The following is a 130,203-nucleotide window of genomic DNA, read 5'->3' on the forward strand; positions in this document are numbered from 1 at the left end:
ACTTTCTGTCCACTCTCGGCTATTTCCGGAATGTGTTCGGTTAAAGAAGGTCATGCGTCATGATTAAGACAAGGATGTCACATTCGCTTGATTAAATACAAAGTGAAGTTGTCGGTCAGAGCTTCTTTTTGACGCTAAGGTTTTAAACTGTCACGATGTCGGGAATTGAATCAAGGCATTACGGTGAGTGGTCTCTGTCGAGCTGGTACGATTTATTACCAGGTCCTGACCGTCTTCTCGAAGTCTCCACTTCATTAAACGAAAGTGATGCTTGGAGTTTAGTTTACGGTTGGACAGAAAAGCTGCTAAGCGGTGGAATGGGCCATGAAAAACTACAAGGAATAACTGACGCACTGTTATACAATCACTGGAATCAGGCGAAGCGAATGGGCTGCATGGGTGTTCAATTCACCTACATAAATGGCTTTTATCACAGATTTATCTGGAGGAGTTCGTGACAACAGTTGTACAACTAATCCGGCCAGATTAATAGAGATCATTCCACTGGAAAATTCTAGACAATATTCGAAGTACAGAGTCTGTATATACGCCTTCGGACAAACTTCAACCGTTCGTCTTGTTTCGTTCTACATTCCGGGTGGATTCTTCATCTTTAAAACTAAACTCTTGACATAAAAAAATAGTTGGCTCTACTATCATTGTGAAAAGTATGTTTCATTCGACATAACTTGAAAGATAAAACTGTTGCAAACTGAACAGTGCGTGTGACGTTCTCCATTTAAACCAATTTAAATAATACTACTCGGGGTTTTAAAATACCACCGCGCCTAAAAAAATCAATTAAAGACATCGAAGGAAATTAAACCCAGACTTCAATTTGCATCTACGCGAGTAAGAATATTCTATATTGAAAAACTTTGAAAAACGTGCGATTTATGTATTAGGAAGCCATCACGTAGGCAGTATTGTATTTTCAGACAAACTCATCGATACAAATAGATGAAACGCTACCGATGAGCGGCGCCGATAACAATAAGAAAAACATTTATTTTCATCTTTGAATAACATACGGTGAAGTTCTATCGCCGGCTGTTTGCTACAGCGGTCGACCTCAGCTGTATCTTGGCGTCACAAATGACTGAAGACTAATATTAATACCAACGTAGATCAATTTTTAAAATAGCATCTTAACCTTTCTCTATTCCCGACTTTGTAATTTAATTTCAAAATGGTACAAAGGAGAGGAAAGAAAAATCCCTTCCCATGCCTGTCTTTTTGTTAGTCCTAAACAAATCTCTTTTCTAATATATTTCACTAACGGCTCACCTAAATAAGTAGGAAATTGCTAAACGTTTCATTGTTTACTGCAGGGTGACATATATTTAGGGAAAGAGAAAAAATAGTAAATTTGACCTCAGTGGACAACTGACAACATAGGACAGGAGGCTGATTGTTTCTGTTTTGTGCAGATCTGCTGGGTTTTTGCGGTTTCTGGAGGTGTAAGCAGAGCAAGACAGGAAAAAACATCAGCAGGTGGTAATGTTACAAACATGTTCCAAACTATTTGGATAGACATCAAATATTGTTTCCGTGGTAATCTCGATATCGCACTAAACGTGGCTGAGAAGAATCTGAGAGATAAACAAATAACAACAGTTCGTTTTGTAAATTCATTTTTTTACATTTCGACTAGAAACTCAGAAGGCTGCTGGACATTTTGTTCATGTTGGTAAAATCAATATGAATGAGAATTTTTTCTTTATTAAAAACGTTTTGGCTGATGTCACGCTAGAAATGTCGTTATTATACAAATAAAATGGTATTGTTGATTAAACAAGGGAAAATAACACAGTGAAAGGGAAAATTGGATGAGAAAGTGCTTACTATTACATCGTAGATGTTCTGTAATTCAAAGAACAATGAAATGTTTTTATGTCAAAGAGGCCTTTCGTTTCTGTAAAAATGGAAGTCTTGAAAACACGGCCCTCACTGTTTAATGATCGTTGCCCGGAGAGGCCGCAATAACCGAGTCAGCGAACTTCTAAAAAAGTATCAAACAAGAAAAAGGGAAGGTAAGTATAATATTTACCCAAGCCTCAGTCGATAACGGATCCCTACCTGATCTGGGTTATCAAAACATTTTTTAAATGTGAAAGATATTTTCCAATTAGTGACACAGCCAGTAATTCAAATTAAAAGTGAAAATAAAACTTTTTTTCAAAACGATGAAACGCAGACGTAAAAAACAAAAAGCAGTGACAAATCTGTGGCCCTTTGTCACCAAAGAACTTATACTAATACCACAACTACGCAATTACACATATGCTTTTGGACCATTAATTAAATGTTCTATTTAACATGTAAAATGTCTATCCTTAAAATTTGTGATAATTTACACTATTTGATGTTTTCATTAACTACATACTTACAAAAAACTATTAATTGTTTTAGCTTTCTAATGGAACTGAGCAGAAATTACAAAATAAACAAATAAATTGCTGGTAGATACTTTACATTCGACTCGATCTCTTCAGTTGAGAGTTCAACTTGTGCCAGCGGCCGGCGCATAGTGTCTTCCTGATGCAACTATAATAATTTTCTTATTTTTACACTGTAAGATGATCATCTAGACGAAAGATAAGTTGGACGAAAGAGCAATTTTGTACATAAATAAGCGTTTAAAAAATAACTGCCAATACGAAGTTAACCGTCTAGACTACTGTATGCTCCAGAAACCACATGACTTTTGTCTCTGCCTTTAAAGTGATTACATATGGTTCTGGTTGCCTTTTTAGATACAAAAGAGTATACTATCCTTTCAAAAAATTCCTTAAATGAGCTAAAGTCTCAACCTCGAAAGCTGCCATTTTGAATAGCGCTGAGCAGCCTGGATGCTTTCTCATTTAAAAGATCATTATTGGTGCTTGGCAAGATACTTGTAAATGCTTGCCCTTAAATAATTGCAGGCTCATTTTTTTTTTTTTCAGTTGCAATTTTGCGAAAATCAACTGAAATTTAAAGCTGCGTAAGCATTCAATGTATTTTCTCCGTTGGTAATATTTAAAAGGCTGTATCCATGTTCCCGTAAGTGTGTTCGTCGGTGGCCTCTACACTTGGTTTACGACCGGGATTTTCTAGGGAGGTATCCTTGTCTGGCAGGTCGAGAGGAATCTGGGAATTATTTACTTTGGGCTGTTCGTTCTGGTATATGGCTTGTCCTGGTTGACCATGCTGCATGGCAGGCTCTTTATATGTACCATTCTTGGTAGGAATGACGTTAACGAAAGTAGTAATGGAGGTCTGATAAAATGGGAAGGGAATCTTTCTCTCTTCTGACGGTATTTCCCAGCCGTTCCCGTAACTTTCCACTGGGTAGGCAGGCTCACCGTGTTTAGGAATGTCAAGTCCTATCACAAATCAAGTATCAGTCTATTAGTTATAGAATCGCTTGAAATTGTTCTTATGGATGTCACGATGAGGGTAAGATGCACGCCATCCCAAAGAACAACTGCGATGGAGACTCTGTCAATTCCATGACAGTTCTATCGGAAACTGATGTTGCTTTAGCAAAAGTAGATTGCAGGCCCAAACCGCCATCTTTGCCTTTTTAACATTTATAGAATTAGACAAATTTATCAGACCTAAAAAATGCAAGAGGTATGTAAACTTCCTTTCAGAACTTTTCTTTTCAGATGTTTCTAGTCTAAGTAGATCCTCAGAGAGGATGGAGCATGTAGCGGTTGAGACTGAGGTGCCAGAGTATTGATCTGTGTGAGAATGCGTACACGCTAGAAGTAAACAGACCGTGTGAGATCTTTGAACAGGAGAAGTGCCAGGGTTCAAAGGTCACTGGACATTTACTATGTTACCTACCTTTTATCTCGACTTCTTTGCTTACACGAAGCTGTCCGAGAAGTTTCAAAAGAAAGAAAAATGAGAAAGCCAGAACTGCGCACCAGGCCATGATGACAACTAAACCCAGCACGTTCCAGCCAAACAAACGGAATGAATGGTTGTCCCTGGCATAAAAGATGCCAGTTTTCATGTTAAAGATGGGGGCTGCTAGCACTCCCCAAATACCACCGCCAAGATGAACTGTAGAGAATAAAGAAAGCGACTAATAAGTTTTTTCCTCCTTAAATCAAGAAAAGGAGTCTCACGCTGTGATTTGTTTGGAAACTCAGGCATCTCTTTTAACCACTCCAGGTCAAAACTAAAGCCAGTTGCGATCAATCTCGGATTTCATTTGGCCGTTGTTAGTACTTCGGTTGGGGTTTTACGACACTGAATCGAAGAACACTCTCAAAACTGGAACTAACCAACCCTGTTTCGTAAGTTTTGCTTGAGTAAACTTTTCACGAAGCATCACATTCGTAATCCGTCGAAACATTCAAGCAACACTTAAGGTGTACGTCACCGATAATTCCCGTAACAACTTACACTTTGAGTCTGAAGTTGTTTAAGGGAGATCTCTTCTGTCTTTTGCGTGGCTTGATCCTCTCATAGTTTGATGTTGTTCAATTTCTCTTACTTACCAGCCACAGCATCCAAGGGATCGTCAATCTGAAAACGCAGCATCGCAATACTCCAAGCAACGTAAGTGATTCCTCCGATAATGCCAATGACAAAAGCAGCATAAGGATGAAAGGTATTACAGCCTGAACACTGGGAAACCTGTTTTGAAAAACCAAAGTTAGAACTAAGTGCATAAGAGGTCTGTATTTACCACAGATTTTATGAATAGGAGAAGTTTTCAGGGAAATGCAGTGGACTAATATTCAGCTCGTTGGACTCCGGCTTCTAGCTTTGCCCAGGGTTAAAAGGGTAATTGGGTATTACCGAACTGGGATCAATTGTGAGAGGGAGAAGGGGGGGGGGGGGGGGTTGAGAAATGACACTAACCAGAACTGGAATCCGATACACATGATAGCAGCAGTGTGACTGATGATCGTGTTCGCCGATTTTCAAGCCCAAAACATGACTCATCAGATCGAAAGTATTTTTCTTACCATTCCAGTAAATCCACCGTTCATGGTGAATAACAGACTCCAGTGTTTTTCTGCAAAGCCCAGACGTTTGATGATCAAGGAAGTCAGTGCACCTGCAGCTCCTAAAAATTGAAGGATGACCTGATCGATTTATTTAATTCATATCACAAATCACAGAAGAATTGGTAAAGAAAACACATTTTAAATGTGATGCTATTGACATTTACCTCCAATGACAGTGTTGACAATTACCAGTGACACATCATTGGCAGCGCCCTCACCAGCAATGGCTGCATTAGAGCCGCCATTGAATGCCAGGAAACCAAAGAACAGGATGAATCCTCCCAAAGCTGCTTTCTACAAGTGTAACAAAAATGATTTTTTAAATCTTTCAGCTCCCTGCAAAATGAAGGCGCCAGCATCTATCTGCATTTTCTAGGCCAGGTAATGGCAAATAATATCAGGTTGAGTACTTACAGGAACAGTATGGCCTTTCAGTGGCATAGGGACACCATTGACAAATCTTCCGATTCTTGGTCCAACAATGGCTGCCCCGACCAAGGCAACCAGGCCACTAACAGTGTGAACAGCTCCACTTCCAGCAAAGTCCTACCATAAAAAGTATTACAAAACTATCAATATTTTCAATGAGATGTACAGAACGAGTCGCAGATATGTACAAATATAGGTATATTGACTTTGTATCTCAAGTATCTCAAAGTTAACCCTTTTCATCTGGAACACTGGCTTACAAGGTGCAGTAAAACTTTGAGCCACTCAGCGGAGTCCTTGACCTTGAAAAAAGAGTCTAAATAGACGTTCGCGAAGATTGCTGACACTTGTTTAACATGGCATCATTATCAAATAATTTATTCCCCTCAGAAACGTAAATCATTTTACAGTAAAGTAAACTAGTACGGAAATTTGGTGATCCACGAACAGCATCATATTACCAGGTATATAACATTCATATTACATGGTATATAACAGTCATGTTACGTGGTATGTGACAGACATATTACCTGGTATGTAACAGTCATATTACCTAGTGTATAACATTAATAATACCTAGTATATAACATTCATATTACCTGGTATATAACAGTCATGTTATGTGGTGTATAACAGTCATATTACCTGGAATGTAACAGTTCTTGTAACATTGTCTTTCGTGTACTCTGCACCAATGAACAGCCAACCATTTACATCCCAAGCCCAGTGACTTACTACTGGATACAAAAAACCTGCAAGAGAGCGAGCACTTCATTGTTGTAAATTCAATACAAGTGAACTGATGAGGGAATTAGTATTTACATAAAGACAATTAAACCACAAGAGTTAAAATACTCGTAGTCAATATATTAGGAATTATTAATCAGTAAGAACTGACTTTTTCGAATGATTGCCTTTCATCTGAGGATAACTTACCTGTCAAAAACACAGAGTACATCAGATAAGCCTTAAACTCAGTTCTCTCTGCTAAAGAACCGCTGACAATCGTTGCTGTCGAAGCCGCAAAAACGTAATGAAAAAACCAATGGGAGAATTTTTCAGCTGGTAAATCTGCCAGCGCGAAATAGCTGTATCCAATGAAGCCATTGCCTTTTTCTCCAAACCCAAAGGCGTAGCCAAACAACCAGTAAGCCACTGCACCAATAACTGTAACAATCGAAACGAGACAGAAAATTAATAGCAGGCATAACTTTACTAACGCCAAAGGCCGGGATAATTCTTTAATCAGTGATAGCAATTGTTGCTACGCAATCCGTTACTTTAGTGTAAGGGACTGGAAACTGAATTGGTAGAAGGATTAATCAGCACGTGATTAACCATTTGTACTTACACGCGTCCAAGAAATTCTTGAGCAGGATGTTTGTTGTGTTCTTCGATCTTACTGCACCGACTTCAAGAAAAGCAAATCCTGCCTGCATAACTGCAAGAAAAAATGCCACAGAATCCAAAGATAGTTTTTTAACGAAGGACGCCGAAATATTCTCTCTCCCTTGTTTCGTTCCAAAAGCTACTCAATAGAAAAACATAAGGAATTACTAAACTAAACTATCTTAATGGTGCATTTTTTGGGCCGTTTCAGGAATTTGTGATCGTCTCGGCTGGGTTGTTAAAAGCGAGATTTGTTGTAATCCGGTGTCAATCCTAGTATCCGTAGAATTTTTGTATGTAGCTAACCTCTCAGTGATATGGAGGCTAAGGGCTTACTTTCAAAACATCAGCTTTAGAAACTCTTTACGGTGGCCAATTTACATTATTAACTCAGTCAATAAAAACAAACTTATGTCACAGTTATAATTAATATTGTTTCGAAATCACGGCCTTAATTTGACTGAAAAAACGAGGAGCGAGGAGGCGGGATTACCCAGAGAGGATAGTAACATCACGTTTTTATTTGTTCATAATTTGTCTGCGTGCAGCCCAGCCTGAAAAAAAAAACCCAAGAAGACAGGTCTTGAACGGCGATGATAGCGATAAATGTTCATTTGTTCGTTATGTTGGAAAAAAAGGTGTGCAGTAGTGGTCGCCCCCTATCTACTCTAAGGTAAGATTGCACTGCTGAGATATTCATGACTCGTCACGTTTTGCCTTTGCTATGCCCGTGCTATTCACCCGTCAAACAATATCTACTTGAGTTTGTAGAAGGCAATGCGTCAAAGATCAAGTAAAACAATATAAAAGTGCTTAGTTGTAGCTGGTAACATCGTCGTTTAGATTATAATTAGAACTTCTACCAATATTCTGTCTGAATTGTTCGCATATATAATTATTTTGCGTTTTTTTTTCTTAATTCACTTGAATCCGACAGTGCTTCAGCAACGGTTTCAGTCCTTTGTAATAGCACTTCGTTTGCCGCTATGTTACACAGAAATGATGTTGCGACAATTTGGTTGAGGCCAGCTCGTTAAAGAAGGTACAGTCACCAATTTGTCTCAAACCGTTATATGATGAGCCTAACCGTAAACATAGAGAAAACATTCGAGATATTCATGGGATGCAGTTTAATGACACTGACATTGTTCGATAGGAAATCAGTTAGGGTTGAGATGCGAGGCGGTGGTTTCCAAATATTTATAAAAATTTCAGTTCGAGTTTGATGATATGAAAACTACCAGATATCAATATTAGGTAGACAAAAGTTATTTTTAATGGTTGAACTGCTAGTAAAATATTTGATTGGTACGAATTATAAACAAAAATTGGTGTTTAAAACGTTTTTAATTTATATGCCAGCTCATTTAGCTCTAACAATGAGAGTAGACAATAAGGCAGTATTAAGTGCGCAGTTGACATGCAAAATGTTCTGCCTGCTTAGGGTTATACCTCTGTTCGTTATGTTGCACAGAGAACAATTCACCTACATCTCACTTCAGCTGCCTTCTTCTCACAAAATGGCACATAAGATCTGGTTTGGAGCGCACTATTGACATTCGTCTTGAGGTTATTGAGCAAAGATCGTTATTATCATAAAGAAGAATGTAAAAAACCAGTCTAAAAGAGAGCTCCCTAATTATTTAAGGTCATTGAGCACATAATGAATATCTCATGATAGGCCAACTGATCGATAAAAACTCTTTAAAAAACATTCCAACTTTGAAACTGTATCAAAAATGTCGATGATTTCCGCAATGGGGTTCCTCAGTTATGAACAAATAAACGCAAATCAAAGTAAATAAGTTTTCTCTACTAACGTGAGAGGAATCAAAACAACCGTAAGAGTACGTGACGAAGTCACGGCACAGAGTATTGATTGAGAAGGATTAATGTAGACAAAACTTTCCGGATTGACTTTGTTAAAGTAGAGCATTTGAATAAATATGATAATTACGATTGGAAGACCGCGAAATTATCCGGACCCTTGCAACTTGGCTTTGATTTAGCGTTTATTCCTCCATTCTCATATCCTAACTACATTGAAATCCTTTCTCACTAATATCAAAATTGTCGGTGTTTTTTAAAACTGCCTTTTCTCTCAGAAAAGAACATTCCTATAGAGAGTCGCAACTCTAAATGTGAAGACGAACTAAAAAATCTCAGAGCCACTCAAACATAACTATTACCCTATAACATATAGATTTAGCCAAGCCTAAAAGCGGAGCTCGCATTTTTTTTTTTACGGTACGTATGCAAATAAGCACACGACCTTAAAAAAAAGTCAAGTTATACTCACGAAAGACAAGAATTCCCATGACAATCAGAAACAGTTGGTCAATGTTTCCGCGCAGTGTTTTCAACATAACATCAAGCTCTTGGGCAGTTAAGTTGGACATTTTGATGTCAATTTTCACCTTGACTAGTTATACCTCACTATACCTAACGAAATACCCGCCAAAAACCGATGAGCCAGGAAGCTTGCTTTATTACGTAATTCAGTTACGGAGACGAGAAAGAGAGAAGGAAAGTCTGAAATTCTCACTGCCTTTTATACACTTCATGGCTAAGGGAGTCGCAAATTGTTTTCCTTTGTCAGTCCACGTGATTTAAGGATGTTCTTCTTCTTGTGATTGGTCTTTCCCTCGCTAGACTTTGACTCTTGAGGTCCTTGGGAACAAAAAAACCAAAGTCCGAAGAATTAGTCCGACGGAATGACGCATTAGTTGCCATAGATAAATTTTAGACTCGAACTTGTCACCTGTATACTCGGTGGTCCTGGAGGGTAAAAACAAAAATAACGAATATTGCGACTGACGGAGTCCTGTTTGTACGGAACTCTTCATACATTAAACGCGAGAAAAATCCCCGATAAACTTCAAGTTATAGTTCAACACGGTAAAAAGCAGTGAGTTTGGATTGCACATTTAGTTTCGCATTTGCGATGCATCCAAAGATCGATTTGTTTAATCATGTGCTGATCAGTCTGTTGCGAACTGAGTAACAACGACACGAACACGACAAAAGCTCAACCGCAAGTCACGCGGAACGAGGCTTTGCTGACCGGCTTACGAACTTTGAAACTTGTCTTATGTTGGCAAAATTGTGAAACTTCAAAGTTTATAGTGAAAGCAGACTGCTCAAATAGTCTGTCTTGTTTCACCTCATCTTCGGTAGAAAAGTTTGTCAACAATTCATTTACGGAATATGTGTTGCGTAATATGCAATTTGAACAGACCGGCGGAATGCAAGCTATTTTTCTCTGCTAATTATCTAGTGAAACATGACCCGAAGCTAGAGCAGTTTCGTTTGGGAAGCAAGAAACTAAAAGTGTTTAAAATTGGAATTTTTCAAACATTTATGGATGTGACTCCTTGTGAACATTGTTCACGAAAACATCCGTTCACGTAAATTCCATATGTCTCTCACGAGGAGGAGGCTGCCGACGCATTTTCGTAAACAAATTGTAGCGAATTGTTAATCAGATACTAATGGCTATCCTGACACATCAGGTTGGATTATTTGACCGACGGAAAGCCCCAAAAGAAACTTTGCTGTGTCTTAGAAAGCTTTACAATATCACTATGAAAATAATAATTCATGTTTTCAATGAAGTAAATACAATTTGTCAAGTTTTATCTTTTTTATCTTGAGCAGTTCAAAGGGCCCTGCCATATAGAAAGTTAACATCCTGAAAAGTGCACAACTTTCGCTTTACTAAACCCTAAACCTGGCTGGTTTTAAAGGGGAGAGTGATAAGTATTGAAGGAAAATAATCGACTCAAAATTTCTCCTTATCCGGTAGGAGGTGGAATACTATTAGGGGACGCGTAGGAGCACGTACAAAATTAGCATGAGAATTAACGGTAAGTTGAGAACAGAAAAATAGTTTGATTAACACTAACAAGCAGTAAAGAATTAAGGAAGGTTGGTTGACTTTATTTCGACCATGGAGTCATACACTTAGGGAGAACCCGAATAACATTTTTGTAAGAGCTTGTTTATTTGATATACAAGTACAAAAAAAATCTTCCCTCAGCTTGATCTTGTGTGACCCTTGCAATACCGAGATTTCGGTGAAATCTTACCTTTTATCTTGTTTGACTAAGGGAAGGCTATTACTTTGTTTTCGCTTGGACCATACTAAGTCCTTTAGAGCGACAAAACGAAAACCACAAAATAACATCTGCATCCACATCTTAATCATAAACTCACTTACAAGAATCTCTCCATTTCTTCACCCCTGACACCTTGAAATTTTTCTGTTTTCCCTGACCTCCTCTATAACTACGACAATCTTTAAAACAACCTTAATATAACTTCTATTGCATTCCACCCCTCGCGCACATCACACGATCCAACTCTAACAAATTCACACCAAAATTTGACAAAGCATGCAAAATTGAGTCATTAGAATATTACCATCGGCCCAAACTTTCACATTGTAAAACCTTGATACTTTTCGAGACCAAATTCTTTTAACTACTAAAATATCGCTCATTATCCTTTTTATGAGGTAGAAATCTTAATATAATTGATATATTACTTTCTTATTGTATGTCCATGTACAATAATCAATTTTAAACATGTATATTAACATAATTTCAAGAAAAGCATTAAAAAGTATAGAAACGAGAGCGTTTTTTATACTGTCTACATACACGGGAACAAGAAAAAAGTCACACATTAACAAATTCTGTAAATCTTATAAAAAATTTTGATCTTGACAATTATTATAACTTCCTTAGAGTATTCATATAACTTACTTTTCTATACGTAAATTGGTGCTAGAAGTATATCATTCTTATACATCTATATGTCAGATAATGGTGGTCTTTAAATGAGACCTAACTCTTTCTTGCGATGATGATAAGCTTCGAATCGTGCCAAGCCATAATCCTTAGAGACAAAAAAACAAACAAAAGTATTTAAATCTCAATCACTGAGGTACGTATCGTTACAGAAGATTTATTCTTTGTCTGACGCTGGTCGAGCGAGATCAATTTGCAGAACCCGTTATAACTGAATGGCTTTTCTCGCTTTGTTTAGATTAACAGATTTACCATTGTTTTTTCCTTTTTTTACCAAACCCAACCAGGAGCTCACCCAAAAGCTAAAAATAAAAAAATAAAATAAGGAAATATGAATTAAATTGGATCTTAGCGAAGTGAGCAACAAAGGTTTTGTTCCCAAGTAAAATGTTAACGTACCAAATAATTAAATTGGATTCCGTTACCGGCAGAGTTCAATCGCTCTTGTACAACTCCCCACAGACCCCACATGAAGTGTGAAGCCAGGGCAAATCTGCAACGAACCAGATTTTAATCGTCTCATAGAGTTCTTGTCCACATAAAATGTTTCATGTTCCTAACAAGTTACATAACATTATCGCACACGAGAAGAACATGGATTTCCAGGAGTTGTTTCCATTACCTGTTCACTTGATCTAACAATTCTGATTCCTCTATTGTACACTCAGCTGAAGTATAATTATTTTCCTTTGTATCTTTTCCAAGGTACGCTCTGATGAAGATCAACTGTCAGAATTATGAAAATAAAGGAAAACGGCTCTTGATCACTGAGAAGCACTAGACTAATGCATACTGAAGGCCACCTCAATCAGCAAAAATTAGTGCTCACATTATCTTGGTATAGCAAATTTTGCTACACCAAGCATACCGAGAAGACTCGCAGTAAACATTCAAACCATCTCATACAAGGTCGGAAATAACATAGTCGTGAGAAAAGCAATAGTGCGTCATAATCACTGTACTTCACTTTGATAAACAACCACAAGCTTTTTACCACATTTACAAACATAAAGGACGTTCACGTGAGGGTTGGAAATGAGGCAAAGCTAAAATATCATGACTGATAAGATGTACACGTGAGACAAATAATCAGCAGTGTTCTCTTTGGCTCAAGTCCACTGCTCTATTTGTGAAGTCGCTCTTGCAAATTTTGAGGAATTCATGTCACACTGCACCCGCTTTGATGGGAAGGGGAGGAGGGGAGGAGGATGGGGGCTTTTGTGAAATCCTGGAAACATCTGTAGCCACTTTTGTCTAAATGGTGAAAGAGGCATTTACGCTTAGACTTTGCCAGTGAAGTAAAGGTATCTCTTTAAAGTGGAATAAGTTTCCATACTCTGCTTGAATTAAATTGTTCTGCTGGCCCCTGGGTGATTTTAAGAATAGACAAAGAGACAGGAACAAGGGGCCTTATTGACCGTAGTCACACCTCAGTCTCCAATTTCCTCTCAGAAAACAAGAAAAGTCACTGAGAACCAACAGAACCTAGCAAAGTTGGTATCAGCACCAAATAAAGGTTTGCAGCCAATTCACCTGTTGTTCTTTGCTGGGCCAACTTTTAAGAGACATGGAAAAGTATTGTGGAGGAGGAACAGAGTAGTCAAACATCCACTCACAAAAATGGTTTGCTAAGTCAAAAGCCCTGAAATAAAAACAGAAAGATAACCAGCTGATACTCAAAGTGTTAAATTTGTACAATCTTCTTTCATTTTGCAGAATCTGCTTGTAAATAAGTGATGAGAATCTCACAAATCATCATCTTGGGACAAAAACTCCATTCTCAGGACTTTACAAAAAATGTTGTATGGTCTGGCTTTGTTCATGAGAAATACTTTTGAAATCTTTGATTGAAAGGAATAATACCAATCTCAGAAAACTAATTGACTTTGAGGTTAAGAGGTTATAAACATTTAACACCTGATGGCATTATCTATGGGGTGGGTGGCGTGGATTTGGGGATAATTGATATATAAAGGCTGCAGCTCATACACTGAAGGATGGTTCAGCTTTTCAGGTAAGGTTGTTGAGTCATGTTGGTCTAAGGTACAAATAGAATTCCTAGAAGTTTGTTATGAGAGGTGGGACATCATATCAATTAAATGTTACTGTTGAGCACTTAAAATGACTTCTAGAATAGCCTTCCCAAAGGGCTTGTATATTGCATATGGAGATATTTACCTGTAATTGTAGGCACTAAATTCAAAGTCTATCAGCTTTAAGTCAAAATCTTCTTCATTATTTTCTTGCAGTTCTTTGGAGACTCTCAAAATATTGCCTAAATAAATAAGCAGACTCCAGTCATACACTATGGAATATATATGAACTGAAAATACAAAACAAAATACAATATGAACTATGGGAGGTGAAAAAGAAAAAAGACATGAAGATGAGGAGAAGAAAAGAGGCTGAAAAAATAGAAATGTTTTCAGTTTTGTAAGCCTACAAACTGGCTGTGTTTTGGATGAGGAATGAATCAATGAGACAAGTTTGTCTAAGGTGGGGTAGAACTGAGTGAGGAGAGGGGGCAGGGCGAGGGATTCACAAGCTCTACTAACTCTATGCTTATGTACTGCTTCCCTTTCACATTCACCTTTTATTTTGTTTTTCCTGTTGTAGGTTATTACCAAATATATTTACCTTGTTGGAGATCATTATGGCAAAATTTAACTGGTCCTGGTGAAGTTGCCATTTCTAAATAGTTTCTGGAAGATATCACAACAACTATAAAAATGAAATTAGAATAACAGATTTACAACAGTCTTTTGTCTTTATAAAATAACTTTTCAGTGCTTCACTCATCCAGAGCTTTAGCAGATGTAGTAATCAGAGTGCATGTGCTAAGTATCTTAGTTATTTTATTAACAGTTGTACTTAAAAAAATTGAAGAGATGGTGGTAAAAAAGCCCTTAGTGATGTTAGATTATTAATTTTCACCTTTTTTTTTTTTTTGCCCTTTCCCTCCCCTATCCAATTATGAATGAACAATTTCATGTCACAAAGTGAAAAAAAGTGGAACAGGAGCACTAGGATGTTTGTCAATTGGATGTCTGTCCCTGTTTTCCAACACAGTTTGTCAGCTCGAAGATAATAGTGTCAAGGCAGCTGAGAGGTGTTTCTGTTCTGCTAAATTTATTTGACCTTCCTCATAAAAAATGTGGGGCTCTAGAATATCTTTAAGTAAGTAATTATGTAACTTGTTACCTTAAAAAATCATATTCTTTTTTTAAATCTATACTTTTGAGTTTGGCCAACTTCACAGCTTTATCTTGTTCATTAAAATGTGTTTGCAAAGCTTCTTTGCTCCATCTGCCAAATTACAAACAAACTCCAGTTAATTCTCTTGAAATAAGTAAATGAAACCAACAGAAGTCTAGCTGTAAATACCTTAACCCTCTGACCCCTCAAGTGACTAACACCTAATGTCTCCTAACAATATCAACCCTGAAACACATTAACTAAAGGTCACAAGAATAGAGGAAATGATCAACAACTAAAGAAGCTATTGATATTCTCCTTGTCAGCACCTTAGGAAATGTATAGAATACAGTATAGAGAATATGATTAATGATATTAAGGAGTAAAGGGTTAACCATAAATAAATATAAATTAAAAAACACTGCTGATTTTGATGCAAAGCAAAATTCTTACTCAGATATTGTGTTCCATAAATAATCTGGATCCTTGCAGAGGGGTAGTTGTAATTGATGATACTCCGCCGTTTTCTGTGCAATTCTCACTGACAATTCAGGTTTTGCCAGATCCTCTCTTGCAAGACTTTTTGCCTATGTATATAAAAAAAATTATCTGAATACAATATAATCCTCCACTGACTTTCTTTTTCCAGTGTCTTAAACTGGTTTGTGGTTCTTGACTGTTTCAATAATCCTACCTAAGATGGATGAGCTCAAGTAAAAAACAATTAAAATACAAACCACTGACCATAATACACAACTGTTATCTAAGAAATTCTGACCCCATCAATTACAGCCAGCCTCTACAAATACAATTCTTGAGTATTTGGGAAAATTATTTATCTCTTTCTGCAAAATTTACTGCCTTTTTTTTTAAACACGAGAACTCTCTCTTTCTCAAGGAACTTCTTCTTTCTCACAAAATTAATTTATATTTTTCCTCCAACTTCAAAACATCATGGAATAAATTTGGTCTTTTTATAATTTGTACAACAAAGCAGCCACATATGCTCCCAAAATCCATAAAAAATGAAACTTAACCTTGAGTAGTATATAGAATGAGCCTATTTAGATTGTATATTTGGTTTACCATTTTCAGATCATGTAATAAGGCCCTATCTAGAGATATGTTTCTTTCCAAATTCTTTTTATTCACCTACTTAATATGTGTGCATGATTTACAAAAGATAAATCTGGGAATTCTCTTGAGACCTGAAATGGGTAAACAAGTGGTAGGCTTGTATTAAGACACAGGTGATAGACAGTAGATGTAAGAAGTGATGAAGATTTGTATAAAATACATTTGATCTGCATTTAATGCATGTACTTGCCTTGTTGCTAGAAGTATTCTGAAAAGCCAGTTTTCCTACATTAGGTGGCCCATCATGGCAAAAAATAGCGTTTTTTACTGTTTTTCATTATACCCCTATTCTGTGGAAACTACATAAAGCTGTCAACTCATATTACGCAGTAACCCTGCCATTCCCCATGAGCAACTGCTCATTACAAGTTGATTGCAGTAACAGAACATCCTGGAAAAGAAAGATTTCGTGTGACATTCGCATGATTGCATGACATTTTGAGTTTCTGATCATGTTCCATCACAAAATCTCTCATCTACCATCTACCGTCTATTGTCTACTGTCTCCTGTCTATCATCCATTGTCCATCAGCTATTGTATATCTTCTATCAACTATCGACTATTGTCTATCATCTATCGTCTATCGTCTATCATCTATCATCTATCATCTATTATCTATCATCTATCCTCTATCATCTACTGTCTACAGTCTATCATAGGTCCATGTGATTGTCAAAACTGCCCCACCACATAAATTTCTTGCTCTATAGATAAGCTATCTATTTTAACACTAACCATAAGTAATTCCTCCAATCTACCCTCAGGAAATATAGCAAAAAGCTTTGGTCCAATATTCCATTCTGAAAGCAAGGCAAAAACAACCGAATCTGCAATTAGGCAACCAATACTTGTGACAAGTTCATCGTACAGCGGACCATAGATGCGCAAGACAACTTTTCTCCTCTCTTCTTTCCCAACTCCATAACTTTCGGGGAGGGAACAAATGTATAACTTGTTGCTCAGGCCACCTCTAAAAAAAAAGCACATCATTTCATGCCATGATATACATACATACATACACACACACATATATATGTATACATACATACATACGTTTATTGCAACTCCCAAGCTGGGTTTTTCAGTTACAAAACCTACATTAAAATTATTGTAATATTATAGTAACATTGTATTGGCCTAAAAATATATATAAGTGAAAACTAAGGCTAGTATAATATAAATACAAAAGGCCAGTATACGTTAAAAACACTAGTGAACTAAAACAAAAATTAGACAAGAATAGAAGATTGAAATGATTCATCTGTGTGTGACATTTCCAGTGAGGAGCGCATTCGGTAGGCGGAGCCTAAAGGCCTTTACATTCTCAGCTGCTTTTAAGTCATTTGGGAGGTTATTCCACAATTTGCATCCGCGATATGTGAATGCACATTGCCCAGAGGACAGGTGGCATCGTGGGATGTGGAGCAGATTACATGATCTTGTTACCCTACTATGAATATGAGATCGTGGGACAAACATGTTAGCCAGATATTCAGGAACTAAATTATTTACACATTTAAATACCATTACAGCATTGTTAAAATAAAGTCTCTCCTCAACAGTGAGCCAATTAAGAGATTTTATGCCTTGGGAGATGTGGTCAAATTTCTTAAAACCTAATACAATACAAAGTTCTGCACTAGCTGAAGCTTCTTTATATTTCTTTGAGATGTGTTAGCCCATACAGTTGAACAATAATATATTGTACTAAAAACAAAAGCGTTCATCAAAAGTAAAAGGGTTTTCCTGTCCAAGAGGTGTTTAATCCTGCTAATCGGTACTAGTTTGAAAATACAGTTAGAAGTAGTTTTAGCAACATGATCGTTATATGTTAAGGACTGGTCGATGTAGACTCCAAGGAGAGCTGAAGAGCTTTGCAGCACCCTTTGCTTAAGAAGCCTAGACTGGCTTCGCCAATGTACTTGGTTACACTTAGGAAAATCTCTCTCGTTAAAAACGTGTAAAAATAAATGCACAATTCAGTTTTAACTAATCAATTCTGGAAGACGATTCCTGTGAATTTACTAATAGTTTGGATACAAGTAAACGCATTTGGATTTTCTATAAATAAACAATTATTAAAGTAGCTGGTGTGTATCTTGGAGAGGTTCCACGGGGATGGCTTTATCACAAAGAATGTTCAATAATTTATTCACGGCTACGTGCTTCCTTAAACGCACTCGTCGTAAGAACTCCTCTCTCCGTAAAAATGAAAATAATAGACTGCTAACAGATCAAAAGTAAAGGTGAAGAAAGCAACAATTTTCCTTCTAAATTTAACCAAGAGACGCGTGTAACTTGACCCTCGTTAGACTTCGACCTTTGAATAAAATGTTTCGCCAAAGACACCAGCTTGTAGCTCCAATACCTCGCCTGTGATCCAGTATGTAATCAATTGTTTTAATATAGGCTTCTTCAACAACCAATAGAGACCGCAGAATGATTGGATGATTGATTATGCACACACTTACAAATCGGCGTTGGTACTTATTAAAGGAAAGACTTCATAAAAAACAATAGCATAAAAGCTCGTACCCTAACACTTGAATGGAAAAATCATCTATGGATATGTTTCTCCAGCTTCCTCCTAAGTACTGATTACACCACTGGTGCGCCTTCTTTTTGAAATCAAAGGTAATTTCATTGGAAACGCTAGCCATGGACATCAGAACAGTTGTGTCAGCCTTTAGCAGTAAGTAATAGACCAACCCTCTCCTCCCACAGGGAAATCAGGGGGTGCTATTTGAAGCGCAGGCGCACAACGTCCTTTCTCTTCATCCCCTTTCCAAAATGGTGGGTATCTGAGAATTAAAGTTATCCAAATCCATCGTCTTTCATCGCCGTCAATTCTTTAAACTATGTAGTATGTTACGGGAAGATTGAAGCATTTTTTAATTTTTATTCGTAACGTCCCCGTTTTGTGTAACTTTGGGGTATTTTTACCGCCTCTCATATCTTTGGTTTTAGACTGCTCGGCTAAAGAAAACTCGAAAACTGCGGGGCCATGTGAGTCACGGTCATGGTCGTGTTGGTGAGTGAAAACGTTTGAAGAAGTAAATGGCAGCCATAAAACATCAGCAAGTCATGTACTCTGTGTATTTAAACCCTGGATTTTTTTTCAAATTTTGGACATCACTTGTATAGTTGGAGTAGAAAATAGTGCTATGTTTTCACGTCTAATGGTATTCGTATACTCATTGTGTTAACCTCAAATTCAATCAAGCTCCATGACTCTTTTTTATGAATTCTCTTTAATCGAGTTCTGTACAGGCGAGACATTTTTAAAGTCGATTCTAGTCAATGTGCAACTTCGTAGAACATTAGTCATTGTAAGACTTGGAGAACATAAACACTTGATTTAACATTAATCCAGATCGTGTACTGGCTTGATAATCCTGCAATTTATAGAATTGTTCCTATATTAAGTTTCATAAGCCTTTTAAATATTTTTGCTGGTCGAATTCATGGAAAGACTCTAGATCTGAGTCAATGTAGCCGTAGGAAGTGTTGCAGTTTTTTCTGAATTGTATGTGATTACATGCTACTATTTACAATTTTAATTTTACATATGACTCACATAAGACCTTTTTCTCGTGGTTTGTTTGTAGGAAAGCATAGAAAGCATCCTGGTGGCCGTGGAAATGCAGGAGGACAGCATCATCACAGGATTAATTTTGACAAATAGTGAGTTCATTTCTCAATGGAGGCTTGCCCTGTTTGATTTCACCCTGATTCTTTGGAAGTCAAAAAGTCTCTGACAGTGGCACCTTTGGGCCAATAAAAATTAATTTCATTCTTTGAAATGACATAGAGTTCAGAATAAATCAGATTTAATGTCCAGTTTACCAAATGTCTTCATTTTGTTTGTTATTTTTTGATAACAATTTGCTGATGTATTTGAAAACTGAGATTCATCTCGTAATTGATAAGTGACTTTAAGAAGCCCGATTACATTGGGCAATTTTTCTTGTAACTTTTATGGCAATTGTGTTTGACAGTTGACATAGCCTGAAAAAAATGTTTGGAGTTTTGAGACACAACTCTCAACACTGTTGAATGTGGTGATAATGTTGGAAGCTTGTAGAATGCAAATTGAAAGTGTTTACATGGGTCTTGTTTCCTCCCATTGTTATTATTCTACTACAACTTGAAAATAATTTTGTTATACCAGTAATTGTAGTAGAGGTCTATCTCAACACTTCCAACATTTGTAATTAGTGGAGGCATGTTGAATGCATATTTAAACCAACTTGCACCAACCAGCATCTGACAAGTTCAAACTAAAACATAAATGTGAAAGGCGTGGATGGTTTATTTGACATGGACTAAACAGATTTAATTATTCACTGCACAGCCATCCAGGATACTTTGGTAAAGTGGGTATGCGTTACTTCCACAAGACAATGAACAAATATCACAAACCAACTGTGAATTTGGATAAACTGTGGTCCCTTGTCAGTGAGCAAACCAGAATGTATTACAAGGACAAGACTGATGGACCAGCACCAGTTATTGATGTTGTCAGAGCTGTAAGTATCATAAGACGTCAATATTGCATTGAAACCCATCAACTTACAATAGTTGATTATCAATTCTTCCTTCCATTATTATTAGTTAAGGAGAATTTAGTTTATATCCAGATATCACCCCACCTAGCTAATAAGTCTGTGTACTCTGATTTGATTTCTGGAAATGGTTCTGTTGAATAGATGATCATGTTGATCATCTCAAAGTGGTAAAGTGTTTATAATGTGCAAAGTGGTCCTCTGAGTATTTGGCTGCACATAATGCAAATGTAAGAGGTGAACTTAATTTCATAGCAGGCTATTTGATGTATGATTTCTCAAAATTTTTTCAACTTAAAAATGTTTTTAGTCAATCTGTAGGAAATATATATGTATTTTTTTTCAAGTGTGGTAAATTTGACCATTATTTTCTGTATCCACATCCCATATTTCTACATCTGCATTATGAACAAGTGGACAAGGGTTGGAAGGAAAAGGAGAAAAAAATTTAATTTTCTGTTATATAACACCTTAAACATAACACAGAATTTTGTTGTTGATTTCTGTTAGGGTTACTACAAGGTTCTTGGCAAGGGTCTTCTTCCCAAACAGCCAGTGATTGTTAAGGCAAAGTTTTTCAGTCGCAGAGCTGAAGAAAAGATCAAGGAAGTTGGAGGCGCTTGCGTCTTAGTGGCGTAAAAATTCATGCAACTGTACAAAATAATAAAAGTTTTCTGGTTGGAGTCTCTGTTTCCAGTTACTTTTAAGTCAGATCAAACCTCCCCTAAATTCTCTGTTCTCTGTTGCATTGTTCTTTGACCCAAACAAAAACTATTTTTACAATAGCTAATAGAATGCTTGTCATCCAAGAGGAGTATGAACTTACAATTTGTCGAAACTGGACCATAGCAATTGAAATTTTCAATCATCAGAAGTTTTGACAAGACTGTGAAGAGTGAATTTTGCAATTGAAAATCTGCAGTTCTGATTTAGTTTTTTGCAGGCAATCCCTCACCCTTAAAGGGAATCCATTTTCCCCGGAGGGGAGGGGGACTTGCTACAGTTTGAGTGTTAAAGGGAAATAATAGTAACCAATAATAGTTAAATGAAATAAAAGACAAGAAAAAAACAGAAGAAAAAGAGCGTTCCTTCAGAGTTGGCCATTGAACAACTAAAGACTGTTGAAGATTTAGATATAATCAGGATTAAAAACATGTAAGCTAAGTCTTTGTTCAGTTGTCATTGTATTCCTGGTCCTTTGAGTGTTAGCTTCTCTGTCCTACTTGACTTCCGAACATGGGGTCTCTACAGTCAAGGGCTTAACATCTACCCATTGAAAGATTTAAGATGTTTGGATTAGACATTGTATACCAATGCTTTGCGATCTGATAATGGTGTTGAAATTTACATCAACTTTATTTACAAAGGAAAAATCACTGAGATATGACATCCCCAGAATGCACAATTACTGAGCCTACTCTACCTGAGTTGGACAACAAGCTGGGAAAATTGCTGATTAAATGATAGAAGTAGCAGACATCTAACAATTATGCCTGCATGGAAAATCTGCACTGACCTGACAAACATGTAAACATTAAAACATTACAAGCTAATACATTGAATACTTTAAAGTAAAGATCCCACTCAACAACAATAGATTGACCACAAACACAACCATAAGCTGTGTAATAATACATAAATTAAAATTAACCTTTATATAGTAATGTATGCAGTATTGTAATTCTTATGCAATACAATATGAACTAGTCTGAAGACAAAAATATATGCCCAGTTGCTATTTCACAACTATTTATAATATATATATATATATATAATATATATGTGTGTGTGGTGTGTGTGTGTATGTATGTATATATATATATATATATATATAGTCTCCATAGAATTGCTATGAAATTTGAAAGAATGTGAACATCAGTGTTATTTATGAAGTGTTACTGGAAAAAGACAATCAGACTTGTGAAGACTAAACCATAAGTAGTAACAGTAGTTAGTTTCTGGTTTTCAGATTTGATCACATTTTCCTGACTTCTACTGTGATTGTTCAGAGTACCACTGACAAGTAAAATTCAATTCAAAGTGTTCACAATTTGCACAGTCCTATAATGACAAATGTATTTAGTGGACCTTGTAGATGTAGATTTATAGTAAAATGAACCTGCACCCAGCATACAACTGCATGGGGTAGATGCAGACACATCTCTGGTTACTAACATTAATGGAAAAATAGAGTCTGTAGGTGGCTCTGCACCAACCCCACAAGTGTTCTTTTCCCTATCCTAATGAATATTAATGTGCAATTGTCATTCAGTGATATTTTTTTTTAAGTTCAGATTCAAAACTAAAGTCATAAATGATTTTTCTACTACTGTGTCATCCCACATATGGGAAACTACCTTGACTTGTCTGCCAATGATTGTAAATTTGTGATGCACTTTTGAAACACCTAATAAAAATTATATTTGTCATAATTTATCAATCAGTGCATTGTTAAAAGAGAGTGGACTTGTTTTAAGCCACCTGAAACAAACAAACTGAAGACAAACCAATCATACCACAACCAAGCTCAAGTTCATTCGTCAGAGCTTTTGGTTTGATCTGATTTGTAACCAGCAAAAATACAGAAAAGTGAATTATCTAATTATTACATGTATTTTTACATGATCTTGCATTAGTTTTCCTCTTTATTCCTTCTATTTCAAGCTATCACCCTTAATTTGAAAACCTGAAAAAAGAATACTGATAACAACTAGTATTCCACAGTTTACAACTCTTCATTTTTTACCTCTGAACTATTCTTTTGTGCATGTTTGAGTATGCCATGAGGTTACAATAAACATTAAAAAACTGAGCTGTTTTGTTTCGACAAAAACAATTTATTACCTTGAATTCAGATAAACGACAATTTGACTTGCAAATACTCTTTACTAACAGTGAAACGTAGTAACATTTCAAATGCTTAGATTTTCTCCAATAACACACAGTGCATCTGTTCAATATTTATGTCATGTACATAAACAAGCTTTGTCCTTTTATCTTGGAAAGCTATCACACTTAACAAAATGCTGGCAGAAGGACTGCATGACAAGTAAATGTTGCTTTTCATGAATTAACCTTCAGTTCCCAAGATCTGATCATTAATTCTCCTTTCTACCCCCTTCCATTTCCCTGTGGATTAGTTAAATTAATTTGGTGTTAGGACATCACAACACCATCCAGCTAATAAATTTGACAAATTCCATTTTACTGGATAGTATAATAATATTTTGAGGAAATGATAGAGAGTAACCTAAACTGGGAGTTTAAGAGATAAAAATGACCAAAGCTGGCCAAAGAATCAATAGTAATAATAATTATTTAAAAAAACAGCCAAAAACATTGGAACTTTTCTGGTGTTGATATGAGGGGAAATTGGATGTTCAATTCTAACAACCACCAGTATATTACATCTCATATTCATTAACAAAATAATTAACTTATGGATTCAAGATATACATGCGAGCTTCATCTTTCTTCCTCTTTGGTTTGGGTTCTCCAGTTGCCTCAACAAACTCAGGGATGTACTTTTTTAGTAAAGTATCAAAATACAATTCTAGGTTGTGACCCATTTTTCCAACTTCAGATGTTGCCTGAAAAAACATAATAAAGTCAGGAAGTCACTAACAGTTCTGCGGGATTTGCAAATAATAAACCCCTCCTCGAAAACTGCAGTCTAGAAGTAGTTTACCTTACAAAGTAGGTTTTGCGTCAATTCAACTGTATTGGATTTCATATGCTTAGCTTTCATCAACCCATTTGCTTTCTGTTAGCATTCACAATTCAATGTACACGTATGCTGTACATATATGCTGAGGTAGTGAAGTGTTAAAACACTTGCCAAGCTTGTCCCTGTTTTCATAGCATGAACTGACCAGTGGCATTTCAACTGTCCTTACCTCTCTGGGTGGAATACCACTCCATTAAAATTAAGTAGCTGAGTCATTTCCCTACAGGATTGATGGTACATATTTATTCAATTGACTCGCCCTGAGAGCAAATAATTTTTGGACCCCTTAAAGATGAGAGAATGACTTTGCCATAAGTTACTCCTCAATACTCAATAGACACTTACCTCATTAAATATTGCACAATTGTCAAAGATTAATCGGCAATCTGCAACAAACTCACTGAAGCTTTGGTAATGAGCAAAGTTTTGAGTTTGAAGCTTGGCACGAACATTTGAAAGATCCATTGGCTTTGAAATAACTTTATAGTAATTAGGAACCTTTAAAAGAAATGGCAAAAAGCAAGTTGTGATTTATAGCATGTAGAAAAAGAAGCATTTGTTTTGAGACAAATTCTCCTTAAACAATGACGAACTGTACAGCCACGTGCATTTACATATCATTTCGGGAGATTAAGGAAAATCTTTAGTCCCTGAACTTAATGTCATGGTCAGTGGCCTTGACCAAACTCCTAAGGGAGCTGAGCCTATTGTTTTCAGAAAACAAGTGAGAGAAGGAAGGACCAAGTACCAGTAAGTGAATCTGAGCTCACATCAATGCTTACTTCATTAACCTTCAAAAGTAAAATGCACATAAGTGAAATGATCACTAGTCTTGGGTCTGCTTCACCAATGTATAAATCTGTCACTTACATCCATCAGTTTCTGAGGCAAGGTAAATATTTTGACAAGGCGACTAGAAAACAGGTTATTTATCAATTACTTTGAGTTATAAATAATCTATGTGTAGGTAAAATAATTGCACTAACCGATTTACTGACTCGTTGTTGAAATGGAATACTTTCTGCATGACAATACAGCTCTAGAAGAATCTTTTCACAAGCCTGAATGACAAAAAATCTAGTTTACTGGTAAACTCTCACACTGACTGACCAAAAAAAAAAAAAAAAAGGACTGAGCAAACCTCAAGTTTAACATGGCTTGCAGATTTCTGAAGTTTGACAGCCCCTCTCCCTTCCCCTTTCCCCAGCCCTAGTAATATAATTATCAGTTGAGGAACACTTTAGAATAAACAATAAATCTTCATGACCACCTAACAAAGATATGTACTGAAATCTGTAAAGAAAATAATCTTTCAGATCTAAGAAGTTAGCACTTTGACATTCAAATTTATTCAGTGGGCCAACAAACCTTGTTACCTTTGGGCATACATAACTGAATAACATAATAAATGCCATGGAAAAAAAAAACAGTTTTGCTAACCATGACTGTGAAATAGATTTTGTGAGTGGTACTTTAATTCCACATTTTCCATTCATTCTTCAGCATTACAGTACCTTATAAACCCTTGTTTACTCTACATTTCAATGTGTTTGAAAGAGGCTGTGTAGATACAGAAACAGTCCTCTATTACCTAACATGTAGTATTGAGAACTTGCAACCAAAAGAAAAAGTTACCTTTCTCTCATACTCAGTCAGACCACTGCAAGATGATCGTCTTTTATTGCCCGGCTGAACAACTTCTTTATCTTTTTGGCAAAAGATAAAACAAGTTAAATTTCACATTAAGTAGTGTTTGATTTTCCACCTTCAGGATTGCAAAGTGTACGTCAATTTTGAGCAATTTAAATGCCTTTTATTATACAGGGTGTATTTGTTCATGCATTTGTAGTGTCTCCAACTACCACAGGTAAGCTTGAAAATACATAACACAACATTTTTTTTTTTTTTAATTTTTTTAATTAACTTTGTGACATTTTTCATACCTTTCTGTTTTAATGAATTCCAATCAACCAGTTGACATAAACCACAACTCCAAGAATCACTGTTGAAGACAACAAATATTTCCACTTAAATATGTCATTTAGAGGTTCCCTGGAGAAGTCTTCACCTCAGTGCAGTATCCCTGAGTTCAATGTAACAGTTTAGGGTTTTGCTTTGGGCTGTAGATGTGAACACCTTTTGAGGGGTCTACTAAGCTGTGTTGAGGTTACAGTACATATCAGGTATAGTAGGTTATCCAGAAAAAGGACTGAACAAGCAGAAAAAACTGACACAGTCTGCACTGATGTAGAATGTAAGAGCGCAACCTCTAACTAAGCATGGTAGCGGATCTTCTCAAGATAATTTATGCACACTAAGAGCTTGTAACAAACAAAGCAAATATTGACATCCTTAGGAACAAACCTTGGAGTAGCAGAAAGGCAAGGCACATGACATTGTAAGTGGTACACTTTAGGGCATGTATCACAACAAAGAAGTTCTCCACCATTGCGACACACTGCACACCAATCATCATTTGAGCTGGTCTCATCAATTCCACTCTCTCCACTAGTGGTGTCATCTTGTTGCTGCTGTAGATTGAAAATTCAAAACATTGATGGCATCTACATGTCATATCAATAAGAAAGTTGATAAGAATATAAACAGATATGAACTGTGTACCATCAATTTGACCATGGAAGTTTCTTATGACATGCAGACTTCTTCCTTCCCTACCTTCTTCATTGATTCGTGACAAGGGGAGAATTCTGTGGGAGATTCTGGCTTTTCCTGCTTGACCTTGACTGGTGGTGGGGAGGTTGTCACAGGGGATGCGGCTGGATCAGGGATTCCCTGGGTACTATTACTCCTCTTTCTCACTGGGAGTAGTTTGGGAACTTGGAGAGGAACTCCAGCATCTAACAATTCTTGAGAACTATGACTTCTCTTTAACACAGGAAGTAATCTTGGCACCTTTGAATCCCCAATTCCAGTTGGAGAGGTTGGACCTGAAAAATATAAGTTATTTTAAAAACCATCCTAAATTAAATAGGGATATTCCTTCTCTTCATGGATGCAATATTTTTCCATCCCAGGCTACTTACAGCACAAGGTCAGTTACCAAAACAACTCACCAATATGTCTTAAACTGTCTACATGGGTAGAGGCATATTGGGAGACTACAAGAGTTGAGTATCTTGTCCCAGACAAAAAAGAGAAAAAAGACACTCTGCAACAATTTTTTTAGTAATATAGTATAAATGTTTTTAGGTTGGCTCACCTTGAAGTACACCACCTCCTTTATTCACAATTACTAAAAAAAATTATTCATTTTGTGCTTTCCTTAATAAAATATAGAAACCATCTTATTGAAATTATTCAAAATAACATAAATGCATGCAAAAAAATACTTCTTTTCGACCAGAAACTCAATCTATGTTACAAAATGTTGTTTTCATTACACATAAATAATTTGGCTCTCACACTTCCTTGTAATCCATTCAAAGTGAAAGCAAGAATTTTCATAGGAAGCCTACAATTAACATATTTCCTAATGACACTTCATATCAAAATTACTTTCTCGTTAGCACTTTAACTATTATGTGTAATGTGCTGATTACCAATCGTTAATACTATCTTTCACGTGTTTTCAAACCATTAGTTCTTGGCCTTTACAAGTAAAACTAAATCCTGGAGCTTTAGAATTTGACCATATTTTGAAGTCTTCTATGCTAGATGGATCTATAACTGCTGTTACTTCACGTCACTCTGCCTGTTTTTATAATTTACATGTCTTGTTAACTTGTCGATGATGATCTGATGTAGCTGATTCCCTTTTAAGCCATCATATTCACTTTTCAAATTTGTAATCAGTGTCAATTTTCTACATTTTTCATCTTACTGCTCCCTTCCATTTCTAACTTGACAAAAACAAGCCTTAATAATTCAAAGATCTCCATAAAACTAATGTCAATTGAATCAGATCTAAAACCAATGTCTCAAATATAGCTATCCAACTTAAGTTTAACTGTGCAGTTGCAAAAACTGAGAATACAATTGTAATTACTTACATCATGAATATGATTGATGGTAAAAATCACTGCAACACTGTAAATATATATAAGTCCAAGTTATAAATTTGTTACAACAGTGTGATCTTATGCTTGGTATATCTAAATCATTGATATCATGCAATGCTTGTGCCTTATATTGATTCTTCAAGTTATTCTGTCATACATGACAAATATTATAAACACAATAAACAGAGGAATTTTGTAAATATATTCTTGTTTTGTAATGAGGTAAAAAAACAAAAACAAAAACATATGATTCTGCCACAAGAAATTGAGACTCAAACCTTAGGGTTTTACAGTCTAATGCTTTAACACTGGACTACATGAAAATTGTGGGTGAATTGTCATGTAAGCCATATTCCACCATGTAGATTTGTTAACAGCCTCTGTCAAACTGCTTGGATCACCAATGTCAAATGCACCATGTACAAACAGTTTGTAAATATTTAACAATAAAACCAAATTTGTTGCAGATTTAAATTAATGGCCATGTCAAAATTTTTCAGTGGTCATTATATAAATATTTACCTTTCATGATCAGGAAAAGGCTATATTGCTGTAATAGTGAAATGCTAAGCTGCTTTATTTGGCTTCAAGAGCCAAGTCATTGTTTTATTTAAAGAAACTGAAACAATGCCTTTGAATTTCACTTTCAGGTTCTAAAGTTATAAAGTTTTGGCCATTAACAAGGCTTCTATCTCCAGTTCCCTTTTACATGGTAAAAAGGACTTCAAACAAATAAACCATTTAAAAAACTTGAAGGAATCTCAGGTGAAAAATTGATGTGGTTCTCATTTTCACTTGATTCCAATCTTATATTTTGCTAATTTTAACCAAGCAAATTATTACACCGTAAGATTTAAAAATAACTTGGCTCAAACTGGCTAAGATTTCTTATTTCAGTTGTTAACCACTACAATATAAGGTTCTATTCAAGTAAATATGAGAGAAAACTGGAACAAGATATCATCTAATTTATAGGTTTAATCATTCAATGAGTGCACCCAGATCATTTCAAATGTAGCGTATGACTTAGTGCCTATTGAGGTATATTTCAGTTTTACAGGAAATATATACTTTTTTCTCATACACCACACACTACTAACTTTTTCTCTTGATCTCATTTTCTTTATACAACTGTGCTAGATGTAATTTTATTGTGCTGGAAATTCAAATCAAGTTATGGTTAAAATGATCATTACTTTTTAAAATAAAGGTGAAATTAAGGTTCTGGTACAATTTTGCCAAACATGAATCAGAATCATGAGAGAAAAAAAAACAGCATCTCTTTGTGTTGAGATGGTGTTTTAATAAAAATAATACAATTGCATGGATTATGAGGTTTTCACTCTGTGTAACAAGTAAAAATTTTATTATCAAAAAAATAAAAATGTTGTGGAGTCCAGTTATCTTAAAGATTGTCTGGTTATATAGTTCTAGACAACTATTGCTAATATTCAGTTCATATAAGGAAACAATTAGAAATCTTAGTAATGATTGCTATTGCATAAGCCACAGGAAAAGGGTAGAGACTCCTTTAAATTCAAGAAATTGTAATAAACTGTAATCTGTCAGGATTTGCTCCATAAGTCATAACAATGATACAAATCTGGAACACAAATCTTCCAAATAAGTAACAATGCTATGACTTCTGGAAATCCAACGCAAATAAAGATACACATATCCTCTCAAAATGAGATTTTAAGGACATCTGTTTAAACAAAATAAAAAATGTCCCACCAAAAAATAGCAGCATTTACATTTAATTTAATTCACCCATTCAACAGTAACTTTAAATCTAAAGAACTGATGATCCATTCCAAATGATTTCAGAAGATAACACAAACTTCTGTACATGAGAATTGATGTGATTAAATTCTAGAATGTACTAACAGGAACAGGCACATCATAATAAAAAATGAGTCCATTAAAATAACTGGGATGACTCCTTCAGGTCTTAACCTTACACACTGACCTTGGAGGACAGGCTTGAACATGCAGCAAGATTTTATTTTAAAAGATAATAAAAAATAAGATATAAACCAATTCAAAATGTATGGCATTTGATTCCAAGAACCATAACATTTGACATGAAACAAAGAATCGTGAGAAACTAGCTTTTTCATGAAATACTGAAAAATCCAGAGTGATTTTCTGAGCAGTTGAAGGGGCGATACTGTTCATCTCTTTAAAAAAAACTACATTCACATGCTAAATTACCTTTCAAGACTTGAGTTGATTTCTCACTGGCTACTGGTTGCTCGTCCCAACCATTTTGTTTAAATGAAGAACCTGATGAATCACTAAGCGGTGATGTACTCTGGTGACTATGGTTGCTTCCAGTGCTGGGTGGTCTGGGTGGAGGAGACTTGATTGCAATTTTACTACCAATATCCTGGAAGTGCCGTAGAGGGAGGGTGTTACCATTTCGAACAGAGCGCGGGGGTGACAAGCGTGAGATATTCGACAAGTTACTGACATTTGGGCTCCTCTGTGCAAAAGAAAAGCTATTTGTAGAAATTCCAGTTCCTGGTTTTACTGTAAGGCTACGTGTTGCAGATGGTAATGACAAGCGAGATACGCCATTTGCTGACACCACACCAACTTTGGTATTCATATTGATGCCTGCACCAGATGGATGAACTATGGCAGCCTGAAGGGAGGGGTACTTCGTAGAATAGGTCTGGCTTCCAGGAGGTCCTAAACGCTTATTGACAGCTGAAAGAGCTTCAATAGGATTGGGTCTTGAAGAACTATTTGAACTGACTGGACGATTTGACATAGCTGTTGATACAGTGCTGTTTGGCAGACCAGTGAAACTACTAGCATTGGACAATCCACGAAATGAATTGGTATTAGTTCTGTCAGCTGGAGTCATAACACTTCCAAGTTTACCAATCACAGCACAGAGCTTTTCTGTTTCAACAGAGAACTTCAAATCACTATGAGCTACTGGAAGAACATTGTACTTCAAGCTTAACAGATTTTGGATTCTTGAACTTAGCTGTCTTTTGCTATACAACAATCCCATGTCGCTACCATTCTTTAATACATGTCTGGTGAAGCCATAATTGTGTTGAAGGATCTTCTGCATTAGGCGGAGGTCTTTATTCTGCTTGGACAAAAGTTTGTGTTTAAAAAGTACAAGTGCTTTTAATTCTTGCAACAGAACGTTCTCTCTTTGTCTGACAGCTTTCACAAGCATCTCCGACGACTTTTTTATTTCAGATACAATGGTTTCCTCACGTTCTTGTAAACCTTTCGCCGCTTTTTCAACTTCGCGAATTGAGTCAGTCAAAGGCTGTGCTTGTTCGTACAGTCTATTTAATTGTCCCCTAAGGTTATCCCTGTAGTTCACTGCTGCCTCTTTTATAAACTGGTATTTATGATCTTTATGTTCAAGAAGTTGACAATCCCTGCAAGTCAATTTTTCGCAGTTGGCACAGAAGAGTTTAAGGGCTTCTTGAGGGTGAGTGCTACAAAAAATCGGTTTCACGTCCGAGGACTCGGAGTTTTCCAAATACTCGGCCTCTGATTGAATTTTATGATCCTTCGTTACTCTCACTCGCTGATGAGCAGAAACACAAGCATCACAGAGCCAATCGCTACAGTTCAAACAAAAAGACGAAGCCGGACTGTTGTCTTCGCATGAGGTGCAGAAACGGTTTATGTTTTCTTGATTTCTTTGCAGTTTTCCCATGTTCTCTAAGACAAACTGGTTATCCAGGAAGCCTAGTACTCCTTTCGGGGGAACCAAAAACTCTTGACCACAATTTGGACATTTCAGCCTTGGGATCGAATTCGAAGATGTACTGGCTGAGGTCGAAGGGGCTTTTTCTCGTTGTTGTTCGGCAAAACGTTCCTCCAAGCAATTTAAACAAAAAGAGTGAAGGCAAGGCAAAAGCTTCGGGCTTGTGTCCACCGGCGGCTTTTTACAAAGCCCACACAGCATAAAGACGGACTCTTCTTCTTGATCATCGGCGTTACCAGTAGCACTTCCTTCGCTCATTTTGATACCAAAGGAATCGCCTTAATTGTCGCGCAAATGGCCCACCAACTATCACCAAATCGTCCGTGCCCTACTCAAAATGGCGGGATAATGAACATGGCTTCCGCGCTTCCATTGACAAGAAATCACCCTGTGACGTCACCGGAGTAGCATTTCGCATTTATGAATATTTCAAAACAAGTTTAATTCCTTTGTTGTTAGCTCAGATTCGCTCGTTTCGATTTGAGTTTGTATCTTGACTAAATAAAACTTACCAGGTACTTTCCCTGAGCGCCGAACAACAGTTTTTGAGAGTTAAAAAAGATACGACTAAGGACAATTTGGCATAGGTCTAGACGGGGCACGAACTCGAAAATACACGCGAAACAAGCAAAGACAGACACTAACACAATGCAAATCTAATTGATCATGCATTCCACCGACACTTCCGACAAGTTATTGTCAAGTCCAATCGAGTGGATGACTGGAGGGTCAAAACCTTACTTGGTAAACAAAAAATACAGAACTTGTTTCCGCCTATTACGGCAGGACACCCCACACCACCGTTCCTCACGCACATATATACACACCCCCACCAGGAAAAGAGTTAATATCTTTTGTTTATTTTCTAATGCAATCTTTGAACGTCCGCTTATTGTTCAAACACAACTGCAACAACACAGAAATTTGGGGATGTATGTTTTGATCGTCAGCCCTTGCAAGCTCTTTTCCAATCCAGCCGTTTCTCCTAAATTTGGCACCTACATATTGAATTTCAGCATAGTGGTTCAGAACGGATCAGGAAAGATCGTATCCTCCCTGTCTGGATTTTTTAATTCAATTTTATCTCTTTCCATCTGATTATTTCTTAACTTGGAATTACGGCCAAACCTGTATAGTAAATCTTCCCTCCTCTCTATCAACATCATCAGGTTTTCCTTCAAGCCACAGTTTTTAAAACGAAAGCAACGGGAGGTGTCAAATTACATTTAAAACTTGTCACCAACTTTGCGAAGACAACGCTCTTTACAAAAATTGCTCGCAAGAGAAAGAAAAATTGAAGTTTTTCTCAACAAGCAGTGTCCGCGATTACAATTCCTTTCCATTGCCAAGCTCTTAACATACTCAAGAAAAGTTTTCTTGACCCCTGCTTCCCTTGTTTGAGTCTGCCTCTGCATATATATTCCTACTGCGATATAATTGGGTTATCAGACGCGATATCCATATGCAGACTAGGTATCCACATAGGTGGAGGAAATGTTTAATTCATATCTGCCTTTTGAGCTGGTATGCGCAGAAAAAGAACTTCTCAAAATTTGGGAAAGGTCACTGTCACTGGTAAATAAAACTTGTTTTTGTTTTTAGAACCTTTGCGAGAGTCTCAGCCTGCAAAACGTGTGAAGTTGTTTTGTGCTGTGAAGAACTGATCCCCTCTAACTGACTGTGCGAGGGCTCAGTTGCAATCTTTGGCAAACTTTCTCATATTATAATGATGGATAGTGATGTCGAAAGTGTTAAGGTTTTGCGAGGTAATAGAACTAGTGCACTCATGCACGCCTGGTTCACGAGAATGGTGCACAGGCAGGGGACGAATGTTAAGGCCGGCCTTCAATTGTAATGGCTGGAAAAGCACAAGCAAGCCTGACGATGAATTGATTTCCACGGTCCCCTGGCTCCTGTTTTTCGGAAAATAACCGGCTTAGCGTTAACTTGAAAATGTCTTTCTTGAATTCATCCCCTCTCCCTATGAAAGGGGATGGAAGCAGTGGTGTTAGTGAATCAGAGGTTGAACAAGCTTCGTACTCAGACAAATTGACTGGGAAAGGCCGAACTTTTTGAAGGCCCTACCGAACAGTGATACAAAATTACCTCTTGCAGCTAAAAAACGTCCATCATTTCGCTCTGACAAAGGGCTAAGGCTCCAAACGTCGGCATAAGAAACTTTCTACGGTGGCCAATTTACATTATCAACTCCGTTGATAAAACTAAATTACATCATAGGAGACTTTTGCCAACGTAAAACTTCCAGGTCTCGTTTCATTGTTTCCTTGAAAAAAAAACAACAATATAACAAAAAAGAAAAAGGGAAAAACAACAACAACAAAAGTAGCAACGAGAACTTTGTTCTGAGGATAAATTTACTACACTAAATGACGTAAGCTTTGTCAATCATATCGCTTCGCATGATTTGGCTTAAAGCAGGTTTTAACTTAAGCTCGCTCTCTTCGATTGGTTAAAATTAAAAACAATATGAAAAAATTTCTGGACACTGACAGGGTGATTAAAGTTCCAGGCAGTCTGTTTTAGAGGACTGAACCCGAGGCAGTATAAAAAAATTGAACGCGCGCAGGAAATGCATCCTCAGGACGCCGTCAAGTGAAAAGAAAGCGAAAGAAGGGAGCCGTCCATGTATGAAGCAAATTGGCACATGCTTATAATAATCATACGGAAATAATTCAAAGGGTTAATAAACTGATATACTGATATAGGTATTAACATTGGTTCTCTACTTGTATTTTCCATTTTCCTTACATGTGGTAAAAGTATTTGGAAGCAAGACTTCCGCGAAGTAAGGAGCTTTAAAAAATAACGATAACAGAAGAAAAGAAAAAAAGGTAAATTTAAGTGTTTTTTTCATTCATTTTGAAGCAGCGCATGTGTATGATAGACTAAATAACCTTGCGTGACTCCGTCACTTCGAGTCACTTTTTTCTGGGAATTAACTCGATCTAAACGACTCGCTAGACCTCAGTGCCTTGATTCTGGATATTAGGATTTGATCTCTTGAAGAGCAATGAAATTCTGCTGACTATTTACACGTAAATTTATTTACTGCGGTTCCCAGCGGGTTACATCGGTCGGAAATCTTGTGTACAGAAAACAATTACATTTCAAAATGTATTTTTATTCGCTCGTTTTGTGTTTTGATCGATTTCATTCGGTTTACAAGGCTGCTTTGTCGAGAATCAATTGGATGTATTTCAAGACCAAAGATCTTTTATTTACATCTTTAATGCCACCTGTCTTTTTCAGTCGACTTCTTTTATCTCTGCTCTCTAACACAATCTCATTTAAATCAAATTTACTTCACTTTGGGAGACACTGATCGACTGTCTCTAACTCTGATCAATCTCTCTACCTCTCTCTCTGATTATCCCTGACTTATACTAATTCTACAGAAAACGCTTTTATATTCATTAGCAGAAGGCATGTGTGGGCATGCTGCCCAACTGACCTTGGAAGATTAAACATCTGTTGTCAGAACACAAACCCAGACATTTTTGAACAACAATCTGCCTAATGCTTCCGATCAATCGAATGAATCTTTGACTGTGTAAGCCTAAACAAAAGCTTTAGTGTGGGCCCAAGGCAAGGTCAGAAGACGTCCTCTTATGGAATTTGAACAACACAGTCATAACTTGGAGACTCATCGCGATAACTTCGGACCTGGCCGATTCAAATAGTAACTAAATGCTAAATATAAGCAAATGAATAAAATCGTAATTAACCATTTCAATACCTCATAACAATTCCATGCGAAACCGAACTCAAAAGTGATTTTCATTCTTAACTCAAACGCGGAAGAAGATATCAAATTCTCCGAGTTAATGATTTTGTTATGATGCCTTTTAATAACATATTTGCACACTTATCTTGAAGAAGAGCTTGTGACCCTAGGCGTTTGTTTAGAAGAGAGCATTCTCCTGCCCTGTCAGAGTTGAAATGCTTATTTTTTTCATCAGTAAAGCTGACCCAAAGCATCGCGAAAGAAGAAATCCAATAACTAGGTAGAGTGGTGGTGTGAAGAATCATGGGAACACTTGTGGCCCTCAGTAACGGCGTATCTCAACTTGATGTGGGGGAGAGGGAGGGGAAGAACACTTGCTCCAAGCGCTCCAACCCCGTCTTTTGAAGCAACAAGTTATCCGGGCGTTCAAGCTTCGCTCCGATCATAAGAACCATATTTATTTCTTCTTTTTTTGCTGATAGCTAAAAAAAGCAGACGAAGACAAAATAAAAACTTACTAAATAGCTGTGACTGGCAAAGCAAACGTATTGAATTTACAAGCTATGAAGACTATGAAGCGAGAAAAATTGAGTGAGTTATCTTAACAAGGTACTTTCGTCAATTTCCCATGAATAACAATGGTTTGATCATGATTTGATTATCATCAACCCTCTTCCTCTTCTCTGGAATTTCCGGGAAACTTCAACCGAGTTTGTGATCAACATCGGTGCCTGTTTACCTAACTATGCAGTTTAAGCTACTTTAAGTCGGTTGACTTTGAGTGTAAACAGCTATTGTTGTCATGAACTAGCGGTCAGAATTATATAATTCTCTTTAACGCATTCTTTTTTTTTTCTCCAATTGTTCTTTTAATTGTTATAGACATTTTTCACTCTCTTCTCGGATTTTTTTTTTCTTAATCGAAAATACAGTTCTTAAGGAATTTCAAAATCAAAAGTCCCTAGGGACGAGGTTTGACTAAAGGCACCTTTGTGTGAACAGAACGCTGGCAGGCTAAGAAAACAAAGGTGTTAAAATAATTAGCGACTCTTAAATCCTTATGAAAACCGCCATCGATGAATTTCGTGAAGTCTTTCAACCCTTTGGTGATAAAGTCCTCTGATCTAACTGTGTCATACTCGTCAGCTGTTTTGTTCGCGTGACCTCGCAAAACAGGCACAAACCAAAATAACGGGTGAGTTTGAACACAGACTGATGATTGAAAGTAAGATTGAGCCTTTTTCGTAGTGAAACTCATAACTGTTGGCTGCCTACAAACAAAAACATAGCATACTGCGGCTAACTGGGGTATATTTAATGTGATTGGTAGTTTTCGTGTGTCAATGACGTTATGAATATTAATAGTAATTTTGTTTCAATTCCCGCGACCTAAGGCGCAAATTGGGTCATCAACCAGCTACGAGTAATGAAGGCTTGTTTGAGGAAAACTTCAAAACGCTGGGAAAAGACTTTCAACTTCAGCTCGGGAAGTAAACACTATTCTGTCGAACTAGTTCGTATAAAGCGTTTTTGTGGCGAAGAATTTCGTATATTTACAAATGGACTACAGATTACTCGTGCAACATTTAAGCGTCTCAATGGCTTAGCTGTGTGCAATAGGAGCGAACAATTCGCTTGGGAGTTTGATGGCCGTTCTTTTCTGTTGATGATTGTACCTGGAACATGGTCGATGACAGAGTATCATTTGCTGATCGACGGTTTTCAGATAGACTTGAATCTCACTCCATCAGATCTGTGGAGAAGACGAGGGTGGATTCTTGTTTATTTTGGGCTCATCGAGGTGTTGATTGGAGTTTCATTGGAATCGTTACGATACTTTGAGGACACTGTGCCTTCTCCGTATGTTGTTGTATGGGAGCTACTAGGCCGCGTTTTATTAATATTTGGCTTGTTAAAGATTGTGGAGGGTTTAACCTCACATGTGGTGAGACATTCTAATCGTTATGGGCCAGTTTACACAGTGTAGGAAAACTTCAAACCACATATTACTAATTCAGCACATTTTCATCCAGGCAAAACGAAGTTAAAAATATCCAGCACTACAAACTATGAATCCGATCAAACTCTAAAGCATTGTGAAATTATTCATAATATCATGTTGACTCTAATATGTATTAAAATATGTTCTCTGTTGTTTTCGTTTTGAGTTTTGTTTACAACAATACAGCGTCATTTGGGAGTGAGATTTATCACGAACGGAGTATGAAAAGAAATTGCACAAAACTTATCGAGAAAATACAGACGATTGTTTCGTGACTGCTTCCGTAACTTAACGTCAATGTTTAAAATCGTTCGATCTGGGCTTAAAAATCGTTTGATCTGAGCATAGCAACAAAGTAAATGACAATCAATACAGCGTTTACGTTGTTTTTAAATCAAGATGATTGAAACATTATATAACCAATACTGATGTGAAGTACGCGTGAAACGAAAAGAAAGCAAATACTTTTTCAAATTCAATAGCACTTCAAAACATCTGGGCACATGTCCCTTAAGAATTTTCTTACGAAGTATTCGTTTGTTGTTGTTAGAAACCTAGCCCTCATTACTTCTTTTATCAGCAAATCCTTACCCCGCTTTATCACCTGCTTTTGTAATGCTTCATCTCCTAAGAGAGAAACACAATAAACTAATTCTTATTTTTCCAACCTATAGGAGGTCATCGCTAAATAATATCGTCAGAATATTGCTTTTTGCCACACTTCAACCACACCAAATAAATTATTAAGCTTCACACTGCTGTCTTCAAGGTAACCATTTCATTTCCATAACACTAATCTTTGCAGGTGTACATTGTTTTGCCCGCGCGCATAAAGTGTTCCTGTCGAAATATCATTTTCAGACTTGGCACCTTGTATTCTTTGGAATGGTTCTCGTTATTGGAAAAGCAATCAAAACAAAAGGTTTATGGTGTTCAGCGAATCTTTGTTCGATTAAATCGATCAAAATCAACAACAGCTGAAGTAAAAAAATTGGAATATGGAAAGGTATCGAAGATTGTTTTCTTCATTTATAAACTGTATGCATAATGAAGTAAGGGACCGTGCGGAAACCTTACCAAAATGTTATTTAAAATGTATGTTTTTCTGTGATTTTTACTTAATGATTATCTTTTTTGATAGAATTATGCAAAATTTGTACATGGAATATAGCTAGTAATCGATCATTCAGTTATGAAAATAAAAAGAGAAAAGTCTTGGAACGCTTTGCATCTGTTAAAAAGAATCAAGCATCACGCACTCACACAAGTTGTGGGGAAGAATATTCAAGCAACTAAATTCTGGAAGCTACGTTCGGGTATGAGTATCTCATATTGATTTATAGTCGAGTCGGGGCTTATAGAGGGTTGCTTGCACTTTTTGCTGTTAAATGTTTATAATGTAGCTTCTATTTTGGCCAATCAACAGGAAGAAGTCAAACAGTTTGTCACGCCATAGAAAGTATCTTACAAATACGTGTGTCACACTTCAATTCTCTTGTCAGCTGGGTGATCGATCTCCATTACACTTTTGGGTTGCGGATAATTTTTCGCAATTACGACTTAAAATTCCATTGGTTAAGCGAAAACCCACAGATAAAAGCACAGTGACTAAGCAGAGGGTCTTTTAAGACCTTTTAATCCGAAATTAATCGCAAAGTTCTGAGCGAAGGTTGAAGCACATACTCTATTGTTGTTGTCGAAGAACGCCAGAGATGCCTTGTTGTAAAACCACTTGTACATGGGCCCAGAACCTCAAGGTTGGTCCTGAATATCGACAGTATACAGTACAGCTGGTTCGTGAAATTGGTTGCGTTTGTGAAGGGTACCGTATCTACGTTAATGGACATGAACTGGAGCATCATGGATTGACTTACAATCCATGTAGCCCTCTTTGCTTTGGTGGCGGACAGTACGAGTGGGAACAAGATGGTCATTCATTCATTCTCGTTTTCAATTCGTTGTCGTGGACGAACTACTTTGGAGGTTTTCGCCTATTCATAGATGGCACAGATGTGAATACTGGGCGTGAATTTTCGTCGTTTTGGCGGCGCCGTGGGTTGCAAGTTATGTTCGCTGGCCTAGTGTTGCTGTTCTTGGGTACAACTTTATCATTGATATTTCATTATGCACTTTCTAGGCGAACGCATTTAATTGCTGTCGGCTATGCTTTCTTTATTACTGGTGTGGTTTATATTTTGCTCGGGCTCATTCCAGTCTTACGATTCCGAAAACCACGGTATGACAGGGCTGCCGCAGTGGAGTATACAGCTAACACAGTGTGATGCAAATCCGCATTTCAAGTGGTTCTTAGGACTTATGGCTTAGATTGAAGGTCGATAAGAGTTTACTGCTACAGTTTATCAAAGTGTTTCTTACACAGCGACCAGCTCTATTCGACGCCTGAATAGGTTAGCAGCTAAATATATCAAATGCGTTAAATTCACAATACATTTTTTGTATTTTATTACCTTCTCAAGAGGTCATGTCATTTTCGTGAAATATGTTATCGAAAAGAAATTAAATCATGTTGGATGCTCATTAGGTCATAATTTATAGTGGTTTTATAGCTATGACATTAGGCATTAACTATGATTGATCTTCACCGGCATTTTCCATAAATATGTACCTGATTTGCTGTCAATTTGAAAAGCCTTTTCACTTGAAAATAATCTGAACATTTCGTTCTTAATTTTACTTTGGTTTTGAAGTTTCCCTTGTATTTGGTAATTTAGCTCTAGTTGTGGCTTGAATGAGTACTTTTGAGGTTTAGCTATCAGTAATGCACACTTTCTGTTACATTTACATCTTACCAAGAATTTATGAAAGGTAAAATGGGCTTGCTTAGAAAGGCAGACATTTCATGTAGTTTTCATGGGAGTGAGCCTCTTAATTAAGAAAAAATGTAATTACACTGGGAGGGAAGGGGTTCAGAAAATACTGAGAACTATTCTTTCACCACAGAAATCCTAGGAAAAAATTGGATTGCATGGAACACTTAGGTCAAGGTGAAAGCAGTCAATAAACATTTTCTTTTCAGTGCATTCTCCTTTTTTTTACAACATGTATTATATATCTACACACAGAACAGATTTCAAATGTTGGCTTGTGGTGATTGTGCATTAGTAACATTTTTATGCACTGGGTGCAGTATAGATTGCTATGCTATTTATCAGGTACTTATCATTTGTGTTGTCATGTTTATTACTTATCTCTTCACATATTTGCATTGTTCAAATATTAAGAAATATTTATGTTTTATAAGGTCCACATTTCCAAGACTATACTATATAGGTGTAAGTCTTGACTGTAAAAATTAAAAATTGGTGTTCTTTGGAACACCAACTATGAATGACAATAGTGTGACATTAGTATAGGTAGAATTTCTTAGATCAAGTGATTCTTTTAGAAGTTGTGTTTTTGTAGATTTGATTATCATTTTGACAGAAATGCCAAATATTTGACAAGACATAAATTCTACACATAGGTAAAAAAGTCCTCAAGGAGACACTGAAAAGTCATGGTGTTCTTCTTTTTATGGAAAAGTACAGAGCCTTTTGATAGGAATTTAAAATGGTAACTCATCCTTTTTCAAAGTTTTATAATTATTACTCAAAAGACAGGTTAGTTTGAATTTTTGGGTTGGGATACTGAAGCTTCAAATTTATTGGTGCATATCACGTAAGATTTCCCCTCCAGCTGCTACACATATTGTGGTAAATTAAGTATGAGAATTTGGTGTTGACTAAGACAACCATCTTTGCTGAGTATCCTCATTACCTGTTTTACTGGATTGTCTATGGATTACTGGATTGTTGCAGCGTTTAGATCACCCCTGATGAAGGCACTAGACAGGAGTGTTGAAACGTTGGGTCTATGAATTGTAACTTCTTCGGTTACATTCATTAAATTGGCAAACCAGAGTAGCATCAAACTATGTCCGATTGTCCACCTGGTTGCCCTGTGAACTTTAATATATTTTGTTGGGAGAAGTTACCTATCAATCGCTTCAGGTGTTGTGCAGTGACATCATCTTATTAAAAAAAAAAAAAATTGAATTACACACAAATAGTATCAAAACTTTCAGTTTAATATTCAGTTGTGCAGAATACCATTCACTAAAATCTCCTCACAAAAATCTTATGTCAAGTTCTTTATTCTTTTGATTGAATTCCTGACCCTACCTAAGGTTCTTTTCTCTTAAACTCCTGTAAAATTGTGCCAAAATTTGTGGAGTCCCATGCTAAAAACACAACTCCCTATGATCCATATAGAGCAAATAAAACATGCTGACTAGAACAATAATTTTTTTAAACCTTAGGTTGCTCAAAATTGACCAGGTTTGATAACAAAGAGACTGAAATAAAATGTTACGAACCAAACTGTTCTAAGATCCTGTGCTATGCAGGTGAGACTCGGGTCTGTGATAAAAATGTGAAGTTCACCAACTCCACTTAATTAAAATGAGTTCAAATTTGATCTTTTATTTATTATAACTAACAAGTAACAATCATAAATAACTATAATTACCTCTATCTGATATCTTTGTTCTGAGTTTTATAAATATGAGGGTAAAATATGTTCACCACTATTCATTTTTTTCTTAAATTTTCTTTTTTTGAAGGGCATCAGCTGAAATCTCTTTCATGTCCCTAACTAAAAGAAACTTTTTAAAAACTTTGTGAAGCTGGTTTCAGGCTGATTAATTTTTAATATAAGTTTAAATATATTTATATCTTCTGATTGTGTTGTTTGCTTCATACGATTGTGAGTTAATCATCAAGTACAATCTATTTGATTATGCTTACAATCAAACAAACAATTTCTTAACATTTTTAATACATCTACAGTGTAGCTTTTGTGAAATGCAACAAAACTCACCCCCACCCTTCTAAACACTGATTATCAAGATGGCACATCTGTCCAATTTGAGCTAAATTACCGTTCTTTCAAAAATATTTTACTCTACAACCAAAGTGAGAAGAAATGGGACTTTACTATGTTGTTGAGCAAACACAAGTTGGTTTTCTAATCAGAATATTTTCCATCTCAAATTCACTTGAAAATATACCTTTAAGTGTTAAGATAACTATTGTTCATTTTTGAGCTTTTCCCAATTTCAGTGAAATCCAAACTTCATGGGACAGCACACAACAAAAACATCTCTTCCATCCCTTTTAAATACTTTTTTAAAATTTCATTAGAATAATTTGGGTATTTTAAGTAGCTAGGCAGGATCATCTTCTATAATACCAATGGAAAAATCCTTGAGTTATAATGAACATCAAGAGTAAGAGCCAGTCTTTGAACTGAAGAGTAGCAAGATCATCCTGATGAGAGGAGTAATGGCGACGCAAATCACTTCTAATTGCCCTCATCTGTTGAACACACTCCTTCTGTAGATCTTTGAGTGGCTGGAAAGCTTTCTCAAGAGCTGCAAGGTCAATGCCTTCCTTAACACTCGAATCATCATCATCATCCTCAATGCTGCTGGAATGTTCAGCTTCAGGATCAGGTGTTGATGCACCTGAGTGGTCAATGGAACTACGTCGTGATCCCTTTGCTTGGCCGCCACATCGTGATCGACCAGATGAAGGCCGCTTTCGTTTTGAAATTGGCTTCTTGTTATCTGGTTGGACACTGAGTAAGCTTGTTGTTCGTACCATGGGTGCTTTGAGGCGATACTGTGTTTTGATGATTCCATCATTTTCATACTCCTTCAGGTCCGTCATTGGATCCCAGGGTCTTACACTACAAAAAATAAATGTAGATGAAAGTCGCAAAACTACAACAACAACAAAATATATAAGCCTCATACTCTCTTGTTTGTAGAGAAGGCTGACAGCATCCAATATAAGATAATGAAATGTTAATCAGATGCTTACTCTCTGTACTTGTAAAGCCATCGGTTGATAGCATTAGGAGCAGTTGGATCACGTTCAAACAGTTTAGGAATCCATTCCACTCCATTTTCTCTTCTTTCACGGTGACCTTTCCGCTGTGCCTCCTCAAGAGTGAACTTTTCGTTTGTTGCTTTTTCCTGACAATTTTGTAGAAAATGGTTGTACACAATGTTAACCTTTATTTTTTCGACTGGTTTACAAGGCAGTAAGAGATTGCACAACTAATTACAAAGTATGGTGGAGCAAAAGCATTGCAATGTTGCTCAAGTTCAGCACTTGCCAATTGAAAATTACTGAAACAAGATCTCCCTACCTGATCATTAACTTTAATAGCATCACTGACATTTATCCAGAGCCTGTATGTGGAAAAGTAATTTTAAGAGAGCAGTTATACATCATCCAAAGACACAACACCACCATAATGTGACCCCATGAGTCACCATACAGACATGTTGAAGTAAGAATTATATACTATATCTAAACAAGATATGACATACTTCTCAGATTCAAATTCTCCTTGGGTGTTGTACTCCACCAAATGTCTGGGAAGTCTCTGTTCTCGGATTTCAGGAGTTGGGTCCCAAAACAGCTCAGGAAGAGGTTCCACTTCCTGAAGAAAAGAAATAGAAGTCACTTTACAACTTCTTAAGTGGTCACAACACTTTTAAAAGGACAGTAATTTGCAGACCATGCTCACTAGACACATGCTCTACACTAGGGAGATGAAGGAAGAGGTGCAACAGAACCATACGCTTAATAGCAGGTAATTTAGTGTTAACAACTGGGTTGAAAACGTAAATTAGCCACCGTAAAGGATAAAAAAGTTGACGTTTCGAGCGTTAGCCCTTCGTCAGAGCGATTAGAGGAATTGTGGGTTGTGTGTGGGTTTATATGCAGAAAGTGGAGCTACGCCATTGGTGGGAATATGGTGACGAGAAAACAGGAATAAATTAGTTGAATGAAAAGCGCTCGTTGGTTCCGTGGGGATTAAGGGTGCCGATTTGGAATATAAATTTTTGTTCTAGTGTTTTACGGCTTTCCGAACTGCCTTGATGTAAGGAAAGGCCGCAAACTGTCATGTGCTGTTTAGAATGATTAGGAAGATTAAAGTGTCTAGCGACTGGTTTAGATGCGTCCTTGTCATTTCTTTCCACATCGCGAAGGTGTTCTCGGAATCGGTCACCCAGTCGTCTTCCTCTTTCGCCGATGTATAACTTATTGCAATAAGTGCAAGTTATACAGTAAATAACATTGGCGGAGGTACACGTAAAGTGATCAATGATCTTAATGGATCTTTTGGGTCCCGATATTTTCTCTACGTTATGAATGAAAGTACAAGTTTTGCATCGTGAGCGAGCGCATTTAAAAGTTCCAGATTGGTCATTGGTTTGAAATGAACTCCTGACTAAAAAGTTGACTATGTTTTTGTCACGTTTGAATGAAATAAGTGGTGGTTGCGAAAAGATAGTGCCAGTCTCTGAATCGTTTTGGAGTAATTTAAAATTTTTAAGAATGATAGATTGAACTGCGTGGTTGTGAGGGTGAAATGTAAGAGTAAATGGAATGCGGTCAGTGTTTTCCTTCTCGGCCGTTTTTAGTGCTGCCTGTCGATCGATTTGTTGGGCACGGTGGTAGCCCGCTTGAACGACAGAAACAGGATAGCCACGTTTATCGAAAAACTAGCACATTGCCTCTGATTTTTCGGAAAAATCAGAGTCGTCACTACATAAACGACGAAGTCTGAGAAACTGTGAAAAAGGTATGGAGTTCTTGACGTGTGATGGATGTGAAGATGAATACAACAAGTAACTATGTGAATCTGTAGGTTTGTAGTAAACACTAGTACATAAGCCGTTATGCCGTTAAGCCGGTTTCGTTACGTTTTCAACCCAGTTGTTAACACTAAATTACCTGCTATGCTCTTCCACCGACGCAGCACCACAGTTTCTTTAGAAACTTACCCCTTTATTCATACGCTTAATAAGTCTTGCCCCCCCATTCGCTTTATAGAACTATAATTTTGACATGGGTGTGAAGAGCCCATCTTTAGATTTTACATTTCTCTGACTGATACATAAATAAGATTGTGTTTCTGTACTCACCCCTGCAGGAACTGGAGTTTTAAGGTCTGTGATAAGAATCTCACCATCCTTACAGGGAGACAAAAGAACAGACCATTTTCCATTTAATTGGAAGATATATAGCATACACATTGACAAAAGACGTATTATTTAGAGAGATACTTACCCACTTTCCTTCTATTCTACACAATGTTTCCTTTCCCATTTTAATCTTGCCAGCAACATAATTAGATTCCCCACTCTTCTTCCAGAATGGCTAAAATAATGACAAAGGTATGATTTCATTTAGATGGCAAAGTCAGCTGCTGAGTCTGGTATCTCATCCGACAGGAGCTGCAGTATTGCTCTTTCCCCCTGGATGGAATCCCACTCCATCAAAGTTTTCCCCCTATAAAGTTTCCTGACAGTTCACTTGTCCTTACAGACACTCCTGAGTGGAGAGAGGTACTCATAGAGAAAGTGTCCTGCCTAAGAACACAGCACAAGCTCTGAAGGGGCTTGGACCCAAATTTCTTTGACATTGGCGCTCCACTCACAGAAACCCTTGATCTTCTTACCTTAAGTTTGAATTCAATTTCAGCCTTGTACCCAGTCTTCTCACAGTTTATGGTAATGACTCCTCCTAACTCCATTGTTAGCGTGCCAATCAAAATACCTGAAAATCAAGAAAAAGATGACAGTACATGAAACAAAAACAGCAGAACAATTATAAACAGCTTTCAGCTAAATATTTTAGCTCAAAGGTTTAGTTTTCCCTTTGATTCTACCTTTTCAGGGAAACAGTTCTTTCATCTCTATCATCTCAGTTACCAATCTCAGTAACAGTTCAAGATAAATTAAGTTAAATTAATATATTAATTTACTTTACAAATTAATTTACAAATTAAGGTAGTGTCCTTGTGATGTTCTTTTTTTGGATTGCTGTTCACTTCAACTTTCAAAAATGTTATTCGGTAGGTAGTGGATCTTTTGAATATCTGAATTTTAGATCTTACCTTCAAAAAAAATTTTTTTAAAGATGCCTAAGGCTATAGAGCCACAGCTCTAATGTAAGTTACCTAGCAATACACTATGAAAAAGAACAAACCTTTACAATGAGCATATGGCATACTCATGACGTATTCTTCTCCAAACCTCAGCAAAGTTAAGGTAGCAGTTCCATCCAAAATGGCAGAGGATGAATTCCCTACCAGGGAAAACACACACTTAAGATTAGATCTTGAGAAAGGTTTATTGAATTGGAGGGGATTTACATATTTTTCATAAAAATTGGCTTCTCTACATATTTAGTCTACCTTACTGCAATGTTTTTGTTTTTCACAGTGAGGCAAGAAAGTATAAAGCATGTCGAGGAGATCTTACAAGATCCTGGTAGACAGCCAAGCTTTTCATCTCACAAAGTTCATGCTCCAGTCAGTCAGATCAAAAAAATTGGACAAGTGTACTTAACCGGACCCACAAAAAAAGGTCACAAGGCAAATACTATTAATAATAAAACTACCAGTTACCATAAAATTTGGACTTGGCCAAGCAAGAGCAGTTGACTACATATCCCTCTTTTCTATTGGACACATAGAATGCTGATACTGGAGGATGGTGGGAAACTTGTTCTGCGACAAAGTATGTCTTGGTACCATTAGGATTACCCCAGTAACAGCGGAACGTCTCACCAAGGATAGGGTTGTAAGGTTTCTTCAAACCCTATGAATAATTATCAGAAAGATAGTTATTCAAATGATTGTCAATTGGTGATATACATTCTGGTACCATACACAGGATAAGTCAGATTTTAGATATTCTGGTTTTTTTATTCAAAAGTTTGGTACATCAACAATGTACAAATTTACAGTACTAAGGGGTAAGCTCAATTTCTCTCACCAACCTTGGGTTTCTTGTAAAATCCTGACAAATACCACCTGACTACTTCCTTGATTCTGCTGTAGGCATCCTCCTCTCTTGCAGCTCTACATAATTTATAAATTAAAAAATGTTACCATTTGCAAATATCTTTTTGTAATTTTTTTTTTTTTTAGGGGGGGGGGGGGTTAAGGTCTACTCCTATCCCCTCAGAGTTGTTCTTCCCACCACATAACCTTATTTTCAATGTTTCTTTCAATCTGATGACTATAAAAAATCACCCAAGTCACATTGAACTTGATGTAGAATGGGGTGGGTGTAAAATAAGAGTAAGACTTGATCAAATAGGATTTGTGAACTGTTTACCTGGACAAAATGTCACAATGGAAGTAGAAGTCTGAAAGCTTGTCTAAAAATGACCTAGGTTCCAGAATAAAGGTTGGTAAAGTAACCCTTGAAAGATCCATGCCTGGCTTGACCTGTTGAGCATTTAAATGGTCGGTGTTAACATTATTTTGGTAACTGCTGTACCAATAGGTGGGAAACCTAGCTTACTAACAAGTTCCGTGTAGCATTCACCCACATCATTTGAATAAGCTTCAAATCTTCACCCTTATCCAGCAGATCTTAAAACATTTTCCTCTTAAAAGATCTTAAAAATTTTTTTCGAATGGAATTTACTGTCCCCTCTAATCTCCAAAGCTCATTTCACCTGACCTGTTTTAAAAGTGCCCACAGAATACTTTTGTTTTCATCTTCAATCTCCTCTAGTGCCTCACCAGCCTAACAAAAACAATACTAAAAATAATTCATGCTGAACAGTACATTTCTTTCAACAATTAAGCAGTATTAAGCAATACATTTCCTACAATTCTTTCCACATCTACAGGTACACTTCGACTACACCTTTGGTCTGTCCAAATTGGAGTCTCAATGAATATTTGAACAACAATTGAGCTCCATAAAAATCAAATAAAAGCTTTTCAGGACTAAAAAAGTTATGAGCCTTTTTCCGATATAAAAGAATCGAGCTGATTACTTGGTTCAGTGTATGTTTTGTACTTAAAACCATGGCATGGAACTTTCACAGCAACATGCTCGTCCCAGGCACTAAAACATTTCTTAAAAAGTTGTTTAATTAAAATATAAATTCTACACAACATGATTTTTGCTCTAAAGGCAGAGAAAGCCAGTTACATATGGTAAAAAGCCAAAATAGTTTTGAATGAAGAATTGCCCAGAAGTTTGCACCTGTCCAAGATATTCCTCCCCTTTCTCTCCAACATAAATTGTTTCTTCAACAGGACCCTCTTCCATCTCCTCTTCACCATCTGTGATTAACAAAATATACGATTTCAACAACATAACTGTAACAACAATGAGATTAAGGGTTAGGTCAAATCTACTAAATAAATTTAATGTAAAATTTGACTAGGAAAAAATCATCTGTTCCCTTACCAACTGCTTGCTGGATAATGCATTGAAATTGTGGGAAGTAACTCAATGAGGAAGGGATAAGCAGGTTCAGGACAGGACAATCTATTTGTGGATAACGTTAATTTTGCCACTTGTTTGGGGCAAGAACTACCTACCTCTTCCAAGTGGCCCTATCGTGTCATCCAATTCATTATCAGAGTCAGATTTTTCCTATGAACAAAACACAATAAGGGAAAAATAGAGAATGTAAAAAAAAGAACTAAAAATTGGTGTAGTTATAAATTGCATTTTTGATGTTCACAATAAAATAAAAACCCCGTCAATTGTTATGAGGGATGTTAAAAGAACAACACCAAAAAAACAAGTTACACAATGTGGGAGAGAAAACAAACACTCTTCTCAAACTAACTAACCCTAACCTAACCCCAACCCTAACCCTTAGATAAATAAATGATACAAAAATAATATCTAACCATTCCATCATTGCTGTCATAATCTTGATCTGTTAAAGAAGGAAAAAGCCATTTTTACACATGATATATATATAAAAATTTGTATGTGTACCTTTTATATCCCCTCTACAATCAAACAAACTAATAAAAGCATAAAAAACTGAAAAAACCAAAACAAGTAAGAAATAACTGACCTTGAATGGCTGGAATTCCACTGTCATCCTCTCTGTCTTCCTTGTCATCCTTACCATACAGCTCACTTAACCTTCCAGTATAAAAAAGGCATGTCATGATTTTTATTAAATCCAAGCATCACATATCACATTGAAGGATAATTTTTTTTAGACATACATTCCTTTGTTGTCTTTTTGATTGCTGTATCCCTGATTCTGAGCAACTTCTAAAGCATCTAACCAGCACCGTCCTATTCAAATCAAAATGTAGCAGTTGTCTTTAGCACAAATAATGTTTAGATTAGTTGTACAATGAAACAGAGCTCAAATTCTTATCTGCTGTAACAAGGAATGGAGCAACAATGTACATCAGTACATGAAGAGTGATATTCTGGCAACAGTGACTGAGATTTCTACAATCTATTCAGAAGTTTTAATCAGAGTTAGATATCATATACAACACTTACCATCAGATTCAGAGTCTGCTCGTAAAATAAGGTGATCCTTCGGCATAGGTTGAGCAATTGAACCAGCCAGCTCTCCTTTTGGTCCTCTTGTTGCCCACATGTAGTGCTCAAGTGGATGGTAGATTTTAAAACAGAATCCTTCTTTCTTGGAAGGTCTTTGTAAAATCTCACAGCCATTCAATAGAACAGTGCCTACCCACTGGCCATGCTGTGGAAAGAAAGCAGAGCTGAGTCACTAATACTTGCCATGATAATATATGGACCTTAGTTTATAAGTTGCAAATGCACCTGAAATAAAATTACTAAATTTGTACTTGAAAAAATTTCAATTTAGTTCATACCTTTGCACTTTTGTAAATAAGCAGCATACCAGGCTTAACAACACACCAAAACTTCTGCCAGCCTTTCAAGGTGCCACGAACCTTACAGTTGTCAAAAAAGTTGATTAAGGATGTGTTGAATTGTAAAAATTATTTTTACATCAAAGTTGCAGAAAAATAACTGCTACAAATTATCCTCACCTTGAGCCAGGAGGAAAGTATGATCACTGAAGGGTCTTTCAGTGCACTAGCTAACTCTTTTATTCTGCGTTTCTGTTCTTGTCTGTAACTCTCTTTCATTGCCTTGAAAGACAGATATATGAAAAATTATCCTCTGGAAGAATTACAATCCAAGTATACACTGTCCCAAAATCCTATTGAACTTCTTGTAAAGAAAATTGTCCTAATTTGTACACTCTGAGAGTATATTGGTTGATTTTTCTTAGAAAATGTTTCTACCAGTAAGATTTGATAATTTGGGTCACAATTTATTGTCATCATCATAAACATGTGTGTCAAGTGTACCACCTCTTCATTAAAGGTCATGCCTTTACCATAAAGTTGAAGTTACTTCATCCCCACAAACATACACACACACACCAACAGACAGACACACACACATAATTATAGTTATCTGGCCAGTACTTGTTTGACCAGCAAAAAACATTCATGGATATAGTTATCTAAAATTAAAACTTACCTTGAAACTTTCCTTTGAAGTTTTCCTTGGAAACAGTGGGGATTTGTCTGGCACAGAAAGTCTTTTTTCCAAACTCTGCTGTCATTTCAAAATGAATTTAATATTAGCAAAAGTATCTAATCATATAAAATTGTACAGACTAGCAGAATCAACATTCTCTTTGTACTTCTATCAAAGCTTTTAGCACAAAGAAATATGAGTCTTTTAATATTTTAACTAAAAGCTAACAACAATTTCATTTTTTAAATTTTTGACTTGACAATAGCAAATCTTTCACCCTTCATGCAAGAGTTCAATAAAATATAATTTTTTGAATCCCTTGATTTTACACAAAAACACGAGCCCAAAATGACTTCACTGTTGTTTCTGACCAGTAATAACTCCAACTCCTTTTTCAAGGAGGAATTTTGAACTCTGGTATTTTCTAAACCTGTGATGTACAGTTTATAAGCTACATGCAAGTTGCTGTTCAATGTAAGACTCTTAATACAATACATAATTTAAATAAAACACATTGTAACTGCCCAAGTGATATTTACCAGCCTCTCTTTATCTCTGTCCTTCTTATCCAGCTTAACAGGTGGGGTTGAATTCCTTGGACTTGGACCATCAAATTTAAAACTACCTTCTCCCTCATCTTGTGCTTAAAAAAAGGAAGGAAATTTTCTTAAAATGTTGCTTTGGATGATATTGCAAAATGCTGTTTGTTATCATCCTGACCTTAACAATCATACTGTTGATAACCATTGACCAGAATCAATCAATATTTATTACAATTAAGTTATCACCACAATCTGATGTATTAAAAAAATTTTCTGAACAGCAATATAGAAATACTGGCCAGGTTAATGTGCATAGTGTTAAATCTCTGATGACAGCGTACAATATAACTCATAACTGGCAGAAGAACAGTTAAGACACAATTGTTAAGTCATGTACCTTGGAAAAAATTACAGGTATTTTTATCTTTTTAGAGCATATAAATACTGGCACAAAAGGAAAGTGATTAAATCTATTAAAAAAGAAGTTACATACAAGGTTAAACTGCACATAATGAATGTTCCTAAAAAATTCGACCTATTCAATAAATATATCATTTGCTAACTTAAGCTTTATGAGGTCACAAATCAAAGAAAATTTTAGGAAAATGAGAAAAACATCATGATACCCAATCTTATGAAAGATGTCTAATTTACAAATAAAAATTTTGAAAAGACATCATCTTGCACAACTAGTAGTTGCTGTAGTTTAAAGCTCAAATGAAGCAATTGACGTGAAAAAATTGACTAAATAAATACACTAAAAGAAAAAGGAATTATACTCTTTCAAGTAAAAATATCTTAAAGGTTAAAATGCTGATTCCCAGCTAATTTTGAACTGTTTTAGTTTAAATACATATTGCTTCTGTCAGAAAACAATGAAGGCTAAATCAACTTGAAACTTGTTTGATTTATATTTTTCTTGTTCAAGATATATTGTGACGATATAAGTGTAAATCAGAGTAAACATGAACAAACTATATACATTGTAAAAACAGACAATTTCAAAACTACAACACCCATCAAATTTAAATTGTACCCTTTTAAAACCCATATTGTGGCGTATAGCAGTGTTTCTCTGCAATATTTTTGGCCTTAATATCACAATCACGTGAAAATATTTAAATATTACTTATACTGATACTAATGATTACACTACAATATCCTTTCAAAAAGTGAATCAAAATAATTTAGAGACAAACAATAATTCAAATTTCCTGCTGTGTTTGATATCAAAGTTATAAATTTAACTTGATTGCTTGAGCAAATGTTACTTGGAAATTAATTGTGGCTTCAGATTGATCAATATTGACTGTGGTAAAATGATCATAGGAAGTTTTTAAATTGTCTTCTACCGACTGAAAAGTGTGATGAGCGAATGCCATTCAAAGCAATCTGGTTTCACTGCCCTTCATTCAAGAATGCAAAACATTTGAAAACCTATATGAGCAGTACAAAACATTTCAATAAAAGCAAAATAAACCTGATGCTTAAATAAACCAGCCCAGGCTCCAACCTGACTATTTTTTACAGCCTTTTCAGAACATGACAACATGTAAAAAAGGAAAATATATGTACTATTTCAGTGGACAATTTAATTTCCATTCTGGCTGTGATTAATTTTTCATTACCTATAGATTATACCGGTAATATTTTGCTTACTCAGACAGGAATTGAAATTTGCCACAGATATATGACGAGAGATTTCCACTGACATTACAAGCCATCATCAGGTTTCTCAGGGCAAAATAGTATAGCTAAGTTACCATTAAAACATGTAGCTCTGCAAGCCACAATATTTCACCAAAAAGGCTTTCATGCATTTAAAATTTCTCCTCCTCATACCAGCTGTCAGGAAAAGATAATCTTCACCACAATTCATTAATGTCATTATCATAACACTGAATTCAAATTGTGTATACTCCTTTCATGATAAGCTTTCTCTGACTTATTGAGGTTGGGGCACCCAAAGACATTTAACTCCTATTTAAATTGAATTTGTAAAATTTTGAGGTCACATTGACAAGAATGTATGGGAGAAATCATTGCACCAAACTACTAAGAAATCAATGACAATAATTTATGAAACAGGGCCTATCCTTCTTTGCTTTCAGATCCAGTCTAGAATATTGTTATCACAAAGGAAAGGGAACTTTGCAAGTCCTTTTGAAATACAGTTTATACTGAAAGTAATCATCAAGAAATAATATAACCCAAAATGCTTCCTGGCTATAAATTTAAGTGAACAAGTTTAAAGGGGAAAAACTAACAGAAAGGGTAATGGATAAAAAGATAGACATGAAAGTGTTTAGACACAATGACTCAATTTTACTTTGCCAAAATATTCTGACTACTGGATAGCTCTTTCATTGAACTCTAGCAAATACCATCTAATTATATGCCCCCTATGTTTACATGCACAAATCAACAATAGACATTATTTCCTACAAACTGAATTTACCTTGTCTTCGTTTCCCCTTATCCTTCCTTGCTAACATAGCAAGTTAAAATGGAAATTCACAAGTACCACAATATGTTGGAAAAACATTAAATTGAGCTTGAAATGACAGTTTCTGTTTCAAAATAGATAACAATTTCCTGTTACTGGCAAGGTAGCCCTTTCATGAGAAAGCTACAGGTTCATCTCTGAATAACCCGTAATCCAAACATTTTCATCCACACAAAGCTATAAATCAAGAAACCTATCAATTACCTGAGAAAGCAAATGTGTGGTATCAACAAAATCTTCCCAAAATATGAATTATTCAAAAGCCAATAAAATCTTACATATTCAGACTAAACTTTTTAATTCAAATTTTTAAGTGCCATTTTCATTTGTGCTTCATGCATGTAAATAAGCCTGTATTCTCAATACTACAATGAATATTGCTTCAACAAATGGAACAAGAAAGCAAAAAAAGCTACAGACAGCCAATTTAGAACAAAAGGAACAAAATTGGATTCCATAAATTTCAGACATCCTGTTCTGATCAAAACAATTTCCACGGATGTTTATTCAATTAAGTCAGATACCCTGTCATCTAGTAAAAGATGTACAGAGAGCTAAATTTGGAAATGAACCTTATAGCAGTGTGCACAACTTTATGGAAGAAATACTTTAATCAGGCATGTTTAAATCTATTTTTCTTTTGCAATATGTAAGAAGTATTATTCGGAAATTATCTTATCATAATTTGTGAGGAAGTGCAACTTAAGTGGAAATTTTCTATAGACATAAACTAAATTTATATTTATTTAAAAATATTTTCACCTACTGTACATTCAACTCTGGAAATACACTCAGTATCAGTCTGGTACACAAACTATATCTTGACACAAAATTTTCATTAAACACTGCAAATTTGTTCAAAGTTATGTATTACAGAGTTCATTAAGAATTTCACCAATAAATGTCTCTTCTATCATTTTACACAGAGCACAAACATCAGATACCGAGACAGTTGTAAAACAAATTTGACAACAAAGCAAAAAAAATTGTACATACTCGTTATGAAAATGTATTTTCATTTACAGCTATACTGTGTTTATCTAATAAATTGAAACAATTACTTTTAAAAACACAATAAATAGCCCTTGGGCATTGCTAGAAATTTGGGTTTCTTAAAATGCGCTCCCTCTGCAGAGAAATTTGCTATCACTAGTTGTCATTGTTATAAAAATAGTCTTGACATGCCTTTACGTCAGAGTCACCACTTTCACCTTGAACTTTCCATTTCAAGGTGCAAGCAGGTAATGCAGGGTGAACAAGATTTTGGGATGATTTTTTAGCACATGGTGCAATCATGCAGGAGAGCTCCTCATTACTCTCTGGCAGAGGTAAGGGGACTTGCTTAATTCTCTTCAATTCCTTGTTCATGATAGCTTTCATTATCATGGCTGACATTGAGACCCTTCTACCAGTATTTTGGGGATGACTGTGAGCATATACAACATTGTGGCTATGAGAGAAAAGCTTGAAAAGGACATTTGACACACTCCTACATTCACAGAAAAACACCAAACAACTTTGATTGTTTTCATTTCTTTCTACTTAGAGAGCTGGCCTTTTGAGCAATATCATTTTAAATGCTGAATGGGCAACTTGGTAGAGCAAATGTTTATTGTTTAAGAAACAGTTAACTGTAACTCCCTCACAAACTGTGGACAATTGTTACCATAACATACACCATGTGCTTTGCTATCTGCAGAAGAGCAAGTTATCTTCTAAACAGTTTGATCTTTAAACAAAACTATATATGAGTTAATTAACAGCAAAAGACACTGTAAATCCTTTTTGATACCCTGCAGAAACACAAAACTTTCCCAGTGAAGGAGAAGGTGCTGATAACTATGTTCTTGATCTGATCTTATAGCTAAGGTTTGCCAGATTTCTCATTGCTCAGGCTAACACACAGATTTTCAGGATTTTAAAAAAAAAAATCATAGAAATTTGAGGCTTAAACCGATCCAAAAATTTATTTGTAGGAAAAGTACAGATAACAAGAAAAGAAGAGTTTTGAGGCATCAGGCACACTTAAAGAATTGTCTAAGCCTGTAACTTACCCAGTGGACTTGACTGTGTGCTGCGGTCTTCTTCACCATTTTCAATGTTAGATTTTCCTCGAGATAAACTTCCCAGTAGAAGTGCTGTGTCAGCTGAAGTGAAAAGAAAAATAACACTATTTTGAGCCACCTCATTTTTTCCAAAAATAAAAACCACACTAATTGATCTGTTGTTGCATGAATGTCTTATGTTTAGAACCTTTCCGCACTAGCCAAAAGAGTTGTTCATTTAGACAAATTTTCAATCACTTGCAACAAAATTTGTCCTGGGTAAAAACTGGACAAAATCAACTAAATAAACAAATCCCTGTGAAACTTGTCTATCATTTGTGGTAAAAGCTACTACTGGTGAGTAATTGAACTGAAATCAGATTACTAGAAAGGCAAAAATTGTCTTTTAATGCAAAACTCAGGGATTATAAATTTTTAAGATGATTTAGGATAAATCCTTGAAATTGGAGGTGGAATCCTTTGAAAAGCTATTCTGGCCAGTCTTATGAACGAATGACACCGCTGAGACGTTGATGGAATTTGGCAGCTTCAAACACTTTTGATGTGGATGCAACAGACAAAACAAAAATTTTGTCACGTCAAAATTTTTTTTTTTTTTAATTTTTTTTGGACAATTCTAGTTTTGTTCACTAGTGCAGAAAGGCCCTTGGCAAAGTTACATGTTAAATTTTAAGTTACAAGAGCAGGCTGCTTGAATTTTCTTTGAGGTTGCAATGAACCCTTTAGTCTAAGATAAGCAAATCTTTAGGTATACAATGCTGTTTTTACCCATCGTGCAGTCTCAAACAATTCAAAGGATAGAAATCAAAGTTTTATGCAAAACTTATGACAAAATTTCACAAGAGTAAATGATTAAGTGTCACAAAAACAATCTGCATTCTTCTTGCAAACTACTTTATAATTGAGAAAGGTGTTTTTTGTCTGATCACAAGCATGGGACAAAGAAAAACTTTTGAGTCCCCATGAGGAATCAAAACTCAGACCTTTGGATTCAGCACTTCAATGCTCAACTACTGAGCCACAGAGACTACAGTGAGCAAGGACTATTCCAAAGTTCTTATGACACATCCTGTATACTGCTAGAATCAACAATGTCAATAGCGTCATGTTTGTAAACAGAATAAGAGAGATGGTTAGTTTTGAGCTCAGTAAAGAAATATATAGATTTCATAGTTCCTTAATCAAAGGAATTATATAATTCCTTTATATACAAAAAAAGGTTTTTTTGCAAAACTTATGGCAAAATTTCACAAGAGGAAATGATTAAGTGTGACTATAACAACTTGCATTCTTCTTGCAAACTACATTATAATTCCACTGTGAATATATGAAAGTCAAATATTATTGAACTGCAGATAAAGATGTGAATAGGAAATCGATCTTCACACTAATGAACATTACTTGAGCAGTAGTGAAAATAAGGCTTGATAAAAACTCAGCCCTGTTTGGGATTTGAACCCATGACCTCTGCAATACAGGTGCAGAGGTTACTGAAAGAATAGGTAATTTTGACATGCTTAACAACAGACTGGAAAACATGTGAAACTTCCAACCACTCTTCTCAATCTTTCACCTTTTCTTCTTTATTTAATTTTTTTAATCACTAAGTTGATATTATTGCAAGCCTTTTTCTGGCTTGATGCCTGCAACAGGCCACTCTCTTGAGAAAAAAATTAATATCCTAAGTCACTGAATGTTTGGTACATTAAAGGAGAAATTTTCCTTGATTCTATAAGTGCAGTAAATATCAAAAAAAATATAGGCAACAAAGTGTGACATCACTTCAAGGCTGGGGATGACTAACACAGATCTCAAAAAAACAGCAACACAATATGGTTATGACAGTGTTCAATAACACAGGACCCCAAAACTCAAGCAAGACTCACATAAATATCACATCAATTCAACTCCAAGCACAGGAAAAGAGAATTGTATAACCTCTCTACAGACAAATAAAAAACAAAAACTACTTCAGCAAAAACAAAGCGATGCATAGCTTTTCATGCAAACCTTGCCACCTCCAGTTAGTATTCAAAATAACCACAGGTTACAGCATTCATATGAGAAAATCTTGACAAGCTGGGAATCAAAATAAGACACTAACTTATAACTTTAAGTGAAGCATTATGTGGATTAATAGTGAAGTGTTACTACCACAAATACTGCCTGCCTTGTTAAAAAGTTTGGATTCCCTGAAACACATTCAAGGCCAAAGCATATGTTAAGCACATTATCATAACAATTAAATGTTGTGGTTATTTAGACTCAGAAACAAACTGTTTTTGAGTTATTAAAGATACATGATAGCCAAATATATTCTCTGAACATCACCTCTCTTCAAATATCTCTTAGTAGAAGATAAAGTTTTATCCACATAACCACTTGCTATAAGCAATAGACTTAAAGCTCCAAACAAGGTATTCAAATTTACATATAATGTCAATGCTGTATTTCTTATCAGAGATGCAAATAAACTAATGTTAAAATCATACACAATGAGTTGACTCATTCTCAATTCCAATAAAAATAAGTGGAAAAATGTTATCGGGGAGTGATGCTGACACTAAATCAATGCATTTGTGATCCAGTGTAAAATTTATCGCTATCTAAAAATACAGAACACCACCGAATGATTGAGTGTGTTAATTTCCGAAAAGATGTCTATATTTCCTTAAACCTAAAACGTACAAGTGACATATTTATAAGCTGCTCTCGACCAGAACTTTTAACTGATAACCAAGGCATACAAGGAAATCAAAAAGCCTTTTAACACAATATTCTACTGATTCAAACAACTGAGAAAGGCCGTGTCGAAAATCTCACTTTCGATATTAAAACTTAGTCAATACACAATGCTCAATGTTGTTTTGAGACACTTACCGAGTGAAAACGAACGAAACTTTTTTCGTTTTGGGGTGTTTTTGATTTTCTTTCCTTCTCCAACATCTGCTTTGGACTCTTCGTCGTTATTAGTCGACATTATCCAAACAAAACTTAGGAGAATGCCGATAGAAAGCTCATAACCAGATTTGCTCTGTTCCTAACAGCGACAAATGGGAACCAGTTCCGTTGGCTTACCGCAAAAAGGTTCTGGGACTATCCAACCCTTTGCATCTCACAAATAATTCATTTCCTCTTTAACGAGATCGCAGACGGCAATATTTTGCTACTTGGTTCGTAAAAACAGCTATATTTCTTTCTGTGGAACCCCCACAGATTAGGACAAAGGAAAACAGTCAATAGTTGTTCAGCGCAAAAGAAATTAAGGCAGATGCAGTTGGTTCTATGCAAATTCAAAACCGAAAATTTTTTAGGATGTTTTAAGCTCACCTTCCTGAAACACTGATTCTTCCCTGTAAGCGATAATCACATTTTTTATTTAAGCAAAGAAATAAAAACCTTTACACATAGATAATCAAATATTATTTTCGTGAGAACTAAGTCGTTACCAAGCTGAAGAGCGTCGCTAACTCTTCACAGTTAATTGCCGATATATTTAAGAGGAGTCACCATTTTAAAATGATTCACCATGTGGAAAATGGAACGTAAAATTAATGTACTTTAAGGGAGGGCACAGTCAGTAAGGAAAACACGAACCCTCTACTCAAAAATATGTCACTGCTCGCCAACAAGTTCATATTTGGTGGTGTGTCTAACTGACTCGAGCACAACAAGACTTTGAACATAACAAACAAACTATTTCGTACGTTTTGAGCAAAAGATTATACAGAATTTTATGACAATTACCATAATCAATTGGGAAAAGTATAAAGAAGGGTAACATTTGTATAGATGAGCATCGTTACCTACGATCTTGGGGATGTGTGATCCCAGGGTTGGGTGGGAGTCAATTGGGCGATCTCTCCCTAGTCATAAATGTATTCCCAGAGGATCACAAGAGAACAAAATAGAATAAGGGAAGAAAAAAATTAGGCACCTTTCTCCTCGTTCTTTCGTGAACTCATTTCTGGGTGCGATCCACCGACTGGCTTGGCTGACCAAGACCTGAACGGTCGGTTTGCAATTCAACTTACTTCAATATGGCGGCCTATGGCAACTCAACTCAGTAGAAATTTGACGTCAATTTCCAAGCCAGAAGAGATTGACAAAGACTGTACTATGCATATTTTAAAGCAAGTCAATGTTGATTTTATGCTATAGGCACTGGAGCGAAAGCCTTCGGTCTTAGAAAGTAAAAGAGGTTTGGAAGCGGCCAGTTGTCGGTGATCGATCACAAATATACCGGCGAAAGAAAATATGCGCGCCCGCTGTATACACAAATTTTACGTTTTTCCATGTCATTACGACATTTCCGGTGAAACCTTGAGATGCGACCTCCCACCAACAAAATTCAAGAATAACTGAGAGCTATGATATCAGTAATATTGTCCGATAGAAGCTGCAAATATGGAAATTGACCCTTCAGGTGCTCGAATACAAACACAAATTGCCGAACAAAGAATCCTTAAGGGTTTTATTTCATACCATGGTGTATCGGAACAAAACCAGCCGCCAACGAGTCTTCGATCTCACTGCAGTCGCTTTCTGCAGAGCTGTCCGTCTGAAAATGACAAACAGAAGAAATTTATGTGTCACTTGATACTCTTAAAATATAACTGGCATAATAATTATAAACATTCATTCTGTAGCAACATAAAGTTTACGTAGACTGTACAAAAACCACAGCATTAAAATGAATAACAAGTCGTCACATTGTTTTGGTTACAGGACTTACATCGTGACCACTCATTCCCGTGGTAACTGGTTCGGTTAAACCCCTTTCTTGCTCAAATTCGAACGGATTGTCGTCGGACGCCCTGATCCTTGGCGTGAACTGCGTAGAGTTGTTGAGATCCATACCACTTCGCCTGCTTTATCCTGCGTCAATGGCTTACAACTAACGTAATGCACATGTAAATTTTCCCTTGTAATCCCGGGAGAGCAGTAAACCACTGAATAAATTAACAAAACATCGACTCTCGGGGGTAGTGAACGTTATTATTGCCGTTTCTATGAAACATGGTAATGGTCAAGATATCAAATCTAAACAAACAAACAAAACTAATCAGGCGAAGTTCTTCCCAGCGACATAATGATTATGGTAACTATTGCTGGCGTTACTTGGTTGTTTTTTTTCTTCTGTTTGCAACGCCAGATGGGAAATTGCCGAACATTGTCTTCTGATTCTGATTATCTGATTATCTGTATGCTGCCAGAGTAAGAGTAACCAATGTCGAGCGTAGTTTGAAGCAATCATTGAAACAATGACCAGGCTCTGTCCAGTAATTTGAGGATGACGTCAGCATCAGACCCTTGTCTGTTGAAAGTAATGCTGTATTGCAAAGTTGTCCACGAGAACCCTACGAGGACAAAGGCTTTAAAACAAAGTACGCCTTGTCTATGATGAATTGTTATGGAAAATAATTTCCATTATCTAGATCCCTTTACCATCCCTTTGTGTCCGCCCTTCAAAGATTGTAAACATTCGAGCAAGGTAAAATCGCTGAGCTATTTAGGCGGTAAAATGAAACCAGCGAACGTAATCATAAGAAGTCCCGACTTAGGAGGTTTAAGCTGGCTGTCGAGCCAGGAAACAACCTCATACCTGACATACAGTATGAGACTTTCTAATCTTGCCTGAATCTCTGTAGCACCACCAAGCTTAAGCAATCTGCACTGCCCTTGGAAAATCCAAAGGGTGCGTGAAGTATATTGTGACCTTCAAGAAAATCTCGATATCACGGCACAAATGATGAATCTGACACCATCAGCTAAAGTTGAATACGATAAAACAGACTGTTCTTTCAGCCCAATGGCCAGATGATACCTTCGTTAGCTTCTCCCTCTCGCGCCTCTTAGAGATGTAGCAGTCAGCAAGGGTCCTCGAGAAATTGATACGGAAAAAGCTCCGAAGTAGAAAAAGAATAAGTTTTTCTTCGTCATTTTTGTTGGCGTGCATGACTAATTTTTGCTTTTTTTTCCTTGCTTTTTTCTTTTATTTCTGTAAAGGTACTTTCATTTATTTAATAATATTGGCATCGATGACTGTAACGAAACTAAGTGCTAGATGGTTAACAACTTTTATTTATTTGTTCCTTTCCAATGTCTAACGGTCTGGCAATTACTTACGTTAAATTGATGAAATAAACCTGCTCTTGAAAGGTAATTTCAAGAAGAGGACTTGTTAAGGACTGTGTACAGTTGCCGATTACTCTCCAAAAGAAGCTGATTGGTACACAGCCTACATAAGTAAAAGTTTAGCGTGTGCAAAGATTAAAAGATCAAAAGAAAATCGGTACACAGCCTACATAAGGGAAGTTTTAGCGTTGAAAGATTAAAAGATTAAAGGCTAGTGATGATGGTCGCCACGGATTAAACATCCTTGGTTCCAAGAAAACTACGGAAACTCACTTGCGCTCTGTATTGGCTTGTACTGAGAATCTTTTGGTAACTTCACACATGATGTTAATCAAAGCTATTATTTGATCACCAGAATATAATGATTAATATTGCTCAGGTTCAAAGTACGAATACTGCGGAAGTGAGTGTGCACAGTTAGCTAGAAAAGCAGCCACGAAAATGATAATAATGAAGGACATTATAATACTTCCTGCTGTGGATTACTTTCCTTTCATTTTAAATTCACCAAGTGGCAAAAATTCGTGTAATTCATAAATGATCTTAAACTGGAACATCCTATCGTGACAAAAAGGCCAAATTCCCTAAGCTAAATGTATGATTGATTGATCATGGGGATGAAAACGAAGTTTTCCACAAAGACATATACATCAGGTGATACATGTCTATCAAAATTGGGGATGAAAGATGTTTGACACTGTTCCGTCTTTTCCCAGAAATCAGTCATTTTAGACCCACATGAGCAAACTGCAGTTCCCGGACTGAATATATTTTCCACATGCTTGATATTGAATACTTGTTATCAGTCCAAAGAACACGCTATTTCACGTGAAGTTCATTTGTTCTTGATGGATTCAAAGCGTGTCGCCATTGTATTGTAATTTCTCGTGACAGGGACATTTGCTAGGAATAAAAAAAAACTTCGATTGCATCATTGAATTTTTAAGATAAACAAATGAAAAATTGGTTAATCTCATAGTGGTTTCAAGTGGTTTCAGATTCGACTTTTTTCGCTAAATGGTCAAGGTCGCAAAGATCTTAAGTGCAACATCGAAAGTTTGCTGTAGTTGGAAGCTTATCCAGTCTTATTCCTGACGTAACAGGAGTTTCTAAGAGGTTACGAAGCGCCGGGTGAGTGAAATTCTGGCTTTGTAGGTTTTTCTTTCAACGATTGTCATATTCACTTGACGGTATCATTCTTGAGTGTGGTCTGAAAGTTTGTCCGCCATGCAGCTCGTCGGTTTACTCTTGCGTTTGAGTTTACATGTTCACCGCAGTCCTGCCAAAACCAATCCTACGGCGTGTTTGCTTAAAGAGCCTCGGGATTAAGATTAAGTGTTATCCACGTAAATTATAAGTAGCATTATTAGCTTTGTGTTGATAAAAGGTTAATATTTACGGAGAAAAACCTCTCCCGTTGCATGTTTCGCACCTAAACTTGTTCTTTATAACGGGTAGTATATTTCGTTCGACTGTCAGAGATTCCACTGATACAAAAGCTGGTCAACATAACGAAATCAGTCGGCCTTCAGTTGCAAGGCCAGCTTCACCAAAAAATGATTTCATATTTACTAACTTAATGGTTGCCTTTGTCCCCTTATTTTGGCTTTCACGGTCCCCATGACCCTGATATGAAAAAGCAATGAAAAGCACCGAAGCCTTGACCTTGGCTACAACGAAAATTGGAGGGAAATTTACCGTGCGTGACTGAATCGCTGCATTGTTGATCAGTTGTTAATTCTGTAGTCTACATAAACTGTAATTCGAGTTCTTAGTCAGTGAAGAACTGCTGTTCATTTGCCAAAACTAACTTTTAAATTTTAACTTAATTTGAATTCTTAGCTTACTCTTCCGTAGTCCTTCAGTGCCTTACAAGCTATAAGCAACTCATCACTTACGTAACAAGGGTGATCGTGCCTCATCATGCATTGAGTTAAACGAATGGACTTTCTTATTTAAGAAAATATTTTTATGTTCAGTGTATTCTTTTAACACGCGTACGATTAATTTTTGTATTCCAATGGGTCTATGGTATATCAGGTGAGCCCTTCCCACACCCTCTATATACCATATACGGCGGTGATTTCCTTTGCTATAAATAAACTGACACCAAACAATAAACAATGATATCAAAATTCGTGCAACATAATCCAACAAAATTATTCAATCTTTCTTCAACCCACTTACGCGTTTCATGATTATTTCCCTATTTCGTTTTCATTTTTAGGCCTTCATTTGGAGCTGAAATATCAAGAGTTTCCTGCAGTCGGTGACAGTGACATTTAACTACAAGAACTAACAGGGAAGCTTATAAAATGTGTGATAAATTGAAGCACAAGATCGTTAAAAGCGGAGCAAAACCAGATAAAGTCACGACAGTCGGACTTCATGTAGACGAAGATTGTCCTGATGGCGGGTACGGTTGGATCATTTGTATGGCTGCTGCCATCATTCAGTTCATTATCCTGGGTATTCATAACAACTTTGGAATTCTCTACACCTCTTTGATAAGCGATCTTCATTTTAAACCTTCAGATGCAGGTAAAAATTTCAATTTTCAAAGATTTACAGGGGAACTGACTGATTAGTTGTTCAAAAATTTTGTCGAGTAATCCGGGTTATGATTGCACTCAAAACAAAAATTATTCTGCGCCTTCGAGACGAAGGGCTCTCTTCTCTTTTATATATTATTTTCAATACTATATTTGCGTCGTACGCGAATGAACTTGTTCATCAAGGGAAAGTCTGTCTGTACGGGGCGCCAAGAGCGAATGAATTATTAAGCCGTTTTTATTTACATCTATCGAAAGAGTCAACTCGAAGATTTTTCTATCATAGTTAGAAAAATGTTGTCGTTTAGGAAAGGAAATAAATTGAAGTAGAAAAGGGGTTGCACATTTTTTTTTCTACATGGTGATCCGTTATTTGAGACCTCTAGTGAATATAAATTTTCTACTTACGTAACATATTAATAAGTTACTTGTATCGTCGGGAAAACCCTATGCCCAGTAGAGATAAACGCTCAGGTGGCGTGATCAATGTATATTCCACATTCGCTACCTCTGCCTTCTTCTTAGGCCTCTCTGGGTATACAAGGCAATATTTGTTATCTACCATAGATTCTTAAGTGGCTTTACTTCATTTCAATTTATTGGTGAACTGCAATTTGCAAGAAAAACAAAGGTCGCAACAACTCGTGATTTCTTTAAGGTCTCAAAGTTGGTAAATCTGGTTAGTGCTTTTTTGCAGTCACGACTGAAAGGATATGCTTGAATTTCGGTGATTGACCTGACTTGTTAATTACCATATTCGCCATATCCAATTGAATTTTAACGGGAAAGAGTATAGAGCAATGTTTAATTTTGAAAATTCTTCGGTCCAGACTTGGATGAAGAGGCCGGTCATGCGCGATCCAACGTCATTGATCAGTTTTCTTGTGAAAGTTTACTCGACTCGAATGTTCTGTGTTAGGGCCAAGTTGCTGACTCACTACAGTCATGTGCCATGTTTTGGTTTGATCTGACTAGCATAACCCCACAATTATTTTCAAAACTGTGCGCCAATTTAGACAAATGAAGTGAAACAATCATTTTTGCCGTCGTTCGTGAAGATTGGCTGCGTGTATTGGAAGAACTTAGGCATAAAGCAACGAAGGATAAAAGGTTTAAGTGCGCAGTCTGTGCGGATTAAAGAGTCACCGCGCTAATAACACTTCACTCCCTACTCTTTAGCTTGGGTTGGTTCCATTGCGTTTGGGATGAACTTCCTCTGTGGTCCAATCACCAGCAGCTTATGTCAGAGATACGGCATTCGTTTGGTGGCGGCGGCTGGAGGTTTAATTGCTTCCCTGGGCCTCTTCCTAACGTCATTCACTAACAGCCTCTACGTCATTTACCTCACTTACAGTTTCCTTTGGGGCTTTGGCTCCAGTCTAAACTATGCTCCAACTATGCTTGTATTGGGTAAGTAAGAGATCTGTGGCTCAAATGAAAGTTTTTACATGAGAAAGCCAACAACAGGCACTGCATCGCTGCATTCTCTTTTCACAACTGTTTACTTTCATAAGAGGCCATGAAATCGAAAGGTTGGAGATAGGATAGTCTGAAAGCTTTCTTCATTTTCTATTTACTTCTCCAGGTCAATATTTCAAAAGGTATCTTCCATTAGCAAACGGAATAGTTACAGCTGGAAGTGGTGTCGGCACCTTAGCAATGGGACCATTGTTTCATGTCATTCTCTCATCAATGGGCTGGAAAAAAATGCTCAGGATTTTCTCTTGTTTAGGAATTGTCATGTTCATATGCGCTCTGCTTTACCGTCCCCTCCCTGCTAAGTATAAACGTGCTCAAAAACAGCCTGAAAAGAAGACAAAGTTGTTTGACTTTTCTGTGTGGAAAATGAAGTCATTTGTGTTCTGGGTGATCTCCATGTCTCTCTTGTTTATTGGCTATTTTGTTCCGTTTATTCATTTGGTAAGTTCGGCAATTTTTATTATAATAAAATCTTATAGTTGAATCTATTTCAACAGCAATTCAGATGATGCAAAGGTCTTTACTTGCGTAGGGGTTTCATTGTTTCACTGAAGTGAAACCTTAAGAGACTTCGAGATTCTGAAGCTGATGAAAGAACCTTTTTATCGTGCTCTTGATTTGTTGCTCGTGCTAACTTTCATCATTTATTTTGAATAACGCTGAATTACAGTGGTTTAGGTTAAGCGATAAAAGGGAACTCGGTAACCGCATATTGACTCAAATAATTCGAATGATCATTTCCTTAGAAGGTCAAATACAAATTTAAATCATACAACAGTGTGACAAACAAAAACAGAAAGCTTAAACCGATCGGACTATTTTTGCTTAAAACAGCAATTGTATGTGTAAGTTTTGCAGTGAGAAGAATTCCATTCAGTCTACTTGGGCTTAATACTTTGACACTTAAACAAACATTCTACGTTTCTTTCTTTAAGCCCAATCACGCAAAAAATCTTGGAGTGCCTGGCTATCAGTCCTCTCTTCTGGTCGGTTATTTGTCTGTCGCCTCTACCGTATCACGGGTTCTATTTGGTCTTATTCTTAATCATCCCAGAGTGAACCGCTTTTACGTGTTACAGGTATTACTTGCACATCTCTCTTTTATTTTAATTTTCAGCAGCACACTTTCGATTAATTTGGACGGTATCCAGGGTACTGGATCGAGCCCATGAACTCGACGCTAGCTCGAGTTCTTGAGTTCAACTCTTGCTAGTTGATACCAAATTTAAACATCTGAATGAAATATTTTATTCTCTTTAAGCTCTGTTTCCTCATGATGTCAGTGACCACCACTTTATGTCCCCTTGCACGAGATTATACTGGTCTCATTCTCTATGCAGTAGGATTTGGAGCATTTGATGGTTGCTTCGTTCTGTTGATTGCTATCACTACAAGTGATATAGTTGGAGCTGGAAAACTCCCTGAAGCTTTAGGAGGCTTATATGGGGTTATCGCCATTCCCATGATATGTGGTTCGCCGCTTGCAGGTTTGTAGATGTTACTCATAGGGGAGGGAGGGTAATGGATAACAGGAACACTTATGTGGCATTTATGCCGGTTTGTTACTAATAGGGGAGAGAGGGTGGATTATAGGAACACATATGTGGCATTTATGTGGGTTTGTTACTAATAGGGGAGGGGGGATGGATTATAGGAACACAAACGTGGCATTTATGTGGGTTTGTTACTAATAGGGGAGGGGGGGTGGATTATAGGAACACAAACGTGGCATTTATGTGGGTTTGTTACTAATAGGGGAGGGGGGATGGATTATAGGAACACTTATGTGGTATTTATGCCGGTTTGTTACTAATAGGGGAGAGAGGGTGGATTATAGGAACACAAACGTGGCATTTATGTGGGTTTGTTACTAATAGGGGAGGGGGGATGGATTATAGGAACACAAACGTGGCATTTATGTGGGTTTGTTACTAATAGGGGAGGGGGGGTGGATTATAGGAACACAAACGTGGCATTTATGTGGGTTTGTTACTAATAGGGGAGGGGGGATGGATTATAGGAACACATATGTGGCATTTATGTGGGTTTGTTACTAATAGGGGAGGGGGGGATGGATTATAGGAACACATATGTGACATTTATGTGGGTTTGTTACTAATAGGGGAGGGGGGATGAATTATAGGAAGACATATGTGGCATTTATGTGAGCTTGATACTAATAGGGGAGGGGGGGATGGATTTTAGGAACACATATGTGGCATTTATGTGGGTTTGTTACTAATAGGGGAGAGAGGGTGGATTATAGGAACACATATGTGACATTTATGTGGGTTTGTTACTAATAGGGGAGGGGGGGATGGATTATAGGAACACATATGTGACATTTATGTGGGTTTGTTACTAATAGGGAAGGGGGGATGAATTATAGGAAGACATATGTGGCATTTATGTGAGCTTGATACAAATAGGGGAGGGGGGGGATGGATTTTAGGAACACATATGTGGTATTTATGAGGGTTTGTTACTAATAGGGGAGGGGGGATGGATTATAGAAACACATATGTGGCATTTATGTGGGTTTGTTACTAATAGGGGAGAGAGGGTGGATTATAGGAACACATATGTGGCATTTATGTGGGTTTGTTACTAATAGGGGAGAGAGGGTGGATTATAGGAACACATATGTGACATTTATGTGGGTTTGTTACTAATAGGGAAGGGGGGATGGATTATAGGAACACATATGTGGTATTTATGAGGGTTTGTTACTAATAGGGGAGGGGGGGATGGATTATAGGAACACATATGTGACATTTATGTGGATTTGTTACTAATAGGGAAGGGGGGGGTTGGATTATAGGAACACATATGTGACATTTATGTGGGTTTGTTACTAATAGGGGAGGGGGGGATGGATTATAGGAACACATATGTGACATTTATGTGGATTTGTTACTAATAGGGAAGGGGGGATGGATTATAGGAACACAAACGTGGCATTTATGTGGGTTTGTTACTAATAGGGGAGGGGGGATGGATTATAGGAACACATATGTGACATTTATGTGGATTTGTTACTAATAGGGAAGGGGGGGTTGGATTATAGGAACACATATGTGACATTTATGTGGGTTTGTTACTAATAGGGAAGGGGGGATGGATTATAGGAACACAAACGTGGCATTTATGTGGGTTTGTTACTAATAGGGGAGGGGGGGTGGATTATAGGAACACAAACGTGGCATTTATGTGGGTTTGTTACTAATAGGGGAGGGGGGATGGATTATAGGAACACATATGTGGCATTTATGTGGGTTTGTTACTAATAGGGGAGGGGGGGATGGATTATAGGAACACATATGTGACATTTATGTGGGTTTGTTACTAATAGGGGAGGGGGGATGGATTATAGGAACACATATGTGGCATTTATGTGAGCTTGATACTAATAGGGGAGGGGGGATGGATTATAGGAACACATATGTGGCATTTATGTGGGTTTGTTACTAATAGGGGAGGGGGGGATGGATTATAGGAACACATATGTGACATTTATGTGGGTTTGTTACTAATAGGGGAGGGGGGATGGATTATAGGAACACATATGTGACATTTATGTGGGTTTGTTACTAATAGGGAAGGGGGGATGAATTATAGGAAGACATATGTGGCATTTATGTGAGCTTGATACAAATAGGGGAGGGGGGGATGGATTTTAGGAACACATATGTGGTATTTATGAGGGTTTGTTACTAATAGGGGAGGGGGGATGGATTATAGGAACACATATGTGGCATTTATGTGGGTTTGTTACTAATAGGGGAGAGAGGGTGGATTATAGGAACACATATGTGGCATTTATGTGGGTTTGTTACTAATAGGGGAGAGAGGGTGGATTATAGGAACACATATGTGACATTTATGTGGGTTTGTTACTAATAGGGAAGGGGGGATGGATTATAGGAACACATATGTGACATTTATGTGGGTTTGTTACTAATAGGGAAGGGGGGATGGATTATAGGAACACATATGTGGTATTTATGAGGGTTTGTTACTAATAGGGGAGGGGGGGATGGATTATAGGAACACATATGTGACATTTATGTGGATTTGTTACTAATAGGGAAGGGGGGGGTTGGATTATAGGAACACATATGTGACATTTATGTGGGTTTGTTACTAATAGGGGAGGGGGGGATGGATTATAGGAACACATATGTGACATTTATGTGGATTTGTTACTAATAGGGGAGGGGGGGTTGGATTATAGGAACACATATGTGACATTTATGTGGGTTTGTTAGTAATAGGGGAGGGGGGGATGGATTATAGGAACACATATGTGACATTTATGTGGATTTGTTACTAATAGGGAAGGGGGGGTTGGATTATAGGAACACATATGTGACATTTATGTGGGTTTGTTACTAATAGGGGAGAGAGGGTGGATTATAGGAACACATATGTGACATTTATGTGGATTTGTTACTAATAGGGAAGGGGGGGTGGATTATAGGAACACAAACGTGGCATTTATGTGGGTTTGTTACTAATAGGGGAGGGGGGATGGATTATAGGAACACATATGTGGTATTTATGAGGGTTTGTTACTAATAGGGGAGGGGGGGATGGATTATAGGAACACATATGTGACATTTATGTGGGTTTGTTACTAATAGGGGAGAGAGGGTGGATTATAGGAACACATATGTGACATTTATGTGGGTTTGTTACTAATAGGGGAGGGGGGATGGATTATAGGAACACATATGTGGTATTTATGTGGGTTTGTTACTAATAGGGGAGGGGGGGATGGATTATAGGAACACATATGTGACATTTATGTGGATTTGTTACTAATAGGGAAGGGGGGGGTTGGATTATAGGAACACATATGTGACATTTACGTGGGTTTGTTACTAATAGGGGAGGGGGGGATGGATTATAGGAACACATATGTGACATTTATGTGGATTTGTTACTAATAGGGAAGGGGGGGTGGATTATAGGAACACAAACGTGGCATTTATGTGGGTTTGTTACTAATAGGGGAGGGGGGATGGATTATAGGAACACATGTGGTATTTATGAGGGTTTGTTACTAATAGGGGAGGGGGGGATGGATTATAGGAACACATATGTGACATTTATGTGGATTTGTTACTAATAGGGAAGGGGGGGTTGGATTATAGGAATACATATGTGACATTTATGTGGGTTTGTTACTAATAGGGGAGGGGGGATGGATTATAGGAAGACATATGTGGCATTTATGTGAGCTTGATACTAATAGGGGAGGGGGGGATGGATTTTAGGAACACATATGTGACATTTATGTGGATTTGTTACTAATAGGGGAGGGGGGATGGATTATAGGAAGACATATGTGGCATTTATGTGAGCTTGATACTAATAGGGGAGGGGGGGATGGATTATAGGAACACATATGTGACATTTATGTGGGTTTGTTACTAATAGGGGAGGGGGGGATGGGTTATAGGAACACATATGTGACATTTATGTGGATTTGTTACTAATAGGGGAGGGGGGGATGGATTATAGGAAGACATATGTGGCATTTACGTGAGCTTGATACTAACAGGGGAGGGGGGGGATGGATTTTAGGAACACATATGTGACATTTATGTGGGTTTGTTACTAATAGGGGAGGGGGGATGGATTATAGGAACACATATGTGGCATTTATGTGGGTTTGTTACTAATAGGGGAGGGGGGGATGGATTATAGGAAGACATATGTGGCATTTATGTGGGTTTGTTACTAATAGGGGAGGGGGGGATGGATTATAGGAACACATATGTGACATTTATGTGGGTTTGTTACTAATAGGGGAGGGGGGGATGGATTATAGGAAGACATATGTGGCATTTATGTGGGTTTGTTACTAATAGGGGAGGGGGGATGGATTATAGGAAGACATGTGGTATTTATGTGGGTTTGTTACTAATAGGGGAGGGGGGGATGGATTATAGGAAGACATATGTGGCATTTATGTGGGTTTGTTACTAATAGGGAAGGGGGGGTTGGATTATAGGAACACATATGTGGTATTTATGTGGGCTTGTTACTAATAGGGAAGGGGGGGTTGGATTATAGGAACACATATGTGGCATTTATGCCGGTTTGTTACTAATAGGGGAGGGGGGATGGATTATAGGTACACATATGTGGTATTTATGTGGGTTTGTTACTAATAGGGGAGGGGGGGATGGATTATAGGAACACATATGTGGTATTTATGTGGGTTTGTTACTAATAGGGGAGGGGGGATGGATTATAGGAACACATATGTGGTATTTATGTGGGTTTGTTACTAATAGGGGAGGGGGGGATGGATTATAGGAACACATATGTGACATTTATGTGGGTTTGTTGCTAATAGGGGAGGGGGGGATGGATTATAGGAAGACATATGTGGCATTTATGTGGGTTTGTTACTAATAGGGGAGGGGGGATGGATTATAGGAAGACATGTGGCATTTATGTGGGTTTGTTACTAATAGGGGAGGGGGGGATGGATTATAGGAAGACATATGTGGCATTTATGTGGGTTTGTTACTAATAGGGAAGGGGGGGTTGGATTATAGGAACACATATGTGGTATTTATGTGGGCTTGTTACTAATAGGGAAGGGGGGGTTGGATTATAGGAACACATATGTGGCATTTATGCCGGTTTGTTACTAATAGGGGAGGGGGGATGGATTCTAGGTACACATATGTGGTATTTATGTGGGTTTGTTACTAATAGGGGAGGGGGGGATGGATTTTAGGAACACATATGTGGTAGTTATGTGGGTTTGTTACTAATAGGGGAGGGGGGATGGATTATAGGAACACATATGTGGAATTAATGTGGGCTTGTTACTAATAGGGGAGGGGGGGATGGATTATAGAAACACATATGTGGAATTAATGTGGGCTTGTTACTAATAGGGGAGGGGGGATGGATTATAGGAACACGTATGTGGAATTAATGTGGGTTTGTTACTAATAAGGGAGGGGGGATGGATTATAGGAACACATGTGTGGAGTTAATGTGGGCTTGTTACTAATAGGGGAGGGGGGGGGATGGATTATAGGAACACATATGTGGAATTAATGTGGGCTTGTTACTAATAGGGGAGGGGGGGATGGATTATAAGAACACGTATGTGGAATTAATGTGGGCTTGTTACTAATAGGGGAGGGGGGGTTGATTATAGGAACACATATGTGGAATTTATGTGGGCTTGTTACTAATAGGGGAGGGGGGGGATGGATTATAGAAACACATATGTGGAATTAATGTGGGCTTGTTACTAATAGGGGAGGGGGGATGGATTATAAGAACACGTATGTGGAATTAATGTGGGCTTGTTACTAATAGGGGAGGGGGGATGGATTATAGGAACACATATGTGGAATTTATGTGGGCTTGTTACTAATAGGGGAGGGGGGATGGATTATAGGAACACATATGTGGCATTTATGTGGGTGCGGTGGAATGTCCTAAAGAAACTTGAAGTGTTATTGGGTTCCATTTCAGCCAAGTTTCGGAATTTTCTTCTGCAAAATCTCTTGCACCATCATTTCTCACTATTTGCAAAATATTTGCATTAGTTTCGATCTTTCTTTTTTCTTTGAAACTTTCATTTCCACGGTTACTCTAATGGACTACTCTAATGGACTACTCTAATGGGCAGCGAACCCGACATGTTAGAACTTTTTGGGAAGTTACTTTTTGAATCTTACAATTTTTTTGTTCGTTTCTTTCCAAGGGTTAATTTTCCAAGTAACTGGCTCATATCAGAATGCTTTCTTCGTTGCTGGTGGAGCAATAGCGTTAGGTACTTGTACCTTGTCTCTAATCCCACTCTTTATGACGCGGGACGTACATGAAGAGATACCTACTGTTCGTGTCGAGCTTTGTGCAGATCATTTAGATAAAGAAGACAAAAGTCAAGACATTCTGAACGTAGTTTATCACTCTTCGGGAAAACAAAGGAACTCTGGTTTTCTTTACGACACGAGTAATTTTGCACTCAGGCGCTCTTTGTCGTGCTTGGCTCTTAGCAGGATCGGGGAATCCGTCTGTGGAACACAGTGTATATTGGAAATGCTTGAAAGAGAGTCCAATGTATAACGAACAATGTATTCGTCTTTTGATTCAACATTCAGTCACCATCAACCTCAGGAGTAATTAAGTATCGATCGGGAACGCGTGCGCTGAATCTACAACGCCATTTTTACAATTCGTTGATTCGCAAAATGTAAGGGGAATTCTCAAGATTTTAACATGCATATAGGAGCTACGTAAATGTTTATATTTCATGTTGAAAAAGTTACTTATTACACCCTAGTAGGGTAAAATGAAAAAAAAAATTTACAAACAAACATAATGCATGCGTTACAACTGGTTTGAAACTTTTGATCTGACGTTTAGTATTTAACACAACACAACTTTAAAACAGTGGTCACACGTGTGCAAAAAGATTTAATTACTGGCTTTAAAGTGATCTGCGGGTAACAGGGAAACCGGTACTTCGATTTTGTAGATGAAATCTGTAGGATGATCTTTCGTCGATCGGTGAAATAACTTGCTGACCACTTGGCCGAGGGGAATTGGGTTCAAGGGGCGGCGAGTCTTTCCAATTCGGGACGAATTTGAGCATATCGTTAAGAAGATTAGGTGGGTGTTTAACGTTGAAACTTTATAACTTTCTGATTAGCCAGAGAAAATAAAAGACAGCCACTAAGAGTAAAGAAAGCATTCATTTCCATGATTCAACGGCAAACAGACTTTAAAATTTTTCTTGGCAACATTCTATAAGCTCTTATTGTTTTCCGGCAAGTCCCTCCCTGGACAACTGGAATCTACTAAAAAGCAATGGTTCCCTCAAAAAGGGAACTGTAGCTATAAGGGCTAATCTAAGCCACAGAAGCATAATAAAAACAGTTTCCTGGTGCTATCCTAAACTTTCTCTCTATCTAAGACTTGCGCTTTGAAGTGTCATTATCCCCATAAACGTGATAATTAAACCAAATTGTTACGAAAAATTATTGTAACTGGTTGACCTCCTCAATAGAAAGTGCATCCTACAAATGATGATTACGTCTGCCAACTGCTCCTGCAAAGAATTTTAATCGGATATCATTGGTAAGTGAAGGAGTTAGTGCACGGCTTTCACAGGCTCAGTAACACACAGGCTCATTACTTAGGCTCATTGCTTAAAGCTGTTTCAAGTCATTTTCCCGAATTCCACCAGATTTTAGTTTTGGCCTTCTGCATTGCATAGAAATGATTTAATGGTCTAACAAACTTTACAAACTAGTATCATGATAACAGGTAATTTGATTCTTGCTCGTTTTTGGTTTTTATCAACTATGATAATATAAGAGCGCAAAAATTTACCCCTCAGCGAGTATTAGCCTTCCAACACTAAAAGTTTCCTCCCGTACTAGTTTATGTCGTGTTAATCAAGGATGCTTGATTATTTACCTCTTTTTTCTCGCTTTTCGGCAGTATTTTGTTTAGTGATGATCCTTTTCCACAGTGCAGGGTATTTGCCGTCCTTTTCTCGCATACACGAAACTCCACAACATGGTTCCTGGCCTTGTTCTTTCAGATAGTTCTGTACAAAAGAAATTAAATAAAGAGATGGCATCTTATACATAAGTCCATCACCTTACTTTTATGTCACTCCCGATATCAGAAAACTTACAATGAACTAGAGATAGCTCATTGCGTCTGGGTGCAAATTCAACTCACGGAGGCAACCACCACGTGTAGATATTATTCATTTCCCGCGAAACATCCAAGAAAAACGGTGCTTCGAATATGTCTAAATTCTGGAGACCAGATACTTTGCGTCAGTAACCGTCAGGACCCAATCGCAAGGTACAACTATCTCGCATAAGACAAATTTTTCTTACAACTTTTTCGGAGGAAGAGACAGAGAAATTAATTTCACCGCGGAGTGAGGAAAAAGTCCTGTTCAATAGCCAGTACAAGAACTATTTTAAAAGGGATTTAAGACAAAATTCGACCAATCACATTTAGGCTCATGGAAAGCTACTGTTGCTTGTTGTCAGCAATGCATGGCAAGTTTCCTTTAGCTCATTTCATTCATGCATTCGTCCATTCATAATTACTAACTTACTTGTGCATAAGAAAGAGCATTTTGTTTTTCGCGAGAACTGGCATTTTTCCCAATCCACACAAACAAACGATCAGGTGCCTCGAGCAGAAATACTGTGAATGAAAACATAACAGTTTGTAATTAACAAGGGTATTATGTAGGAGGCGAATGAGCTACTCTAAAGACATGCAAAATTTTTAAATGAATACAATTCAAATACAATTCATATTTTAACTTATAAGCTTCTCCATAACCTGGACAAAGGCCAGTTCACAGGAATGGTATATTTAGATCTGTTTAAAGCATTTGACACTATAGATCATGGCATTATGCTGCATAAATTGCTTTCCCTCGGTTTTTCTAATTGTTCGGTCGTATAGTTAAAAACTTATCTGTCAAACCGGACTCAAAGTATTTGTGTTAATAGGGTTCTTTCTGAACCCCAGTGAAACTCAACTTTATGCGGATGACACTCTGCTTTTCTTTAATGGTAGTTCCATCAGAGAAATCGAGTCTTACCTTTCTGCCGATCTAAGAAACATCATAAGCTGGCTACATAGTAACTATCTGTTTCTTAACTACTCTAAAACAAAAGTAATACTTGTGGGAAAACATCAAAGGCTCTCGAGAGTTGCTATTTTTAGCGTTTCAGCTTTTGACAAGACCTTTAAAATAGGGTCTACCAGTTCAAGTATCTCAGTGTCATGCTCGATCCAGGCCTCTCTTGGAGTGATCACATCGACCATATTGCCTCCAAAATATCTGCCAGGCTGGGCATGCTGCGGAAAGCCTGCAAAGTCATTCCTCGAGAGGCCTGTATCACACACTATGACTCCATGATACTTCCACTGTTCGACTAAAGCTGTGTAGTCTGGGATGGCTGCAGAAAAACAAATCGGGACCACTGGACAGATTGCAACTGCGAGCACCTCGTATCATCGAAGGGCGTAAAGGAGAAAATACAGGCAGTACTTTTAGCTGGCCTTCCTTAGAAAATCGCAGGAAATATCACACTTGCCTGCAACTTTTTAAGTGCCTACACGGTCTCGTTTTCGGCTATCTTTTGAATAAAACTGGTTTTTCCCGCCGATATCATGCCTACAATACCAGATATAGAGACCTTTTGCTATTACCCCTGCATGGCATAACATCTAAATGTCAAGGTTCCTTTCGCTACAAAGGTGCAAAGGCAAGAAATACTCTAACTAGTAAACTGCGAAACAACTTCTCTACCTAATTTTGAGAAACATCATTATTGATGTAGTATTCTTTGTAATGTAACGTATATTGTATATCTTATGTGTAAATTATCTGTGTTGTAGGCTCCCTTTGTATTTTATATTTCTAAAAAAATTTTGTTCTATGTCTTAAGCAGGCCCCCATTCAAACCAGCTTGAAGCTGAACTGGGCCAGCCTGCATAAATATCGCTGATAAATAAATAAATAAATATAAATAAATAAAGATATATAAATAAATAAACCACTGCTTTTATGAGCTTAAAAGAAAACAACAAACCATCATCGCTGTCCAGTAAATCTTCACTGATATTTTCGATTCCCTCAGCCACAACTCGAAACTCTGCTTTACTTTTATCGGTGAGGACTCTGAAAAAGGCCAAGGTCGTTAAAATTTAGCAAGATATACTTCAAATATTTTGTATGTGCCAAACACCTTTCTAAATGTGCACCGGGCCTGATATTAAACATTGAATGCTTTACAAGGTTACAGAGAGTCAGTTAACGATGCAAAGCGGCTGGCACCCTCGGCCAATAATCGTGTTTGAATAAGTAAGTTAAGGTTTCCTCTGGATTTTGTGAATTCTTCTTCCATCTTTTACTTACTGCGTTTTATCCAAAAGGGGATTATTTGAGTTATATCGCGAACGCTACTTTGTAACCTATTTTGGCATATGTTCATTATCCTTTTGGATTAACTATATTATTGAATGGTGCAAATTATGCAGCTCTCCTTTGCAAATAAAATTGTGCTTTTATTTGCTGCCTGAAGCTAAAATCATTGGTCTAATAAGCATCTACCACTGATTTTCAACATCCTAAATGTTGATTTTTGAGCCGTAGAATAAAAAGTTATTAATAGTGTAACCTGATCAACTTCACCACAAAATCGGCTGGAGCATTCTGTAGAAAAAAAAAAGAAAAATTAGATTCAGTGATGTAATGAACTTTCCAAACGTTGCTGTTAAATTTTTTAGATTCATGTAGCTTGGTAAGAGGTTCAGAATCAGCAAAATAACTTATTTAAAAAGCTTGTCTTACAAAATTTACTTTCGTTCTGTGAAAGGGAAATAAATCCTGTGAATAATAAAAAAATTAACAGAGTTTTTGTTAATTATAGGATGGATCCTAAATTTACTTCAACTAGTCACTGACTGTCTTCTATTTGATATGATTGATTGTCAAAGCTCCCAAGCAAGGCAGACAATGCACAAAGGCCAAAACTGTCACATTCGTCTTCACAGAAAAAGAAGTGAATGAAGTGAAATAAAGTGAAGCACATTACTGATTAGTAGCTATGGACAGCTTAGTTCCAAACTTTTAAGTGTTTTTTTCGCATAGCATAGCCTTAAAATGAAGTCTGAAGGGTGTGTTTCCATCATGAAAATATAACCCTCTTGAGTTATTAATTGTAGAAGAAGCCTGTGCTCAGGCAGGCGTGCTTTTGAAGGGAAATGAAATACTGACCCTAAACATGAAACTAAATCGTGAGAGCTTGTACTCAGAATGGAGATAAAAAAGCATTATCATCATAATTAGTGACAAAAAAAATCATTGTTAGTGATAATAAGTTCCTGTTAGAGAGTAAAAAACTCTTAAAAATAGTCGGCGAAAAAACAATTGTTTGGTACCTTGTAAACTTCAGTGCCAAAAAGCTCGTTCAGACTCTCTGAAAGAAAGAAAATTATTTTTGCTGGTCAAAAATGAGTGAGACATTACTGACTTCTTTCGTTAACACAACACTGGTAGATGAGACCAATAGGCAAAAAAATAGTTGCAATTTTACTAATACCACACTTAAGCTAAGGTTTTTATAGCAGACGTTATGCTTGAGCTTTTAGACATCAACTAGAAACTTGCTTTTAAATGCATTTTGGCTGAATGTGGTAACCTCAAAGGCCAATAAAAATGGAAAAGTGTCAAACACGACTAGGTTTGCCTCTGATTAGTAAAGAAGGAGGCCACATTTTTTCGGTCAATTAAAATAAACCAATGTGACACAGAGCCAATTCCAGCAATCATAGATTACTTTCCACTTTAACTGAAAATTTCCTTTGATATTATGATTAATCATCTTCCTTTAAGAAATTAACGTGGGTTTTAACTTAGAGAAAGTGCTGTTTATAAAAATATTTGTTTTGATAACATTCTTCCTTTAAGGAGAATAGACATGAGAAGGTAACCTTGTACTTGGGGCGTGAAAGTTGAAAAAGATGAAACTTACCATAAACTTGTAGCTTAGCTCTTGGATGCTCATGCTAAGGAAGGGAAAAGAATAATCAGGAATCACTTTAATCCTTTGAAATCAAATAATAATCCGTGATTGAATGGTCAACTTGTTTTTTCATCTTTTTGGTCATACCTTTTGAACAGACATCCACTCATTGAATGGGCAAATGGAATCAATTTTGGCATTTTTGCCCTTGACCTGTGAAAAAATTGACAAAAGAACAAATAAGAGATTCAAGTACAAGGTGTGCTGCCATAATTCCACTTGAGAGCTAAAATAGTATAACTATTTATGTGTCTGCAGAGTTCTTTTCAGCCACATGGAATTGTGATGAAAAGCCTGAATTCTCCTCAATTGTTACTATGAAATAGAACACTTTGTATTCATGAAATTTAAATAATTTTGAGGAAAGTGCTAACTATTTACAGTGGTTCCCTTGTGGAGAAAAGGACATATTTTTATTTAAGATATCAGTAAGATTACCTGATACATTTTGTCTTCTGAGAAGATCACCACATACCCATCATCACAACACAGATTCTTTTGAGTGTATGGCATATCCACCGCGTGATACTCCATCTTCTAATGTTTTCACACAAAAAAAAGAACACGGTGTCATTTCAGATCGATAATAGACATAGAATATTCCTGCATGTTTGAAAGATTATATTGTAACCCGGTGGGAGGTTTTGATAAGGAATCACCCTTTTCTATATAACTGAGACACCAATTGATTGATTTTCACCGAGGAAAGCAAATTAAAAGTTTAAAGGAAAAAAACTGGTTCAGTTTACTTGAAAACAGGAGACGAAACATTGAAAAGCTTGATGACTTCAATTAGCAGAAGTTTTCTTACCCCTTCCTTGTTTGGTATTTTCTTAAAATGTTTCAAAAGGTTCCTCGTGAAAGGTAGTCTTTCTTCGCTTGGCACTACATGGTTAAATCCGGAATCAATTCTGTAAAAGAATAATCACAAATTTCAACGTTCTCCTATGAGATCCCATTCACTAATAACTGAAAGATTATCTGAAATGTCAGCACTCAGAGCTTCTTGTCATTCGTGACCGGAGCCAAATCAGTTTGCGCGGCACAAAACTCGCGCCGTTTCGGTCACATGACCATATAGTGCAGAACTTACGCAATAAGTTCGATTTGCGTATAAATTTACAGATAGATTGTGCGTCGGACTCTTTCGTCTCCATACCAGTCAAAGTGCTGGAAAAGTTGAATAATATTTTGTCTTTTTTTCTTTTCTCACTTAAGTTCGTTTCCATTGTAACTGTGTTTGTATTTTTTCATTGTTTTACATGTAGCATTGAATGACGAGTCTTTATTTTCATTTTAATTTTAATTTCACGGTTTACGTTTTTTTGCAGTTACGACTTGCAACTATAACTTAAGTGGTTCTTTAAATTGATGTAATAGCAGTTTGATAGGACCTAGAAATATACCAAATTTCCACACTGTCATCAGCGTAATATTATAATGATAACTTTCAATTCTCTGTGTATCGAAGATATCTCTTTCCCTTCAAAGTTTGGCTCGGGCTTCAACAGGATATGGAGTTGTTGATATTGCTTTATCCACTTACCCGCCCTCCTCAATGGTGATTTTTCCACCAAAATAACCAAGAAATTCTTCTGACTCTTTTCCACCAACTTCACGATGCTGAATAGCTTTGTCATCCAGCTAAAGAAAAAATAGATCAAAGGTGAATATTTGTGCTCGTGATAAAAGCTAACTTAATTAATTGAGCGCCCCGTTTTTGCTAGTCTGAAATATTTTGGAGGCCATCTTAACGCACGCTTCTCACCAAAACTCAGTAGGAACTCTCACACAGACTCTCTATCTTCACTTTCCCGTCAGTAGCCAGACACTTTTAGGGTTCAGATGTTTCTTTTGCGATTAAGTTTCCGTAAAACGACATCTGGAAGGAAATCTCATCGGCAACCTCATCATTTTCGAGCAATTAAAACAAGCCACGGTAAACTGGTTGGAATGCCAAAGTTTTGTTTCTGTTTTTGGTGCTATGCTTTTTTTTTGGAAGAAGCACTATTTAGCTGATATATCTCTTGACGAAAGCTTTTAATCAGTAGTAATTATCTTACATATGTGTCCAGCTCTAAAGTTTTGTAAGCTGCAGCCCCATATTCATCTTGGGTGGAGGAACCGCCAATCCAGAAATGAACATCGAAGTCTAACTCCTAAAGAAAGGGAAATATTAAACTTGTAAAAAAATTGCAAAGTGCATAAACCATAAGTTGCGCGCAAGTTTACAATTTTTAAAAAACCCACACAATTCATAAAACGAAGAAAGGTCTGAAAGATAATTGTTGACAAACGGTTTCTCTCCTTTATAGTGATTTTCATTTATCATATATTGTAACTTATGTAACAGCGACCAAAATTCATTGTTGTAATATGTTGGTAAGACCTTGTATTAACACTCCGAAAGCGAGCTGGTTACTTCTAGATAAGATAAGTTAACGCACATTTGAGTCTGGATCCTTTTCACTGTGAAGAATTATGTAAGAATCACCGTCGAAAAATTTTCCATATTCTGACTTTGGCCAGTCTTTGACCTGCGCATTAAGAAAAAAACAGAATAGGTAAGGCCAGAGAAATAAAATTAACCCTGCGAAATCCCTGTTCAAATTCTTCTTACTGGTCTGCATACGTTTATCAAAAATAGCCGTTTTGAAAATATGTTAACGATCAGGGTAAGTGTTCTTTGGTGATCAGTTCAACCAAATCAGAAGTTCAACCGGTCTCTGTAACACGTTGCAATGATCAGATGTAGCAACATTTCGTCCCTTACTGCAGACTTGTCAAGCATGCTTTCTTGTTTTATTCATCAAAATTACATTTTTTAAAAGTCTTGGAAAATTGAGTTTTCAAGACGGCGACAATAAAGAGAGGTGATTTATTCTAACAAGAAATCCCCACCAAATATGGTAATTTTTTTTTTTTGACTTTTGAAAGAAAAAAACACTTGTTTGCGATGGCTTCAAAGAAAGACGCCACAGGAAGTCTCTCTGCTCGTAGGAGATTTTTATATTTTTCCTTTTATGGTGCAAATCAGAGAAATGTTGAGAAACTTCTAAAAATACTTGAATAGTTTCTAAATTTTGATTCAGTGGAATAAAAAAAAAATAAAAGATTTATCTTGCTCTTAAGAAATTGGTGATGATTTTCGCTCGCTATTACATTTTTAACGTAGTTAGAATTGAATCACGTTTGAGTAATCACGAGATCTTGACTGAAACTGCAATTGAAACAAGCTGCCATAATACGAGTGCAAATTGTAGAAAAATTATTGTCACCTTAAACTTTTCAATCCTCCAGATTTTTGTACCTTCGAAATTTTCACATCCTGTCCATGCCGGCTCTTTCATGGCAGCAGATTTTTTTAACTGCATAAAAACAAGAATCATCGTTATAGATGTTATTTGTGATATACTGAGGATTTCTCGCATTTCAAACTTTAATAACTTTTTTGCTCTTGTAAGAGAACTCACCTTTTTCTCTTCGTCGCTACCAAACATGGCAAGGTTAGAATCTTTCCAGTCATATTGCTTTGGTTTCACCAAGCCACTCATGATTGTTTTTAATCACTGAAAAACCTTTGCAACGCGATCAATAAAGGAATTTTTCCACGGCGGCAGATAGTTAATGGCTGCACCTAGCTTATAAACTTCTCAATATGCATAAGATATGCTAGTCACCTGACGGATCATCTCACCACCCGCTGTAATCTGGGCTGTGATTGGCCTTGCGGTGTATTTGTACCGTAACCTTGGTTAAACGCTATTGTTTTTTATCTTTGACTTTTTTGTTTATTTAACCATATATGTTTTGAATATTTTATTTCAGCACCTGGTGTCTGGGATTCGTAGAGTTGCCCCTCATGGCGGAAGGTTCTAGATCCCGCATGAAACCGATTGAGGCCAGTCAACGTAACAAAACTTTAGGAGAAAGTCGAGAACCCTGATAATCTGGGTGGCAGTCTTTACACGAAAAGCTCGCGGAATTTCGAGTGGACAAGGTTAAAGTAATATTTCCACTTACTCAACTGTTTTAAATGAACTTAATGCGATTTATACACCTTAAAATAGATTCACATTCGAGTTTGTGGGTATTTTCTATTTTATGAACGCAATTCATAACAGTTGTAATTGTGGTATACCGAATGGTGATGGGTGAAAATCAAGCATCTTATTTTTGATTTTTCATCTTTCCCAAGAAATATGTATCATAAACGTGTGTCAGTAGTAAGGGACAGAGGAAAAATCGGAATCTCCCGGGAGCATTCGAGCCTCACCGAGCCAGTTTTGTTATCGCACTCGGATACGGGTCCAATTTTATTACATACTTATGCCGTTTGGTGTTGGGGGCATGTTCATCGGTCTAGAAAGCCAAAATTTTCTCCAATAGACTGCCGAATTCTCCCCCTTGCTCAGATATGTAAAGTTTAGAACATACTTTGACGAACTCCCCTAACTTCTGAGACTGAGCCTCACTCCCCAACACGCCCGCCATTTTGTTGAAACAACCAAAAACTTGCTAAATGCAGAGTATTTCTCAAGTAACGTGGCCGAAAAAACCAAACAGAACGAAAAGAAGTATTTCCCGCTGATTTCCCAAAAGGCGTTCACGGCGAGAAACTTCTACAAGAAGTCTGAAGTCCCTTGAAATGGCAAAATACGGGAACATGTCTTGTGACTAAGCCTGTGTCGAGTAACTTTTGGTCTCGAAAACATTTTTAGGGCACAGTTTTATGATGTATTGCTATGGACAAGTTTTAACCAGCATCCATTTGCCTGAGAGTCATTTTGACTAGTTCAGCCTCTACTTGCCCGCAGGACGTAGAGAGGTTATAATCCACCAGCTCGATAGTAAAATCTTTTAGCGTCGAGCAATCGGACTTGACAGCTGTCTACAAATCATGGAATAGTAGCTTTTTTATACGTCTAAAAGTGGGGCTCTAAAAATGAAAAAGTCTCTTTAGGTTTAATGCTTTTATTGTTCTCAACTTCTAGACAAAACTTCTCATTGGTCTGTAAACCTGCATTATTAAAACAAAGCAGTTTGCCTTTTACTATGATATTGAAATTCAAGGAGTTCCTAGAATTGCATTGCATAAGTGGAAGAAACAATGGATTTTTCTTTATTTGGAATCTAAACTAATCTTGTGAATAATCTTCGAGGACTTGCTTTGATACGACGGTTGAATCTGAAAAAAATGATGATTCAATCAGAAATAATGTTAGCTCGTTTGCATTTACGGAATATGCCGCCCTTTTTTTTATTTAACACGAATTCTTCAAATCAGTTTTACACGTCACATCACGTCGTCAGGTGAGGTTATGAAACAATCACGAACGTAATTGGAGGAGAGTGCATCTGGTGAGTATGACCATAGAAAGCTTTACATCTCGGGACTAGCACTTAAAACGGTATCATCTAAAAACCTCTTTCGTAATAAAGTAAGGTTTCTCGTAGACTGAGATAAGTTGCGCATGTCTAATACCTCGATGGAAGGAAATGAGTTAACAATCTCTCCTCATGCAAACAGTGTATCAGATCGCTAACAGATACCCCAGAGTGTGATTGTGCACTGATGCTACCTTTCTTGTGTCAGTGCAAGTCAAAGTTATTGCTTACCTATGAGCTTATTGCGCCATTCAATTGAGTGGACAGTTGTCCTTCCTTGACCACAGTGACGGCAATAGTGGGATGCTGGTCCACATCTGGGCACTGCTTAAGGTAGTGCTGTTAATGAATCAAAATGTTTCACTTGAGTTCCTTACATTGCTGACCTTTTCACTTTTCTTTTACCTTTCATAAAATTATCATTTCAGCCCAACGAAGATTTCATAATCAAGTAAAACCCTCTCTAATGTCCCCCCGTTGCATTACGTGAACGTGCGGTTTCGTAGCTCAGTTGATAGTAGCACCCAACCATTACCTGGGAGGCAGGGATTGAATTCCGTGGAAGCCTGAATTTTTAAGGCTTCTTTTCTGAAATTGCTGAAAATTGCAGCTCACCTGCGAGCATCATTCCTTTACTTACATGTGCATACATCAAGCCACTGTTCTTGTCGCCTGCCCAGTCTTCTCCAACTCGAACGAACAAATGGTCTTCTGCATCCATTTTTCCGAAACGCACATCAACAAGGGTCACTGTAGAAATATTAATAATAAATCCGCATCAAAAAGGAATGAGATCACATTCCTAAAGGATGCTGCACCATCATGAGGGCGACTTTACGAGGGGCGGCACAGCAAGAGGATTACGTGATATGTTTCTGGTTACATCAATCGTTCAGGATAAAAGTAGACATCACATCGAGCAAGTTAAGGCTGTAGGGCTGGCCCCAAGAGAAAGCTTGAGTACGTGACGTGGAGATATGACTGGTTTTATTAATGCATATCAATGGTTGAAAAAGTACGATCGAGTTTTTCCTTAAACAAACCGTTGGGCGTTGGGATGCAGTCCAATAAAATAAAGGATTATAACTTGAATTTATGAAACAGGATCGAAAACCACCACCATTGAATACTATGCAAGAGAAGGCAGGTTGCAGCCACAGACAATAAGTAGTGGACAATATGAAGTTTTCCCTAGCGCAGGAAATCCAAAAATATTCTTCTGAGTTTTGAACTATGGTATCTCTTTACAAAGTGCAAATGAACTGTCATATAGGATGTCGCCTCCGATCTGTTGTTATCATAATAATCTCAGACCTTCTTCAGATTTCATCCTTCGGCTGCACAGATCTGCTCCTTCAGCAACTTTCTTGAATTCCAGTCGAGGAGTCCTGGGTGATATGGTTGGCAAATATTAAGATTTCTCACTGTTTCCCCTATGTGTTTAATCATTCATCCATTCATTCGTTCATTCACTGAATGAACGAATTAATGGCAATCTTTGATCCAAAAATTCACTCATTTATATATTGATGATTGATTAAATTAAGTTTCATTCCTCCCTAAATTCAATAGTTACATTGCCTCTTTAGTGAGGTGACACACACAGTTCTGACCATAGATGCTGGATTATGGTTTAGTCTCTCGTGATAAAAATTATTCCTGAAACACTTACAAACTGACGGTAAACATCATTTTTTTCTTCTGAAGTTGTCCAACAGTTAGTGCAATAGACTGTAAGAATAATGAAGTTATCAAAGGTGATTAATTAACTCACATAAATTAGAAGGCTGATGGCTCTATAAAGTCATTGAATGCCATATAACAAAATTAAACTGTTAAATTCGATTCCAGCTTACCTCTTGTCTGGATGGTTTTCGCTTTTTAGCCTGATATGGGAAAAGATCGTACAAAGCATGGTTCTTTGTCTTCTCGCTTTCATCTAATGAGAAAAATAAAATATGAATCGTTCTTCAATGATCGAGAGACGCATGAAAAGAAAGTTGTGGAATGTTGAGAAGGATTGAGACTTTTCAGTTCAAGTCACATTTTAGGGAATCATAAATTACGTTCGAGTTGCACTCTTAACTTGATGTTCTCAGGCACATACCAATCTTTTTGTTGTATTTAAAAAACAACGTTACAGGAAATAACTCTCTAGTCATCAAACAATAAGATTTCGGTTTCCATTTTGAAGATCAGGTTGGGAACCTTTAATTGGGCGTTATAGGCCATAAACTTGCGTCAACCAATTAGATTATACATTTTTGACCAGGGCATTCTGGCATTCGCACACGTGTCATCAACATTCAACAGAGCTGTAAGTAGTACTACATATATGATACAACCAGAACAGAACAACAACTCACCAACAATGACCACAGTGAATCCTGATGTTCCACGCTCAGCCTTCAATGAGAGAATCAATTGAAGTTAGACCCAGAGGCTCAAACTTAAAACTCTATACTCGTCATAGCAGGCAGCGAGCACAAGCTTTGTTTACTCTAGCTTGACCTTGAAAGTATAGATCATGGAGTTCAACATGAAAGACTACAATACATGGAGCTCAAACCAGAATCTTTCATCAGAAAAGTTTACGTTTCACTGAAGTTAAGTGCCACGTCTTGAAAGCTGAGGAGGGAGGAAATATTTTTAACGTTGTGCGAGCCTATTTCCCTCTCCTATACCGTGAGAGCTTGCCTGTTTTCCTACCGCAAAGGAGCATGCTAAGTGAGCTATTACACGGTTTAATTTGTTGTGAAACAGACAGAACTTGAGTTGTTTACCTGAAGCTGTTTGGCGTATTCAGTAGCTTTCTCAGCCTTCTTTCTATCTTTGTTAAACATACCATTCCACTGAAAACCAAGGAAATGATATAATAATTCTGTGTACTTTTTTAAACATAATTTTTGCTGATAGCAATAATGGGAATAAAGAAAACCAAAATTTTCAGACAAGAAAAAAAAATGTTTTCATGCAAATCCATCATAAACAACATCTTGTGCCATCGAAGGTATTTAGTACAATGCTTACCCATGCGAGGCGTCATTACCTGGTAAATTTTGAGTCCACTGTCAATTATAAACACATCATTCGAGTCCAGTGCTCCCCTCTTCGTTGCCGTCTCTCGAACGCAAATCTTTCCCTATAGGATAGAGGAGAAATCAAATTTTCTTGAGGGTCTGAGGAAAAAAATTTCAATTGAGTTTTAAAAGTATTCCAGGATGATTGTATTGTTTTTTTCCTGCACTACAAATTTTCGCTGTTCTCAGCTGCGAGACTGAAGTCAATCGCGACCACGTGACATGGTTATTTTGGTTTTCGCGCGCGTTAGACATGCACTTGTTTTTAGTTTAATTTCTTATTGGGTGATTATTACCTTTGATTTCCAATTATTTTTTAATATACCAATAACACGGAAAGAAATCACATAATTTATATTTAAAACGTAAAGCCCTGTCTATATGTCGTGTTAAATCCTGGAATCTTACAGGCGAACACGAGTGCGATAATGGCCTGTGACGCACTATTTCGTGCGTCGATGTTTTCCTTGGCAACATTTTGCCAACATTTTCATAGAATTTAAGGGATAACTTTACCTTGATCTGACCCACATTTCTGAGATGCAAGAAACTGTCGAAAGTTAAAAGCTTTTCGGCCGCCTTTTTATGCTTGCATCAGAATTATTTTAAGGAATAATTTGTCATGAGGTCTTTCTAATTGATTGTCTGATATTAAAGCGCATCAAAATTATTTGCATTCTCCTTCCGTTCGAGTATCAAAAACGACTGAGCTGTAGCTCCCTGATGATAGAATTTGTACTTTCTGTTGAACTTTACCGCAGCATTTGGTCCAGTCAAACGGAGAAGCCGTGTCTTGTATTCAGAGCGGAGGTCACAGTTTGCCATTTGATCAGATCTAGAGAACCAAAATATCAATTAAATCCCTTTGAAAAAGTGATAAGTGGTCTTTTCAAAACAGCCATATCCTGGACAGCACAACCCATGAAGACTTGTATCATGATGCATCACTCGAAAGGGATGCCGGTACATTTGGGGCCTGCGGAAAATATCACTAGTTGAAGCATGGGTAGGGGTTGTCTTTGTCGAAATATTTGAAGGGGATGTCGTCTTTTACGGAAGGTGCAAAAGGGTTACCTTGAAATCTTGTAACGTGTAATAACTGTTAATATATACTCTGCGTTTTCTGGCCTGGGAATGATCGTAGAAAGACCGCTAGTGATCAAATCAGTTCTATACTTCATTTCTTTTCCGCACTACTTTCGCACCGCCCCTGTACGCCTGGTACAGGCGATCTCATCAGGTCCTTGAGGTATTTCCTTTTTTCTTACTTGATGTGGTACTTTGACTTTTCTTTACTACACTCGGCGTAAAAGCGCGCTTAACGGGGTTATATGGCATCGGTGAAGAAAAGCTATCGATAACCAAGTGTTTTGTGAAGGAAGAACACTACTTACTCTCCTTTTAAAACCGTAAAATATTGAAAATAATTAATAAACCGCTTTGATTCAAAGTCTTGAACTTCTCGGTGAACAAGTGCTCTGCCTTCCATCTGTAGATAAAACAGTGAACGACAAAAATCAGCAGAAATAATTATCATAACTGATCATGATAAAGATGATGGCTAAGTTCACACTCGAGCAGCTAATCGACAATACTATAACATCACTGAAACATAAAGTATAACGAAAGAGTTAAGCACAGAGTTTTCTTGTTAATTTTTAATGAAACTTGTCTGGCTGGAATAATTATTGCTGAATTGCAGCTAGAACACCAGCCACGTTTTCAGATCTGGTATTTCCAATTTCACTTTCAATACAACCTACGGCGAAAGAAGTTTCGAAAAATAATAAAACTTCTGAACGTCTTTTTTATGACAATGCAGTTTTCTCGTGCTTGTAAAAATGAACATAAATACAAAACACGTCTCTTTTGTGCCGGGAAAAGTTACTCGAGGATAACCAACAGTTATGAGGCGGAAACTCTCTAGAATTCAAACAATAGCGAGCAAATCAAAAAGAAAGACTTTGAGTTGAAGGGTTCTCACCGCCTCGCCAAACGCAGTAGCATTATACAAAGCCTTTTTGTACAACTCGGACGAGGCTTGCTTACCAATCCAGCAGTGGATATCACAACTAGTCTGCAAAACAAAACAAAAAAAAAAAAAAACAGAAAGCGAGGGAAAAAGTCAATTGCTCTTTACTAAAAGCAGTGAACCTTCAGCCGTGACTGCCCATATTTTCTAGTTACATTAATTGTTTGATGGGCGATGGAGAAAGACTTGAGCCAGATATTTTTGAAATCTGAAATTTGAACTTGGCTTTGGTTCTTCAAGTCATTTTGACTAATGTTCCCATTTAGGTAAGGAGTTATGTCTTAATACTGTTAAACTTTTCCGTTTCGGACTCTTAAAGGGTCTTTCTTGTGTTAAAATACGTAAGAAGAACAAAGCGAGATGAACATTTTAAGTTGTTCTACTTCATCATCGAATATTGCTCTCTTGAGTCAGTCAGTTCACTGTCGGGTCACTGATGATGACAAAACTGCTTCATAGCTTTGGTGTAGTATACTTTTCTTTATACTCACTGATGTTTTAAGAGATGTACGATTCAACACTATGTACACTTCTTGGCTGAAGAATTTTCCTTTGGCGGCTAAACTCCATTCTACGATCTGTGACAAGGAAAAAAGATTACTGTAATCAATAAGCAACTACGCCCACTACTGGAACGCAAAACAGAACACACGGGAATCCCGCGGGATTCACGACGCAGAAAAAAGTTTGTTTTCACTTTAATTACACTTGGGCGAGATAAGAAAATCTATGACAAATCAGGAAAACCTCGCTTCTTAAGCGAATTTTAGCTGGCAATGAATGTGGGTGATATGAATCTCAGCAAAGAAAAAGTTCTGTAGTTCTTTTGGCCAGTGAGTTAAAAAGTTGAAAGTTGAATGTTGAAACTAAATTCTGTAAAAAGTGAAGCATAGGATTTCACACGGTCTGCATTCACCCCTGCAGATTGTAAAGTTGTTTATATTATTATTACTTAACAAGCGTTGAAATTTTTTCCTTATTTGGAAAAACGCAAGTATCTACATAATGCACTCAGATCAGTTGTTTTAAAACAAAAATATTCTCTAGCATGACTTCTACATCATTAGACAATAAGTTAAATTTTCATTGCACGAAATCCTACAAAACTCTATATCAACAATCAACATATTCTAAATAGGTTTTTTTCGTAACGGTCGATCCCCATATGGCAAAAATCGAGATCTTACAGTAATTTTCACGAAACAAATCAGCCCATACAGTCTTACGAAGAAGCTGAAACGAATTTGGAGAGAAAGACAAGAGGAAAAAACTTATAATGAAAGAAAGCAGGTGTTGCACGGTCGTTGATAAAAATATAAAGCTTTAAAAGTGGTTAAATTCCGCTCTCGAGGGTAGAGTCTGCGTTGTTGTACATACTGACTCTGCGCATTAATTTGACAAAGTGACCCACTGAATAGTAAACAAACTTTAGATTGCGATATTTTTTGACAGCCTTCAAGCTACTTACACCAGAGTCAGTGATTTTCCAGGCCCGTGGTTTGTCAGTCGCAGGTTCAGCAGAAATTGCTATCCAATCCTTCAATCAGTAAATTATAAAGTGACGTTAGATGAGGTCAATTGCACTCATTATACACAGTTCATCTCAAACTCTCACCAGCGCATTACAAGCAACAAAGTCAAAGAATGGTTTTAAGAGACCTTAACGTCTATATCACGGTCTACATAAATTGGTATCTCTGCTTCTTTCCAGCGGTAATCCGAAAGTCCTTCTATGTAATTGGAATCTAGGTCTGCCATTTTGATGCGACACTGCGAATAAATCGTTGCACTATCCGTCGGCTCGAGGACGCCTCTAAAGGTTCCAGTCCAATGGGTAGATTCCCTTCATTAATGATGTTTAAAGTATTATTTTAATCATGAGCGATACTATTGGTCGTTATTTTAAGACGGGCCTTTATCTTAAATTGTCAAGCAGTAACTATTGTGAAGGATTAATTAAACAATGCTTCTCATTTGTGCCTCGCAAGCACCTTTCATGTCTTCACAGCAGGTAGTTCAGTTACTAAACAGAAATACGAATGCTTGTAGAGTTAGTTTGCGGTGTTAATATGCAGCAGCATTTCAGAAATAAAAGACCCTTTTGGAATCATGTCTTTATAACCAGGTCTCTTGACTTTAGTTATTTTTGGTTTTAATAAAAGGTTTCTTGCTTAGATAAAACTTGGTGTCTTCCTGGGAATTATTGCAAAGCGTGTCAAACAGCTAAAAAGATGAATAAAATAAACATGAATTTTAATATTTAAAAATCTCTCCTAGAGTGGCAACTTTTCAAGTCAGTTAGTTGATAAAAGTCTGTATTGAGGTGTCACGGTGAGGAATGAAGCTGTAATTTGTTACAGAACTGGAAGTTTTCGCAATCTCTTCAGCAGGTATTCTCTTTCTTCACCCCCTGGGAATGAAGTTGACCCATTCGTTTTTATTAAAAAATTTGTCGAAACTGTTTATCATTGTGGTGATTGACATTCTCTCTCACGGAAAGAGAAATCTAAATAAACATTTGAAATCAAAGGTAGGTGTGACGGCCAGCCAATTTTGAAACTGATAAACGTATGAGCCGATGAACGTGCAAACGACTAAAATCATTTAAACTATGGTCGCATGGGATTTTCATAGTGCAAAATCGTGAACAGACCGCAAAGACTAGGGAATAAAAATGGTTAAGTCAGCTTATGAGCCAGAGGCTCCATCCTGTCGTAGAGTGTCCTAGTTTAGTGACATTAAGTGACTTATAGCAATGAAAAAGAAAAGAAAAGATGTGAAGATAAACCGTTAAAGGAAAAGCACGAAACGGAAAACTCACAGATAACGTGATGGGGCCTTCACGCGAGCAATTTGTCACGTAAACTCGTGTTTCGCAATGCATGGTGGGATATTAAATTCTTGCTATGCTGGCTTTTGCTTCCTTGTTTGACGACATTGGAAAGGTCTCGCAGGAAAAATTTAGACTCTGGTTATTCACGAAGATGGTCGATGATCATTGGGCTGCTCGTCATGACAGAAACAAAGTTGACCTCGCCTTCATTGTCGACTGTACAGGTTCCATGGGTCTTCATATCAAGCAAGCGCAAAAACACGTTCGAAGTATCGCCGAAACTGTTTCGCGAACTGCATTCAACGTGAAGCTTGGGCTGGTAGAGTACAGAGATCACCCTCCCCAGGATAACTCATTTATAACGAAAGTTCACGATTTTACACATTCCGTAGAGGAAATGAAAAAATGGGTGGATGGTATGAGCGCAAGAGGCGGTGGAGATGGTCCTGAGTCAGTGGCTTGTGCTTTGGACGCAGCTTCCAAACTCAACTACAGAAAAGATGCTACCAAGATTTGTGTTCTCATTGGTAAGTTGAAGCTTTACGAATAGTGTGGACAGGTAAGAACAGGTACATTAAATATTATGTGAACTTTTTCAGATGATCTCTGCACCCTGAAACAGTTTTGATAAAAATGTTACAAACGATTGTGTAGGAACGAGCTCGATGGGAAAAAATCCGAATAGATATCACTGGTGTTGGAGAACTTAAATTACTGGTGTTCACTTTTTCACGTGGCATTTTTAATTTTGTCGTATTTCTCTTCAAAATCTGTTGTGAAAGCCGTATTTATCTGGATCCTCGTGGAGAGGTCATAGTTTTACGAAGGAAAATAGTTTGAATGGTAAACATCACCCTGGATATTTGTATTCTTGTAAATAAAATTCAGATCATTACTCACATATTATTGTAGATACAGTCGTTTGTTCACTTTCTTTATTAATTAGTTTACAGGATTATACTTATTTTTAACACCAATTTTGAGCAGTGATGTACTTCGTTATGGAATTATTTGATCCTATCAACATACTATGTACATCCTAAAACCACTTCATTTGAAATTATAACACTGCTGTATTAAGCTCTGATTCTCAGTGTAATTCCCAGTCTCCATTTTAAGCTTCCCAGCAGTACCTTATTGTTTTGGTGATTGTAATATCATTTTAATGTCACAGACATGTATCTTCAGATTTACATTTACTGATGCTTACATTTAAAATTTACCATTTTGATAATGAAAACTACAACTCTGACTGGGAAGTACTCAATGAGAGCAATTTCACAAGATAGGGCACTGTAGGTTATTATCTGATAATAATGTCATAATTGAGGTGATGAATGGTAAATTTACTGGATTCTTCTTTATTCTTTCAGCTGATGCCCCTCCTCATGGACTTGGACTAGAGCATGATGGTTTCCCTGATGGCTGTCCAACTGGCAATGACCCTCTACAGGCTTGTAGAGCTATGGTGGAGAAGGGAATTGTACTGTACTGTGTAGGATGTGAACCAAACATCCTACGCTACAAAGATTTCTTTATGGGTTTGGCATACATAACTGGTGGCCAGTATGTTCCTCTCTCCAAAGCTCAGGGTTTATCAAAGGTTGGAATTTAAGTTAAAGGAGCCACAGTGTGTTTAATTCATGTCGTTAAAGGTAGATTGCTATTTAAGAAAATTTGTGCTAAATTTATGCTGAAATTTACCTAATAAAATTTTCACATCCACCATTTTTAAGACATGTTGTTTTTTGTTAGCCATCTCATTACATCTATTAAATATATTGCTGCGTAAAATTCATGACAAAAGTAGGTGACACACCATATTGAACTCACTACATACAATTTTTTTTAAAAAAGGCATTTTTTAAACAAACAAAGCAAGTCTTACTAATGTGACTGCAGTGTACTGGAGAGTAGACTTGGCATATATAGTTCACCACAGAGTTCTTCATAGTAGAGAGTCAGAGTATCAGAATATGGAATGTAAAGGTTTAAGGTTGGATTGTTTGTGGGGGACTTAAATGTTTTCTTTGTGTCATGTTCTTGACAACAGGAGTAACATCTTTCTTTAATTGATGCTCCAACTGAAAAGCTATAATCATCTGTCTTATTTTATCATTAACTTCCTGTTTTGTAGGTAATAATAAATGCCTCACTTGAGGAGGTTGCCCATGAGAACATTATGGGATATGTTGAAGACTTCTTAAACATGGCCCTTGAAGAAATGAAAGGAAAGAAACAGAAGGTAACTGTAGATGACTTGGCTGAAAAACTTCAAGAGCATTTAAACCTGAGAAATGTCAAATCCCGCCAACTTCAGTGCAACTCTGCAGAACTCCAGCCCCCCACACCAACAGCAAAGAGAATTTCTGGGTTAAAAAAATTGTCACAAGTTCAGCAGTTCCTAGAGAAAGACACTCCAATGGACTACAGATTATTTTACATGAACAATGTCACAGTGGAGGTCACCATAACCGAGCCAGCAGAAGTTACTAAACTCTTGTCTGAAAGGTTACTTACGAAGGCACTTGGCAGGCAGAAAATACCTGTGGAACATGATGAAGAAACTGGTGAGATAACCATCTATGAGCCATTTATGTCTGGAGCAAGTCCTGCAGTGTAACCTAATGACATTTTTATGAAAAGGGTTTCAAGAATTTTTGACACAGATTCATGACATGTGTGGAAGTATTCAAGTGGACTCCTACCACACAGTTTATTTTAGCCAAGAACCAACTTTCTCAAAAGCTTTTTCCTTTTCCTGAACAGCAGTAGGTTAGCCCCTTATCCAGCACATAACTTCAAGTATCGCCAAATATCAGTTTATGGGAACCATGAGGGAACCCATGTATGGTTACTATTTTGTTGTGAATTGTAACATAGGAAATATCCTTGAGTAAGGAGTAAAGAAACTTGACAATGAATTATATTAATAGTGGTAGAGTGTTGTTAGTCTCCAATGAGACAACTTTATTTTGCTTGTTATGAGGTTGTTAAAAGGCCTCAAATTCTTTAAGTTCAATTATTTTACCATCAAATTTTTTTTATGGATGGGAAGATTAGCAGCTTTTCTCTGCAGTTCAATAACAAAGTTGACACAAGTGATGCAGTTACATTATGTATTCAGCAGTTCATTTAAGAGGTTACAAACATAAATGTTATAATTACCTTCTTCAGAAGAACAACTGTTAACCTAGGTCTTTTTTGTCTCACCACATTTAATGATCTCCTTTTTAAAAATCCATTTAGTTTTCTTTTCTCTTTGATTATTGTTACAAAGTAAATACTCCTGTAAACATGGCATTTATGAACTTAATAATGTTATGCTATTTTTGACTGAACTTATACTTAAATTATGATCCTGTAGAAAAACTGTACCTCTTTTCAGTCCTCAATTAACTTTGATTATCATTTCGAACTGAATATCATTATTTTTTTGCATCTATCGAGTAGGATGTTACTCTGCGTTGAAGTACATTTACCTTTTCATTCCAGCCCTTCTCCCCTATCTCGGGAGAAACTAGATCTCAGTTCACCTCTTCCATTTGCAGTCCTCGTGAGGCTCCGTGCGGTTTCCCAAATGTCGTGAGGTTGTGCTATTGTGTTGAAAATCTTTTATGATACTAATGGCACTAAAGTTTCTTCTTTAAAGAATACTAAATTGGTAACACTTGGGAATAGTTTCTCTTGAGCTGAAATAATCTTACATTGGAAAGCACACTTCAACTCTCGAACACTGGGATAAGATTGAGGATGGAGGTTGGAAACTAGAGCATCACTTCCGTCTCTCGTAATCGTCGCTCGATCCATGGCTACCCATGGAACTGCGTCAAGAGTAGTTGTCTCGGGAAAGCGTCTTTTGAACCCTTTCCGTACTTTTCTACATCGTGTATCCTCTGAAATCTTAGAAGAAGACTTGAAGTCTTTGAAATTTATTTTGGCAGATGAAATTCCTGAGGGAATTTTGGAAAATTGTCAGAAGTCTACGGATTTGTTTTCCTACATGATAAAGAAGTGTCTTATAGGAGAGAACGATCTGGATTTCCTTGCAGAACTTTTCATTTGCATTAACCGATCTGATCTTGCAGAGCGTGTTAAAGTTTTTATAAGTAAATCTCCCTCATCACTAGGAATGGGCAGCGCACCCATAGCACAGGTGACTCGTGAATTGCCAGGTAAATTTCATATTCCTATCTCCAACCCTAAGCTATCAATCTTAATTATTAATTTTCATTGTGTGACCAGCTATTTAAATTAAAATTGAAGTAATCAGTCGTGAGGAATGACAGCAAACAAAGAGCAACAAGTTGTCGTAGTGAGCGAATTCGAAGTCGGGAGGGTCGATGGGGTGAATGCAGATGCTAGTATAAGGATTATTGTCAGTGAGGGATTGTGCCATGCCAGTGAAGGGAAACCTGACTCAACCAGAAACCTTAAAAAAATTTGCTCATGTATCTTTCAGAAAGTTTGTCCATCTAGTGCAGATTGTGGTGAATGGATAAATTTACACAAACCGTGACTTTCGGTCTGTTGAAAAAAAAACTCATGGACTCACTCTGTGATGTGTGAGCAGCTTAATTTCAAGGCCTCTTTATTTGAGCTCTGTTAAGAACACCTGACCTGGATTCTTAGATCCTTTTTCAACACTGTTTCTTCTTTGGAAAGATTGTGACAAGTTGATATAGATAGGCCAGGCTGGTCTGATTTCTAAGTCTTGGTTTTTTTTGTGATTGATTTATGTCCCTTATATACAATCAATACAGTTGATCGAATGGTACCCAAAACTGTTTATCAGCCCAAAAAAATAGACATATCTACAATAAAGGGGAACACCATGTGTATGATTAGGACATAGTAACATTTTCTTTTCTTTCCTTTCAGCCATGGGAAAGGCTATGGTTCGCTTCATGTTATCTGGTAATAATATTGACCAAAGAGCCACCCTCCAACAATTGAAAATTGGAATTTGTGCAGCTCTTCGAATAAAAAATTCTGATATCAACTTTGTTAAAACAGAGGAGGAAGCTAATAACTCAGCCTGTTTCACTTTTCAAATCCCAAAGAATGATGGGCTGTTAAATTCACTCCGTAATGATGCCCTTCAAAAAGAGGACTGGCTTTGTCAATGTGGAATCCAGGCAGTGAGGGTTGGTGGAGATGCAAGTTACATTTGTCTTGTTCAGCCACTCACCCATCCACCTAAGGATACCCAAGCCAGACTTTCACAACTACTTCAGGCAGAAAGTGGTGCAGGTATTTACATGTGTAGTATGACATCTTGTAAGCTATCACTGTGGAGTTATCTGACCCCTCTAAGAAATATTTTTCTTGGTGAGGTTATGAATTGACCTGACTGATCTTCCTGTTGGTATAGGGGTGCCACCCATGGCTCAGAACTGTGACCTTAAATAGGCCAAAAAGAAAAAAGAATACCTAGCCTGTGAATAACAGGAACTGATCAGCAACAAATATCTAGCTTTGATCTCAACTGCAACTGAAAAGGCTGATTGAGGCTTCTATTTTATGTATATGTGATGTAACAGGAGTCTTGTTCCCTGCTGCCTATGGCCCTTCTTTGAAATAGAATTTACCAAAGAAAGAGATCAAAACCTGGGGCAGGAGTATCTGAACAGAGATGGATACAAAGTGATAACTGAATGGTATTATGAAAAAGCCTTTACCTAAGGGGGTATAAATGCAGAGGGGGGAGGGGGTGGAGTATTTGGAACCCCTTGATACTTGAATTTGATTTTTAAACTTATTTTTCCCTATATTAGATTTGAAGTGGAAAGACTTTGTTAACAAAGACAACCTGGATTTGATTGTTGTTGTTGAGCGTACCAAGAATCGTAAGTTTCATACAAGACTTAAAACTCAACTGGCTCACTTGGTTGAAATGATTTGTGTAAGAGATTACAACTTCCGACTTGCCCTAGTTTGTTATCAGGATCACACTTTTCCTGTTTCCAATGCTATCACTTGGTGGTTTACTAAAGAAAAAGATGTCATGAAGTCCCACATACATTACCTTAATGAATCTAGAATACCATGTTCAGAAAATGGGTTGGCTGATGGTCTTGCACTGGTACAAGATTTAGCAACTAAAGAAGATTCAAAATCATGCCGGAAAGATGCCAATAGAGTTTGCATACTACTGCGTAAGTACTGTATGATGGTTAGATGTAGTGAACTGAACAGTTAATATGCTGGACTCTAAGTTGAGAAGTAGAGTTTGGAGACCTGGCTTTGAGTCATTGTGTTGTGTTCTTGTGCAAGACACTTTACTCTCCCAGTCCCTCTCTCCACCCAAGAGTATAAATAGGTACTGTACCTGTGAATTGTCAGGGAAATCCAATGAAAAGCTGGATAACCTGTGGTAGACTAGCATCCTATCCAACTTGAGTAAAACAATGAAAAAGCTGACAAAACCACCAGCTAGGGCCACTTGGTTTGAGTGCTGACTATAATGGAATTTACATGATGGAACCTGATATGAGTTTTCCCAAACTTTACTATCACAGTTATTCTTTCCACCCAGGAGTATACACTATAGGTGAATATCAATGAACCATTCCCAAGTGATTGCTGGGTGTGGATCCTACGGTGGCTTAACACCCTGTCTTGAAAGGGAGGGTGTAGCAATATTCTTAAACATGTCATGCCTTAGGAAACAGAGATTATGACTGGCTCCTACTTTTAGTAGAGTTTATATCATTTGCAAGGGTTTAATACTTATGAATTAACCAATCTATTGGTTTTTTTTAGCTTCAGTGAACGAGAGAACCTCCCTAGAAACATACAAGTGTTCACATGGCCACGATGTGATGAAAATTTGCAGACAGTTGGCAGAAAATTCCGTCACCCTTTACACAGTTGGAATCATGCAACCCACAACTGCATCCCCTTTTGGAAGAAACCCATTGCCAGAATTTTTTTCAGGAATATCACTCAAAACTGGAGGTCGTTACATCCAAACACAAAACATCAAGCAGCTACCAGTGGTAATTTTCAACATTTGATAAGAAAACTTTTCTTAGTAATTTTATTGTGCATGTTCTGCATCCTATTCATTAGTCCCTCTTTCCACATACCAGCTCTTCTGAATTTTACTTAGACAAATTACATGCAACATTGGTCTCTATTGACTCAAAATTTGCCATCTTTGGGACCTACTTTTATAACTTGATGATGGAGTGTGACCTAAATTTTCAATTTTATGCTTGCATGAGAGAATAAATCAAACTCACAGTCCTGATTTTTTGTAGTCAGTCAATTGCCTACCATACCAATCCTCAAATGTCTTTCAGATAGAAAGGCGTCACATAGCCTCACAAAGAGTGTAGGTGAAAACTGGGTTTGGTGACTGCTGTGTGATATCATTTGGGAATTTGTGTAAAAACAAATTCTTATTTTGCAAGTTTCTTTTAAAATCTATTCCATGTTTGGAGCCACCTAATTTTTTTCAAACTATTTAGAGATTTATTTTTCTGGAAAGACATTTATGGCACTGGTGCTGATTAAGAGTTATATCCTAAATCCTAATTCTGTCATCCTTGTTGTTAAGAATCTACAATATTTCTCCACTCACAGATTATAATGTGTGCCATTAAAGAAGATCTCTCCTTGGAGCGTCTCATTGGCACTGCACATGATATAGTCCTACCACATGTGATTGAGAAATATGGAGATATTAATGTAGAAGAGCTTACCAAGATGCTTAGAGAAGAACTTAATCGAAGATCCTGCCTCGCAAAAGGCATTGTACTGCAAAACAGTGTGAGTGTTCTGCGTGAATCTGAGTTAGCACAGAAGTTGTCTTATGATGAGGACTTGGAGAGTGCTTGTTGCACTTTTAGAGAAGGTGTTAAAAGATTGCAGCAAGCAGAAATGCCTACAAATGGATTACCACAAGATGTGGACATGGAGAAAGTGACTAGTGACCTGGCGAGAATTACAATATCAAAAGATCAGGAAATCACTGATGATTTGTCAGAGCGACTTGTTCGCAAAGTTGGGCATCGGGCTTTTTACTGCACTTCATCCTAGGACTGATTGAAATAAGTATTTACTTTTGTCAATAAACAAAATGCTGGAATCTAATTGGTTCTTAACTGCCTTCACATGTTCCTTAGTTTGCAATGTTTGCGCAGCACCAAACAGTCCAGTTTGATCTACCTTATTTCAACCACCTTGTATTTGGTAAGATCAAATCAGTTATCTTAAAGAGGAATTGAAAATACAGTACTAAAAGGCACCAGCCAATATCATTCAACCACTCCACTGATACTTACCAATCAAAAGCAAGGAGACTTAAAAGTAAGTAACGTTGTTAATTTCAGCCTGGAAACATGAAATTGATGAGAATGATTGGTTGAGCTTTTTGCTAATGCATGAAATGAGATGCCTGTCTTGTCATTTGACACTTCATGCCTGAGTTTATTGCATTTTGTTACTGACAAAAATTAATTAGTAATATGACTGAGAAGTGAATACTTCAGGTGTAAAAAGATAGGCCGTTGGATATTCCAACATCTAGCTTTTTTTAACAAGTCAAAAAGTTATCACAGTTTTCACTTATCATACATGTTAACACTTTTATTGTTAACTAAGAGTTAGTGACATTTAACTGATCTCTGGAGAACTTTCTCAAAGCTAAGAACTGCACAGGTATTAAACACTGCTGTACGAATAAAAAATTCAATTTATGAGTTACAAACACATTAAAACTTTCTTGAAAACTAGCATATATATGTGACTCTGCTGCATTTCTACAACTCCTTTTTAGAACTAAAATTTGACATTAAAAGCCTTTCATCTTGTCAAAAAGTTTTATTAAAATAAACCTTGTAGTTAAAAGGGTTATTCCTTGCAATTTAACTTTCTCTGTATCAATTTGCCAAGAGCTACTCAAAGTACCTTGCATTTTACATCTACATCCTCTTTACATTGGTATTCCAAATCCTCTTGAGATACATAAGGAACCTGCCAACATAATGTTGTGGAAAATTCCAGGAGGGTCAATTTGCAGTTTGGCAATCATTGTTCCCTTTTGCTTCAAGGTGTTAGCATTCTTCTGAAGTGACAAGTGCACATAGCACATAGGCCATGTTAGGCTCACTGTTGAACAGACACATTTGAATGAAGTGGTTTAACTCGCACATTTCTTGAAAGTCCAAGACGTATTGGAGGGCCAGTGTTGTTGATTTTAACTCCACCAAGATTTACAGTTTGCATTCCTGGATTGTTTTTGTTGAGTGAGGTGGAGTGCACCTTCACTTGCTGTAAAGGTTGATGTCTTGTGATGGACACAACTATGAAAAAATACAACAAAGCCTTCATGTTATTTTGACTTCTCTTAGTATTATAGGCAACTTCTTTCCTTCATTTCTATACTGCTTTATTATCATTTAAAGTTTATAATTAACTTTAGTTATACCCAAGGATGATCATGTTTAGGCTAATATCACTTTGTATACATACATACATATAATATATATATATATATATATATATATATATATATATATATATCTTTAAAATAACATGATTGCAATTATAGGCAATTTGTATTACCTTTTCAAGGAATAATGAAAAAATCCTTTTATCTTCAGAAGAAACCTGTGAAAACACAGGAGACAAAAAGAGAGAGAAAGTGGCTTTATTGTTCATTTGGCTTTATTTTTAAGAACTAAGTGGCCAGCCAGCCTTTTAACAATTTTTGCACAGCTTATTCAGTTTTAGAGTTTATTCAGGTTTAACATTTGTGTTTGATGCCATCAGCCATCATATTACTTAGCCTGGGAAAAAGCAAAGGATCATTAACAGAAACCTTCAGTGTGATTTACTACTTGTATTGTTAATTTCATGGTTAAACCCTGACCCTAAAATTCACACAATATAACATCTCCCTTAAGTCTTTTTACAATGACTTGAGTAGCACCAGGTTTCCTGTGGTTTGTCCCGGGCCTCTATCAAAAAGTAAAGTTATTTAAGTGAAACATGAGACTTATATCTCAAACAGCATTCAGGGTATGTATATAAGTATTAGTTTGATTATTAATTCTTTAACAATTCTCAACAATTTTAATCCCAGGATCTCCTCCCTCCTCACCCCCACTCATTTACTTAGGCACTTGGGCATTTTTATCTTTCTCAAACTTTTCTTGATCAAAAATTATTTAAGCATAATTTAATAACTATTTTCTGTTAGGTACAAGCCCCAAAGTACCATGTGAGGCTGGCTCTCAAAAAGGTAGACTAAGACAATAGTAATGGCTTGACATACTTGATGGTGAGTTTGATGCAGAACTTGACACTGAGTGGCTGCTGTTTGCAGATGAAACCTTTCCTTTACCACTGCCTTTGCCCTTTAACATCTTGATTGGTGTAACTGAGATGTGTGAACACAAATTTGGATCAAACATGTGGTTAAAGAACATGATTGTTTTGCAGTAAAAAAGATACAAAATGAGTTCTGTAACCCCAAACTTCAATCAACAATTCCATAGAGTGAGCCTGTGAAGATGCTGTAGCCATGGTAACTTTTCATTTAAAAGAAATTACCACTACCTGTTGAGCTTTGATTACATATTTCTATGATACTAAAACCACCTTCAAAGAGGGAAATTGAAAAGTGTAGAATCATTGCACCATTGAAGAATTATAATGTTAAAATAAAAGATACTTAGCCACCATAGATGTTAAAATGCCACTCTCCATCTACAAGTGTGTATATATATATATATATATATATATAAATATATGGAAGTGAACTACCAATTAACAATCCTCTAAAATATATTAAAGTTCACACAGCGACCAGGTGGACAATCAGACAAGGTTTGATGCTACTCTGGTTTACAGACTTAATGAATGTAACTGAAGAAGTTACAACTCATAGACCCAACATTTTGACACTCCTGTCTAGTGCCTTCATCAGGGATGATCTAAATGCTGCAAAAATAGGTCCTTTTATATGATCACTAATTAGCAGCCTTTCAATGACCTCTTGACACTCCTTTAAATCGTGACAATGGTGGTTTGCTTCCTGATGCCTATTTACACCTCCTCAGAAAAAAAGGCCGCTAATTGGTGATCACATAAAAGGACCTCTTGTTGCAGTGTTTAGATCACCCCTGATGAAGGCACTTAACAGGAGTGTCGAAACATTGGGTCTATGAATTGTAACTTCATCAGTTACATTAATTAAATCTGTAAACCAAAGTAGCATCAAACCATGTCTAACAATCCTCTGTTAAGTTACCTCAAACTAACATCCTGGTGGCCATACTACCAGTTACAACATGAAGCACCAGTCACCCAAAACAACAGACTTTACCCTGCAATACAGTTAATATCTGGGGGTTTACACACTCCAAGTATCCAGTACTGACAATAAAGACCCAAATGGTTAAATTAAAGTTGTTATCATTTCACCAACCTGTCACACTTGTTCTTGGTTTAATACTTGGTTTGGCTGGTGAACTCACAGCTGACTTTCCTCGCCCTTTGCCCTTATTTGTTTTCTTTAGTTCTGTTTCCTCATCAAAATCACTGTCATCTCCCTCACTTACGCTTTCCTCATTGCTCAACTCTTCACTAAGTTCAAAATCACTATCTTAAAACAAAAGAGTACACAAAATTCATGGAGTATCTGTTGGGGAACATATCAACTTCAAGAATCTTACCAAGACCATCATCTTCCTCTTGTTCTTGTTTTAAAACCTCTTTCTTGACATCTGATGTTGTTCTGCTTTGTTTCTTTTTTATTTCATCATTTCTTCTTTCCTCCATTTCGATGTTTGGAACTTTTTTGTCTGTATTAGTGTGCGAGCCACTGCTGCAATCCACATATTTATTACATTTAAATGTCTGCTAACATAAAATTCACTTTAAAATGTAATATGAACACCAAGCCATTATGACAGCAATGAAAATTTTCAAGATCAACAACACTGAAAGGAATGACATCAAAGTCAATCAAACTATGACTGCAAAGAAGGGAAAAATGCAACAGCCACTGAGTATATAATAATGGCTGAACCCAAACAATAGAGTTCTATTTTGGTTGTTCATGCACTTGAACTGTTATTTAATATGGAGCTTCTAATGATATATCAGCAAATAAACTATAAATTATCTTACACATTGTTCTCTTTGTTGTTGTCTTCTATCTCCAAAGGAGGAAGTAACCTGGGCTTTTTCGATTTGGATGATGCAACTTCTACTTCATCATCTGAAAATTCTTCCTGGTTATCATGTGTAGTACTACTACCAGATGATAGCTGAGAGTCTTCTATGGAAGCTTTCAGTGCAGCCTCTAATTCTTTCTGGTACAGCTTTTCATCTCTTGACAATCTGAGTAAAATGCAGACAAAAAAAAAACTCCCAATGACAATTGCTCTTAAATAGCAGAATGCTTGTAACCAGAAACAAGTTTAAATCAATTAAAAGCTTCAACAACCCCACAATAACCCCCAGGTCCACCCCACACACAGGTTCAAATTCTCCACCCATGAGGACACAGACAACAGCATCCCCTCAGGGAGGGATGCAGAAGCTTCAAATTGATCAGAGTGTAATGACTTATGAATTGTAAACCCACACATGGAGGTAAAACACCCACTAAGGTCAACAGACAATGAAGCAAGTTAGCCATGAGTCCCTTCGATATCTATGATCTTGATTCTGTATCAAGTTACAATTGATAACCCTGCTAAACAGTTATTATTTTGAAACCCAATCAAAAGGCCAATCAGACATCCCTTAAAATGAGCCAGTCATCAGTAAGCAAGTTACAGTTGAGAAACTCATGTTAACCATGAAGTCTGCTTTGATTCAGGTTTGTCACATGTGAATCTACCTTGACTCAGAAGGAGAGAGATACACAAAAGGAAAAAACATCTTGTGTCAAATATTACTTTCCCTTATAATTATCCCTTAAAAATTAACAACAACCATGTCAAAAAACAAAAAACAAAACACAACACACTCTGCTATTGAAAGGCCATGTTCCTACCTAAAATACAAGAATCATGGAAGCCAATTTATCAATGAAGATTCCCCAGTAAGTACATATATGATCCTTGTAAACAATACTGGTATTCAAAGTTGTAATTGCTTCCTCAAAACCCCCTTACTTTCAATGTGCTTTCCAATCACATGTGCACAAACCTTTCTTTCCTTTTTAAACTTCCTGATTCTTTACTCTTTGTCTCTTCTTGTTTTGATTTAATATTTGACTTGGCTTTTGATTTCGTTTTCTTTGGTGGTTGTGGCGGTCCTGCTTCATCTTGGAAATCATCTTTGAAAACCAGAAAACAAAACATGAACATGAAAAGCTATTTTTTGTCACCCCAAATCCCAACAATTCCCTGTCAAATTAATGTAGTGGTCTATTTTATGTAAAATGGGCTCATGTTTGTTGTGGCATTATAAAAAAAAGTTGAAAGTAAAATCACTTAGATTAAATTGCTTGACCAAGCATGGATAAAAATTTATTTCTGGAAATCCTTCTAATTAGAAAATGCACATAACAAAGCTTCCTTCTAATGACGTTTAAAATGTCGAGACTAGAAATGTTGAACTGCCATGAGGAACCAGACATCACAAATCTTTTGATCACATGTAATGCGAATAAAACTGACTGTCATCTATCATAAAAGCGACTCCAAGCTGTGGTCTGAGGTACGAGTTCAAGTCAAAGATAATCACGGTCGCGGGAAATAGTTAACGAATCATTAGGGATACGAGAGCCAAAACAATTAGTCAAAGTAATTTATCCAAAATGTGTTTACCATCACTATTGTTGCTGCTGTTGTCTTCTTCTTGACAAAACTTTGCATAATCTACTTTTTTACGCACTCTACGGAGAGACATTCGAGGAAGAAGAACAAAATAAGATGTACACCGCGAAAGACTATCGGTAACTGGACTTAGATTAGACGTTGAAGCACGTATGAGCGATAGCTGGCAGATGTCTGTTGTTGGAAATGCAAATTAAAGCTACGCTTTCACTTAAAGTAAAACATTGTCAGGTACTAATATATTCAACGTTTTTTCATGAACTAAAAAAATGTCACACCCACACTATAATTGTACACTGATTGAATGTGGGCGACTTTGTTTTCGTTTCACTAATGGAAATATTCAACCAAAATGAAAACAACAAAGGGCATTCTGTTTTCGCATGTGGATACCACAGTTTCCTTTCCCTTGAAAGTGTGTGGAATTCGGTTGTTACCTGTCAGATCGCCTCTCCAGTGACATACCAGTACTTGTACACACTTCAAAATGAGTAAAATAATGTAGACTTATTGTTAATTCCCAAATTCTCTTTATTTTTAATTGATTTGTCAGTCGTGCTGATGGAGGTTGGCGCCAAAACACCATCGACGAGCTTACTACGGCATACAATCTCAGCGGAGTTATGTATGAGCTGACGATATGTTGTGTACCAGTCATGTATAGTAGTCAAACGCCTTCACACCTGCGCAGTAAACCCCTTATAGTTTGGCTGATCACTCGTCCGAAATTGGCAAATTCTTCTTCATCATGGTACGCCTTGGTCTTCGCTTCTTACTCTTTGGTAGGACGGTCGCACAGAAAGCAAAAGGACGCGCTCTATTGAAAGAGTCTCGCGAAGCACCACATAAAGGTCTTTACCACGGAGAAACTTATGTGTTTGGCTACAGAACAACATGGTCTGGAAAAAAGTAAGCTCAATAACTCAAAACTTAAATTCAAGGCATAATCCTGGTATGATTGAGTACTTTTATGAGAATGAGTCAAGCAACGGTTCTAAAAACAGTAACCTTGAATAAAATATGAATGTTAAACTTAGTTACTCACCTCAAGAAAAATTTAGCATACTATAGAATAAAAATAATTGAATATTGTTCCAGTTGACCTATTTATTTAACAATGTAATTTATTTTATGTACTTGATGTATTAGAATTGTAGATAAATATCAAGTGAAGTGGTGGCTTGTGAGAACATTTGTATAATTTGTAAAACTTTTTACTAAAATATGTTTTACCTATTATCACTTTACCAAGAACTCCACGAGTGTGGAAGCCAAATGTCTTTGAAAAGACATTCTACAGTCAAGTGTTAGAACAAGACTTGTCACTAAAGGTCAGTGTGCCTGCTCTGAGATGTATTGACAAAGCTGGTGGACTTGACAATTACATCATTAACACACCTGAAAGAACTCTGCATTCTAAATTAGCTATTGATCTCAAGAAACTTATGATGTGGGTTGTCAAATGTAAAGAAGAAGGTGTGGAAATGGAGCAGATCAGGAGTGAGGTTTTTCCCAAACCAAGAATAAGTCGTCATGTTCACATTCCAAAAGAATATACCAACAGATTTTACTTTGATTGGAAAGGACCTCGCAAACAGATGGTGTTTTGTTAGGGAAAGTATGTGTATTGACCCTAAGTGTGTAAAATCGTCATGTTCACATTCCAAAAGAATATACCAACAGATTTTACTTTGGTTGGAAAGGACTTTGCAAACAGATGGTGTTTTGTCAGGGAAAGTATATGTACTAAATCTAAGTATGTAAAATATTGGTGGTTGTTTTAAACTTGGAATGGATTTAGAGAGTAGAAGACTGAACCTGAAAAGGTACCTCCTTTCCTTCATGGGTCTTGTAACAAAGTGAATCAGGTGTTAAGTTACTTAACAAGTTGTTGGACTAACCTGCAGCACATTTCATGTATTGATGCCTGATTACCTCTTGTTACAGTGTTGGGTACATTTTGACACCTGGAAACTCTCATAAATGCTACTGAATGTTTCTTATGATGGGGTGGAAATCACACAAAAGTGTGAGGAAAGAGATCTGATCAGTAATTACAGTAAACATGACATTCCAACTTTGAAGAAATCAGGTTTATGAAGTTTTACACGTTAAATGGTGAAAATTTGAGGTGTTACAAACAGTTCCATAACAGTCTTAAAAGTTCAATGGAGTTTGCCATTTCCTGCTGCTTTTAAATTTCATTTGGAATGGGGTTAATTTTAATGTTCTTCAGGGATTTGAGGAGATAGATATGTTTTCCTATTCATGTTCCCTTGGCAAATCTAATGTTCCAAACCCTAACTCTAACCCTTTCCTCTTTGAGGGAATACACATGCATGTCCAATCTAATCCCTTTTCAAATACTGTTTGTTCAAAAAAAGTTCAAGTTATTCCCAAACCTTTGAAATATATTTGACTGTATTATTTTTGGCCATACCATGTTAATCCATATATTTAAACATATTTGCCTGAGTAATTGATTATTTAGATATCCATGGCTCCTTCTTAAAATTTTTTGAAAGCAACTGAATGAACACAGGGTTCAAAAGTCACCATCAAAAAGCCAAAATAAAATGAATGAGTTTACCTTTGAGATTTCACTTTCCCCTGACTTCTTTGAAAGACATAAATATTCCATGTGTCAAAGCAAAATTGCCTTAAATATCCCAGAGTCTATTAAGAAATTTTTTCTTAGACCTTATCCTGACCTGTGGTACCAAGATCAATCAAGAAATACTAGCTCTTGCCTGTGATTAGTGCAAGCAGCATCATTTATTTTCAATACTTGTTGAATATATTAAATATTATGCAACTTAAATTAATTCAAATCTTTGTTGATAGAATATGTAGCAGTGTTAAAAAACTTGCTGCAAGATGTGTCTAGGACTATCTATCCTTAAAGAAGTTATCATTGTTTTTTTGTTTTGAACCAACAATAATCAGTGGTGCAGTTGTACATAAGGTGATCGCACATAATGATTCTAAATTGACCCATTATGAAAATGTTTTAGACAAGCAGTCAATGAGTGTAGCTTGTTTAGTTTCATTTCATGCCATTTGGTATTTCCCTAGGAGTTTGGTTAGCACTTGCACTGGTTTGCTTATAATTTCCCTCACTCTATTAGCCAATTCCTGGCATTCTTGGTGGTTGAATGATTCAAACAAATTTAAACCTTCAATAAAATAATGGGCACAACTCTTTGAGCGTAGACACTTTTCCAACCTCTTAAGGAGGCCCATGAATCGAACATCCAAGGTATCTCTCCACTCTGAGGCATTAGGGTGGGACTCGCACTCATAGAGTAAGAGTGTTTTTAGATGATATGACTTCAATGGCTTCAGGTTAAGTTCTTCTCGAAGAGCCTTCACTATTCGGAGAACTTTCTTTCGGCAAGAGTTGGCTTCACCTTGCCCACCTTGAAGGAATAGCCTCTTTTCAGCCGCTGAGAAGGAATAACGCCACAGGAATCCTTTCTCTTTGTAAGCAATGTTGTGACCCTTTGGTTGCTTACCTACCAGATGACATCCCTCTCTGCAAATTTCTCTCACAAGATTGTTATTGGGCCAACCTTTTCATAAGTAAAAAAAAAGCCAATGTTAAAAACTTTACTGAAAAATAACATACAGCTAGAATAATACAATATTTCACAAAATATTTTGTGTTAAATATTGTGAACCAATAACTAAGAAGCACTGCCCTGTATATTTTAATAAAATAATCTCTGTAGATGTTAGTGTTTCTTTCACATTTAAGTGATTTCAGTGCATGTTTAAATAACTGTCTTTCCATGCCAATGAAAATTCATTAAGTGCTTCAACAAAACTGTTCAGATTATATTTTGTTAGTTTATTTCTATGATAGAAATAATTTTTTTTCAACCATTTTGAATGTTAGACAGCAATAAGTGCAAGTAGTTGACAAATAATTGGTATAGAAAAGTTTGCTGATTCCTGAACTTTATGGCCATTAGGTAAGTTAAGGTGTCAATAGTGATATTACCAGCTCTGGGCCTTGTTTTCCATTCTTCAGCTTCTTCTGGCCAGGTTTTCTCCTTGATGGCAAGTGTCAAATCAATAGAATATTCTATTCTATTTGTGCTAGTTATTTTCAAGGTCACTGCTGGGCCTTCAGACTTAACAGCAACATTCCTAAATTACAGAATTATTAGAGTATCAGGTTACTTTTTCAGCTAGCCATTATTTCCCTCTATGATCCTTTAAAACATTTTGTTATGATAGATTGTATAACAAGGTGGCTGCCTCTGCACAAAGTAGGCAAGATAAAGACAAACCCTTGTTCTGATTAACCTAAATCCCTAACCCAGTAATAATTCTCTATCCAAAAATTCATGGGACTGTTGTCATTGTTGCTTTTATGTTTCTAAGTCCTTTTCTTTCCAGCTGAGTATTCTTTGACACATTTCCTCTCATTTTAGAGGGCTACATCAGTGTTTTGATCAAGGATGGAGCCAAAGGAAAGAAAAACCACCTTAATAATTTTAGGGTATGGATGCCATTTTGGAATAAGTTGATCACTCCATGCACTTAGGGAGAAATTTACACCTATGTTCCCCCCTTTCCCCTCCTCCCCAGATACATGAACAGAACACAATCACAAGACTGCGCACAGAACCAAACCTAGTAAGGGAGCCAGGGGAAAATGAGTTAAATTCTCATTTAATACATAAATTGATGAGAATGGAGTGAGTAAGTGAATTTTATTTCCATACCAAAACCTCATGGTATGACAGTCATACCACGTGGTAAAAACTGTGTCAGCCCATCCTTATTGAAAAAGCCTTGTACAACACTATTTTTCTATCCAGCACTTACAATTGCTGAATAGTTCTTTGAGATTTTAATCATATGCCTGCTCTTTTCCTTTCTTCTTGCATTTTGCCACTCCCAGGGCCATACTTAAGACTGTCTTGCTGTTTCCAGTCCCACTCACACTATTGCATATGGCCCTTGCACTAGGTTACTCTTATTATGTTTTTCCTTTATAGGGAACATGCTTGCTTGTCCAGATAATATACTCATTAACCCTTTTTTACCTTAAATGCTTTTTTTCCCTGATGGCTTTATCCACAAGCCTTTTAAAAACTGCTTTAACCTGTGAGGCATTCAGCATTCCTCTATGGTTCACACAGCTGTCTCTCTTCCAAAGCCATTCTTCGCCCTCGTCAATCATTACAGTGGTAAATCCTGCATTAGAAGGAAACAAAAGTTTCTGCCCATGACTCAGCCTGAATGGCAAGGGTATTTCTGGTTATTGCTTTTCCTTCACCTGACCTATTTCCAGTGGTCACTTCTTGCTTGCCAATATATTTCTTTCCAAGCAGTGAGTAGCAACAACCCAAAATTAGTCTTTCTAACAAGTAACTTGACTAAAATACCCCCTGACTTGTTGGTATTGCAAGGTGAGGAAAACTTGATCATACTCTTGTATTTTATAACACTTGATCAATGTTGTGGTCTATTGAACAATAGGACTTACAACAGAAGAAATACTGGTAAGGAATAAAACAAGTTGACCCTTATTAATCTGGTGGAGTTTAGGTGACATTTTTAAAAATAGGACTTTTAGATAAGAACCTAATGGCTGAGAGGACATAGTGGTTGTAGACTTAATTTTTATTTTGATATGTATTACCTTGATGGTACAGAAATGGTTTTCTCGACTTGAAATGTATATCATTAGCTGATCATCAGACATAAAAAATACCTTGTCTTGGGAAAATCCTAAGGTTTCATTAAGGGCAAGGCGTCAGCCAAATTGACAAACTGTAAGCCTTGATGTAACCCTTGAAATCCACCTCCTTTCAAGAATTTTTAGTAAGTGATAATGTCGATGTCCTAACACAGAGTCATCATGGTTCTTCCCCCCATTTTAAATCACGTATCTCTACATTGTACATTTTTCCGTACAAAACGCACTTATGGCGGAATTGATCAAGCTCTGCAATTTTGAATGGCTAAGATGCGGTTTCAGCCTCCAACTATTCAGTTAGGTAAACTAAAAGTTCGGCTTCTGAATCATTTAGAGCGGCTAATTGAACTTGGAACGGCAAGAGTGTTCTTACCGTTGTGCTTGGTCGGGGAATTTGGACACATTTCAAACGGTTTTGAAGCGGCTCTAGCATGAATCAGACACCGAACCCTACATTTCCCAAACCAAATCCTGAATCATAACATTTACGAAGATTTCCTTGAACTGTATTACTGGCACACTTCTTGGAGTTTGAATCGGTCCAAATTCAAATAAGGTCTTCTTCATGAAAAGTCAGTGTCTAAACAGGCCTAATCTTACCGATTGGTGGCTCGCTGAAGCCATCGTCTTCTTCAAATGGTGCGTCATCCAGTTCTAAATTATCCATGATTAACATCAGGTCGAATTCATCGGGCTCTTTTACTTTGGCCCTTTCATAATAGCTTCCTGTAGGTAAGATTTGAAGAGCACTGAATCGGTCATCTTTCGTTTTCACATATTCTAAGATTTCTTTCACGATAGGCTCCCAACAGTTTAGGGCTTCTATTTTCCTTTGTTGACGAAGCTGAACAATATTAGCAGTAAAACGATTTAAGATAGTGTTTAAATTCTGTTCACTCATTTTTCCAATAAGGATCACCGTTGCAACGCTTTCTCTTATGTATATTTTCTGAAATTTCTTGCAAGTGAAAAAGTGCTTATGGAAGCAATCTTTGATATCACAAACAAGCATCCGGTGGTTTTCTGGGAAATTTCCCTACAGGTGTTTTCTAAATATCACTTCCGGTTGCAACTACCTATGTTCACGTACTTAAGAGGCTCAGTCTACAAAGCTAAAATCTGTTCTCTCAACTATTATATCGCTGTATTCATGCATTTGCATAGTTACACGCACGAAAATCTCTTTACAATTTCACAGTTCTGTGAAATAACCCATTTCTGGGAACGTTCAATTGTTAGCCTTACTACTTTCGGCCCAAATAAAATATTCAGTTCTTTATCTATTATTATTATTATTATTATTATTATTATATCATCATCATCATCATTATCATCAACATTGTTATTAAAATATGAAACGGAAAGATAACATTATACAGACTTAGGGCTCGGAACGTCGGCCTTAGAAACTCTCAAAGGCGGCCAATTCATACCATCAACACATTTAATAAAACTGAATTATCTCGCCCTCACCATTGCTTCACCACAATTTCTTTAGAAGCGTACCCACTGAAAAAACTACATCAAAATATCCTCACGGTCAAGTTAATCTACAGGCGGGTCTATTTTAGATGAAAATTACCGCTAAAGAAATAATTTTTTTGATAAGGCTTTTTTGGTGGGATTTTGTCTAGACTAAACACGTGACGCGCGTTCCATTCCTTGTGGGTTCCAGATTTTGACGAACGCGTTTTTGACGGGTTCCATTCGCAAATCAAACGCACTAGAGAGACACGTCGCAATTTTTACAATGTCGGAAAATCCTCGCAGTTCAATTTGCACAACAACTCACTTTTATTCTTAAATGTGTTTGACTTGGTTTCTCTACATGCTGAAACACTGACTGCGTTGTTAGTTGAGTCAGTTTGTCTTTTTTTGTCTTTTGTAGGGAGTTTTCGTCTTTTTTCCCATTAGTCGTTGCTGGAAGACTGGTTCATTTTTCTTTTCCGCTGAATTGGGTGAGCCAATTTCCGTGGGTCGCAATTTTAGATGAAATGGTATCTTTTTGTATAGAGGGAGGCCTAGAATGCCCATCTCCGGCTAACTGGCCAGGCTCTAGAATAAGTAACCACGCGTACGTTTAGAATATAATGATGCACCTCAAGTTAAGGGCGGGTCGCTGGCGTGCGATGTCTTCTATTTCTGTCGCTGTTTGATCCTTCCTGCTCCCACACAGAGAGAAACTAAAGAGAAAAAATAACCCAACGGCCTCACGGTGTTCATGGCGTAAGTACCGAAGTTGACTGGCACCTATCTGAACCAGTCAAACATGTAACTAAAGGAGAGGAAATTTAAGAAACACAATAGCAAAGAATCCACAATAAATTCATACCCGAACCATCAATCCTAGAGATCAACGTGTAAAAACGCATTACAAAGGGTAACATTGAGAAAGTTGTAGGACCGCGTTGTGCCATTCTGTTGTTTTGCCGCTGTCCATTTTGGTCGTGGTTTCGTCATAGTTATCACAGTTGAGAAGCTGGCTGCAATAGGCCACCACAAACAAGTTGGAGAAAAGGTTAGCAGCAAGGAACTGGCTTAATGTTACTTTTATGATATGCCATTCATTCTTATCTATGGTTAGCTTTATATTTGTGCAAAAAGAGACGCTGTAAGAAGAATTCTTGATTAAATGCCGGTACTACTGTATAATAAAAAGACTTAATTTGTAATACATGACGTACTGACTAAGTTAACTGCATTTAAAGGCTAAGAATAGTGTGCCGATACGTGACAGTTTAACGAATACAACGTCACCCTTTGACACTCGCTTAAGTGAACATGATCGTCGCAACTAAACAAATTGAGTTTGACCTACGTATTTCGATGCAAGAAAAATTGAAAAAAAGCTTCTCACTCAAAATAAGAACCTAGATTTTATGAAAGGTAGTGACACATCTCAAAGACTTATCTCTGTACATTCTTTATAAATTGCAATGCAATTTGGTGCTATGGGTGGATATCAGAATCAACAGGCTACTTGTTTGTGTCATGTGTTCTGGTGGTTTCCGCTTTCAACGATTCTTTATCTCATCCGCAGGCGAATCTCTCCAGTGCCTTTGATCCGTGCGTGGAATCGCGTTTTGAGTGAATATGGCAAACAAATACAGAATCTAAACAGGTGTTAGTAGCTAATGGGATATGTGATGCTTTTTAGGCGATATGTGATGCTTTTTAGGGGATATGAAATTTGAGAAAGACTTCCCGAAGAACTTTCAATTGCCAATCGTGAGTTTTTCTGGGAGACAAAAAACCATCACGTATTCATAAAACTTGATAGAGAATCATTTATTACTTCCGACAGCCAAGTGTCAGTCACTTAGTAGGGTAACCAATCGCGTAAAAGACACCTGTTCGTCAGCTCTTGGGGTTGTTGCATATTCAATATGACCATACAACATTTTGAGAAATAATCTAGCAAAAAACGAATTAAAAACATAGTAACCGAGAAGAAAAGAAGATGAAGAAAATATATTCAACAACGAAAAAAGATTCTGGTTTTGAGACGTAATGAAGCAAAATGAACAAGAGAAAATTCTAGTCTTTTTCGCCACTGAGGTTTTCTGACGCAAATACTCCCAGCTATGACGCGAGTAGAACAAATGAATTAATTTAAACTTTCCAAATAGAAATTGGCTTTCGTCAATGAACCTAAAAATATCCCCGCTTCCCTTTGGGAACTTGGCAATTAAATATCTAACTATTAAACGCGACATTGCGTGGGAAAATCCAAGTGGTTAAATTATGGATGTACTGCTGACTACAGTGCCACTACTTGATGTCGATGCTAGTTGTGTGAATATAAGATCACATCCAACAGCCTCAGTCAGTAAGATATCTTGTGTTGACAAACAAACACGATGGATAGTTTCAACCACGAGAGGTGTACCGGCAGTTTGTTGCCCGACAAGAGAGTTCAATGGGCGGTCAACTTAGAAGAAGTTCGCTATTTTGTGCCTCCAAATCGCCTGCGAAAGAGTTTTAAGAAGAAAATGACTAAGATTAGAAGAAAGGCAAGCGAAATTACAGACAAACCGCTGCGTATCATAACAAGTATGGGAGAACTGAGTGCGAACGCGGTTCAAAATGGACTTGAATTCATTCTCAGACATGGACAAAGTGGTTCATTTGACGCAGAACGTGTCACTTACGAAGATCTGATCAAAGAGTGGGACAAACTGTTCGAAACATCAGGAGTTAGTAACGACGACGAATCAACGGATGATGAGAACGACGAAAAAATTAAGTAGGACACAGACTTATGAACAGACCATCTAGACTCTGGTTTATTCAGTTTTTTGAAACTTTTCTCCCCTGTCAAACCTTTTTACGGTGAAGGAGGCTCCCAAGACGCATTCGATAGCGGAACAAGTGAGTTAACGATCAGTCAAAAAGAAGCTTGATGAACAGAGTGTCTGGGAAAGAATACAATAAAATCAACGAGTAAATCGTAAATCTCATACGAAAAATTACGTGAGGTCAACAAGGGATCATGCAAATTTTCGCAGCAAGGAGCTTTTCTAATATATAACAAAAAGATTTTTTCGGTGAACATTTTTATAACAGAAAATTACCATGTCAGCCATTAACCTACTCGAAAAACGCAAGCATTTGTATTTAAATACCCGTCCAGTAACAAAAACAATATTTTAATATATTCAGGAAAAATGTTTCATACGGTAAACGAGTTCGTATTTTTTTACAACGTTATTTTTGATCAATGTAAATGATTATGTTAATTCTTAATAGGGGAAGCAAGTAATACAGCAAGCGTAATAATCGAAAATGAGATCGCTTATGTGTTCTTTCAGTGTTAAATAAATAGTATGTTTCAAGCATAATGTGTTATATTAATTTAACTTACAACAAGATCGATTTCACTCTCAGATCAGAAAATATAAAACTCTCTCCTAAAATATCATGTCGCGTTGTTATGTTATTTTCCCTGAGGACACTGGATTTAGGGGTGCCACCAGAATTAAATTTAGCTTAGCATCCGGGAAGTAACCACAAGAAGATTTTCATCGAGCAGCTGAAAGGAACCGCAGTCCATAAGAGACATCTAATGTCCTCTCCCTTATCGACTGTCCTACAGTTACACGATATATTACTGACCTGTATGTCTTGCATGGATAAGACTGCTTTTGGACGGTTCAACGTTTTGTATCTCAAACGGAATAATTACATTGGAAAAAATAGCAGAAAAAAATAGTTTTAACCCTCATTGAGTATGTATAAAGGGTAATTCGTCAAATAATTGAAAAAGGTTTTAACTCTCTCATTCGTCGCCTATTTAGCTGATAGATCTACTAAATAATTTAATTTTAATACTCGTCTTGTGTTGAAAAAAATTGAAAAAACGCTCAACGGACTCTGTTGAATCAGTTGAAAGTCAAAGTTTTTAAAAAGTACTCGCCGAAGAGGAGTAATTAGAGGCGACTGATAAACTGTCATCTTTTTCAAGAAAAATGAAATTCTAACTAAAATGCACATTACGAACATTGGAGGAAAACAAGAACATAGGCTGAGTGTTTTTCCTACCATTTTAACAAAGAAACAGTACCTTCGATCAAAAAAAGGTTCCCTCTCCTCAAAGACTCATCCATCGATCTATCGTCGAGAATCAAATAAATTCGTTTTCGTTTTTTGGTAACAGTGTCAAGAACAGTAACATTTTATTGCAGCATAAAGATCTTAAAGGGCGAGAGACAGTAAATGGAGGCTAATTACTGGATCTATTGGAGTTGAATAACAAATTAAAAGCTTTTTGCACGCGCCTGTATTTCAAAGTTAATCAATACTGACTGAGCTCTTGTAGGTCCAACAGATCAATCTAAATAATCGAAGAAGTAAAAAAATATATATAACTGATAACAAAAAGAGAAAGGGAAATAGATGCGGTAAAACGACTATTATTAGCTGGTGTCACAGACTAATCCATAGCATGCTTTCTCTCTATCAGAGTGAATTTGTGTGACTAAAACTGCCTCAGAATCGAGATGACTTGGGGAAAGGAAAACAAATTACAAAAGAAAAAAAGTCGAACCTCACAATAGATGACAACAAGAAGAACATAGGCTTCATCAGATAATCTGGACTGATTATTAATTCTGCAGCTGCTTTATTGAAGAAGGTTTTCACAAAAGACAGCTCAATTTCACTAAAGTGAAATAGTTTAGACGGTCCATCAATGGAATATCCCAAAAATTTGTGACAACTCTTAGAGACAAATAAGGATCAAACACATTGCAACTGGCGGACTTTGTGGTCTTCGCGTAGGTGCCAACAGAACAGATAGCGTGGCTTTCAAATTCTGAAAACTTCCTCTTTTTTTTCTTTCCCCGATGAGGAAACTTGTCTTAATTGAAAGAACTACCCCCGCAAATCATTCAGATCTTTCCGTGGCCGAGAGTAACCGAGTGTTCACGAACTTTGTTTGTGGTAATGTCGAGGAAGCTCGTAAAACACGAGGGCCAACCATTATGCTTGTCGTATTTTGGCGGGGTGATTAACGATAACTGCTTGACCTTTATATCTCCTGCTTAAATTTGAGTGGGACGAATTTACTCCGTTGCTTCCGCTATTTCATAACTCATAGAAGCAGATCAAAATCAGGGAAAAATTGCTGGCGTCATGACAGGAGAAACGCGAGTTGATAATCCCCCAGGTGCTCTTTTGTTGTTACAACTGTACACGTAGACGCAAGAAGAATACATCATACAAAGAAAATTACTGTAACCGAAAGGATGAAATGGTAAAACCAAAAACAATTTTCTCATTACGAAAGGGAAGTTTTCCTTTTTTCTATAAATATTTCCTGGCAATGTTTGAAAAAATATTTAGCCTCGGCTTGCAAGGGACAAACTAAATCTTGGGTTTTCTCTCTGTTTCGCAGTACCTTATTGTTTCATCTGTTGACTCGTCTCTTAGCGCAGTTTAAATTTAAAATGAAATTATCATATAGTGCTTCTGACAATACGTTTTAAGCCTTTTTTTCTTTTTAAATATAACACTGTTCTGTTATGATAGTTTTTCTCGACGAGAGAGAGGACAGATAAGAAATCTAACATACTTGATATTTAATTGGAGATTCACAAAGTTTAGCCGAGTTACTTTTATCACTGTCGAGGTGGAAATGATCATTTGCGACGCTCGGGCGAAGTCATGAAAACTGCGCGGGCGGAAATGACATTTTAAGCTTCCCAGGGTGCATAGCAAGATAAGTAACGAGTATTGAGTGTTCAGCTGCAAAAGCTGTCAATGATGGCGAGGGGGCCGAAGTCTTTCCTTAGAATCCTTGAAATAATAATAAGCTGCTTTTTACCGCATTCAAACAACTCTCCTTCCCTTTATCAAGATTATTAATATGCTACAATCATGACACAAATAAATTATTAATTAGCGTGTGCCCTTTTCATAAACACGTAACACGACCTGCGGTTGTTACAAAAAGGATTCAACCTGCACATACATCTCTTAGTTTCAACATCCATGCACCAATAACTCTAATTCTGTCGTTGACAGTTTCGCCTGCTGGCCGGGCAGTTTCCTCGTTTTCAAGATTAACTCACACGGCAGTAATCAAACTGGTTGTCAACATTTAATTTCATACAGAATAATGTCTTTATACAGATCAATGAGTTGTGAATTTACAAGCTTTTGCCATGGTGCTGAGTATAGGCAAGAGAGGCTGAGACAAAGAAGAAGCAAATCAGCACGGAAGAAAAGCGTTCAATGGTCCAATGATCTTGAGGAGGTCCGCTATTTTGTGCCGCACAGAAGCAGAAGCGAGAGTATCAGGAGGAAATTCAATAAAGTGAAAAAAAGAGCGGAAAATCTCCGAGCTTTCACACTTATCAGCGACTCCAGAGTAAAACAACTACGACGAAATACGGACTGCTTCGCACATAATTCTGGTTTTCAAAGCTTCGAGGAGTATAATAAACAATGGGATTTATTGTTTGACATGTACACAAGTAGAGAAACTCACTAGTAACAAAGAGCACAGACTATATAAGATCTCAATGCTGTGATTCAGGCTGGCACTGGTATTGGAAGTTTTGGCAGGCCAATTTCTACGGTATCAACTGACAGCTATTGGTCGTCGTTTTGTACACATTTAGAAAACTTGCTGTGTCAGATGTTGACTTTGTCCAAGCTCATTTATTTCGACAAAAGTTGTCATAAATTACTCGATCTTCGCGGAAAATTCGTACAATATTACGAACTTTAGCGTAAGAAAAGCGACCATTAATCCTCTTCTATTAACAAAATGAGACAAACTTTGAACTACGTCAGCTCTTCCATCTTTGCCTTCAAATCCAAGTCATCAGCACTAATCAGTTGGTGAACTTTGCCGTAAAGAAAAATCAGCTCTCCTTCCATGTATCTCACAATGGATTGAATTCAGTGTATTATTTCTAATACCAAGAGGGGAGCGAGGTTCAAACAATTATTCAGTATGAAGTGCGCAATTGCGGCCACGTTGACGTAAATCACTTTTATCCCATCGCGACATTTTTAAAATAAATCATCAAATATTAATACGTGAAATGTGCGGTTCATGCAAAAACATATAAATAGAAATTGGGTTTTTGAAGGGTCTGATAATTTTGTGATTAAAGTTCAAAAGATAAAATCTCACTCGATTTTTATTTCTTCTTCAATCAAACTGACACTCCGCCCGCAAAAAGAATCAGGGCAAATACAAATTATCCAGGATGTCTCCAATATTCCTTCACGAACAAGCTCGAAACTCGACTTTCTTGTCTCTATCGCTAATAGTAAACGACTCAGATTCATATTAAAATCTACATCAAAGTGAAATTTCACCGGTATTTTTTCTCTTAAATGACAAATGCATACATGTAATCAGTAGCTTACTTTCATTCAGTCAATTGCATGGAATATTAAATTCGATCTGCCGGGATTTTTTCCTTTATAACTCATCCGAAATATGTGCAATGCAGTCACTGAAAGGAAAAAAAATTAACTGTTCCAGAGCGAGACAAATTAAAGGGTGTAATTTCGTTGTATAGTCTTTCGTTTATCTTTCAGATATACTGGTAAAATTGCACAACAACTCCGCAGTTGTACCGCAATTACAGCAGCTGTACATAATTTCGTCACGTACAAGCTTCGCATTCTATTAACATATCTTATATCTGAGGAGTCGATTTGCTTCAGCGTTATTTTTTATTACAACATTTGATATGAATTTCGGCGCCTTGCAACGGAACTAATCTGATAGGAGATAAGCTCTTACTACACACGGCTAATAATAGTAGCAAAACCACCTCAAGAAGGACGCAAGAGCGCCAATGGTTGCCGGATAAACTGATGCTCAGATAATGTTTGCTGTAACAACTCCAATCACTAAGTCATACATGACAACTATATCATTTTCTAGTCGACTAGAGTTTCATAATAATTCACTAACAGTGAAAATGCTTAAACAAAGATGATTAGTAAATTTAAACCACGAGCTTCCCTAACGGTATCAGCCTAAACTTGTTGCGAACAGCATTCGGTTTGAGCATGGGCTTTCCTTTTTTTATGGTTTTGATCCAATTTCAACCCTATATCTTGTTCAAATTTGTCGGCCTAAACTCAACTTTCTCTATCTCACTTGGCAGACGTCTAGTTGGAGAAATCGCGTGAAAACAGCCCATCACTTGGTCTTCTCAAGTTAAACCTTTCCCTGAAATTCTCGGATTCCACTCTGTTGGCTGAGGGCTTACACAAACATCATTAATCAATTTTCACATTCAGTTCCGTTCAAAATTTCAACCTGTTTTGGCGAATACTTTTCAGTCGTCTTCGAAGGCATGCACTCCTCTCAGCCTCTAGGCTATCAAGTGAACATATGATAATGATATGCAGGATATGCACTGTGTCTGCGAGTCACTTTGTCAAGAACAGAAATCGCATATTATGTAGCTAAAAATAAAACTAATTGATAGCAAAATAGCTCAAGGCAGCGACCGATTTTCCATATTCAGTTCTCGCAAACTTTATAAATACAACAGATTATCACAACTGACCATTACGGTTAAGAAAAGTCAGGTTTCCCATAAACTAGTCAGGCCCTGTTATTAGCAACTTCACCTTTTATAAGTTTTTCAATTTTGCTGACGTGCCTTCAGAATCGACAACACCTTCAATGTATTTACTGCACTTTTCCTACATTTTACAGAGTACGGTTAACAAATAGATTCCAAGTTGCCGTGCGTCTGTTCAGTAATAGATCACAGCGGAAGTCAAAATGTGGTAAGAACAAAAAAGTGGCACACGAGGCGCAGCCGAGTGTGTCTCTGATGTTCTTACCACATTTTGACGTCGTCTGTGATCTATTACTGAACAGACGCACGGCAACTTGGAATCTATTTTTTTCATATAATAAAGAATTAAAATATACGGGAAAAAAGTTTTAATGACGTCGTCTATACGTCTGTCCTTCAATAGATCATAAGTGAGAACCAATCAGAATACGTGCATAACTGAGCTTATTATATAATTCATAATAGATCACTTTCTTAATTGACAAATGGTTCCTTCAGTGGTTTCCTCTTTCTGTCAGTTTTTCCTTCTTTTACGTACAGATGCGTCCCTACGTTACACACGTTTATTTGAAATGTATTCAGGAATTATTTGAAATTCATAATAGCACTTCTTCCATGTAGCATATTGACAAGTCTTCAACTTGAGTATGTTTCCTTTTTTGTCTTATTTACTTGCGCCATTAATATTAAGTTGGATATTTAGAACCTCGTGTGAGTAAGGTCGTGTTTGTAAAGGTTATCGAATCCACCTAAATTCTCATTTAGGATGGAACAAATCAATTATGAAGTGAAAGAAGAAGTAAAGAAGTCAATTAATGTATTAACAGAACAAATAAACAAACTTTCCTCCCACTTTAGCCACTAAACCTCTTATGACTTTTTAATGCAATGAAGCAGATTCAACCAATAGGGATTCACGTTAGGTTAAAACACCTGCTCGGTAAACATAAATCACAATGTTACCGATGAGTAAATACTTTATTAACGAAAACATCACAACCGAGGTTGAATTTCTTTTATACTAACATTAACCCAACACCAGCAGTTACAAAAAACGCACAAATTTGTCCACATTCAGTTTTTAATTCATATACGTATAAAAATGTAAGTATATAAAATATATAAATACGTACTATTATTTTTTCCTTTTCAATACATAAAAAACTTTAAAACATGACGGATGCCTTCTCTTTTACATCCTCCTATCAAAACACATTGTATATATGCGCTTTGGGAAAATAGTCTGGAAAGCAATATTGCAGACACCGCAAGTTAGACAAACACAGCAGAAAATGCAAAAAAAAATTTTCCGGAAACAAAAGGAAAGCAATAGCTGTTGTGAGATCACGACCAGTTTCAGTCACTTGGTTAAGTTGGTTTTTCAATCACAATCAAGTGAGATTATAAATTCAACACGAACATTTAGGTAAAGTTGTTTAGCTTGCCCTAGGAGCACAAAAGTTAAGAACAACGCAATGCCGTGGGATCATTAATATTCTGCGGACAGAGGATGGGTAGTTCTAAAAAAACTCCTAATTATTGAAGGGGGTAATATTAGCTCCTGTAGAACATTCTGGACAGAGCGACAAAGACATTCGGAAGTAAAATGCAAATGAAGAAGGTTGTTAAGTGCAATAAACCTCATATTCCCTGCGGCTTACCACAAAAATATACCGGTAAAAAACAATATTACAAAGTATATCAGTCTGAGGAAGTCATCGGCTGATCATAAAAGCACACATCGAAGCAAGTGACACGAAACTAACTATTCGGGTCTGAAGCAAAATGAGCAAAATGACCCTCACAAAATCCGTAAGTTGTGACTATGTCTCAAATTCACCGGTAAACTCTGCGAAGCAGGTGCGTTGGTCGGTTGATCTTGAAGAGATCTTTTATTTCACTCCTCCTAAACCTCGCAGAAAAAGCATTACCGAAAAGTTGCGCGAGTTTAAGGAGCTGGCCAACGATCTAGCAGATAGGACTTTTCGCTCAAATGGAAACTTTCTTCCACACAGAGGCAGCCGCCGTGACATACACTTTAGGAAAGGCTACATTGCAGACAGTGAAACAGACATCAATCGGCGTTGGGATGAACTGTTTGAACTTTACAGTGAGCGTGTAATGAGCAACTAGAATGACCCAAGAATCACGTAACGACAGGTTGGCTGACTAAAAGGAAAATGCTGTTTCTCTAGCGAATATCAGATGCCGCTCAAACAGCTTACGACGAGTCAAGATCAAAATTCTATCGACAAAAAAGTTGGTAAAATTGGTGAAAATACTATCGATCTTCTGAGAGGAACTGCTTTAAAAAAACTGCGCCGACGCAATGAGATAAACAATATCAAAACTATCATCAATCAAAAGGACAGAAAAAAGGATGGAAACATTTTGAAAGCCAAGGAATCCAATGTTTGCCTTACATATAAACACTATTTACAAATTTTAGACAATGTAAACCAGAAAATATAGTTAAAGCGAGAGTTATATAATACCCTGTTTCGATTGTCGCTTTTAAGATCAACAAAATCGGAAACACTTCTGCAGCTTTAAATAGCAGGCAATTAAATTGCTGCGTTAAGTGACTTCAACAGAAAAAACTAATATCAAATGCAGAATAATAAATTTTAATCGTTTGAAAGAAGCCGCTTACAAGCTAAATAGGATTCAAGTCGACTGTCAAACTATCAAGAATTGTCAATTATCAAACTAGACCAAGAATACTAAGTTGTGTTCCACTGCAACACGCTCAAACAAACAACAACGGAGTGATGTGAATGAAAAGGAGTTATTCGTATCACGTCGCTTTAATTAAACAATATGAGCATGTACCGGAGCTTTTAAAGGATATTCTATGCAAATTCGAAATTGAATTCGAAAATTATCAAAGAAATTATAAAATGAGAAGAAAAATAAATAATGTTGCCTTTCTAAACCGCGAGTGATGTTTCTGTTTGCCTTTGCAAAATAGTTACTTGTAGGTAAAATAAAATAACTATACTTTGAGTTTTAAACATTCCAAACTTTACCAGTGGAAAAGTGACAACAGGTTCAAAATCCATTGAAATTAAAGTCCATATGGCTAAATCCTATGTTAACCGCGAAAGCATTTCTAGCGCATACTGCCAAAAACGACTTAAAATCCTAACTTGAAGTGAAGCTCTAAATATAACTCGCTAAAATCACTGTTTTCCTCACAAAGCAAGTCTAACAATACCAAAGGCTTCCGATGTTCATCCAAAGAAAGCTCAAAGTCGTACACAAGTGGCAGTCTAGGCACGTTCGTGTCATTTAGAAATGTTCAAAAATAGAAACTAATTTTCTTAAAATTATGTAAGAATTCGATTTTAGTCTGCAAGTACAAGCGTATTGTTAAAACCATTAAAAAGTAAATAGTGAATACTCAAAACAAACCTTTGAGCAAGATTCCTTGCTAAATATAGCGAATGCTAAACAAAAAAACAAAACAAATTAAAATACTTTGAAAAATAACAACCGGTCAGGAAAACAGCTTCAGAAAAATAACGGCTTCATAAGTTTAAACTTCACAAGTGGATCTTGTGGGGCCTGGTTAGTCTCTTGTTACAGAATCTCAGACTAGACAGAAGATCTTCAAGGTTCGCAAACCGCATTCAGTAATGAGCACTAATAAAATACGGTAAATTATTCATTTCAAGGAGAAGACTCTCTCGTGAAACACATCGACTACTTCTTGTATTCAAGCTATTTTGGGGTTATTATGAATTTCGAATACTAACACAATCGAAATCCAGCTGGTTTATCGTATTTAAAATGCAGTCACGAACTGATCAAGGCCGAAAGCAAATTATTTTAAAACGCGGTTTATTCTAAGGCATAATCAGAACAAAAGCAAAATCAAATCACACACTTTATGACTCTGACACTATCACATCATCCTGGTTTTTTTACCATTTCTAGTCTTGTCAGGTGCTTTGAAAAAATTTCCCCTTTTAAAAATAATATTTGCATGGCCATGACTGCTTCTTGATTCATTAAACTAGTTTGAAGGAAACAATGATTTCCCCGTCCATCCCCAGATAAGCATGATTCATATTAATGCCAAAACTCTAGACAAAAAAAATCCATGCTACACCGTGACGTTCAGGATTTATCCGCAGCGATTGATGTTACATTTTTTTTCATAGAAAAAACACAGCCGTGTAAGTTGGCTCAATTGGTAAAACCTCATGATACCTCCGCCACCACAAGCCGACTTGTTTCAGTTTTTCCGGCGACAAATTGTGCAGTGTGGCTCTTAATGCGTCAAGCATACATTAAGTGAGCTTTGGAAAGAGAATTGGATGATGCCCTCGAGGGCTGGGAGAAGTTAACTTTATTTCTTTATTACAATTGCATAACTTGCGTTGGTAAATAAGATTTTATTTTTAAGGCAACACGAAAGGCATACGACTACACATAATAAGGTGCCAAACTATTGCGATAGAGGGAAAGATGCTCTCTAAAATTGAATTTGTTCAATAAGATTTGCCTAACTTTTACCTTTCATGAGCTCCGTTGATACTTGTGTATCATGGTAAGTAACTGGCTTGGTTCTGATTATATTCCGGCTTTGGACCCGAGGAACATGAAAAAAATACCATCAGAGGGATTTGCTCATCACAAACGCATTTATATCATTTGCTGAAAAACCTCTTCGCATTTCTTATAATTAACTGAGCCGAAAAGATCCCCGCCCAAGTTTCTAGTGTTATTTTAAATTTATGGAAAACTCAGAAAATTTCAGGAATCATGTTTAAAGCCTTAAAGATTATCAAGTGTGAGTGCCTTTCTTTCGTTTGGCATATCATTATCAACACCAACAAATCAGCCGTTAAGAAGGAAAAAGTGAGAAGACTACTTATCATCTTGTCACATGTTGATCGCATCACCACTATCTCGGCCAGTCAAATAGGTTTCATTTTTTATATCAGTTAAGCATCCTCACATTGTTTTTTATTTGAAATTCAGCAGAAAAGACTATTTTAAAGGCTGTTCTCTATAGTTGTGCGAAATAGCATGCGTTGCAATATGTTTTACTCTTCACCCATGCATCTTAATCTCACGTTTAGTCAGTGAGTTCCAGAAAGTTTCAAGCGTACGTGATAAACTAATGTCTACAGTCAATAAAAGATTGTCATCGTGCTAAGTTTAGAAAAGAGCGACACGGTCGGTTATCACGACAAAGAAATGGGTAACGTTGTCTTTATGAAAAGAAGCAGGCAATCTTATGATGATGAAACATTCGATATTAACTAAGCTCACGGGACAAAGTCAACAAAAACCACAAAGACGAAGAAAAAAAGTACACTGGTACAAAAGACTAGAGGAAATTCACAATTTTGAGCCAGAATTGGTGAACATCAAACAACACAAAACTTTATTTTTGAGAACAAGTGAAACCGCTTCTTCCCTGGAAAAACAAAATCAACCAGCCAGTGATTTACAAACGGTAACTAGAATACAAAATACTAGCTACGTCTCAATTACATGCCCGACTACAAAAATTCTCCATTGGAACAGACCAGAAGTATTTGTTTAACTAAAAATAAAGTTATGCGCCGAAACGGTTCGAATGGTCAAAATTTATTCTCTGGAGAGGACTGGGTCTAGCGGATAGATAACAGAAAACCCTTAAACCTGATGACGCAGCATTACGAAGGAGCAGTAATGACAGTTAGAGAGGAAAGAAAGCAGTGAGCGTTGTACAGTGTACACAAAATAAGCACAACTACTCTAGTTAGTGCACAGTCACCGTCACCGTCACCGACAGGAAAAAGCTCACCATTGCATAAATGTCTGTACTCCACATAAAAACTGGAATTCAAAGTCGCACAATACAGTGTTGGAGTGCGTATATTAACTTATTATGTGTTTATTTTCCTTAGAGGCCTCTACTGTTTATCACTAATTCAGTAAAAAGGAACAAGATTCATTCGTTCTTCCAAAATCGTTTTGTATCAAGTCAGACAGCTATAGGCATAATTATTGTGTGATTCTGCGATTATTAAAGGTTCTTATTTTAGTCTTAAAAGAATAACTACTCAAAATAAGTTCAGGGTTAGTATGGGTAATCACATCCTTTCGAATAAAAATCGGAATAAAGAGGCATGTAACTTCAAAGAGCAACAAAATTGCACATAGGGCGAGTGCAATTTGCAGCTTTTGAAATAGAATACGAGTGCTCAATTTAACCTGACATTCCAGGAGTCTATTCACTACCTTTCGCTCCTTTCAATACGCGATCAACATAGTTGAAATTGAAATTAATCGGTGTGATTATATCATTAACTTGACCGAATCGCGCTGTAATTAGCACATTGAATGATTAAGTGGCGTAGATAGAAAGATAAAAAAAAAAACACGCTAGAACAAATAATGTCTCTATATAGCCGTTTGTTAATCGATATTATCTGGGTTCTGAGACAAAAGTTGGCGTGCGAAACAATTGAAAAGAAATGACAATATTTAGCAACAAGACAGTTTTTTCTCCTATCATCATGAACTGATACAAAGCAACATCAATTACACAAACTTTTTTCGAAGCCTAGGATTCTCAAAACAACTTGAGAGGCTCCAAACAAATTGATATCAGACCCTGAAATATTTGCCATCACTTGTTAAAGGATTCCAAAAGGTAAGAAACGTTTTTTATTTTGAATTGTATCGGGTCAAGTTTAAGTTAAAAAAAACATCAAAACAAAACAATTACCCATCTAGCCCTAAACGAAGACGAAAAATGATATTAGTATTAGGGTTACTGAGATGGAGCTCTGGTATTGTTTAGAACCTCGGCTTTTACCATTAATTGAGACTGAGATCATTTTCAACTCTAATAGAAGAGACTTGGATAATTTCGCTGGAGACTTCTCTTTTAAAGTACTGTTGTGATATGCATCCAGTTCAAGGAGAACAAGGCGCCGCGGTCTAACCGATCTCCTGTTTTGTATATTTCGAAACATCCCCCTTTGTCTCTTCGACTGTAACGCATTAATTATAGAGATTTAATTGTAGCAAATAGTTGTCCTAGTCAACAACTGAAATTTAGACAAAACAGATGTGTGGATTTCTTTGTTTTGTCAGAATCTCATTCTTAGCCTACGTTATTAACAAGGAAAGAGCTATATTTAAATCGCTGATAAATAATTAAAGTCACACTAAATTTTAAATGGTGAGCTACAAATCATCTAAAGAGATGGGAGGCTGCACA

General features: G+C 36.9%; 15 protein-coding genes across 19 annotated transcripts; 7 read left to right on the forward strand and 8 right to left on the reverse strand.

Annotated features, from left to right (window-relative positions):
• Positions 1-2,887: 2,887 nt before the first annotated feature.
• LOC131792538 (putative ammonium transporter 1) lies at positions 2,888-9,469 on the reverse strand. The gene is made up of 10 exons (XM_059109930.2): positions 9,130-9,469; positions 6,793-6,882; positions 6,378-6,608; positions 6,087-6,193; positions 5,427-5,558; positions 5,177-5,306; positions 4,971-5,071; positions 4,497-4,635; positions 3,835-4,056; positions 2,888-3,368 (listed from the first exon to the last, which is right to left on the reverse strand). Exons 1-10 carry the CDS (start codon positions 9,227-9,229, stop codon positions 3,022-3,024), a joined length of 1,599 nt encoding a protein of 532 aa, XP_058965913.2. The 5' UTR covers positions 9,230-9,469; the 3' UTR covers positions 2,888-3,021.
• A 1,281-nt stretch (positions 9,470-10,750) lies between these two features.
• LOC131792537 (choline kinase alpha-like) lies at positions 10,751-18,691 on the reverse strand. Its single transcript, XM_059109929.2, has 10 exons — positions 18,510-18,691; positions 16,710-16,944; positions 15,290-15,423; positions 14,843-14,947; positions 14,279-14,343; positions 13,820-13,916; positions 13,175-13,283; positions 12,264-12,367; positions 12,041-12,134; positions 10,751-11,729 (listed from the first exon to the last, which is right to left on the reverse strand). Exons 1-10 carry the CDS (start codon positions 18,638-18,640, stop codon positions 11,667-11,669), a joined length of 1,137 nt encoding a protein of 378 aa, XP_058965912.2. The 5' UTR covers positions 18,641-18,691; the 3' UTR covers positions 10,751-11,666.
• A 30-nt stretch (positions 18,692-18,721) lies between these two features.
• Positions 18,722-21,222, forward strand: LOC131792539 (large ribosomal subunit protein uL15-like). The gene is made up of 5 exons (XM_059109931.2): positions 18,722-18,767; positions 18,942-19,005; positions 19,583-19,658; positions 20,329-20,503; positions 21,050-21,222. Exons 1-5 carry the CDS (start codon positions 18,765-18,767, stop codon positions 21,176-21,178), a joined length of 447 nt encoding a protein of 148 aa, XP_058965914.1. The 5' UTR covers positions 18,722-18,764; the 3' UTR covers positions 21,179-21,222.
• Positions 21,223-21,868: 646 nt separating this feature from the next.
• On the reverse strand, positions 21,869-32,436 carry LOC131792485 (E3 ubiquitin-protein ligase TRIM33). The gene is made up of 8 exons (XM_059109855.2): positions 30,500-32,436; positions 26,943-27,214; positions 26,631-26,797; positions 26,210-26,268; positions 25,902-25,972; positions 25,253-25,327; positions 24,612-24,764; positions 21,869-24,129 (listed from the first exon to the last, which is right to left on the reverse strand). The coding sequence occupies exons 1-8, from the start codon at positions 32,286-32,288 to the stop codon at positions 23,977-23,979; spliced, it is 2,739 nt and encodes a 912-aa protein (XP_058965838.2). The 5' UTR covers positions 32,289-32,436; the 3' UTR covers positions 21,869-23,976.
• A 4,713-nt stretch (positions 32,437-37,149) lies between these two features.
• Positions 37,150-37,929, forward strand: LOC131792550 (uncharacterized). The gene has a single exon (XM_059109958.2). It carries the CDS (start codon positions 37,202-37,204, stop codon positions 37,760-37,762), a length of 561 nt encoding a protein of 186 aa, XP_058965941.1. The 5' UTR covers positions 37,150-37,201; the 3' UTR covers positions 37,763-37,929.
• Positions 37,930-39,244: 1,315 nt separating this feature from the next.
• LOC131792549 (uncharacterized) lies at positions 39,245-40,813 on the forward strand. Its single transcript, XM_059109957.2, has one exon. The coding sequence runs from the start codon at positions 39,490-39,492 to the stop codon at positions 40,057-40,059; it is 570 nt and encodes a 189-aa protein (XP_058965940.1). The 5' UTR covers positions 39,245-39,489; the 3' UTR covers positions 40,060-40,813.
• A 1,030-nt stretch (positions 40,814-41,843) lies between these two features.
• On the reverse strand, positions 41,844-61,190 carry LOC131792547 (oxysterol-binding protein-related protein 8-like). Of its 3 annotated transcripts, XM_059109955.2 has the most exons (25): positions 61,014-61,190; positions 60,764-60,839; positions 56,267-56,359; positions 51,704-51,807; positions 51,165-51,242; positions 50,666-50,767; positions 50,486-50,566; positions 50,145-50,352; positions 49,856-49,928; positions 49,699-49,769; positions 49,526-49,554; positions 49,208-49,262; positions 48,867-48,946; positions 48,333-48,398; positions 47,982-48,094; positions 47,641-47,722; positions 47,267-47,459; positions 46,846-46,944; positions 46,316-46,413; positions 45,925-46,014; positions 45,780-45,827; positions 44,175-44,287; positions 43,991-44,033; positions 43,660-43,814; positions 41,844-43,525 (listed from the first exon to the last, which is right to left on the reverse strand). In XM_059109955.2, exons 1-25 carry the CDS (start codon positions 61,134-61,136, stop codon positions 43,012-43,014), a joined length of 2,787 nt encoding a protein of 928 aa, XP_058965938.2. In that variant the 5' UTR covers positions 61,137-61,190; the 3' UTR covers positions 41,844-43,011. The 3 variants fall into 3 exon arrangements, with proteins under 3 accessions (XP_058965938.2, XP_058965939.1, XP_066026746.1); XM_059109956.2 differs by lacking the exons at positions 60,764-60,839; positions 61,014-61,190 and adding an exon at positions 60,216-60,528; XM_066170649.1 differs by lacking the exons at positions 56,267-56,359; positions 60,764-60,839; positions 61,014-61,190 and adding an exon at positions 54,165-54,311.
• A 2,154-nt stretch (positions 61,191-63,344) lies between these two features.
• Positions 63,345-74,716, forward strand: LOC131792474 (monocarboxylate transporter 10-like). Its single transcript, XM_059109839.2, has 7 exons — positions 63,345-63,547; positions 64,644-64,957; positions 66,148-66,378; positions 66,554-66,888; positions 67,383-67,526; positions 67,709-67,934; positions 74,192-74,716. Exons 2-7 carry the CDS (start codon positions 64,732-64,734, stop codon positions 74,554-74,556), a joined length of 1,527 nt encoding a protein of 508 aa, XP_058965822.1. The 5' UTR covers positions 63,345-63,547; positions 64,644-64,731; the 3' UTR covers positions 74,557-74,716.
• A 687-nt stretch (positions 74,717-75,403) lies between these two features.
• On the reverse strand, positions 75,404-83,691 carry LOC131792475 (gelsolin-like protein 2). Its single transcript, XM_059109840.2, has 15 exons — positions 83,537-83,691; positions 83,342-83,431; positions 82,511-82,600; positions 82,127-82,222; positions 81,610-81,707; positions 80,875-80,974; positions 80,502-80,600; positions 80,151-80,216; positions 80,013-80,046; positions 79,420-79,457; positions 78,657-78,691; positions 78,069-78,157; positions 76,574-76,665; positions 75,913-76,045; positions 75,404-75,541 (listed from the first exon to the last, which is right to left on the reverse strand). Exons 1-15 carry the CDS (start codon positions 83,615-83,617, stop codon positions 75,510-75,512), a joined length of 1,173 nt encoding a protein of 390 aa, XP_058965823.1. The 5' UTR covers positions 83,618-83,691; the 3' UTR covers positions 75,404-75,509.
• A 1,330-nt stretch (positions 83,692-85,021) lies between these two features.
• Positions 85,022-92,381, reverse strand: LOC131792503 (gelsolin-like protein 2). The gene is made up of 15 exons (XM_059109886.1): positions 92,223-92,381; positions 92,032-92,100; positions 91,055-91,141; positions 90,516-90,608; positions 89,926-90,020; positions 89,288-89,366; positions 88,501-88,593; positions 88,235-88,303; positions 87,818-87,857; positions 87,308-87,390; positions 87,124-87,182; positions 86,766-86,839; positions 86,092-86,201; positions 85,683-85,790; positions 85,022-85,251 (listed from the first exon to the last, which is right to left on the reverse strand). The coding sequence occupies exons 1-14, from the start codon at positions 92,319-92,321 to the stop codon at positions 85,683-85,685; spliced, it is 1,158 nt and encodes a 385-aa protein (XP_058965869.1). The 5' UTR covers positions 92,322-92,381; the 3' UTR covers positions 85,022-85,251.
• Positions 92,382-93,464: 1,083 nt separating this feature from the next.
• LOC131792479 (uncharacterized) lies at positions 93,465-96,819 on the forward strand. Its single transcript, XM_059109848.2, has 3 exons — positions 93,465-93,923; positions 94,770-94,999; positions 95,534-96,819. Exons 1-3 carry the CDS (start codon positions 93,470-93,472, stop codon positions 96,017-96,019), a joined length of 1,170 nt encoding a protein of 389 aa, XP_058965831.2. The 5' UTR covers positions 93,465-93,469; the 3' UTR covers positions 96,020-96,819.
• A 94-nt stretch (positions 96,820-96,913) lies between these two features.
• LOC131792476 (uncharacterized) lies at positions 96,914-102,258 on the forward strand. Its single transcript, XM_059109841.2, has 5 exons — positions 96,914-97,571; positions 98,278-98,649; positions 99,174-99,554; positions 100,162-100,397; positions 100,987-102,258. Exons 1-5 carry the CDS (start codon positions 97,205-97,207, stop codon positions 101,440-101,442), a joined length of 1,812 nt encoding a protein of 603 aa, XP_058965824.2. The 5' UTR covers positions 96,914-97,204; the 3' UTR covers positions 101,443-102,258.
• On the reverse strand, positions 102,211-107,799 carry LOC131792477 (nuclear ubiquitous casein and cyclin-dependent kinase substrate 1-like). 3 transcript variants are annotated; one of them, XM_059109845.2, is made up of 9 exons: positions 107,639-107,799; positions 107,193-107,260; positions 106,570-106,699; positions 105,541-105,753; positions 105,084-105,235; positions 104,837-105,013; positions 103,682-103,786; positions 102,970-103,014; positions 102,606-102,707 (listed from the first exon to the last, which is right to left on the reverse strand). In XM_059109845.2, exons 1-8 carry the CDS (start codon positions 107,785-107,787, stop codon positions 103,004-103,006), a joined length of 1,005 nt encoding a protein of 334 aa, XP_058965828.2. In that variant the 5' UTR covers positions 107,788-107,799; the 3' UTR covers positions 102,606-102,707; positions 102,970-103,003. The 3 variants fall into 3 exon arrangements, with proteins under 3 accessions (XP_058965827.2, XP_058965826.2, XP_058965828.2); XM_059109844.2 differs by lacking the exon at positions 102,970-103,014 and having other exon boundaries at positions 102,211-102,707; positions 105,084-105,232; XM_059109843.2 differs by lacking the exon at positions 102,970-103,014 and having other exon boundaries at positions 102,211-102,707.
• Positions 107,800-107,912: 113 nt separating this feature from the next.
• Positions 107,913-109,331, forward strand: LOC131792481 (large ribosomal subunit protein bL28-like). The gene is made up of 2 exons (XM_059109850.2): positions 107,913-108,110; positions 108,454-109,331. Exons 1-2 carry the CDS (start codon positions 107,950-107,952, stop codon positions 108,812-108,814), a joined length of 522 nt encoding a protein of 173 aa, XP_058965833.1. The 5' UTR covers positions 107,913-107,949; the 3' UTR covers positions 108,815-109,331.
• On the reverse strand, positions 109,280-113,905 carry LOC131792480 (cyclic GMP-AMP synthase-like receptor 1). Its single transcript, XM_059109849.2, has 4 exons — positions 113,515-113,905; positions 112,259-112,409; positions 111,205-111,353; positions 109,280-110,773 (listed from the first exon to the last, which is right to left on the reverse strand). Exons 1-4 carry the CDS (start codon positions 113,813-113,815, stop codon positions 110,253-110,255), a joined length of 1,122 nt encoding a protein of 373 aa, XP_058965832.1. The 5' UTR covers positions 113,816-113,905; the 3' UTR covers positions 109,280-110,252.
• Positions 113,906-130,203: the final 16,298 nt, after the last annotated feature.

The sequence above is a fragment of the Pocillopora verrucosa genome, chromosome 8 (assembly GCF_036669915.1).
Source record: "Pocillopora verrucosa isolate sample1 chromosome 8, ASM3666991v2, whole genome shotgun sequence".
Lineage (NCBI taxonomy): Eukaryota > Metazoa > Cnidaria > Anthozoa > Scleractinia > Pocilloporidae > Pocillopora > Pocillopora verrucosa.

Bases quoted from the DNA above. Each gene is read 5' to 3' on its own strand.
- LOC131792485 (XM_059109855.2), bottom strand. From the start codon at position 32,288: ATGAGCGAAGGAAGTGCTACTGGTAACGCCGATGATCAAGAAGAAGAG. The intron at 25,973-26,209 runs GTATGAAAAATG...TTTGCCAAAAAG, and splicing joins GAATTCATTAAAACAGAAAG to ATAAAGAAGTTGTTCAGCCG. The intron at 24,765-25,252 runs GTTAGTGCAATT...TTTCTTTTAAAG, and splicing joins AACAACGAGTCAGTAAATCG to GTTCCTAATTACTATAAAGT.
- LOC131792537 (XM_059109929.2), bottom strand. From the start codon at position 18,640: ATGTCCATGGCTAGCGTTTCCAATGAAATTACCTTTGATTTCAAAAAG. The intron at 14,344-14,842 runs GTAACAAGTTAC...GATATCTTCCAG, and splicing joins AAAGAATATGATTTTTTAAG to AAACTATTTAGAAATGGCAA. The intron at 11,730-12,040 runs GTACGTTAACAT...TTTGTCTCTAAG, and splicing joins GAATCCAATTTAATTATTTG to GATTATGGCTTGGCACGATT.
- LOC131792503 (XM_059109886.1), bottom strand. From the start codon at position 92,321: ATGGCAGACCTAGATTCCAATTACATAGAAGGACTTTCGGATTACCGC. The intron at 86,840-87,123 runs GTAAGTGTTTCA...CATATCACCCAG, and splicing joins ATGATGTTTACCGTCAGTTT to GACTCCTCGACTGGAATTCA. The intron at 86,202-86,765 runs GTCTGAGATTAT...ATATTTCTACAG, and splicing joins AAGGATGAAATCTGAAGAAG to TGACCCTTGTTGATGTGCGT.
- LOC131792549 (XM_059109957.2), top strand. From the start codon at position 39,490: ATGCCTTGTTGTAAAACCACTTGTACATGGGCCCAGAACCTCAAGGTT.
- LOC131792476 (XM_059109841.2), top strand. From the start codon at position 97,205: ATGGCTACCCATGGAACTGCGTCAAGAGTAGTTGTCTCGGGAAAGCGT. The intron at 97,572-98,277 runs GTAAATTTCATA...CTTTCCTTTCAG, and splicing joins GGTGACTCGTGAATTGCCAG to CCATGGGAAAGGCTATGGTT. The intron at 98,650-99,173 runs GTATTTACATGT...TCCCTATATTAG, and splicing joins TCAGGCAGAAAGTGGTGCAG to ATTTGAAGTGGAAAGACTTT.
- LOC131792480 (XM_059109849.2), bottom strand. From the start codon at position 113,815: ATGAGTGAACAGAATTTAAACACTATCTTAAATCGTTTTACTGCTAAT. The intron at 112,410-113,514 runs GTAAGATTAGGC...CTTCTAATGCAG, and splicing joins CTTCAGCGAGCCACCAATCG to GATTTACCACTGTAATGATT. The intron at 111,354-112,258 runs GTAAAAAAGGGT...TCTGTAATTTAG, and splicing joins AGGGAAAAAAAGCATTTAAG to GAATGTTGCTGTTAAGTCTG.
- LOC131792547 (XM_059109955.2), bottom strand. From the start codon at position 61,136: ATGGATCTCAACAACTCTACGCAGTTCACGCCAAGGATCAGGGCGTCC. The intron at 50,768-51,164 runs GTAAGTTTTAAT...CTGTCTTTCAAG, and splicing joins CTTCAAAGGAAAGTTTCAAG to GCAATGAAAGAGAGTTACAG. The intron at 50,353-50,485 runs GTATGAACTAAA...TTCTTTCCACAG, and splicing joins TTATTTACAAAAGTGCAAAG to CATGGCCAGTGGGTAGGCAC.
- LOC131792479 (XM_059109848.2), top strand. From the start codon at position 93,470: ATGCTGGCTTTTGCTTCCTTGTTTGACGACATTGGAAAGGTCTCGCAG. The intron at 93,924-94,769 runs GTAAGTTGAAGC...TTATTCTTTCAG, and splicing joins CAAGATTTGTGTTCTCATTG to CTGATGCCCCTCCTCATGGA. The intron at 95,000-95,533 runs GTTGGAATTTAA...CCTGTTTTGTAG, and splicing joins AAGCTCAGGGTTTATCAAAG to GTAATAATAAATGCCTCACT.
- LOC131792474 (XM_059109839.2), top strand. From the start codon at position 64,732: ATGTGTGATAAATTGAAGCACAAGATCGTTAAAAGCGGAGCAAAACCA. The intron at 66,379-66,553 runs GTAAGTAAGAGA...TTACTTCTCCAG, and splicing joins TCCAACTATGCTTGTATTGG to GTCAATATTTCAAAAGGTAT. The intron at 67,527-67,708 runs GTATTACTTGCA...ATTCTCTTTAAG, and splicing joins ACCGCTTTTACGTGTTACAG to CTCTGTTTCCTCATGATGTC.
- LOC131792550 (XM_059109958.2), top strand. From the start codon at position 37,202: ATGAAGGCTTGTTTGAGGAAAACTTCAAAACGCTGGGAAAAGACTTTC.
- LOC131792539 (XM_059109931.2), top strand. The intron at 19,006-19,582 runs GTGAGTGAAAAC...GTTTGTTTGTAG, and splicing joins TCACGGTCATGGTCGTGTTG to GAAAGCATAGAAAGCATCCT. The intron at 19,659-20,328 runs GTGAGTTCATTT...TTCACTGCACAG, and splicing joins AGGATTAATTTTGACAAATA to CCATCCAGGATACTTTGGTA.
- LOC131792475 (XM_059109840.2), bottom strand. From the start codon at position 83,617: ATGAGTGGCTTGGTGAAACCAAAGCAATATGACTGGAAAGATTCTAAC. The intron at 82,601-83,341 runs GTGACAATAATT...CTTAATGCGCAG, and splicing joins GGAGGATTGAAAAGTTTAAG to GTCAAAGACTGGCCAAAGTC. The intron at 80,047-80,150 runs GTATGACCAAAA...TCCCTTCCTTAG, and splicing joins AGTGGATGTCTGTTCAAAAG to CATGAGCATCCAAGAGCTAA.
- LOC131792538 (XM_059109930.2), bottom strand. From the start codon at position 9,229: ATGTCCAACTTAACTGCCCAAGAGCTTGATGTTATGTTGAAAACACTG. The intron at 5,307-5,426 runs GTAAGTACTCAA...TTACACTTGTAG, and splicing joins TGAAAGGCCATACTGTTCCT to AAAGCAGCTTTGGGAGGATT. The intron at 4,636-4,970 runs GTAAGAAAAATA...TTTTCAAAACAG, and splicing joins ACGGTGGATTTACTGGAATG to GTTTCCCAGTGTTCAGGCTG.
- LOC131792477 (XM_059109843.2), bottom strand. From the start codon at position 107,787: ATGGTGTTTTGGCGCCAACCTCCATCAGCACGACTGACAAATCAATTA. The intron at 105,014-105,083 runs GTAAGATTCTTG...TTTTGTTTTAAG, and splicing joins AGAGGAAGATGATGGTCTTG to ATAGTGATTTTGAACTTAGT. The intron at 102,708-103,681 runs GTATGTCAAGCC...ATTTTTTCATAG, and splicing joins TGCATCAAACTCACCATCAA to TTGTGTCCATCACAAGACAT.
- LOC131792481 (XM_059109850.2), top strand. From the start codon at position 107,950: ATGGTACGCCTTGGTCTTCGCTTCTTACTCTTTGGTAGGACGGTCGCA. The intron at 108,111-108,453 runs GTAAGCTCAATA...CACTTTACCAAG, and splicing joins ACAACATGGTCTGGAAAAAA to AACTCCACGAGTGTGGAAGC.